The 101,111-nt window shown below is 40.8% G+C and overlaps 1 protein-coding gene across 4 annotated transcripts; it reads right to left on the bottom strand.

The window, feature by feature from the left end:
* Positions 1-8,269: 8,269 nt before the first annotated feature.
* GLDC (glycine decarboxylase) lies at positions 8,270-98,880 on the bottom strand. 4 transcript variants are annotated; one of them, XM_090274108.1, is made up of 25 exons: positions 98,426-98,880; positions 97,802-97,880; positions 74,271-74,406; positions 66,202-66,366; positions 64,916-64,993; positions 63,559-63,706; positions 63,033-63,229; positions 61,359-61,455; positions 56,682-56,787; positions 55,205-55,344; positions 54,014-54,094; positions 51,952-52,049; positions 51,391-51,475; positions 51,183-51,224; positions 50,101-50,243; positions 37,124-37,199; positions 32,040-32,165; positions 30,463-30,612; positions 29,144-29,256; positions 27,016-27,157; positions 22,323-22,434; positions 15,020-15,115; positions 11,097-11,269; positions 9,731-9,811; positions 8,270-8,974 (listed from the first exon to the last, which is right to left on the bottom strand). In XM_090274108.1, the coding sequence occupies exons 1-25, from the start codon at positions 98,678-98,680 to the stop codon at positions 8,831-8,833; spliced, it is 3,063 nt and encodes a 1,020-aa protein (XP_090130234.1). In that variant the 5' UTR covers positions 98,681-98,880; the 3' UTR covers positions 8,270-8,830. The 4 variants fall into 4 exon arrangements, with proteins under 4 accessions (XP_090130234.1, XP_090130231.1, XP_090130232.1 ...); XM_090274105.1 differs by having other exon boundaries at positions 32,085-32,165; positions 98,426-98,763; XM_090274106.1 differs by lacking the exon at positions 9,731-9,811 and having other exon boundaries at positions 98,426-98,763.
* Between the last annotated feature and the right edge of the window lie 2,231 nt (positions 98,881-101,111).

Below are 101,111 nucleotides of genomic sequence, written 5' to 3'. Positions count from 1 at the left end.
TGAAAGTTAATTGGTTATTCAATCAGTTTCTTATTTTGTGGTTATTCTTAAGTTTTTAACATACCTATGCATTAGAGCACATTGATATTTATAAAATGGTCAATACCTGTTTTTTTCCTGATTAAGACAAATATCTTACCATATTTTTATTTCCTTTCATATTATCTTTTCTATTTTCCATATTAATATTTACTATTTTAGTCATAACTTTTTAACCCTTTGAGTGCCATGTGTAAATGCTAAAATTTGTGTGAGAAATGCCAGGCTATTTTGCTGAGAAATGCAGAGTTTATGAAAAGTGTCTATAAAAACATTATTACTCATAATAATTTGCTGAAAATTTCACGACATATAGTAAATACACTCTTCTTTTGTAAGCACTGTTCTTTGATGCAATTTAGCAAAAAATTGCATTAAAATTATTTTATTATAACAATTATTTTAGAAAAAAAATTCTTTCCTATGGCTTTTGAAGTATAATATATGTCATAATATAAAACCTACAGCAACATGGATAACAAGCAAGAAGTATGCTAAATATTGCATAAATTTTTGGCAAAACTTCATAATGTACAAAAAAAAAAAAAAGAATAGAACCGGCATTCATACTAGAGGCATATATCAATAGATATCAACAGTGAAAAACAGTTTATAAACAGAAATGAAATGCAAAAACAATACAATAGCAAAAGTTTCCTTATCATGCACACTGCATAGAGTTTTGACAATTGCAAAGATAAAAGGACCATTTAAAATATAAGTAAAAATTAATATGTCAGTATTTGAACAAACGTCAAAATTCAAAATTTGGATTAACATGAGAAAAAGTTATATCAATATATAACATGAGGTACAAAAAGAAAAAAAATAGGAATTATTCCATTGTTATTTACATTTTTACCCATCAAAAAAAGTCACTGGGAGCGATGCTGGCACTTTGGGGAATATTTGTCAGCATCACTCACATCGATGTCAGCACTCAAAAGGGTTAAAAAATCCCAAGTTGTTTTTGTCCTGTCTGGAGTGTTTCAGTGGATTGGGTGTTGTCCTGCACATGGTTCTGTTCTTCGGTTCCGGTTCCTGGTTAGGGCGTGTGCCTGGCTTGCATGTTCAGTCCCCAGTTGGGGGAGTGCACAAGGCAACCGAAGCAATGGATCGCTGTTTCTCTCACACATCAGCGTTTTACTTTCTCCCTCCCTTCCCCTCTCTCTAAAAGTAAATAAAATTTTTTTAAAAATCCAAGTTGTTTTTTAAATTTGTGAATTACTGATTTCCTTACAAGATTTATCTCCCTTTTCTTGGCTATTTCTTGTTGAATACTTTGAGATGTTTTTTAACATCGACCTTTCAGTGAAGATCGAGGAACAGTAAATTTCCTCAATCTTTGCAAGTCTGAAAATGACTTCCTTTTACACACTTATTTTTAGATAGATATTTGGGTTTAGAATTCTAGATTCCTAGTTACCTTTATTCAGCATTTTATAGGTATTCCATTGTGTCCTGGCATCTGTTGATGGAAAAAAGTTGGATGTCAACTTGATATTTCTTTGAAGAATATGTGTTTTCTCTCTGGCTTATGAGTTTCACTGAAATTTTTCTAGGTGTGGATTAATTATTTGCTTTGTTTGAGACTCCTTGTACTCCTTTAAATTAAAAACGTGTAACTTCAGTTCTAAAATATTTTTATTTTCTCTTAAAAATATTGCTCCTCTCCCAAATTCTGTCTCCAGCTCCAGCTCCTAGCAGTTTCAGTTTACCTTCCATAGCTTAGTATCTCATGTCGTTCATCTCTTTACCCCCTTGGTGCTATGTTCTAGGTGATTTCCTCACATCATTCTTCCTGATTCAATGAATTTTCTTTTTGAGTCTAGTCTCAGAGTCCAACCCACCTAAATAAGTTATTTCAAGAACTATTTTTCCTAATTTTGTTTATAAGTTTATCTGTTCTAGTTTCATAATCTTTGGTATTCATTTATGAATCTTGGTGTTTCCAATATTTCTTTGAACATTTAAAACACTTATTTCAGAATCCTTTAATCTTTCTCATTTCTGGTTCTTTAAAAAAAAATTTTTTTAAAGGTTTATTTTTCGAGAGAGGAGAAGGGAGGGAGCAAGAGAAACATCAATGTGTGGTTGCCTCTTGCACACTCCCAACTGGGGACTTGGCCTGCAACTTTAGGGTTTGCAGGCCAGCACTCAGTCCACTGAGCAACACCAGCCAGGGCTCATTTCTCCTTAAACTAAGAATTCTACCAGTTACCATTGCTTAACCTTGAATTTCATTGTGTTTTATCAATTTGTGAGTTCATTTTCTGGGGCATTTTCTTCTCAATGTTTTGTTTAGCGCTTTGTTTTGTGTAAACACAGTTGCTTCCTTTGGAAGAATTTTTAAATTGTTTATTCTGGGTCCCTATAGGTTCTCCTGAAATGCAACCTTTTGTTATGTTAATTTCATTGAATAGGATTCCAAGATTTGGTTTCTGCTTTCACATGTAGAGAAGCCTCTTGAGAGTGACTATGGTCTGGCAGGGAAAGCTTCTTTCCTACCATGACCCTGGGTTTAGTAGATATTGATTTTTCTGTCCTCACATTGGAACAGGGCTTTCCCTGTTCTGAAAATGCCCCATTTCTGCTCCTTACTGTCCATTCTTTCTTTCCTTGAGAACCTATGTTTTGTTTTGTTTTTAATGGGGGAAGAGGGCTGTTTTACCGTCATATCCATGTCTTTGGAGCAGGGATGGCAATATTTTCCACACCTGTTCAGTTTCTCCAAAAAGAAGACTGCTGTCGGTGTTCTTCATATATTATTTCACTTACTGCTCTCAGCCTATGAAGTAAACGCCATTATCTCCATTTTACAGGCAAGGTGGTGGTTTCCGAGAGTTACCCTAAGCTAAGTCACAGGTAGCCACAGTAGCAGACCTAGAATTTAAACTCAAGACTATGTTCCTTTCCACTGCTTTTTCTGCCTCACTGTTATTTGTTTTTAATTCGCATTATGTCCTTTTGCCTTTAGAAGACTAGGTTTGAACACTGTCTTAAAGAGAACTAATGTACAACATCGCTGAATTTCATTTAAAAAATATCTGAAAGGCACAGATTTCTTACAAAGCTCTTCTCATTTTCATACTTAAAAAACCATGGGCTGTTCTTAAATGCAACTGTGACACCTTTCAGCCTCTCCTCCCAGAACTGCCTCATGCTCACTGGCATTAGACTTCAGATTGACAACACTTCTCTGAATGGCAGACACTGTCCCAGACAAAAAGCTCTTTTTTACTAAATACAGAAATAGCACTAACCCTCCACACTCCTCCCCTGCCCCTCCCAATGTGGCTGGCACCACACACTACACTCACTCCTTTGCTATTTGCAAGTTTATTTAACAGCCTACCCAACTGTCTCCTTCCATGGAAAGTATTTTCCTCATTGTCTTTTGGAATGCATCTGAAGCAGCTTCTTTTAACCAATAAAAACATTTAGTTCTTCCACTTGGGGAAACTAATATTCCTGTGAAATTCATGTTGGATAAAATGTGTTGAATGCAAGCAAGCTGTTTTTTGTTTTTGTTTTTCCCATTCTTTATGCTAGTCTTTTAAGAATCAGTTTGCATCTAATTCTACTTTGGCTTCTCCTGCTGCAGTGAGGAAACGTTTGGATCAAGTTCCCAGTGGCAGCACCATTGGGGGAAATTATGCATTTTTTTAGGATGACTGACATCACTCTTGGTGCCATTGGATTCCACCCTGATTCTGGGAGTGTGGCTGTTATTTAAAGCACTGAAATCTTCAGAGTTTCACCAGGTCTTTTTTGTTTTCTTCAAATGATCTTCAGAAGTGCTTTTGTAGAAAATTCAAAATGTCACCGTTGAACTCTACCATTTTACTAGTGATGTTAAAGCACAATGCAACAATCAAAATAAAAGCACACTAAAATTTTTCTCGCTTCAGTTCTGAAAACCCTAACGTCTACAAGGGAAAAGTCTAGACACCCACAAAGTCCTAGAGGCCCATTTAAAAAAATAACTGTTTTTTTCAAATCTCCATCTATTCTATTGTGAAGGTACTTGATGCCACTGAACTGAAGAATTTTAAAAGGTTTACGTGCTACATGCAAAGTATATTTTACCACAGAAAAAGGAGGGGAGCCCTGGCTGGTGTGGCTCAGGGGATTGAGCGCGCCAGCCTGTGAACTGAAAGGTCACTGGTTTGATTCCTGGTCAGGGCACATGCCTCTGTTGCAAGCCAGGTCCCCATATGGGGACATGTGAGAGGCAACTGATTAATCACTAGCACATTGATGTTTCTCCCTTCCCCTCTCTCGAAAAGTAAATAAATCTTTTTTTAAAAATAAAGGTGCATTCTACACAAAGTCCAGAGGCAGTTTCAAGGCCCAGCATTTTGTACTTTGCTTGAAGAGAATTCACAGAAGGCACTGGAAATAGTGGTTTTTGCGACAGTGTCCCTCTTTGAGGTCAAGGATCATCCCTTTATTGACTTGATTCATATTTCTTTCTTTGTTGAACACAGACTACAGGTAGGACCCTGGTTCAGCACTGGGAATGCACTGATATACAAGATATGATCCCTGCTCTCAGAGAACTTGGTCTAATGAGGCAGACAAAAAAAAAAAAAATCAACAGAATAATTACTAATTGTGTTAAGAATATAGGGAAAAAATTAAATGCTAAGACAGAAAATGATAGAGCCCATTTAGTAGAAATGTGGGGAAGACCTTTTGGAGGAGAAGTTGAAAAATGAACAAACAGGAGCCAGCAAAGCAAAGGTGGCAGGGAGTGCTCCAGGTGGAAGATACCACACAGGTAAGGACCCACAGGTGGGAAAGTCAGGCGCACAAGTGTCAGGTGAAAACATGAGTGACAATACTGTAGTGAAGGGCAGATAGTTCACTTTGACACTTCATCACTTGCGTTTGCCTCTGATATATTTGGGGGGCAAGCAATGGATGAGGCTCTGGAGAAACAACTTTGGCTTTTAAACCGCTACCATGTTGCAGTCTGATAAATCAGAAAAGTGCTGTTCACCTCCAAGGATGTGGACTTACTGTTTTCACATCCTTGACCTTCCTCAGAAGGGGCTGCTCCGAGCCCTGATGGCTAGCTTGTGTTGAGAGCCTGGTTTTGGGTACAGGAAGGACAGGCTCCAGGTGAGCAGTGACCATAGAAGTGGGGTAGCCCGCTTTCACTGGTGGACATGGGAGCTATTCAGCTTGGGTTCAAGCAGTGGCTCTCTCACCAGCCGTGTGACCTTGGGCATCCCTCCATACCACTCCCCTTGTGTAAAAGTGGGATATTAGGAGGTTCGAATGAGAAATATATTTTAAACACTTAGTAGTACAGGACACCCGAGAAGTACTCAGTAGATAGCAATCATTTAATTATGTTAAAAGGGAGCCATGGATCCCAACACTTTACTGCTTAGTTAGGCTGAAATAAATGGTTTTACAGAGTTTTTTAAAGTGGGAGAATAAGTGGACGACTTGTAGAGCATTCAGTAGAGCACTCACACCTTTGGTCCAGATCACTATCGCAACTTGAGTGAGAGTTGACTGAGCTGCTGCATAGGAACCAAGTAGCCAGGACTAGGGCACGTGCTTAACAACGATCAGGGAAGAACATGTGAAGCCTTTGCTATTTCCGGGAGGAACATCTGTGGCTGTTACTTGTCTACCTGAAACCCATTCTCCCCCTTTTCTCTAATTAACAAACTCCTGATTTCTTTGTGGGCAGTATCATGCCCGGGTAAAAGACCACTCCATGACCATTCCAGCGAGGAGTGGCCATTTGAACCAAAGCTGGCCAGTTAAAAGCAAGCAGACTTCCGGCTAAGATGGAGGCCTAGAAAGACACATTGGGTCTCCCTCCACAACTAAGAAGGAATATAACTACCTCAAAACTAGAGACAACCAGAAGTTCCAGAAAAACCGCATGGAAGTCCAACAAAGTTATAAAGAAGAAATATCCAGACAGGTAGGAGGGGTGGAGCCAGGGCGGAGAGGACACGGCGGTGGTAGCAGTGACAGCAGCAGCAAGCCAGTGAAAAGCGCAGTCACACATTTTAAAAAGTGGGGAGGGACACCTGAGGAACGTTCCCAGCTCCTGACCAGATCGAGCAACCCACGGTTCCAGCGCCAGAGAAAATTAAGCCTCATTGCTTCTGACTGTGCAAACAAGTGGGAGTTGGGGTGGAGAAAGAAACTGCCGGTCTCTCAACAGAGTCCACTTGTTTAAAGGACCCCCACGGTCCTGGAACATCTGCAGACCCACCCACTGTGGTAACTACAGCCAGGGCAGCAGTAAGAGAGAAACCAGTCCCATACAAAAGTGGGAGAAGTGACTGGAAAAGGGGCAAGTGCTGAGCAAGCGGCATTGTTTCCTCTCTGACCCCTCCCCCACATACAGCACCACAATATGGTGAAATGGGTCACCCTATACTGATGAATACCTAAGGCTCCGCCCCTTTTAACATAACAGGAGCGAGAGCCCTAAGACAAAGAGGTAAACACAGGAGCCTGTCAAAATGAGGAGACAGAGAAATATGGCCCAAAGGGGGAATGGGGAACGGATCAAGGTTCCAGTGGGAGAACTAAGCAATGAGGAGATAGCCAACCTAACAGATGTAGAATTCAAAACACTGGTGATAAAGATGGTCACAGGCTTGACAGATATGCTTGAGTATGGCAAATGCAGAAGGGAAGAAGTGAAGGTTATGCTAAGTGGAATGAAGAAAAATCCACACAAAACCAATGAGGAAGGGAAGGAAAATGGGGTTCAAATCAATGATTTGGAACATAAGGTAGAAAAAACAGTCAACCAGTACAGTATGAAGAAACAAGAATTGAAAAAAATGAGGAGAGGCTTAGGAACCCCTGGGACAACTTTAAACGTGCCAACATCTGAATCATAAGGGTGCCAGAAGGAGAAGAGGAAGAGAAGAAATTGAAAACTTAGTTGAAAAAATAAGAAAGGAAAACTTTACTGATTTGGTAAGGGAAATAGACATACAAGTCCAGGAAGCATAGAGAGTCCCAAACAAGCTAGACCCAAAGCGGACCACACCAAGACACATCATCATTAAAAGGCCAAAGGTTAAAGATAAAGAGAGAATCTTAAAAGCAGCAAGAGAAAAGCAGAGAGTTGCCTACAAAGAGGTGTCTATAAGACTCTCAGCTGATTTCTCAAAAGAAACTGCAGGCAAGAAGGGACTGGCGAGAAGTATTCAATGTGATGAAAAGCAAGGACTTACAACCAAGACTACTCCATCCAGCAAAGCTATCATTTAGAATGGAAGGGCAGATGAAGTGCTTCCCAGTCAAGGTAAAGCTAAAAGAGTTCATTATCACCAAGCCATTATTATATGAAATGTTAAAGGGACTTACTCAAGAAAAAGAAGATCAAAACTATGACCACTAAAATGACAACAAACTCACAACTATCAACAACTGAATCTAAAAAATAAAAACAACTAAGTAAACCAGAATAGGAACAGAATCATAGGATGGGGATCATTTGAAGGGTTATCAACTGGGAAGGGGGAAGGGGAGAAATGGGGAAATGGTGTAGGGACTAAGAAGCATAACTGTTTGGTACAAAATAGATGGGGGGAAGTTAATAATACAGGAAAGGGTGAAGCCAAAGAACTTATATGCATGACCCATGGACATGAACTAAGTGAGATGGGATTGTTGGGGGAGAGGGGGTACTAGGACAAGGGGAGCAAGTGGGGGGGGATTGGGACTACTGTAACAACATAATAAATTTTTTTTTTTTAAAAAAGCAAGCAGAAGTTACCAGGTGGAACCTCCGGGAAAGTATTTCAAAGGAAGCTGACGTGGATGGATTTTGCCTTGTCTCTTGTTTTCCCTCTTTTTTTTCCTATCTGGAATATGTATGTAATACCTAGATATGCAGCAGCCATCTTAAGACAAGGATGAAGACTATATGCAAAGAAAGGCAGAGCAGAAAGACTAAAGGAAGCTTACCACTTGGCTTCCTACCTCTGGACTTATTGCTAGATGAGAAAAAATAAACTACTATTTGATTAAACTTCCGTAATAGGGTTTCAGTTACCCGCAACCTAATACATTCTAACAAAAAGGGCCAAGTGGTATTCACTGCTAACCAAGACATATACACTGTTTCTTTAGCCAGCCAAAGAGAAAACTGAAAATGTAACAGTCTCATTACCCTTCAAATCCCTCTGAACCTCTACATGGAAGATTGAAAAAATGGACCGAGAAGGCATTCTTTGAATTGAAATGCTTTTATTAGAATACTAATAATTAAAGATAAAAAAACCCACACACATGAGAAAAACACTCAAATGCTATTACAGTACAGATTAAGCAAATTAGAGAAAAAGACTTCTGTGGCACATACAAAATGTAAACATTTGCCCTGGGAATTCCCACAGATGGCATAGTCCATAAGGACTTATTTGGAACAAAAATGTCTATTGAGTTCCCAATTTAGCTTTTACAATGTCTATAAACTTGCTGCATTGAAAGTTAAAAGTTCCTAGCACACCCCAAATTTTCTATGCAAAAAACTAAAAATGGATCCCAATCAAGGTGATTTGAACATCAACTGCTACCAGTGGAAGCAGAAGTACCAAAGCAAATCAATCTTCCAACTATGAGCTCCCACTCACTACAGTAGTTGTATTTACACTGGCCTTGACAGAGATTACAAAAGTATACACAGTATATAAAACCTCTACTTGAGCCTGGGGTGGTAGATGAAATATTTCTTGCTTATCAAATGCTCCAGAGAGAGGTATTGAATCAGTCACTTGAACTCAGGGAGAGAGGACTAAGAAGAGGCCCTCTTCTGTTCAGAAAATGGCGACTCATAAACTTCCATGGGTGGGCAGGTACAAACCAGGTGCTGATCTCCATAGATGTCATCAATCCGGGCAATGGTTGGCCAGAATTTGTTCTCTGGTTTCACAAAGGGCTGCAAGAACAAAGGATGGAAATACTCTGCGACATTCTGAGAGGTTTCTCTTGAAGAGGAGATTGCAATGATATCCCCACAAAGACACCACTAGCCCAACAAGTACTCAAAAAGTGTAAAAAGCTAAAAGCCACTCCCTCATTACCATTCCCTCAAATCCAACTTTTGATGCTTGTCCCCACCCCATCATATAAACGGCACAGCATTTTCTCCTTCATATAGGAACCAGGAAAGAGGGGACTCCTACGGACCCACAAGGAGGACCGGGAGTCCTCATTCCCCATTCCCTGTTCCCCATTCCCTGTTACCTTTCTTTCCATTCCCCTTGCTCCAACGGGCCCTTGAGTTGGTCCAGGAGCTGCCTCTCCCCTCCTTCCTACCTCTCCCTTTTTCCCTCAGTAAATCCAAAAAGAAAAAAAGAACCAGGAAAGGAAGAAAAATTGCCTTTGGGGCCATCTCACTGCTGGGTGATGGTACAAAACATCTACTTGACAGGGACTCCCATTTGGTCTTCCTCCACTGTGCCCTGCAGGTTCCCAGGCCTGTGGCTGACACTTGGACTCTGACTTCAGAGATCAGAAAGCCAATGCCTGTGTTCTGCCAACCACCCTTGTCATGACCCACATTTCACAAGGTGTCCCACATATGATTAATAGGAAGCTATAAAAGTGGGAGCTCTTCCAAGTAGGCGATGGCCCCTCGTATGCATGTGAACACTATCCCAGCTGGCACAGTCAGCTTTAGAGGAGAACTTACGAGTGGGAATGCTGCCACCTCTCTAGAATATGGCCGATCCCAGTGCGAGGATGTGACACAGGTCAGGGAGTGTGGAGACATCTGAGACAGACATGGGTGGGAGAGGGATCAGAGCAGAATACTGCCTTCTCAATCAGGGGCTTCTGACAGAAGCCTGAGGACAGAGAAGGCTATTGTTTTGTTTCAATCTGGGGGGAAGGAAATCTTGGTAGGAAATTTTTTATTGTGAATTATTTCAAATATCAGAAAGTTATGGTAATATAATAAGCATATCTACTGCCCAGTATAAATCAACACTTTGTCATATTTGCTTAGCTTTTTAAAATAAGCATTATAAACAGTTCAAACTGCCTGTATTTGCCCTCCTCCCCAGTGATAACCACTATTTTGAACTTGGTGTTCACAATTCTTACCATGTTTTTATACAATTACTGTACATATTAATAACACATAGCATGGTTTGGTACATTTTTAAACCTTGTATCATCCTATGAGTATTATTCTCCACTTGCTTTTTGTAACACAGTATTATGTTCTTTAGATGTCTATTAGAATTTTTAAACAGCCTAAAATCTAAAAGAATCAGCAGTATCCAGAGAAAAATAACAGTACAAATGATCATACTGTATTCCTTCATTACCCTGTCAAGTTCACACTAAGGTGCCTGCCTTCTCCTGCCAGCTTCCCTGAACTTGTTCAGCTTCTCTGAGCATCTCACATGTGTTGTCGGCTTAGAGCCACAACAACGCAACCATGGCCTTCACAGTATTCTCAATTCATGACACCCCAGCTTAATAATATCTACACTTAACAAGAAACTTAGGGTTTTGACCAGATATAAAATGAACATATTTTGGAAGAGGTAGGGTAATGCCTAACAAATTTTTCTCCAACAAAAGCCATAAAAACTGTAAAACATTCAGGCTAAGTACTGATCTAGTTGTTCTAAGTGGTAACTTTGTAATATAAGAAATTATCTTTATCCCAAGTTTGTGAGGTAAATAATCTCACTAGAATGTATCAAACAGAGGCACAGAAAACACTTCCTCAACTAAATAGAGCCTTTCAGCCTCTGCTCCCTCCTTTCAACCAGCTGGGTGCATGTGCTGTGGAGCTCCCACAGCTCCAAAACAATTACATAAACAAAGTTAAGATACAGAAAATATCTACATTGTACCTAAGTAACCATTATATTCAAGATTTAAACTTCTAAGTAATGAATGCATCATCTTCTCAGAAGAATGATGTTAACTCTAGGCAAGAATATCATCTTCTGATGAGAGAGTTCAGGGGTTGCTGACAGACACACTAACCCAACAACTCTCCTCTCTGGGACATTTGGGATCAAGTGCCAGCACCCACACACCTTCAGTGGATTGACCCTAGGGTCGATCCGGCCCTCCTCAATGTCGGCGATTTCCTGCCGAATGCTGATCATGGCGTCACAGAATCTATCCAGCTCTGCCTTGTCTTCTGACTCAGTGGGCTCAATCATGAGAGTCCCTGCCACTGGCCAGGACATGGTAGGAGCATGAAATCCTGCAAGGGAGACAGGACAACCTGTGTCACTAATTTTGACCTCCCTAATTTGGAAGAGGCACTCCCTATCTTATAAATTATCCCAGGGAAATCATCGAATAAATTTGCTAATACAGGATCTGGGAATTCATTTCAGCACTGTTTATGAAAGAAAATGTAGGAAATAATATCCAACAGTAGAGGATCAGTTAAGCAAATTTTATAGATTATCCACACAACCATCAAAATTCTGTAAATATATGTTTGTTAAATTGGGTAAACATTCAAAAATATTAAGTGAAAAAAACAAGCTACATAATGATATTACCTCATTTTATTTAAGAAAATGACAAGTATTTATATGTATATATTTGTATATATATGTGTATTATGAGGGAGGACACCTTGAAGAATAAATAGTAAAGAATACCAAAGAATAAATATTAAAAGAATACTAAAAAATAAATACTAAATGAATACTAAAGAATAGTAAAATTTTATAGGTTATTGCCAGAAAATGAAACAGGGATTTTTATTTCTTTGTATTTCAGAATTTTTCTATAGTCTTCATCTATTATTTGCAATTAAGAGAAATTAAAATATTAAAGCCTATCAAAAGTTGAATAATGTAACAGGCAGTAAGGAGCCTGGAGTGAGTGTCACTGTCCCCAATATTTGGGCACTGTGTGGCACGTCTTTGCCTTTACACTGAACACAGGCTGAAGGTGTTTCTACATTTTCTTAAGTTTTCACATGCAAGATGAATTGACAAGAAACACGATCAAGTGAGAGATTTCCTGGACAAGAGCCAAAAACAACTTCTGCCTTATTTTACACTTTTTCTGTGAAACTTTAAAATATGAAGAACAACTCCCAGGTTGATACACCTGTCAGTTAGGTTTGCTCTAGAGCACAATAGTTCCCAATTCTGGTACATTATTATGTGGGTGCTTGAGCATCATGCCATAAAAATTGTCAACATTTTATCACCAAAATTTTCTAACATATCAGTAAGTCAGAAGGAGTGAACACCCAAACACCTTCCACCTAGATTCTACAATGATACTTTGTTTGCTTTATAATATATCTATTCATCCATCCATCTTACTTTTAATGCATTTCAAAGTATGTTGCTGTCATAAGTACACTTCTCCTTTAAACACATATCATTAACTAGAACTCAGTATCTGGTTCACATATTTTTGTAAAAAATTTTACGTACAGTGAAATGCACAAATCTTAAGTACACCATTTAATGAGTTTTGACAAATGCATAAAACTGTCACCCAAACCAGAAAGGAATTTGATTTTTTTTTAAACAAAAAGTTGGTATTACGAAGTCTGACCCCAATTCCATGTAAGTAAATTCAGCCCAACATATTCTGCTGTACTGGTTTCCATATGCAGAACCATCTGAGTTGGCTTGGAAACACAAATTCCTGGATCTTGACCCTGATTCAGGCAGTCCAAGGTAGGGCTCAGAAATCTGGGTCTAAAAACTCTCCAAGAAGCCTTGGCTGGTGTAACTCAGTGGATTGAGTGCTGGCCTGTGAACTGAAAGGTCACTGGTTCAATTCCCAGTGAGGGCACATGTCTGGGTTACAGGCCAGGTTCCCAGTTAGGGGCGTGCAGGAGGTAACTGATCAATGTCTCTCTCACACATGGATGTTTCTCTCCCTCTTTTTCCCTCCCTTCCCTCTCTGTAAACAAATACATAAATTAAAAAAACTTTTTAACTTTCCAGATGATTCCAATCATTAATTATGTTTGAAAAAATCTGCCCTAAGGCAGTGAGCCCCACATTTGTCTGACACTTCTCTGTTAAGACTGATCCTTCCCTACTCCTTCCTATAGCTCAGTTGGTTAGAGCATTGTCCAGATATGCCAAGGTTGCCGGTTTGATTCTTGGTCAGGGAACATACAAGAATCAACGAGTGAATGCATAAATAAGTGGAACAATAAATCGATCTCTCTCTCACTTCCTTTGTCTCTCTAAAATCAATAAATAAAAATAAATTTAAAAAAAAAAAAAAAAAAAAACTCACCCATGGGGGTGCTTGTTAAATATACAAGGAACACTAGGCCTTTCCCCTGGAAATTCTTTTTATTTAATTCTTATTTTTATTTATTTATTTTTTAAGAGAAAGGGAAGGAAAGAGAGAAATATCAATTTTTTGTTCCATTTATTTATGCATTCATTGGTTATTCTTATATGTGCGCTGACTGAGGATCGAATCTGCCACCCTGGCACATCAGGACGTCATGTCAACTGAGCTACCCTGCCAGAGTACCCCTGGAAATTCTGATTCCGTAGGTATGACTAAGATCCAGAATCTGTATCATCATTTTCATTGTTGTTTTTTTACTTATTCACTCATACATTCATTCATTCTCTCTCTCATTAAACACATGTATCCTATGAGCCTACTATGTACTAGGCTCCTGGACAATTGTGGGCTTAGGGCAAGTGTGGCAATCACTCCACCAAACATTAAAATAACATCAAGGTTGAATAGAAAAGAACTTGTAAATACTGGGTGGTAACTTCAATTGCCACCTCCCTGCTGGTCCCTTCTCCCTCTCCCTCCACATGCTGCTGCAGTCAGGTGTGATGCCAGGACACTGAGTCAGGTTACAGGAGCAGCCAAGGGGAGACTCTAATGAGCTAACTGCCAATTTCATTAATGAAACCATTCTCTGGCTTCCCACTTATTATCAGTGTAACTTTGCATAATAAGATCATCCATTCAAGAGAGAATGAGTCAAACATGTGGGATTTCCACTGTGATGCAGTAGTAAACCTACTACATTATTAATGTTTTCACTTTCCTTATTAAAAGAAGTCATTCAAATCATCATTAAAATTCAGATAGGGCTCCACATCCATTGAAAAGCAAGGTTCTCTCCAACTTAGACTTTCTGAGAACTGAATGGTCTTTGATATTAATACTGTCACTAAGAAAATATTTTAATAAGGGCTGTGTTGAATGAACATCCACTAATATACAAAATCCTTCAAAGAAAACTGCATCATCTCTGTGCAAATTCCTTCATCTCTAGAGGCAACTGAAACAGCTATGTCATGACTGAAATGGTTATAATTATGAATCTAGTCCTGGCTGGGTGGCTCAGTTGGTTGGAGCATTGTCACCACACACCAAAAGGGTGTCGGTTTGATCCCCGGTCTGGACATGTACAGGAGGCAACCAATTGCTGTTTGTCTCTCACATTGGTCTCCATCCCCCTTCTCTCTCACTCTCACTCTTGCTCTCTCTTGCTTTCTCCCTTCTCTCTAAAATCAATAAACATATCCTCAGTGAGGATTTAAAAATACATATATGAGTATAAAATGCCATATATCTCTAATACTGATACAGGTTTCTTGCTCCATTGTTTTTCCCATTACACCTTACTTTAATTTCATGGACCTCTGTTTACCAGTCTGAGAGCAACAATCATTTTCTTTGGGATTTTTAATTTTATTAACTATACAGACTTCTTTTCTTGGTTGCATGGAATAAAGATGCATGATTTAATATCATTCAAAGGGCAGTACAAATGCAGTCAAAAGGGAGAGTTTTTCTCTATCACTCTGAAAGTTGCCCAGAACCCTGGATTCCCCATTTAGACTATGGATCAGTTTCCTGTGATAACCGCACATTCAGTTTGTGCCTCCAGGAGGTGGTCCATAGCCAGCACGGGCAGCTGCTTGAAGGCTGAAGCCCCCAAGTTCCTTTCCCTACAAGGGGTCACTCTCATGAGACCACTTACCATAATCCTGAAGCCTCTTGGCCACATCCACAGCCTCAATATTTGCAGACTTTTTGAAGGGTCTTGTATCCAAAATAAATTCATGAGCCACATAACCTATTTGGGAAAATTGTTTCATTTCAAGATTAGTACCAGCTTGTTGTTTTACCCAAGCAAAGAAGCAAATAGATCAGCTTTATAATGCTTATTAAAATGCATTGTAAGTTTATAGTTGAAAACAAAGGCTTCTCTTATCACAAATAAAAACTTTTAACACGTAACACCAGTGTATCCGATCCTCAGTGCATAACACACTCATAAGCCAAGAGGCTATTGGGAGGTGGATCTTTGGAGCCAAGGCACTGCTGGAACATTCAACAGATTTCAGGGGATGAGATTAATTCTAACTCTGGGGCCTGAAAATCTACTTGCAATAGTTATCTCAGGCCTGATCCTTCTATACGAAGTATCTATAAAGCTAAAGATCCATTGACACCCTTTTCAGCAACTTTGCCCCCAACATCAAAAAACTGTTTCTTCTGTGTATTTGTAAATACACTAAACATATATCTATGACATATAGATTTTATGGGATTCTTCAAAGGAGCCTTTGAAGTTTCGGTTTCAGACTGAGAATTAGAAATAGGGACTGTCAGAGAGCACACCACAACTGCAAGGAGTTGATGAAGCCAAAGTCTCTGTGGGCGTCAGTTCACTTTGTGCTGGTTCGTAAGCTGATTGCCTCTCTATGCCCAGGCTGCTGTCTCCCAAGTGTGAGCTGTTGACCACCCATCCATTGACAAAAGTAAATCACCCAGAAGTTAGCATTTTCATAAATAGAAAAACATTCCTGGAAGCTTCCCAAATTCCATGGCCCACACAACTGATGAATTTCCTTTGAGGGAAGTATCTATGCATGAGATAATAATACACTCTTTCTTACCCTCCTTTCCTGACTCCCAGCAAACAATGAATCTACTTACAGGTGTTGGGGTAGAGGGACTCCTTGAGCCTGAGAATAGCTCCTCTAGTCATTAACAGTCCCTGAAGATAGTCTGTGAACTGCTCTGATTTTCATGTAGTGAGTACATATGAAAGGACTGGTTTTGTTTGAATATAAAAGTATGAGATCTTGAGACTTTGAATATACTGTCACTGCATATTTTTAAAACACACTTTCTAACAATGATAATTAAATCTGTGAGGAGTGTCACATAGCCGATATATCTCCTAGGATATGGGAAACAAAGGGAAAAAAGATAAACTAATGGGACTATATCAAACTAAAAGCTTCTGCACAGCAAAAGAAACCATCAACAAAATGAAAACGGAACTCACTGTATGGAAGATCATATTTGCCAATGATACATCTGAACGTATACAAGTCAACACCAGGAAAACAAACAACCCAGTTAAAAAATGGGCTAAGGACCTGAATAGACACTTCCCCAAAGAGGACATAGAAATGGCCAATAGACGTGAAAAAATGCTCAATGTCACTAATCATCAGAAAAATGCAAATTAAAACCATAATGGCATATCACCCAGAATGGCTACCATCAATAAATCAACAAATAACAAGTGTTGGCAAGGACGTGGAGAAAAGGAAACTCTTGTGCACTGTCTGTAGGAATGCAGACTGGTGCAGCCACTGTGGAAAATAGTATGGAAGTTCCTCAAAAAACTAAAAATGGATCTACCTTTTGACCCGATGATCCCACCCCTGGGAATATATCCTAAGAAGCCCAAAATACCGTCAGAAAAAATATATAACCCCTATGTTCATAACAGCATTACTTATAATAACCACAACCTGGAAATAGCCCAAGTATCCATTTACACAGTGGTACATTTACCCTTAGCAATAGCATGGATGGAGCTGGAAAGTATTATGCTAAGCAAAATAAGCCGGTCAGAGAAAGACAGATACCGTATGATCTCACTCATATATGGAATCTAATGAACAAAATAAACTGACAAACAATAAAACCAGAGACATGGACACTTGGAGCAGACTGACAGATCTCAGAGGGGAGAGAGGTGGGGGAGGACTGGAAGAGATCAGACAAAGAACATATATATACATAGCATGGCCCATGGGTGAAGGCCATGGGGAGGACAGGGGCTGGGAGGAGTGGGGCTGAGGGAAGGAAATGGGGGACATCTGTAATAGTGTCAACAACAACAACAACAAAATTGTGAGGAGTGTGATTCAAAAGTAGAAAGTTGTCTTTGTAGGTAGGTAAACTCAGGGGGAAAAAGTGCCAGTTGGAAGGTTCTGGAGGAAAATCAGGTGGTTAGAGTCCTCATCAACTGTTAAGTCCAGGGATCCTAAATGCCCTACTATGCTACTCCATTTTGGGAGCCCAACCTTTGACCTTTCTCCTCTGGACCTTTAGCAGCCAACCCAGCGTTGTAACAATGACAAGGAAGAAGGCTAATGAAGCTCTATTCTGCAGGACACTCAGTGGCAGAAGGAGAGGAGAAGAGGGACACTGGACAGCGGAGAGGACTTGCTCTTGCTTGTGGGCCGAGAGCAGAATCTTCCAGAAGTTCAGTAATAGTTGAAAGGCCCCATCAAGCCAAGCATAGCCCAGCACTGCTAATACCAAGACTTCATCTGCAGAGGCCCCCTCCACAGCGAAGTGGTTTGGGAAGAGCTCCATTTTCAAAATGAGGTTCAGATGTTATTTTATAAATCCATAGTCTAATGCATTCAAATAGAAACTGTAGTGGAATTCCAGCATCTCTCTCTCTCTCTCTCTCTCTCTCTCTCTCTCTCTCTCTCTCTCTCTCTCTCTCTCTCTCTCTCTCTCTCCTTGAGGCCTAAAAGGGGTGAAATTTAAACTTGGTGGCTTTTGGAGGCCAGATCCCAAGATGTTCATTTTTGTTTGCAGTTTTTAAGGAGAAAAGATATACAAACCTTCTATGGCATATGGTGAGTCAGAGCAATCTAAAGTAGAAATTGTATAAACTGATCAGCACAAGTTTTAATTTTCATTGAGTAGGTGTTTCCGCTGGGTCTAACCATAACTATAACTGATAGTCTGAATAGAGACCAAGTCAAAGGAGCAAGGAGGAGGGGGGGGGGATGATGGAAAAGCAAAATAAAAGTGGCTTGGCTCTAGGATTGCAACATCCTCTCTCCCAACCCCCCGAGAAGTTAATCATCTTCCGAGGCTATATAATGTGCTACAGAAAAAGGAGACTTCTCAAAATCCACCATGAGAGACGGCTTATCTTAAGCCTCAGAGTGACTGCCTAGAAATATATGGACTCACTAGCTGATTACTCCATATAATCAGCTTGGGTGGGGAATCAATGCTCAGTCAAGCTTTTCAGTTGTTATCCAGGGACCACAACTAACAGAATCAAAACTCCTGACAGTTTCCCTCAGAATGAGGTGGGTTAGGCAGGGCCTGTGGCCTCAGGAAGGGTCTCTTCCAAGCCAGGAACATGAGGGCCCAGCTCCAGAGGCCCATGCCTGCCCATTCAAGGTCACTGGGAAACCTCTTCAAGGACAAGAATTCCCAAGCAGAGTTAAGTTTGTCCAAGGTTAAAACAGAACAGGCATTTAAGAATTTAAAACATAAATAAAACATTGGGATATAAGCAAAGTTGTCTAATCCATGACAGGAGCTCCAATTAAATCAAAAAGTGAGCTTAGTCTCCACAAGAGTAGACAGATACATGTGAATTAAAAATTTTTTTTTAATTTAATGATTTTAGAGAAGGAGAGAGGAAAGGTGACAGAGGAAGAGAGGGAGAGACAGAGAGAGAGGGAGAGAAAGAAACCTTGATTTGTTGTTGCACTTATTTATGCATCCATTGGTTGATTCTTTTACGTGCCCTGATGGTGATCGAACCTATAACCTTTGTATATCAGATGATGCTCTAACTGACTGGGCTACTGGGCTAGGGCAAAATTTTTTAATTCATCCTTTAAAAGGTATCATTTTATATGAGGTAATTCCTTTCTTTCCACATCCTAGCAGAATAAATATTACTGCTGCTCCTCATCCCAAGTCTTCTTTTTTTAATTGGTCACTTGTGGTTTTTTTTTTTTTTTTCAATTTTTCTTATTGTTGTTCTATTACAGTTGTCCCAATTTTCCCCCATTGCTCTCTCCTGCCCTGCCCACCTCCCCCCTCTTCCAGTAAATCCCCACCCTGTTGTCCATGTCCATGGGTCATTTACATTATTTCCTTGACTAGACCCTTCTTTCCCCCTTTCTACCCCTCCCCCTTCCCCTCTGGTCACTGTCAGTCTGTTCCTTGTTTCCATGCTTTTGGTTCTGTTTTGCTCATTTGTTTGTTTTGTTTATTAGGTTCTCATCCCAATTCTTGCCTATCACTTCTTTGCTTTGCAAAACCATAAGCCTCAACTGTTTAGCTGGTATTTTCAAATCTCTCAAAGAAACGGTTCATAAAGAGAGGCCTGGAGTTCATTAGAATTATTGCCTCATAGTCATTGGTAAGTCCGAAGTCTTATTTAGAACTAGTAAATAGAATTAAGATGAATAATGGTCTTTGAATAGTGCCTTTCGACATTTTGGAATACAATGTGTTTCAAAACATTTCTAATTTGGGCCCCTGGGAGGTACAGTGATAATTCTTTCCTAGGCTCTAAAATACGAAGCCTCAAATTGTGTGAGTGTGTGTAGCAGATCAAACATGAGACAATTTTTGGTTTTGTGAACTCTGGGGTTGGGTAATAAAGTCTGTGATCACTAAACTTTTTCTGCTTGGGATGAGAAACAGAATTCATTATTTAATTCTGGGGTAAACTGTCAAAACAAATGGAAATTTCATCTTTTTTTGTGTGTGTATGTGCTGCAAATCCCTTTGGACTGGGACCATCTCTGCCCAAAGCAGTCACTTAAATTCTAAGCATGCAGCAAGCACCCCAGAAACACTAGCTCACTTTCCTCTCTACTGGGAGCTGCCCAGCCCCACACACTCCAGATAACATTTACTCCTGCTTTAAAAAACAAGACTTTGCATCACACAACTCTGGCTCATACTAAAAATCACTGAATTGTATATTTTAAGCGGGTAATTTGTGTGGTATGTGAATTCTATCTCAGTGAAGTTGTCAAATATAGTTAACCATAAAGAAATTTTCAAGATAAGAAATATTCAATATAAATTTTTTTAAAATAGGAAAATATGCACAAATCTTGATTAAATTAAAGCAAAAAGATAGCTTTTGACTCATCAAATTGGCAAAAAGACATTTTGGTCTCGGTTTGTGTTGCATTTTCATGCTCACTAGGCCCTGGTGCAATGGTCATTCTCATCCGCTAACAGTGGGAGACAAATTGGTACGAAGTCTCTGAGGGGACAACTCAGTCATATGTATCAAGAGATTAAATGAGTTCATATCCTCTGACACATAATTTCCCTTCTACAACTCTAACCTAAGGAAATAATCAGATTTTTTTTAAATCTAAGTAAAGGATAGTCATTGCAGCATTATTAGAAATGCACACTCAGCGGAAAGCCTATAGAATTGCTTTGATCATGGTGCACTCACACAGAACTGACGTAGCCACTTTCGAAGAGCATTTCATGGCATGGGGAAATGATCACAATATAACATAAAGTTAAAAAACAGGATACAAACTGTCTTTATAATATGATCTCAACTGTCGAAAATTAAGATGAGAAGGAATACAGCAACACATTAATAGTAGTTAGGTCTGCTGGGTAGAACCATGGATCATTTACATTCTCTTCCTCATACTTTTTTATTTGCCAACTTTTCCCTGTTGAGTGTCTATATATTATTATATAACCAGACAAAACAAATACTGAAGCTATCCCTGAAAGTCAATACATAAGCAGTATGCATTTCTCAGCACAAGAGATGTATTTGAGTTAATGAGTAGCTCTAGTAGCTTCTTTAATATCCACTTCAGAAACATTTCATTGTGCTGCTTAGAGACATTCTGCCCACAACTTTCTTTCCTAATCTCTGGGGAGCTTTCCTACCCAGAGCTTGTGGTTATTTAGTTCTTTTCTATTTTCAAGCTCTAGAACCACCCTTTTGGGTGTATATTTATAAGGCAAGACCAGCCTTTAAATTAAAAATCACAGATGTAAATGTACATTCCTCCTGGGCCAGAGAAACTCAAAGCTAAAGAGGGACATCTTTCCTGTGGCCCAAGGTCTGGGCTCACTGCTTACTGACCGAGTCCCCTCTGTTTCTGCTCTTGGATTCTGAGTCCACAGCCTACACACTGTGCCCACCTGGTACCACCCCTTCCCACTGCCTCCAGGGTGACTTTGTTCCTGCATCCATTACAAGCCTAAGAGGTTTAGAGGTTTACCTGAAATTTCTCTTTACATTCAACTTATGAGTAACTCTCACTGATTCTACTTCTTTATTATTATTTTTAATCCTCACCAGAGGACATTTTCATTTGCTTTTTAAGAGAGAGATGGGGGAAGAGAGAGAGAGAAACATCAATGCGAGAGAAATATCTATTGGTTGCCTTTCTGTGCACCCAGACTTGGGATCTGCGCCAGGACTCAGGATTGCACGTGCCTGCCCCTGGACCAGGGATAAACCCGAAACCTGGGTATGTGCCTTGACCAGGAATCGAACCTGCAACCTTTCAGTTACAGGATGAACTCCAACCATTGAGCCACACTGGCCAGGACTGATTCTACTTCTAATAGCATGTTCATCCAATGTCATTGCCTTAACAATTTCAACATTCTCAATCCTGCCATTCCTCTCCTCAAAAACCTTTCTGGCTCAGAGGTAAAATCCAGAGCCTTCCAAGACCTTCAAGGCTCCAGGACACCTCTCCAACCTCATCCTCATCTGCTCCCTCTCCTATCCCACCCTTCAACCCATGCAACACTCCCGCCACCCAGACCACTCCTTTGTCCTTTGCTTCCTCCTGGATCTCTGTTTACCTGGACTCAACTACACTTCCTTCCAGACTCATCTCAAATGGCTCCTCTCAGAAGGCTATTCCAGCTATTCCGCTCTGCCTCTGACCAATCTAAATTCCTCTACTTTTGGAGCCATTCCCATATCCCTTTGTGAGGTATGGAGCTTGTGGCATTTATGTATATATCTCTCAGTGGTGTTGACCTAGGCTGTGTAGACTAATTTCATCACAGAGCTTTGCAAATGCTGATATCCCTGAACTGTTCACTAAATTGAAGTTATTTCCAGTAACTACACTTTTCTCTAGTATGTGCTAAGAAACACACCTTTTCCACACACTTCAGAAAACCACATCTACTGGGCCAAACTTGGTTTGGCCAAGGAAAAAACAAAGTGATGGTAGACTAAAGTTAATACTTGCCTTTTGCACCCCGGAAAAGGACTCTGTAGTGCTTTTCTAATCGCTTGGCCATATAGTTGGCATTTAAAATAGCAATTTCTGTAGCTTGTTTAAGGCCTTTGCCTCCCATCATCTGCAATAGAGGGAAAAGAGCCATCAACCACAGAACAGGTAAATCCAACGGGCATTAAACAAAGACACTCAGAGAAATCCCCCCACAAAGGAAGTCAGCCCACCATCACTCTGCAAACTACAAATGAGTGGAAAATCCTAACAAGAACATCTGTCAGTTCTCTTAAGCCTGAAATAATTTTTGGTTTCCTTCTTTGAACAGTAATCTTACATTTCTTATTATAATAACAAAGCCTAGAGCAGGGCAAAATTGACTGCTGACTATCATGTTAATCTGAAAAGGAAAAAGAGTTAGTTTTAGATTAAAGTCATTTAGGGGAGTTTTTATTTGCTAACTGTGAATTTGAGATGTCTTGATAATTGCCAAGAATCCCATGGAATCTTGGCCAAAATCCCCACTGAATAAATTCTATATGGTTTCTCTTCCAACTGTCCACAGCAGTCGAGGCCATTTAACAACTGCTGGGTTCAGTCTATCCTTTCATGGTGGTTCAGAAGTCCCTGTGATTATGTGGGGCGAGCATCATCATCAGCAAAAAGCTTCAAGTGAAGATGGAACGATTATTGCCTACTTTTGCCCCAGAATACATCATGTACAACAGAGGCTTGATATGTATTAAACACAAAACTAATGTAAAGCACATGAGAAATCATCAAATAAAATAACAGGGGCACTGAAGTCCAAAGTAAGGAGAGGACACATTTTGCCAGGCTGGTCAAAGAAAGGTTCCTAGAATAAGAGTTAGAACTTGAGTGGAAACTTAAAAAAGGGTAGAATTTGGACAGATGAGAAAGAGGAAGTCTCTCCAGGTGAGAAGAATGGAAAAACCCAGGTGTAGAAGGGAAGGCGCTTGGCTGCAGTCTTGGAGTTAAAGTAGAGCCTGGTGAGTTGAGACCACCTCTTGCAAGCCTCAGACCTTTGCTAGGGAGGACTTGGGCTTAGTTCAGCTAGCCACCCGCTCTCGAGTTGTGCATTAGACTTACAGAGCAGCCTAAGGTCCCAAGCCCTACCCCACATATGCTGAATCTGATTCTTTCTGAAACCAAGGCATGTAAGTGCATTTTGGAAGAATCCCCTAAGAATTCTATATAGGCTAGTGAGACCCAGTGGTGATGCCACAGGGAAGCAAGGAGTAAACTTGGGTCCTTAGGGGGATTTGCAGTCCTATAGGGAGTGTCCAAGATGGACTGAAGCATGGGGAGAAAAGGTAGTTCTAGAGTCCAGGTGATAAGTAACAACAGCCTGAAATAAAGAAAGGGCCCAAAGACAAAGGGGTAGCTTAAACACTATTTTATTTACAATATTTCACTTTTTTTTTAATGGAAGAATTGATTTTATTTTTTAAAGTATACTTTATTTATTATTCTGTTATAGTTGTCCCAATTTTCCCCTTTGCTCCCCTCTGCCCAGTACCCTCCTTCCCTCCAGCAATCCCACCCCCCTTAGTTCACATCCATGGGTCCTGCATATAAGTTCTTTGGCTTCACCCTTTCCTATATTATTCTTAAATTCCCACTGTCTATTTTATACCTATCAATTATGCTTCTTAATATATGCACCATTTCCTATTTTTTCCCCTTTCCCCCACCCAACCAATAACCCTCCAAATGATCCTCATACCTATGATTCTGTTCCTATTCTGGTTGTTTGCTTAGTTTTTTAAAAAAATTTTTTATTCTTTTTTTAGGTTCTGTTGTTGACAGTTCTAAGTTTGTTGTCATTTTAGTATTCATAGTTTTGATCCTTTTTTTCTTAAATAAATCCCTTTAACATTTCATATAATAATGGTGTGGTGATAATGGACTCCTTTAGCTTTACCTTGTCTGGGAAGCACTGCTATCTGCCCTTCCATTCCAAAGGATAGCTTTGCTGGATAGAGTAATTTTGGTTGTAGGTCCTTGCTTTTCATCACTTTGAATACTTCTTGCCAATCCCTTCTTGCCTATGAAGTTTCTTTTGAGAAATCAGTTGAGAGTCTTATAGACACCCCTTTGTAGGCAACTCTCTGCTTTTCTCTTGCTGCTTTTAAGATTCTCTCTTTATCTTTAACCTTTGGCCTTTTAATGATGATGTGTCTTGGTGTGGTCCACTTTGGGTCTAGCTTGTTTGGGACTCTCTATGCTTCCTGGACTTGTATGTCTATTTCCTTTACCAAATCAGTAAAGTTTTCCTTTCTTATTTTTTCAACTAAGTTTTCAATTTCTTCTCTTCCTCTTCTCCTTCTGGCACCCTTATGATTCAGATGTTGGCACATTTAAAGTTGTCCCAGGGGTTCCTAAGCCTTTCTTCATGTTTTTCAATTCTTGTTTCTTCATACTGTACTGGTTGACTGTTTTTTTCTACCTTATGTTCCAAATCTTTGACTTGAACCCCATTTTCCTTCCCTTCCTCATTGGTTTTGTGTGGATTTTTCTTCATTCCACTTAGCATAACCTTCACTTCTTCCCTTCTGCATTTCCCATACTCAAGCATATCTGCCAAGTCTGCAAGCATCTTTATCACCAGTGTTTTGAACTCCATGTCTGTTAGGTTGGCTACCTCCTCGTCACTTAGTTCTTCCACTAGAAACTTCTCCCTCTTTTGGCCATACTTTCCTGTCTCCTCAACTCGAAAGGCTCCTGTGCTTGCCTCTGGACCTTAGGTAGAGCTGTCGCACCTGTTACATTGTAAGGGGTGGAGTCTTAGGCATTCATCATACAGGGTGAGTGTAGTGTGTGGTGCCAGCCATATTGGGAGGGGCAGGGGAGGAGTGTGGAGGGTTAGCGCTATTTCTGTATTTAGTAAAAAAGAGCTTTTTGTCTGGGACAGTGTCTGCCATTCAGAGAAGTGCTGTATGTGGGGGAGGGGACTGAGAGGGAACAATGCCGCTTGCTCAGCACTCACCCATTTTTCAGGCACTTCTCCCACTTCAAATATGGAACCAGTGCCTCTCCAGCTGTTGCCCTCGTTGCAGTTCCCTGAGTGGGTGGGTTTGCAGATATTCTAGGACTGTGGGGACTCTCTAAACAAACAGACTCTGCTAAGAGACTGGCAATTTCTTCTTCCGCCCCAACCTCCAACCCCCACTGGTTTTCACAGTCAGAAACAATGAGGCTTTATTTTCCCTGGTGCTAGAACTGTGGGCGCACCATCTGGTCTGGTGCAGGTGTCCCTCCCTACTTTTTTAAAATGTGTGACTGTGCTTCCTGCTGGCCAACCAGAGTCTCTATCACCACCACCACTGCCACTGCCACACCGCATCCTCTCCACCCCTCCTACCTGTGTGGGTGAGTATTTCTTCTCTATATCTTTGTTTGTTGGACTTCCATGCAGCTTGATTTTCTGGAACTTCTGGTTATCTCCAGTTTTGAGGTAGTGTATTCCTTTTTATTTGTGGAGGGAGATGCAGTGTGTCTACCTATGCCTCCATCTTGGCTGTAGTTTCTACAATATTTCACTTTGAACCTGAAACTCTGTCTGGTGGTCCTGGCTTATGGACAAATCAGCCTGGGACATTTACTTTTTATATGTTGTAAATCATCTCCAACCCAGATAGGTCCACAACGAATAACTCAAGTTTATGGGATCTTGGGACCAGAAGGAAACTGCGGATTAGATTCTGTTTGCAAAGAAGCAGGCCTTTACTATGACTGCTTTGGTTGTTACTATTTGCAAAACAGCTCAAGGATCATTTTAAAAAGCAGGTTTTAGTCTCTGAGGTACAGAATTGTTGTTCCAGCTTCCTGGAAACTTTTCCATAAGTATCATAAATGCCACACTGTTCAAGAATAACAGGCAGCCCAGAGAGTCATCCAGCATGATTTGCATAGCTGAGTTGGGGGTTTTGTTTCACAAGAAGCCACCCTTCTTTAAGGAGGGAAGCCAGTGTGGGAAGGCTGCTCTAATTAGCAGCTGAACAAGTGTCCCTATCCAATGCACAGTCTTGTCGGCCCAGGAAGTGGGCCGGCCAGTTTGAACAAGAGCTGTATAAATTCTGGCCCTTGTGTTTTTTAGAGAAACACATAGGAAGGAAGCCTGTTGCCTGACAAAATCTAATTATCCCTGAGAGTTCAGCTCCACAGACTGTAAAGGGCAAAGAGCTTTGGGAAACCACCACATAAACAAATTTCTGATATTTCTCATCTTATTCTCCAGGCTTCCAAGAAATATAAAGCGGAGTGAGATGGATTCCTAAAATTTATCTTAGGATCTCAAGCAAGTGTAATAATTAGTATACACACTATTTTTTTCACTTGCAAGAGGCAGTACAAATCCCACAGGAAACCAAATGATGTGGCCAGAACATCCACATGAGTCATAGAACTTAACTCTGGAAAAATGTGTCTGGTGTGTTAACTTCTCTGATGTTAAACCCACTATGAGAACCCAAAGGAAATAGCGTAATGAAGACAAGATAAAAGGAATTTTAGCTGATCTCTGTAGAAAGGTTTCTTTCATCTGAAGTCATCAGCAATCTTCACTAACCACATCTTAGATCATAGACTTTTAAAATTTTTAAGTTAAGGAAGTCTGTGATCTCAGTTCCCCACTTACACATCCACCTCACCCCATTCCCACCTAACACACATTCACAGGCCTCACCTTGATATAAGCCCATGAGATGGGCAAAATGGAACTGGATCCCCACGGGGCTGCACTGACCGTTCCCACAGGCCGGGCACCCTCCTCTGGCTTTACCGAGATAATAGGATGATTGGGCAGAAAAGGGGCAAGATGCTTCTTCCTATAGTTTTTAAATAAAAATTGAGAAGATGTAAAAAGATCCAGTCCAATTGAACAGGTTAGTCTTGGGCCCCCTCAGGAAGGTCTATTCGTAACAGAGGAACTCTGCCAGTGGAGGGGACTTGACATCAGCGGAGAGGCAGACATCAGGAAGTGCTCCTTCCTTCCTCCTTCACTGGCAGCATGGCTCACCAGCCATCAGTGCCCTGTGGCTCACCCGAGAACTGTGGCGGAGGATTTGACAGAGGCAGGCAGCTATGGGGTAGCATGCAGAGCCACGCACTCCCTAGGGTGTGGGGACATCCCGCCCCACACCCTCTCCCTCCCAGCCCCATACCCCGCATTCTTTCCTGAGGCACCTAAGGGGTAGAGAAGGGTGCTGCTGAGAAGCCCACGGGGCTACACATCAGAGGCCTGCATGTGAACATCATTCACCCCACCTTCCCCACAACTGAGGCACTGGGCCTCTTCCACTTACAATAAGTAAAAATCATCAGAAAGGAAAGCAGAGAAGAGGGGACCAGGATCCCAGTAACCCTGAAGACTGGTCCCTTCGGCACATATATTTGGAAGACTGAAGCTCAGAATATGGCTGATCTGCCTCACTTTCATCAGATGATTCAATTCACATTGGAAAGATTTAACAGTTACACTATATTCCTTTGGACTTATTCTCACTTCATCCAATTATTTCTAGTAATAAGGTTTGTTTCCTTCTTACTTTATGTCAGATGTAATAAGAATTCAGGCTACAAAGTGTTCAACACCTTACATCCTATTCATTTGTGGGAGAGGGGATAAGGGCATTTAAGTTTACTCTCTTAGCAAATTCAAATCATTTAATAGTGGGTTGGCCAAAAAGTTCATTTAGTTTTTTTGGTACTATGGCTCTAGTAGTGCTTGGTTGTCTTTAACTTCATTCAAAACAATTTTGTTAGATTGTATGGTGACAGCTGTCATATAAGCATAAATTTTAAAAAACTTATCAAAATCAGCAAATTTTTGTGCAGCCATTTTAATATTGAAGATGAAAGAAGATGTATATCATTTTGGGCATATTATACTTTATTGTTTCAAGAAAGGTAAAGACGCAACTAAAATGCAAAAAATATTTTTTGTGCAGTGTATGGAGAAGGTGTTGTGGCTGATCGAACATGTCAAAAGTGGTTTGCGAAGTCTCTTGGTACTACTGACATTTTGGCCAAACGACTCCTTGCTGTGGGGCTGTCTTATGCACTGGAAGATGTTTAGCAGCATCTCTGGCATCTACCCACTAGAAGCCAGTAGCAGGAGATAGCCGACATATTCAAAATATCCAAATTAATAAAATTATTGGCGAAAATAAAAAATGTCTCTTTTATTTTACAAAAAAATTAAATGGACTTTTTGGCCAACACAATACCGTGTTATCAAACTGCAGTCACCATGTTATACATTAGGTTTTCAAACCTTATTCATCTTAAGAGCTGAAAGTTTGTACCTTTTAACCAACCTCTCTCTATCCCCCACCCCACCCTGCCCCACGGCTCCTGGCAGCCACTTTTCTACTATGAGTTCTTTTGTTGTTGTTGATGTTAGATAATTCACTTTCAATGTAACCATCAGCTGGTTTTAAAGAGAAAGAAAGAAAAAAATAAGCTGCTTGGAAGCCTAAGTCTGAAAAGTACTTCCAGGTGCTAAAATGCCAGTTCTAATCTATAATACTCTAGTAAAGCTCCCTCTTGATTACTCTGTTAATAAACGTGCTCTATCTTCGCATGAATGGGAGCTTGGTGTGGCCAATCAAATACTGTGGTTAATAAGATTTAATTATGGTCCTCTTGGGACATACCCTAAAATCATCCCTCCTCCCCCGGCTCCCGTAGGCACACTGCTTAGCAAGGCAACCTCAACACTTGAAGACCTCAAAGGGAATAATAGCGAGTTTGGGTCACTCTTTCATTCTCAATCCCCAAAGCCATGCTGACACCAGCAGCCCAGAACTCACACTCCGATGGGCCCCATGCCAGGGCCACCTCCTCCATGGGGAATACAGAAGGTCTTGTGAAGATTTAGGTGTGAGACATCAGACCCGAAGTCTCCAGGACGACAGATTCCCACCTACCAAAAAGGGAAAGGGCCAAAAGCAAAAGTCAAGAACTGGAAAGGGTGCTCTGGAGAAGCGGCCATGCTGTTTGCTGTGCCCCTCCCCCAGAGGAAAGCAGGCAGAGCTGTTCACAGACACATCCTCAATGCTGGCTGCATTCCGCAGGCACAGCCTGGCATTCCATAGGCAGTGTGGCTTGTGGTTTCTGTGGAAACAGCAACTGACCATTTAACCTAATTTAGATTCTAAAATACAGATTTGAATATAGAGTCAATTCCTAATTACCCACTCCAAATGCGAGGAAAGCAAGTGCCCCAGCACCAGAAAGGCGAGTACTGAAACAGGCAGCTTTCACTCCAGCAGCTCTTCCCCTGCACACTGGCTTCAGGCACCCCGATGGAAGGGGCTTGGGGGGCTTCTCCAGAGGGTGTTGAGCCCAGGGAGTGAAGGGAGGCTGACAGTTTCTCTGAGACCATCCTGATGCCAAGGACAACATTCAACAGACACCCCAGCCACTTTGGCATTAGGGCTGATTTTGAATATAGCCAAAGATAAAGAATATATTTATGCTATCGAAGCAATAAACAATCCCCATACTACACTTACAAAGGGAGTCAGAAGCCAAAAAAAAAAGGAAGAATCAGTCCGAAATAGTAAAAGAAACAAACAATGATCAATAAGTTAAGAAGACTGAAGAGATAATGACACTACTCTGCTTCAATGGCTCCCTATAGCATTTCCTCAGAGGCACACAGTGCACAGACACACCCCCACCCCCACCCCGCCAGAATCTGCCCTGTAGGGACAGAACTATTGAGCAGTTTCACAATGAAGCTGAAGCCAGGTTAATGGCTTGTCCAAGGCGATGGCAGATTAACAGTAGCCTGTGGCCAGAACTTGGATCTGAATTCCCTCAGGAAGGCAGTGAGGTGAACTTCTTGCCAATGGCACCCCCAGAGGGGTCGTACACCTGACCAGCTAAAGGCATTTAGTTCATTCCCTACCTCCTTTCAACCTCTTGGCCTCCTCCCCAGCACCCCCCAACTCCTCTCCTAGGATCTGTAAATCAGGGAAATTGGGGTACTTTTGTTTGAAATAAGCAATAAAGTCAGCCTCAGTTCTGAAGTCAGTGTCATGCTTTAAGGCAACTGTCAAGAAGTGAGAGAAAAGAACTCTTTCACTTAACAGTTTTCTCAGAGAGCTGATCTCATGTTGCCCACCTGAGCGTTCATATTTGCCCCATCCAGGTAGACCTGGCCCCCATGTTGGTGAATCAGGTCACACACGTCGCCGATGTTCTCCTCAAACACCCCATTGGTGGATGGGTACGTAATCATGATCGCTGCCAGGTGCTCCTTGTGTTTATCCACCTGTGGGATAGAAAAGGGCACAAGGACACAAAGGAGGAGACGTTTCTTTCTGGGTCCAACCGTTGCTTTTTATTTTAAAGGATTAAGAAAAATGAAACCTTGGTCTTTTCATTTGGGAAATTGTCTCAAAGTATAACAATAAAAGATCCACAGCCATTAATCCCTTCATTAGTCATTCCAAAGAAATGACAAGATCCCTTCAGGCTAGATCTCCATGGTCAAGACCATAAAGCCTGTTCAGGTGTTTTAGATATTTTGGGATCAACTCTCCAAAGTGGTTTTCCTTTGATTCAAGTCATCTCAGTAATTATTTCAGATCTTTTTGATTCCAGATATGTCTATTCTCACAGTTAATCTCCCCCTGCTCATCCTGCCATGTCCACCCTCCCCTCCCCTCTCCTGCTCTGACATATATACATATGTGTGTATACATATATATGTCTCCCTCATTTTTCCTTTTGACAGGAGGCAAGCATATATAAAAGGCAAGCATATAAAAAAGTTCATTTTTCTGGCCAGCAAGTCAGAGCAGGCTTGTGTGAACATTTTTTTTAAAAATGTTTTAAGGTCATAACCTATATTGGTGAAACTTAATAATTACAACTACTGGCTCAGAATATTCATCAGTAAAAACTTTGTGGAGTGATGGAAGAGGGGAGGTGGGTGAGAGATGGGATGAGCGGTGTTGTGCATTTACAGCTTCCCTTTGAAATCAGTTACTTGAAGTTCCCAGATTACATGCCTAATAACCCTGACAAAAATCACATTGCTATTCAACTGATTTCCTTCTCTCTTAAGACGCAGCCTCCAGTCCACCAGTGGAAAGCAGATACGGTTGCTAGGCAACCTCTTCCTGGAGGTTGGGAGGTTGGGAGTGGGGGTTGGTGTTTCAGGAAGGAGGTGGTGGAATGCCTCCGGAAATTCATCAGGTTATGTCTGGGATGGCCACAGACATTTGCAAAATACACTCTTAGGTTTTATTTCCCCAACACAAACATTGAGAAAAACTGTGACTGCCAGCCCGATTATTAATGGAGGGAAGAGGGGTAGGCTGGGCAGGAGTAGGCAAGTCCTATAAGGAATACCCTTACTACCACCATGAATAATTCATTCAGTTTCTTACACATGCATAAATTAGAGAATGGAATTTCAATTTAAAGAAACTTCTCCCTGTGGGTGAAGGAAGTGGTAAAGTAGACTATGGTCAGCTTTATTCTGGACCAAAAATGTGACTGTTGCTTTTTATTGTAGAAATGGTTAGGTTTTCTGATTTTATGCCATTTTTCCCAGACCTGTCAGAGAAGGAACTGCAATCTTTTAATTACAATGCAACAGAAGATAACGTTGCTTTAAACCATCCAGTCCCTGATCCCTACCACCTCTTCCCAACCCAGATCTCTCCCATCTGTTAAATGGAAGATGGGTACCATGGCCTTAAGGTGAACTGTGTCAATATTTCCATATTTATCCACCTCCACAGGCTGAATCTTCATGCCTGCCATGTAGGCACTTGCGGGATTGGTCCCATGAGCTGATTTCGGAATGAGACAAACCTTAGAAATCGAATGAAAGGAAGGAAGGAGAAAATAATAATCATCAGGCTATTCATAATGACAGAAAAGTCCTAAAACATGCTTGGAGCACAAACTAAATAGGTGCCACATTCTCTATTTAACCTGACCACTAATGCCTTAAAATCTGCTACCATTTAATTGTTACTGTATTGCAAAACAAGTCCATAGAGGAGTTTCCTTTTGGATCCCCAAATAATGTTCCCTAAGTACTCTCCTCCCTTATCACAGCACACCAAAATAGATCTGGGCTTATTCTAACCTGTCTCAGTTATAATATACAGAAACCATCTTACAAGAACAAAAGGTTGGAAGTTTCAACTCTAGGACTCAAGTGCCCACATTGCAGCATCAGTGCTCTGCTTGGCGCTGCTGAGAACAGGAGACATGATAATGGTAGACAGAATTCCAAGCCCACCCCCTACCCCCACCGTGTCAATACACCAATGAGGCCGTCATTTATGGGCTGCTTATTCCGTGAAACGATTTGTTAGTTTCCGTGAGAATCATAAACTAAGCACAAAATCTGGTCGACCCATGTCCTGCGCTCACACAACTTGCTCACTGACCACACTGCCCTATGTATAAATCAATGTCTAGAGCCCACAAATGCTGGAGGAACTCGGAATGAGGGAAGGAAGGGTCACTTCAAGTTGAAAAGATCAAGAGAAAGTGTCTCAAGAGCTAGAGTTTGAAGATGCATGAAATTCTTATGAAAAGGGGGTAATAGGGGCAATGTTAGAATTCCCAGATTTAATTCATTTTCATTTGCTCCCCCAAATCACATGAACATAGGCGAAAACACATGCTCCGGTGAAGTCTGTAGTGCCCCACTACAGGAAAAGGCATTACAGACTTTTTCTGAAAGAAAACAACTAAAAAGAAGCAACAAACACCCTGAAAGCAATCCTCCTGTTTTTGTTTTGTTTTATCCCAGAACCAATATTGCAACGATTTGAAAAGAAATGGGTGCACATTATAAAATGGGCTTACAAAAGGAAGACTTAGCTTACAGCCATTCCCCAATTGTTGACTTATTAAAAATATATGCGCACAAAAAGGGAATTGTAACCAGAGGCACACAGGAAATTACTGTCACTCATCTGCTGACAGAAAGTTTGTGCCTCTTTTAAACGGCTACTAGTTTCACGCTGGTTATGCTGTATGTCCTCAAATCCTTTTTCTTGTTTTAATGCCTCCCATTCGTATTGAATTCTCTTTCATTTCTCAGGACCAAAGCTAGAGTCACTTCTTTCTCACAAGGTATTTTTATTCTACCAAAGGATCTTTGGATAAAAGGATCCCTGGGGGCAGAACATTGATCAAGGAAGGGAAAGGCGAATGTTAAAAATGAATATAAAATATTTGTTAAAGGCCTAAGGTAAGAATTTATAGGAGGGATGTTCTGCTGAAACAAAAACATTCAAGCTAAAAATGTCTACCATCCTGTGGTACATGAATAACGGGCCTCCAAAGATGCCCACATCCTAATCCCCAGAATCCATGAATGTTACCTCATATGACAAAAGGGACTTTGTTGATGTGATTAAGTTAGGGATTTTGAGATGAGAGATTAAAGATCTTAAAATGGGATCTTGAAATCTGGATTATAGCTTTGGCTCCACATGTATTTGCAAGCATGCCCCCCCATCCCCATCCCAGGAGGAGGCAGGAGAGAGATGATGACAAAGAAGTAGATGTGAAGACTGAACAGAAGTTGGAGTGATTGCAAGAAGTGGGCAGGAGCCAAGGAGTGCAGGAGACCTCCAGAAACTAGGAAGGAAAGGCAAAGGCACAGATCTCTCCTGGATCCTTCAGAAGGAACAGTGCCAATACCTCATGTAGCCAAGTGAAACCAATTTCAGACTTCTGGCCTCCATTAACTGTAACAAAGTTAATCTGTATTATTTTAAGATACTAATTTTGTAGTGATTTGTTACAGCAGCCACTGAAAACTAATACACATCCTGATACAAGGAGTAGTGGAACGAAAAAAGTCTCAGTGGTTTTGTCAGTGATTCTTTCTTATGTTGCTGTTAGACATTTCTGCTTTTCTACATAGATTTAGGAAACTTTTTTTTTTTTTTATGTTAACTTTTTCACATTTACAATTGCGGTGTTAAGAGGGACATGGAAACAACAGGACTCAGGTTTGATGTTTTAGTTTATCCACAACTAATCCACTTTGGTACATTTATGCCCATTTAGACATGCTGTGTTTTTCTAAGTCCCCAATGTGTCTGGTGTAAACCCAACATAGCTCAGCCTTGAAGGATTCAGGGGGAAGGCTCCGTTGCAAGAGAAATCAATTTCTCACTGATGGTAGACACTGAACAACCAAAAGCTATTACTTTGCCTCAGGCAATTAGGAAGAGAAAAATACATATAGGTTTTTAGGAGGGATTTTTTTTTGTTGTTGTTGTTGTTGTTTTTCCTTTGTATAGGAAACTCAGTCTTTGATTAGCAAACCTGGCTAGCAGACTGACCTATTACAAAGTATTTAGGACAGTGCCAGGCATATGGTAATTGTGATATAAGGATTTGTTAAATAAATTTGCATTCTCCCAAATTAAACCTATAAATCAAGAACTTGGCTGTTGCATTTTAGAAACCCCTGGAATTTAACCTAAGAGCGACGTGAAAATAACTTCCAAAAACAACTTAAAACAAGAGAATTGTCAGGAGCCTGGGCAATTCCATAGCACATGATTTCCCCACACTTCTTATCATACTGAATTCATTTAGAGCAGTGGTTCTCAACCTTCCTAATGCCGCAACCCTTTCATACAGTTCCTCATGTTGTGGTGACCCCAAACATAAAATTATTTCTGCTGCTACTTCATAACTGTAATTGTGCTATTGTTATGAATCATAATGTACATATCTGATATGCAGGATGTATTTTCATTGTTACAAATTGAACATAATTAAAGCATAGTGATTAAACACAAAAACAATATGTAATTATATATATATTTTCCGATGGTCTTAGGCAACCCCTGTGAAAGGGTTGTTTGACCCCCAAAGGGGTCACAACCCACAGGTTGAGAACCACTGCTTTAGAGTCTGTCCTGCAGGAGCAACTGTCTCAGACTTCTCTGATGTAAATAAATCATTTTCTTCTTCTCTAACTAAAAAGTTTGGCTTTAATTAAAATCTTTAATCTAAAAAGGATGCCAACATTTCCAAAGGTATGGGTTCTGTATTTCTCCCGACTCTTCCTCCCCTTCCTAAAATGAGGCACCAGCCCCTCCAGCCTTCAGAATGGAAGAGCTCCTCAAGACACTTCAGTGATAGCGCTGTGGACAGCGGGGCCAGAAGAAACATCACACGCAAGGAAACAGAGAGAGAAGAGAGAACTGGAAAACATGAAGAAAGGGAAAAGGAGCTGAAAGAATCTGTGGGTCACAGAAGAACTTTGTTCAGGTCCAATCAACAGGTCTCATCCTTTCTCTTTGACCTTTTCAGTTTAGTCCCCAACTCATGAATATTCTCAGATACTTCTGGGTGTCAGACTGGAGAACTGGGAGACAATGAGAGTGACAGAACCTGGATTTTAGCTGGCCCTTTGTCATTAGCTCTACACCGGCCTTCTACGAGTACCAGAAAGCAGTGGCAGAGTAGAGTCAGGGAGGGGAGCATTGTGGAGGTGGCCACACAGGATGAATAGATCCTTCCCCAGGATTCCTGGACATCCCATGGTTAAGGAGCATAGTTATTGGTGAGGAGCTCCAGGGGCTACCTCAGTACATGGAGGCCGAGGAGGAAAAACAGAAGAAGGAACTTTTAATGTCAGTCATCTGTTATTATCCTTTCACTGAACAACTGGAACCTCAACATTTCCTTTCTGATTCTATTACAGTACTGAGACTCTGTGGTCCAACAACAATTATATCGTTCTCAACTAACCCTTCCTTATAAAGCTGAATAATTCAAAACCATGAGAAAACTCAGGTGAAAAAACTAAAAACGAGGGACTGTGTCTTTGGACTGGCACACACAGTGCCTTGCATATAGCCAGTATTCAATAATTTATTCAATTAGCGAATGTCTTGGGTTTTCAAAGATCTTTGAAAATCAATGCTATTCCGCAACCAGGTGAAAAGTCTGGGAAAACACACCCATGGAAGCAGAAAGAATAAGCAAGGAAATGAGAGAAAAAATGTTCTTTTATTCCCCCTCTTTTTTTGAAAGGGAAGTGAAACAGTTTTTAGATTCTTTCATTGCAAAATCCAGGCAACTAGCCATCAACAGTCCCAGTTTTAATAAAACCAGGAATGGACTAAGATCGGGCTACCGTCTATCACATCCCACTTACTTAGGCAGCCAGAACCACCTGAGCGCCATTTTCTCTAACTCTCCCGGGATGGGCAGATGCTTTTGTCCTGCTATTGACTCCTACCTGCTGCTCCTTCTAAGAACCCCACCCCTGAACTCGGCCTAAAGCAAATGACAAAGCAGAACCATGAACGCTATTCCATGTCTTCTTTTGGTGTTTAGAGCTGACAGTCATTTAATAGAGTGTTTATTGACTCAATAAATATTTTTGAGCACACATACGAACAGAACTGTGCTTGGGCACAGTAGGAGTTACAGAAGAATTGAAGCTCAGTCTTTGCCCTTTGCCTAGGTCTGGGGCCAGGGTGAGCCAAGGAACGGAGGCTTGGAATGGCAACATTCCGGCCCCTTACTCCCTTGGTTCCCTCAAGAGAGCAGTTTCACAGCCTTTTATCTGCATGTTTCCCCTCCAAATGGTTCAGTGAAGTGTCTTGGAAGCAAGAATTGTAATGGCCAATCCACAGAAATCTGTTTCTTGATTATATGTTTCCACAGCAGCTTGCAAGAAAGCTTGGAGGGAGTGTCCCACAGAACAAAAGGGACCCCAGGGGCTAGACCCGCTGCCACCCTGTGATGAGCAACCACCACCTGTCCATACTCACCGTTCTGTGTCCTTCTCCTTTCCCTTCTAAGTAGGCTCGGATGGTGGCCAGCCCAGCATACTCCCCCTGGGCTCCACTGCAAAGACAAGGAGAGAGGAATCAGGGCTTTGGGCCTTTTTGCTTTCATCTGTTCATTCCACATTCATCAGGCACGGGCCATATGCTCACCAACGTGTGACACAAAGTCACTCCCGAACACCATGGAAAGCTCAAGGTGGGTCTCTGCATAAGCCCACAGGGCTGCAACAGCACCCAGTCTGCACACTACAGCTCACCCACTCTCACTCAGAGGTGAGCTTTTCGACCCTTGCTCAGAACAACGAACCTAAAAAATCTTTTTTATTATGGAAAATTTCAAAATTATACCAATAAAGAAAAGAATATAAGGAATCGCCATGTACCACCCAGCTTTAACAGTCGCTAGATTCTGTTCAGTCTTGTTTCCAGCTCTATAACCCTGCTCACTCCAAACTAGATTATTTTGAAGCAAAACTCAATCATATCACATCAATTCAAATTTAAATATGCATCTCCCAAAGATACAATTTTTTAAAATGTTAATACACATTATCACACCTCGAACCACAAGCAATGATTTCTTAATATCACCAAATACTTAGTCAATGATCAGACTGCCCCGAAAGAGCTCTGCACTCTGAATGTGGCACCACTCCCGCCAGTCTCGGGGTCAGCTTCCCAGGCCCCACATGCACAGCTGCTAGCGGTTGGCCATACCCGTCAAAACAGTCCTTAAAGCAGCACTTTCAGAGCACACTTAATGACTAACGTCCCAAGGAGCAATGTTGAGTCACTGCAAACTGTTCCTTAGTGTTCTCAGTACATTCAGCAGAAAGTAAAGGGAAGTGAGTAATAGGGTTTTTAATCCCATTCAAAATATACATTTTTCCTCCCTTTGCAAGATTGCACCATCCTTTGACTTAGTGGAAGACCCAGTGGCTCAGCAGTCATCCTTTCTGGCCACCCAGTAATACTGAGATCATATTCTAAAAGCATAAGGCTTAATAATAAATCAGGGAAAGGGAGGTATAAGAGAACTAAATGGTAATGGGAAAAAATACAGTAAAGATTAAATTTTTAAAAAAATGAATTAGATAAACTTTTATTTCTTAACTAAAAGCTGAAGTTTTGAGCACTGGAAAGTTTTTTAAAACCTTATTTGTCAATTACAGTTTACATGCGATATTATTCTTATGTTTCAGATGTACAGCATAGTGGTGAGACAAGAATATTTTTTTGAGAAGATGCTGGCATGAATCCAGTTGGATCTGAAATGTTTGCGAACTAGTAAAGGGACGTTGATGGTCTGGTGTAAGAACAGGGCAGAATTGGTGATTCAGAGCTCAGAATCAGGAGAGGACAGAGAACAGGGTAGCACCTGGAGCTGAAGGGCTCTGAGCCTGGAGAAGGGAAAGGGAAGTGCTGATTCCCACTGCATGGGCACCACGCAGCAATAGAAGAGTCTAGATGAGCTAAGTAATAATAATAAAGGTAAATAGAAATTGCTCCATCACTTAAGCACTTCCTAAGTACCAGGCGTTCTGCAAGGAGTAAGCACAGGTAAACGGTAGCTGTGTTGTAGATGCCACCAGCCTTTATGTCACCCTATCTAGTCCTCCCCATACCTCCATGAGGCAGGTACCATTACCCCCATTTTGCGCATGAAGAAACTGAGGTCAGAGTGTCGGCAGCCGTCCGTCTCAAGAGACGATGGTGTAGCTTCTTTTTTTTTTTTTTTTTTTTTTTATATTTTTAAAACCTGATTTTCTTTTTATTTCTACATCAATTCTTAAGTTTAATTAATTAACATTGATTAATAAAATACTGGTTAATTTTTATAGCACCAAAAAATATCTATGCTCTAGGAAAGCTAGTTTTCCAGAGGCAATATTTTAGATATATTCCTATATGTCACAAATTTTATAAAAGTATTTCTATTTGGAAATAATTTCAAACTTACAAGAAGTAACAAATATAAAAATAAAATAATACAAAGGACATCTGTATACCTTTTACCCATACACACTACTGTTAAAATTTTACCCCATTTGCTTTTTGTGTATTTATGGTGTAGCTTCTTAAGAGTCTATCTGCACCGCCGAGAATGGCTGTGCAGTCCGACTCGGGAGTGACACGGTATCTGTCTCCTCCCGTGTTGAATCGACATCTTGCGATGAAGCTACAGAGCCTGGGCAGGGTGATATGGAGGGTCTGCTGTTGCCCATGGAGCAGACCCCCCCTCTCTTCGCAGCTGAAGGATCCAAGGGAAAGACGGAGTCAATACAGCTTGGCTTCAGGTGCGCCGCAGGAGTTGCCGGTGTTGACTACAACGTCAAACTGCCTTAGGGACTCCGGCTCCGGATTTTCTGTCGGGGTTTACTCCCTTAGCCTTTCCCCTGAAGAGGTATGCCGCAAGGCAGCGGAGGTTTTTTGGAATCAGAGTTTTCCTTCTCTGAGGTCAGAGTACTATACACCCAAATAAGCAACAGTGACAACCGGAGTTCTTGGTACAAGGCAGCCTGTCTCAAGGAGTCTCACGCTTCCCTTGTGAGCAGTGCAGTTCCTCTGAGAGTTGTGGGAGCACACGCGGGCTTCCCTTCACAAAACGCGTCTCACTGATGGAGCGAGGAGGTTCGGGCACATGGTAAAGGCCGCTTGACTCCAAATGACCAGCGGCACCCAGTCCCTTGTCACCCACACAGCGTGAGCTTTGCTTTGCCTCTCTGCTCTCTTCCAGGGAGAGAAAGAAACACTGATGTTCTGTTTTCTAGGCTTCTGACAAACTCATTTTAGCTCGGTTGATGTTTTTTACTTTGAAAACAGGAAAATAAATATACCACACTTCAGCAAACCCCTCACCCCACCAATTACTCAGGTTCTCTGTGCCCCTGCATTTTCATCTGACTCGGGTTAACTGCACCCATATTGAAGGGTGGATGTGATGAGCAATGAGAGGATCCATGGCAAAGTGCTTTTCACAGTGCCTGGCCCAAGGGAAACACTCACTAAGTACTAGCAACTATCATCACTGTCATCGTCATCATCCTCCTCTTCTCCTTCACTACATACTTTATCTGTCATCAGCGGAGCAGCAACCCTGACCTCGGTGCATGTGCAGCGCACGCACCGTGGTTGAGTTATCACAGCATTTAAATGAGCACTTCTACAACCCTCAACCCGGGTTGCCCCCCCATCAACCCAACTCCACCCATTCTTCAACTAGTCTCAACTCAACTTCTATCTCTTCCATAAAGCCTTCCCCCAAAGTTGTCCTTTCCCCTATGGGAAGGGTCCTCCACAAATGGATTTTATATTTCCCTTTGTGTTTTTCTCATGACTTCTATTCATCTTTTGCTGGAAGACTAATCAAGGTGTTTAAAGAAGGAATAAAAGAAGAGACTACACTAGATCTAAGAGCCAGTAATCCAAGAAAGTCAATATGCTAAAGACTTGATCAGAAATGCTGGATTTTTTTTCCTTCGACACTCTTAAAATCAACTATGTTTTGACTCAGAAAGTGTGAAAGATAACATCTAAATACCACACATGGCTTACTACTGGGGTACTAGTCAATTAAGGAAAATTAGTGCCACCTGTTGGTGAGAAAGTATTATGAAATATTAGTGCTTATTTTCATAACCCAGATTAAGAGACCATCAGAAACCGACCCCATTTGGATTTCTGACATCTCTGTAAAATGAAGCAGTTAGGGGCCTGACCTGCAGAGTCAGCCACAGGGAGGAGGACTCCAGTGGATGGAGAGCCTCAGACCCACAGAAGTGCCAAGTGAGCATAAGATTAAACTGTTTTAGAAAAGCAAGGCCCTCTAGTCATGGCATTTACTCAGGCTGGTGAAAGAAGTGCTACATGTGATGCTGTTTAACACAGAATGAGTGACTAATGGACAACTTTTCCCGTAACCCAGATACATTCTACAAAGAATCCAGAGAAATCCCGTAGACTAGAAGTGTCTAGAACAAGTACCATGACTCACAGGAGAAAATAAATTGGAGTTGATGGGATTCAACAGTTTTGTGATGATTAAAACCTAAACCCTATTAGTAACGGTGTATCATCGTAAGTGTAGAAATTCATCCCTAGCTGGTGTGGCTCAGTGGACTGAGGGCCAGCCTGCAGACCAAAAGGTTGCCAGTTTGATTCCTGGTCAGGGCACAGGCCTGGGTTACAGGCTGGGTCCTCAGTTGGGGGAGGCAACCAATCGATGTTTCTCTTGCACATCAATGTTTCTTCTCTCCCTTCTCTTTTCCCCTCCTTTCCCCTCTCTAAAAATTAATAAAATATATATTTTTTTAAAGTGTGGAAATGTAGGGCAGCCAGTCAATGTGAATTTAGGAAAAAAGAAAGGGTGGGGGTGGGGAGTACATGGTGGAATCTGAAGATCCCATGATAGGTCTAAGGTCATAATTCAGCTCTTTTGCCAAGATTAGAACAAGAGTTTAAGGACACAATAAACTTGAAAGATTTTTATCATTTCACCTTACCTTTACTAAGAACATAGGCTAAATGTCTGAGATTTAGAAATACTGCAATTTACTGTAGCTTAGTGGATTGAGCATCGGCCTGTGAGCCAAGTGTCGCTGGTTCGATTCCCAATCAGGGCACATGACTAGGTTGCATGTCAGGTCCCCAGTTGGGGGCGCGAGTGAGAGGCAACCGCACAGTGATGTTTCCCTCCCTCTCTTTCTCCTTTCCTCTCTCTCTAAAAAATAAAATAAATAAACAAATAAATAAATTATTAAAAAAAGAAAAAGAAATACTGCAATTTAGTTCTAAGGGTTAAATTTTTAGATTTTTGGAACAAATTTTGATACAAGCTTAAACCCAAGGGACACTTGGAAACTCCAAAAGCAATTCAATGGAGGAAAGAACTTTTTCAACAAGCAGTGCTGGAGCCATCAGACAACAATGTCAGCCCTGGGTCTCACACCTCATACAAAAATCATCTCAAAAATAGATCATGGATTTAAATGTAAAATATAAAATCTTTGGAATCTAGAGCTAGGCAAAGAGTTCTTAGACTTGAGATCAAAACCACATTCATAAAAGGATAAATTGCACTTCATTAAAATTAAAGATTTTTGCTCTCCAAAAGACCCTGTTAAAATGATGAAAAGACAAGCTACAGACTTGGGGAAAATATTTGCAAATTACCAGTATATATCCAACAAATAGTAAAAAACAGACAACCCAATTAGAAAATGGTGCTGTGATAATCAGATATGTAAATGTTCTTAGCAATACAAACAATGGGTTAACATTAGGATGTTGGAGATTTGCTGGGTTTTCATTGTTGCTGTTTTTGTGAGTATGTATTTGGGAAAGTATTGTCAGGGCAACCTTGCTATGAGAAATTCCCAGGAGACCACTGTGGGATTAGGCAATGGGTTTATTGAGGGAAAAGGGGGGGGGGAGGGGGGAAAAGGGGGGAAGGGGAGAGGCAGCTCCCGGACAAACTCAAGGGCCCATAGGAGCAAGGGGAATGGGGAATGGGGAATGGGACTCCCAGTGCTCCTTGTGCGCCCAAAGGAGCCCCAGCTGCACTTCTGCAGGCACGTTTTTTTATACTTGTCAACCACACATTTTGGTGAGGGAGAGTTTGCTTATCAACATATTCAGTAGATTATTTACATCTCATTGCTCCCCCCCACACACACATCAGGTTAGTTAACATATCAGGGCTAGGTCCATTACCATTTCCCCTGGGAAAGGTTTCAGTCCATCAACATATCTTTTGGGAACTGCTAAGTCCATCAGCATATCTTTGGGAACGGCTAAGTCCAGGCCCAGGTTGATTAGCATATACCAAAGTCCAGGTGTGCGTTTTAGCTGCCTCCATGTTCTGAGAAGTACAACCTTTCATTCCCTTACTATCTTAGGGAATTTCCCCTTTGGTGTCAGTCTAGGCGAAAGACAAGGTCTTAAATCCCCCTATAGGAGCAGAAAGGGACTAGCCACTCCCAATCACTACCCGTTAATAAGGTGCTGGACATATGACCCAGTCTCAGCGCATAGGATATGTCAGTCTGGACCTAATGAATCTGGGGAGAGAGATCCAAGGATTGGACAGTCAGATTTTCTACAGAGGTGGTGAGTTCTCTTCCCCTGGAGTGGCCCTGATTTAGCCTCTGCTGCCAGCCTCCTTTGGGCCTTGTCCACTTACTTCTGAAGCCTTATTCTCCAGCTTTTCCATCTGTTCCATGAAGCCCCCAATATCTTCCCTGTAAATTGCCTTTCTGCTTAAGTCAGGTCAAGCTATCTTCTGTTGTTCGCAGTGTGTGGGGGTATCAAATCCCTCCTGCAACACAGGATTTTAAAGTCACTCATTCCTAGGCAGGCCTAACAGAGATATTGCTGTAGCCATCTTGGAGTTTCTCCTGCCTCTAACATCAAAGCCTCCCTTGATTTGCTGTCCCCTTTCAAGCAGTTGGGCCTCAAGCAAATCACTCCTCTGGATCTTAGTTGCCTCATCTGTCATATGAGGAATATGCTGCCTAATTTGCAGGTGAAATTCTTTTATTATAAAAGTAATACTTTCAAGTGATTTTAAAATTTGCATCAGTGCTGAAGAATATGAAGCTTAAGGCAAAAAGAAACAAAAAAAAAGCAAAACAGCTCCTACTGTTCCTGGTCTCCTTCTCCAGAAAAAAAACACTATTAAATGTTTTACGATAAATAATGTTTCGATGTTGGACATTTTGATGCCAAACTCCCCTCATCCGAATCCTTCTTTACTTTAAAAATACCACCATCAAGTCGTCAGGAACATAAACGATCCAAGTGAAACAGTAGCTAAAAAACTGACATTATGGTAAAAACTGACAGAAAGAAAATGATCAAAATAGCCATTGTGTTAAAATGACCCACATCAGTTTATGACAACTTCGTAAAACCTCTCCCAAGAAAATTAAGTAAAGATTGGTGCCGAATTCCTTTTTTTAAAAAATTTCTTTGGAAAGAGAGAGAAAGGGGGTAGGTGGGGAGGGAGAGAGGGAGAGACACACACACACACACATCCATGTACCCACTGGTTGGCCCTCGCATGTGCCCAGACTGAAAATTGAACCTGAAACCTTGTCACATTGGGACAATGCTCCAACCAACTGAGCTACCCGGGGAGGGGGGGGGGCCTGATTCCTATCTTACAGGTCAGATAAACAGGGCGACTGACAACTTACTAGTGCACATACCTTGGAAGGAATAGGATTTTAATCAAATTTGTTGCATATCTTAAGAACCTCAAACACTACCTGGTCACTACTCCCATAAGCCTAAAATAAAACCCCCTCAAGCATGTCATTCTGAAATGTTATCAACCTATCTAATTTGATACAAGCTAAATTCTCCACTTAACCCTTTGAATTCTGGTCAAGAAACATCTGGATAAATCCAGTGGCTCTAACCTTTCTGATACCTGAAGATTACTTTAAAGCTTCTCAAACTGGAGATCCCTAAACAAAAGCATCAGCATCCCCTGGGAACTTGTTAGAAATGCAAATTCTTGGCTCCTAACTACTCATGCTAAATCAGAATCCTGGAGATGCAGGCAAGTGTGAGAACCTCTGCTTTAGAGGCTTACAAACTACAGACACCAAATTACACTTTTGAGAGTTAACGAAACTGGGGGAAGGAAAGACCCTTCTATCCATTGCTTTATATTTCCCCCCAAATGGCTCTTCATCCTTCACCCTTCTTTCTCTTCTTCCCAGCATTCTGAGTATTTCTTTGGAAAATCAGTTCCCCATCAGAGGTCTCCTGGTATATGACCACCCCTCCCCCACCCCTGGAGCTCTGTAGGAGAGGATTCTGAAGCTGCACTAGGCTCAGTAGGAAAGCTTATCAGAGGTGGTCAATGACATCACCCCTGAGCTCAGGAAAGGAGCCGGAGATGGCAATTACCAGGCGTTTGATTCTCTGCTGTAAATTCTGCATATGACCTGTGGTGCACTCAAAGGCCAGTTTCAAAATTCAGTCCTCTTTGGGGTTCCTCCAGGCCCATACATTCTCCAACCCGATGGTGCACTTGAGAATCACCTGGGGAGCTGCGATGCCTGGACTCCACTGCTCAGGAGCTCAGGAGATTCTGATGTAACTCGTTGGGGCAGGGCAGTGGGTGGGGGGGAGCGTCAGTATTCTGCAAGGCTCCCCACGTAATTCTAATATGCGGCCTGGATTGAGAACCCTGCAATCCCAGTGGTTTCACAGTGTGGTGGCCAAACCAGCACCTCAGCATTGTCCGGGAATTTGTTAGAAATGCAAATTCGCAGGCCCCTTGCTGGATTACTGAATCAGAAACTCTAAAGGGGTTTAGCAATTTAACAAGCCCCCACAGGTGGTTCTCAGGCACAATACAGTCTGAGGGCCATTGAGTACACCTGTTTACACCTTCAGTTAAGAATCTTCCTGGGGGGCAGATGCTGGGAAGCAACTGCCAGGTCTGTCTACACTCACGATTACAGCTGGCAGTTTTTAAACATAAAAACAACTTCCTCACTCTTATAAGGCAAGTGAGCTAATAATAATTTTAGATTGTCTTTCATTTTAGATATCCTTGGAAGGTGTTAATTACTGTTTCTGTCTGCCTTAAACACTCCACTATATATAATTCTAACCTAGCAATTCCTAGTGTGTGTTTGTGAGCTACTGAATGAATCTGAGAGTTTCACAGTGTTGTGGGAAACAAGCCGAAACAACCATGCTGGGCACAACAGGAAACGGAAAGGTAATTAAATATTGTTTGGTTATGTGATCCACTGAGCTGGAAAAGCTCTCCGGGTTTGTAGATTAAGTAAATAAAAGGGAAAAAGAAGAGACAAGCTTCCTGGCGTTTTTGTTTCAAATTATTTAAACACCTTTGGGTTTAACTATCCCAGAAAATAGAAAGACCAGGACTTGGCTACAAGAACAAAGGATTTCATGCCACCATTTGTGGATATAAAATCTCATCATCATACATATTTATTGACCAATCCTCAATTAAATCACAATCAAATCAATAACACAGCATCCCCTTTCTTGCTGTATAGGAGAGAAACCTACATCTCCCCTTAAGGAGGAAGCTGCAAAACAGCTTTCTTTACAGGCCTCATATGTCCCAGTTCCTTCCGCAGACTGCACGCTCTCTCAGAAAAAAAATCCATCCTCTCAGAGAAAGGCCCTGTGGCCATCTATATCTAGGCAGGAACTACTAGAGAAAGAAAGAAAGAATAAAAGCCTTCTGTGAGCATAACATGGGACCACACTGGATAAGAAGACAGTGTATGGAGGGGCCCAACAGCGAGAAGCAGAAGCATTAAGGCCACATGCAGAAACACACAGATTCATGCCTGAAAACTGCTCTTCTCCTACTGAGGCATTTTGGAACCAGAGAGCTGTATGTTGAATCCACTTGATGTTAAGTATCACTTTATTCTATAGAACTTGAACTGAGCGTGACTTCTGTGTCCTCACTTTACTTTTGAGTACTGTTGCTCCTAAGGAAGGCTGAGGGGTATGTTTCCAAACCCAGGGCAAGCCTCAAAGCCATTACCATCGTGCCATCAGCTGATGGAGAAACCCTGCAATCAGCAGACCCAGCGTGGAAATCAGTCTGTAAAGCATCTTATCGTACATTTAATTGTCTCATGATATGATGTGCTCCACAATAAAAATAACCTTTTATTGTATAAATAACATGTATCACAGTTTTAAAAATTTTTTGGCAACCTATAAAAAGAATAAGGACAAAAAGTAAAATCACCTGAAATTCTGCCACCTAGAGATAAATATTTGAGTGTCCATCCTTTTACATACCTCCTCCCATTTACGCCTCTGCATGGATGTGTAAAACACTATGGCAGTGTCTCAAAAAATTAAGCAGAGAATTACCATATATCCAACAATTTCACATCTGGGCATATACCCAAAATAATTGACAGCAGAGACTCAAACAGGTATTTGTACACCAGTGTTCATGGCAGCATTTTCCTCAATAGCCAAAAGATTAAAATGTCCATCGGTGAATGGATAAATAAACAAAATGTGGCATATACATACAATGAGATATTACTCAGCCTTAAAAATGAAGGGAAAAAAACAAAGAAAAAAATGAAGGTGATACTGACACATGCTACAACATGGATGAACCCTGAAGACATTATACTGAGTGAAATAAGACAGACACAAAAGGACAAATATTCTGAGATTTCATTTATATGACACACCTAGAACAATCAAATTAATAGATACAAAAAATAGAATTGTAGATGCTGGGGGAAGGGGGAAATGAGGAGCTTTTGTTTAAAAATGGATGCAGAGCTTTGATTAAAGAAGATAAAGTTCTGGTGAAGGATGGTGGTGACAGTTGCACAACAATGTGAATGTAATCAGTGCCATTGAATTGTACACTTAAAAATGGGTGAATGGGTACATTTTATGGTATGTACACTTTACCACAATAAAAAATTTAGAGTTGAAAACTATTACTTTCTAAAAATTACCCCATATTTATCTTTTAATTTTTATAAAATAATAAATAAAGAAAAGGAAATATATTTTGATTCAAAATCTTTTTGGTGACCCCACTTGTGGAGAGAACATTAGCAAAAATAAACCAAGACAGAGTTGTAACAAGCTCACATATAGAATATGTAGTGCATTCCTTCCAATTTTCCCCAAATTATGACATTAAATCACTCCACTTCCTGGAAGTAGGGCCCCTATATTTATCCAACAAAGAATAAGGCATTTCCCCCTCTGTCACAGCATCCACTACTCAGGACCAGAAATAGCCCTCCGCTAAGCCCCTATAGCCCCTGTCACTCTCTTGGAAATGGGTGCTCTATCTGGGAATCTCTGGAGCTGGAGAAGGCATCATATCATACCCAGGAATCACACACTGATACAGATTTCTTTCCCTCCCACGAGACTGACATGGGTTACTGCATCTTGCTGCCAATCATATGTGTGAGGAGAACAGGACAGAGAAAGAACATTGGGTGTACCGAGGAAAGCAACAGAGAAACTTCTGAGACAGTGGTTCTCAACCTTCTCTGCAAGTTGGAATCAGCTGGGGAGCTTTAAAGAAAATCCTCATGCCTGCGTCCCTTTCCTCACTGTCTTTCCCCAAGGAGATTATGATTGAATCTGGGATTATGATCCGGACAACATCAGAATTTTTATAAACTCACCATGTGAGTCTGATTTCCAGACAGGGTTGGGAACCATTGCTTTAAAGGAAGGCAAGCTTCCTCATCCTTAGGTCAACCTTCTGGGGACTCAGGCTGGGACCGCAGACTTCAATTTACTGCAACAGGAATGACTTAAACATTAAGTCTTAAAAAATTACTCTCCAATATGACACTGAGATTGTGATCATATTCCATCACTAGAGGGCAAAATTCTTCATTGTCAACATTTAATAAAGTATTATTGGGTAAGGTTAAGAATTCAATCACACACACCCACTATTATTAGGGTTTTCTGGACCCAAGGGTAGGTAGGACGACGACCATGTCCAGCTTGAAGCAGCTAGAGGAGCTTGAGACCTTCGCCCATTGTCCTTTACAAGATTACAAAGGGTCTTAATATCTGAGAGGGAGGGATAGTTATGTTTCACGAACCAGGGGTATGGACTTGGGGGGGATTGCTGGGGGAGGGAGATGCTGGGTGGAGGGGAGTAAAGGGGAGAAAGTTGGAACTATAGTAACAATATAATCAATAAAATACATTAAAAAAAAAGAATTCAATCAGATTCCTCTTATACTTAAAAAAAAAAAAAAAAACAAAAAAACCCTGAATGATGACATTTTAATGAAAGTATACTAAAGCCTGACTTTCATGAATGTCAGTTCCTTCCTATCTATGTAATGAGGGTTGGAGAGGCGATTATTAAAAGAGCTCCATGTCCTTTCATTTGCTATATGCCCTCTTTCTAAATGGTTTGTGTTTTATAGAGTATATTATTTTTACAAAGTACATGGCTGTGTTACAAAACAAGAGGTAGAGCTTGATTATATCTGGTTAACACCTGATTACTTTGTTTCATAAAGTAAGACGATAACTGTTTCAGTTTTTAAATCATTTGATTTTTGTATCATAAAATCGGAATTCTGCATTTCTAACAAGCTCCTAGGTGATGTCAATGCTGAGGCTACTGGTGGAGAATTACACTCTGAGTAGTGGGAGGTGGAGAACCTAGGGGCAGATACCAACTCCTCTTATGAAAATATCCTAAGATGTTATCTCACTCACTGACAACATGTCTGTCTGTCTATCTGTCTATCTATATGTTCTCATGAGAATAGAATGATCACAAACACAGTGGATTCCAAATTGGCTGTATATCAGAATCACTTGGTTGCTTCTTAAAAATAAAGATTTTTAGTCTCAACCTCTGAAGATTATGACTAGTAGGTCTAGAGTGGGGCCCAGGAATATGTATTAATAGGTGTAGTAACTAACTAGTTTCCAAAGATGTCCCACAAGGAGCCATGACTCTCAACATTCACATCCAGGTGTTGTCCCCTCCCATATTCAACCTGGGCTGGCCCTGTAACTTGCTTTAACAGAAAGAATACTCTGGAAACAAGGCTGAGTAACTTCAGAAGCTAAGCCTTGAGGTTTGTTTCTTCCACATCCTTCCATCATGGAGCACTCAACTTTGAATCTTGACCTCATTTTGCAAGGAAGGTCAAGCAACCACACGGAGAGGTCCACATAGAGAAGAACCAAGACCCAGGTCAATGTCCTCAACTAACTTCTCCCAGCCAACAGCCCATCACCAACTTCTCAGCAATGTGAATGAGGTCACTTTAGACCTTCCAGTCATCTACCCCAGTGGAATGGAACTGTCCACTCAACTCTCAGAATGATATGAAATATCTGTTATTTCAAAACACTAAGTTTTAAGATGGTGTTATACCACAAACAATAACTCACACCACCGAAGAAATCCCCTTTACCTGTTAGGCTGTAAACAGATTTGGTCATAGCCTGTGAGCTCACACAAATCCCTCTCAAGCTCTTGGAAAAGCTGCTGGTACCCTTGAGCTTGGTCCAAAGGCACAAAGGGGTGGACGTTTGCAAATTCACTCCATGTGATTGGCTGAAGAGCAAGAAAGGAGAAAACATATGCATATATACATATTGTAACAGCAGTAATATTAACTTTGAGGATGAGCATGAGGATGATAATGATTAAAGCAATATCTAACACAGTGCTTACTATGTGCCAGCCACTAGTCTCAGCACTTAAAATATATTCCATCATTTAACTCATTGCAGTCTTACAAGTTAAGTTCTACTACTGTCTTCATTTTACAAGTGGGTCACAGAGTCCCAGAAATGGAACTTACGCAAAATTAAAACCTTTTTCTATCTTTTTAGGGACAATAAGGCCCGAAAATAGATTTATATCCATGAAATCCAATGAGTTGTTTCAAGTATAGTTTATTCAAACTCTTAATAGCACATATATTATTGCCTCTTCATTAAGCAGAACAAAACAACAGAAAAGCAAATGCGAGAAACCTTCCTGTCATAGTATGAAATAATTTCCTTTGCCTGATGTGATTTGTCACATCAGAACAATCCTGTGAAATAAAAGAAACGACATAACTTAGCTAAGTGGACCCTAACCTAGGAGAGATGCTTACCAACCACAGCAGCAGGTTATGCAAATTTTCTGTTGACACAATAAATAAAAACCTCAAATTTTTTGAGAAAGAAGGCTTAAGATTCTTCTGAGCTTAACAACGACAAATGGATAAAAATAAAAGCTTCTAATGTGGCAGGTTTAACAAAAGAGAGTGGGAGGGTAGGAAGGTATAAATACTATATAGTTCATTATTTTAATGTTTAAAAATAATTTTACTCATAAATTTAAATGATTAGGTTGTGGTAAAATTAGAGTTTCTGCCAAGCTTGTTGAATAGCAAGATAAAGGATTATTAAAGTAGTTATTAAATCACAGTCCCAGTAGCAGTTTTCTCTAGTCATGTGCAAGTCAGAACAAGTTCCTTCTTAATAGATGTGACCTACTTACTGCGAGTTCAGATGAACTGTTGAGCTTCATGGTACAGGACCCCTTTAAGAAGCACAGCCAAAATATCACATTAGTGATTTCCCATGGTCCGTATGATCAGCCCTTCAATCTCCCCACATGGCCAACCATCCCACTTGTAGCATGTTAGATGTGACCCAAAGAGGTGGGATCAGGGTGGGGTTGAAACGGGGGAAAAAGTAGTAATTACCAGTGGAATCATACTGTGAACAAGGGAAATGTCTTTGTTTTCCAATTTCTTCATATATCGAACAATATTTGTTTCTGAGTGATAGCTGTGAACACAAAACACATGACCTGGGCTAATATAGTTAGTTCAGAGTCCATGCATATCTTGCTGAGAAATCAGACACACTGAAATTTACCTTTAACACACAGAGCAAATTGGGGCATGCCAACCTGCCAACAAAGCCTCAGAAGAAAGGGTATGGAAACCCCATGAACCTCAGCTGATGGCTCAGGACAAGAGCTGCCTGAGGGCATGAGGGGAAGGTGGGGAAGAAGAAAATGCTGAATTCCTGCATATGCTCTTCAGCCTGGCAACTGTGCATCTAAACTCCCTTCTTCCTGATGAATAGAATTAGGGGTTACATTGCCAAGGAAGCAGGGCCAAAAGGAAATAACATCTGCTTTGCCCAAGTCAGCAATGGGATCCTTATGGCGATGATTTATTAATGAGCCACAATAACCTGGCCATATCACATCAAAATCAGAAGCCACACAATGTAGAAATCACACTAGTCACACAAACCTGTTGAACACTTGATTTGTGAGGAATGGGCTGGTTCTCTTGAAGGTAGTGGCTAGAATACCTCTCCGTTCCTCGCCCATGCTTTCAGCAACAAGCTCCTGCATGGAGACACCACAGAAACTAAAGGGCAGGAATCGTGCACAGAACCACTTGTGGTAACCCCAGGCCACTGGTCAGCATGTACTCTGACAGAGCACCAGAAATACCCTAGCACAGCCCCTCCACCCAGTCACCCCCTCCCCCTTGACAGGTGTCAGGAGTTATGAATTGTGGCAATTCTCCAGAGCACTCTTTTTAAGTTCTGTTGACCTCAGCCACAGAAAATAAGAAAAACTGCACAATTTTTACTGCAAAAAAGTTGACATTTCCTGCATGTTCCTTGAATAATGAAGCAAGTTCCAATAAATTTATTTTAAAAGGCTATCCAAAAAGTTACCATGATAACACATAAGTATTCTCACTTGACACTGCTCTCTTATCTTTGAGAAGTCTAATAAAATACAAATACCAAGATCATTTAATGGGGGAAAGGACAATGTCTTCAACAAACAGTGCTAAGAAAACTGGATATAGACATGCAAAAGAATAAAGTTGCATCCTTATCTTATGCAACATACAAAAAGTAAATGGAAATGGATTAAGGGCCTAAGTTTAAAAGCTAAAACTCTTAGAAGAAAACCTAGGGGCAATGACCTTGGATTTGGCAATGGTTTCTTAAAACTACACCAAAAGCATGAGCAACAAAAAAACAAAGTAGACTCATTAAAATTTAAACTTTTGCACATCAAAGGACACTATCAAGAGAGTTAAGAGAAAACCCACAGGATGGGAAAAACTATTTGCAAATCATACATCTAATAAAGGATTAATATATAGAATATATAATTAAATTGATGGCTTGCTCTTCATTCTGCCCCAGGTTGGTAATATGGCTATCTAGAGGCTCTGGTGGGCCTTCCATAAACATCCCTCAAACATGTGAAATGAATAGATGTGACTGAATTTAGTGCAGTTTAGAGGGAAGACGCTTATTCAGACCTGTTTATTAATTAAAGTTTAAGAGAGAGTAATATGATTTATATTTCTTATTTGATACTGAAGTCCTCTCTCAAAGGGGACACAGACAACCAGGACAGCAACATTCAACACTCCAGAACCTATTTCAACTTCTTTAGTAAATGCTTCCTTTCATGTATTCATTCAACAAATACTGAGTGCTTTCTATGCACCAGGCTGTGTAGTGTTGTGATTAGCACCTGGCCATGGGTCTTGGTAGCTACTGACAACTCTCTTTTTCATTCTCATTCCATGGAATTGTAAATTTTCTCCTCACATCTCCCTGCTATTTCATTGTTTTAGAAACCAACTCAGTCACATTGAACTGCTTCAGTCTCAGTAATCTCTCTCCTTCTAGACTTTGTGGCTGTTTTTCCTGATCTAGAATATCTCTGGCCTCCTCCTCTTCCTCAATTATTCCATCTAAGTCTAGGTAACTCCTATTTATCTTTCAGACCTCAGAACAATTTCTTCCAAATCTTGGTGAGAAGTCCCTCCTCTGTGCTCAAAGAGCGTCTTCAGACATCACCCATCATAGCATCACATGTATTGGAATCTTACTCGTTTGAATCCTCATTAGAATACAAGCCCCATGAGTGCAGGAATCATGTTTAATTCACCACTATTCTCAGGGCCTAGCATAGTACCTGGCACATATTAGGTCTTCAACAAATATCTGTTGCATTAGTGAGTATCATAATTTTCCCAGCATCAACATAACCAACACACCAATGTCATGAATCTCTATATTAGGGACAGTTTTGATTAAATACCATTAACCATCCTTCCAACTAGCCTAGGTGCATGGTCCTGGCTGGAGATATAGCAGTGACCTGTATCAGCAGTCACAGTAGCAAGTGACAATCAGTGGCAGAGTTTTAACAGCAGGCTACCCAATGTCACACTTGCCCCACACCGCCACTCACACTCAGGTCCACAAGAGGCAAACCCATCTTTGATACCACCTCAAATAGTCATGAAAAATGCTTGTTTTTATTTCACTTACTGCAGACGACTCACAGCCAAAGATCCACAACAAGTCATCCAGATCTTTTTCATTGACTGTTTCATCAAGAGAAATACCAAGCTACAGAAATCAAAACAAAAGAGAAAACATCAGCTATCAACACCAAGATCAGTGGAGAAACCCAAGCAAGGTCAAATGGGAGAAGGTGCTAGACAAAACTCCCAGTTGTTCTAAAATATCAGGGTACTGAGTTTATTACCAAATGGACCCTTAGGCAAAGGGGACGTAGACCAACCCCAGACTTCACAGAGTTTATAGTTTTATAAGCCATTTCTGGACTCTTAACACTCTGATGGTTACAGGGTACTCCTACTGGTACTGGGTATGCTCACCTGTTTTGTTTCTTCCTAAATTACTTTATTATATCATTTATCATAGCCTTTACCTTGAAAAGTCATATTGTGAAGAGAGGAGTAAGAAAATATGTGCCTAACAGTCCCATATACCAAAACATAAAATCTGAGGAAAGATGAGAATGAAATATCCTTTCAAGAGTCACAATGTTCCAAACTGGAAATAGAAACAGTTCATAAAAAAATAAGTTGTACCCAAAGCTCCACTATTGGTTTTTGTCAGAACATGGAGGGAGCTAGAATGCACACCTGGACCTAGGTATATGCTAATCAACCTGGGCCTGGACTTAGCCGTTCCCAAAGATATGCTGATGGCGTTAGCAGTTCCCAAAAGACGTGTTGATGGACTGAAACCATTCCCAGGGGAAATGGTAATGGACCTAGCCCTGATATGTTAACTAACCTGGTGGGGGGGTGGGGGGAGCAATGAGATATAAATGATCTACTGAATGTGTTGATAAGCAAACTCACCCTCACCAAAGTGTGTGGTTGACAAGTATAAAAAAGGTGCCTGCAGAAGTACAGGTGGGACTCCTACGGACCCACGAGGAGGACCGGGAGTCCCCATTCCCTGTTCCGCATTCCCCTTGTTCCTATGGGCCCTTGAGTTGGTCTGGGAGCTGCCTCTCTCCTTCCCTCCCTTCCCCCCCTTTTCCCTCAATAAACCCATTTCCTAATTCCACAGTGGTCTCTGGGTGATTTCTCAGAGCAAGGCTGCCCTAACAGTTTTCTTTTAAACAAAGAGGAAAACTTCTAATGACATAAGTCATGAAAATGTAGAAAATTTGTTAAAAAAATAAAACTAAGTTTGACTTACTGTGCCATCCTCAAAAAGCCGAAAATTGATTTTCTTTTGAGCAGCCCTGCCCAGAACCTCCTTCAGTGAGCAGCCACACTGAATCTTCAAAGTGTCAAAGAACAAGTCATGCTGGAGTTGATGCCCAGCTCTCTTGAGACCTAGACAAGATCGGAAATCAACCAGTTTCCAACACAGAAACCTGCTCCTCCACCACTGACATTTCACAGAGGAATAAAGGTAACTCCTACTCTAACATAGTCTGTTCCTGCCCTAGTTATAAAAAATAATAAAATATATCTAAAAAAGGAAGAAAAATCACCAAAATCCACCATTCAGAAATAATTAGTGGTTACATTCTGTTATATATTCCTCTAGAAGTTGTGTATGTATATGTGCGTTCATGTTTAAAATTTTCATACAGTATTCCCTCATTTATCGTGGGTATTATGTTCTAGATCCCTGCGCGATAGGTGAAAATCCATGAAGTAGGAACCTTACATTTATTTTAGTATTTATATATATTTTAAGGCTTTTTATAAACCCTTCCCACACACTTATAAACTGTTCCCAGTCCCTTATTAACCTTTCGCACTCCCTTATTAACCTTTTGCACACTACTTATGTTCTTAAACGTATTCTACACTCTTAAACCTATGTAACTTTAACAACATACGTATACAGTACCGCAAAATCCTGCAACATAGCAAAAAATCTGCGATAAAGAATTAAATATAATATTTTTTAAAATCCCGCAATACAGTGAGGCCACGATAAGCGAACCACGATATAGAAGCGGGACTACAGTTCATGAACATTTTGGTTTTCTACAAATCAAACCCGACATCATTATTTTTAATGGCTGTATATAGTCAAACTTACAGATGTACCATAATTTAACTAATTACTTATTTTTGTACATTTAAGCTATTTCCAAGATTGCACTCTTGCAAACAGTGTTTCAATGGAAACCCTTTACTTCCCTATTTGATTATTTCCTTTGGATATATTCCTAGAAGTAGAATTTCTGGATCAAATTATACATACATTTTAAAAGTTTTCAATAGTACTGTATAACTGCCTCTATATAAGTCATATCAATATCAGCATTCTTTTTCATCTTTGCCAGTGTAATGGGAGAATAACTATTTTATTGTTTCAATTTACATTTCTTTGAGTAATAGTGAGGTTGAAATTATATATGTTTATTGACCATTTATTCGTGTACTTACTCCTTTTAAAATTACATTTAATGCCCTTTCCCCATTTTTCTCTCAGGGTATTCATTCTTCTTGTGTATGGAATGGGGCAGTAAGAGCTCTATATATTAAAAATATTAACTTGGTCTATCACAGAAGTTGAAAATATTCTTCCCAGTTTTTTATTTGACTTTCAATTCCGCATACAATATTGAACATCTAATAAGTTTTCAATTTCACTTACTCATGTTTATCAGTCTTGTTATGCCAAAAAGTTTTTAAAAAGATAACCAACCCACCTTCAGACAAAATCAAAGTGGCATTATGCACCCTCCTAGCAATATGCTCCAGCCCACGGGAACCATGGTAGATTGCAAACATGGCAGCCATATTTGCCAAGAGAGCCTAAAATGACAAGAGCATTTAAAGAAGCAACTTCAAAAATGTGATGGAGGACAATGTAGAAGGGACTATAATTTTGACTTGAGCTGCCAAAATTGAAAACAGCGACAAAGCAAAAATGATCACATTTCCTGCATTCTCTGTGATAGTTGGGGACCATTTATAACATGTCTGAACACCTGAGGGGGAAACACGGTAGCCCAGGTACCATGGACTCACTATATTAAACCTTGAAATGTGACCATTATAAAGGGGTTCTTGAAGGATAAAAGCAATAAAATTTTCAAAAACAAAAGAGCTTGGGAATACAATTCTTCTGAGGCCTTAAATAAAGCAGGAGAAGCTGAAGTTCAACAACCAAGAGGTAAATGTGGCAAAGAGCTACCAAAGATAAAATGCAGGAGGCTGGGGAATAAAACCAAAACGAGTTAGCAGGAGATATAATAGAGAAGGAAAACTGGACCTATTGGCTTATTCCCTGCTGACAGACAGCAAGGCACTTACTTTTGACCACTGGACTGAGATTTCATGAAACTATTTACACATAAATGTCATTGTAGTGTGACAGAAAACTGAAAGGAATGGCATTGGAATCTCCTGGAGATAAGGGACACAGAGAACTCCAGGGATGTGTCAGTGAGGGAGTTCTACATGGGCAGCAAGAAGGGACCACCAAGATGGCACCTTGGGCTGGGGAGAAAGATAAAATGAGACGGCTGGGGTCAGAAACCAAAATGAATATCAACTTGGGGGAAGGGATGGAGGCTCGCCTCTTCTCTTCCTCTTGGCCCCATACCTCATCTGTTTATTCACCTTGGATCCTGCCAATACACGGTCTTCTAACCATACAGTATCACCCTAGTAACTTGTCCAAACTCAAGTCTCAGGCTCTTCATCTGTCTAGTTCACTTGATTCTTCCACAGCAGCCCCCAGGGTTTCTCTGAGATTTCTAGTCCCAGTAGAGCAGCTTTGTCCTAATGTGCTAAGTTAGCGGTTCAAGGTCCACCATAATGGCCATTCACCCCAGGGTAGGAAGGAGCACCACATGGAACACATTCTACTCAACTGAGGAACACAGTGCTTTAAGTTGGATGATGTGCATTATCAGATCAATTTTGTTAGGTACACATGTTCTCTGCTTGGCTGCTAGGAGAAATCTCTATGGGGCAACTACAAAACAAGAAACAGTTCTCAAAAATTCTCAGAGTACACACTCACCAGTCAATAAAGAAAATGAGGTGGAAAAGATTATCAGAACACAGGAATTGACTTTCTTACACCAAAAATCCCAAAGAGAATGAAGACACTTTTGTGGACTCTGTATAACAATTAGAAATAAATACAGAAGCACCACAACACCTTACAGCGATGGAGAAGGCAAGTCTGAAGTAAACGATCCATGACAAGTGTACCCAGACGCTCATGGCTGTGCTGCTAAGGAACAGAAGCGTGGGCTCTGTGAAAGCATCCCATCACAGTAGCCTTGTGGAAGTTGGTTCAGGTCCCTTTTTAACCTAGAGATCATTCTTTCCTCACACTGGAAACTATTAAGTGACTGGGCAACAAACTGATGAGAACTATAAAGTTGCTTTCAAAAATCTTGGAAAGATGGCTGCTGTGCTTCAGTGGATTGAGTGTCAGCCTGCAAATCAAGTGTCACTGGTTCGATTCCCAGTCAGGGCACATGACTAGGTTGCACGTCAGGTCCCCACTTGGGGGTGTGTGAGAGGCAACCACACAGTGATGTTTCTCTCCCTCTCTTTCTCCTTTCCCCTCCCTCTAAAATAAATAAATAAATAAATAAATAAATAAATAAATAAACAAACAAACAAACAAATAAATAAAATTGTTAATAAAAAAAAATCTTGGAAAGGCATTAGAACATCCAAGGATATTCAGAAAAAACAAAGATAGAGACCAAGAAAACTCAGATTTCTTTGATAATTTGGATAAACAATATAATCAAGATACTTAAAGTAATCAAAAGGCAATGAAAAGATGCTCAAAAACATTTGTTATTAGGAAAATGTAAATCAATATCACAATGAAATATAACTTCACACCTACTAGGATGGCTATAACCAAAAAGATGGGCAATAACAAGTATTAATGAAAATGTGGAGACATTAGAACCCTTATATATTGGAATGAGAATGTAAAATGTTGCAGCCACTTTGGAAAACAATCTGGAAGTTCCTCAGACATTCAACATAAAGTTACCATATGACCCTGCAACTCTATTCCTGGTTGTATACCCAAGAGAACTGAAAAAATATGTCGCCACAAAATCTTATACATGAATGTGCATAGCAGCCTTATTCAAAATACCCTGAAGTGGAAACAACCCAAATGCCCATCAATTGATGAATGGATAAACAATATGTGGTAAGTCCATACAATGGAACATTATTCAGCCATAAAAATAAAAATAAAAAATATATAGTACTTATTCAGGCTAAAGTATGGATGAACCTGAAAACATTATGCTGCATGAAAGATGCCAGGCACAAAAAGGTAATGCATTGTATGATCTCATTTATATGAAAATATCCAGAATAGGGCAGAGCAGGGGAGACCAATAGCAGAAGAAATATGACAACTGTAATTGAACAACAATTAAATTAAATTTAAAATTTTTTTAAAATATCCAGAATAGGCAAATCCATAGAGGCAGAAAGACAAGTGGTGGCCAGGGGCTGTGGGAAGGGGGAAAGATGGGGACTGATTTCTTATTAGGAATGAGTTTCTTTTAGGGGTGATGAAAATGCTCAGAAATGAAATTCTGGTAATATTTGCAAACATCGTGAAAATGCTATCAACCATTGAACTGCATACTTTAAATAGGTGAATTTTATGGGGAGTTATATCTCAGTAAAAGTGCTAATAAAATGTAAATTGTGCCCCAATACACCAGGCTTTAGAAAAAGCTAACAACAAAAACAAACAAAAAATACTGCTTGTTGTGGTAGAAGCTGAGGAATAGAGACTAAAAAAACAGGATATCTTGCAAATTCAGATATCTGTAGAAATGTCACAAATTTATAGAAATTTTTTAAAAATAGACTGAGTAACACACTTGCAGATTTAAAAAACAGCTCTGTACCATCAATGATGCAAAACTAATAGAATTCAAGTGTAGACCCTCATGCTCCAGAGGAAAGGGGCAGCCTTGAGAAGAGCAGAGCGGTTGCTACAAGAAGTAGAAGTGTGGAGTCAAAAACACAGTGTTCAAGGAACAACACAAAAGACAGCAGTCAGCTTTTAACAAAAGAAAATAATTTTAAGCTTACAAAGAGAGTCACACTGGAGTTACAAGCAATTGTTTAATGAAACCAAACTTGAAAAGAAAACACATGGAATGAAATAGATAATAGAGAGTTAAAAATCTCCAGAATGAGAAGCTTAAAGTCAGAAGACAAGAGTATGGCTACCTCCAGGGTGAACATTACTTTAATAATTGCTTTAAAAGATAGACATCTTTTATAATCAAGTTAAATAATTAAATATCAGCTATACATGACCTGGAAAAGTAGAAAAGTATGAGCATAATTTGTTCATTATAGACAGACCAAGTTCATTGGGAAAAACTAGAAAACCCTAATGCACTCATGATCAGACACACCTTCTGGAAGAACATGAGCAGAAAGGGTAAGACAGGAGCAGTCTGCTGCAGAGGAAGGGAAAATATGTAAGCAGAGATTTCAACAAATGTAAACAACAGAAAGTAAAGGCATCATGTAAAGATCCATTAGACATCAACAGAGGAAACGCCTGTGAAAATGCCTCCTTCCTGTGACGCTAGAAGAGCTCCTACCTGAAAAGAAGCAGCCACATTCTGAGGCAAAAAATAATACAAGAAAACTAACTGAAGAGACAGCTCTAAAGACCAATGGCTTTAGAACTAACTATAAGAAGACCTTATCATCTGCCTCCCTGGAGAGGCTTTCTAAAACCTGCTGGTGCTTTGAGAGGGGAGAGCACTATACTGCCCATGGAGGTATTGGTGGGATCTTTCCTCTGACCCTGATGGAAAGAGACAGACCCAGAAAAGATCATATGCTCAGAAGTAGCCCCACTTCTGATCCCAGGAGTTGGCTGGTATTGGAAAATACTGCTCCTCCTGACCTGTGCCCTTGGGCAACTTCCCATTAACTCCTCTTCTTTTATCTCATCCACTTCAGGAATGTCTCCCATGAGCTCCAAGTAAGAGTAGCCCGTAATCACCACAAGCTTGTCAGTCAGGACCATCTCTTCAAGTACAGTCACCTCAAGCACCCTCACTTTGCCTGCCTCACCCCAGCCTGAAGGGCCTCCATCTCAGCCCAAAGAAAAGGTGTCCGGTCACCACCCATGATAAACCTGCCCTATGGACAAGAATGCTAGAGACCCTGAAGTATGATGTGTGTGCATACAGAGCACCAGTAAAATACACTGTATTTTGTGTCTGACAAGAACACAAGGCTTCTCTACCAATAAGCTCTTAACATTTCTGGTGTGCAAACTGTTCAAAAGGAGTGCATAAATTAATGAACAACTTAGTGAATGAATGAGTAGCTCATTTCTGTAGACCTGCCTGAGCTGTGCAGATGTTGCTTGTAGCCTTGTCTCTCCGGATGTGTTGCTCCCTGGTTTGAAGAGCAAGACGATATACTTCTTTCCCAGTGGCATCTCTGGGCCAAGAATAAAACATCCAATTAGCACAGGTAACCATAGCACCAGAAATTGTCATAAATGGACTGGTTTTTTTCCTTCCCAGCTTGAAGTAGATTCAGCAAATTTACTTGGGTACAAGGCCATAAAGAAAGAACTCCCAAATCATCCTCTTCTAACTAGGACTACTAATTTTTAGTCTTTGAGGATTTAAGCGAGATATATACAATAAGACTGGGAACCTTGAAATGAAATTTTCCAGGAATTATCCAGCCTACCATAATAATGGTGACTGAGGATTAACTTTCATGCTGAGCTGCTTGGCAGACTCAGAAAAAAGGGAAATATCTGGCAAAGGAAACAGTGTCGTTGTACTAGAAAACTGAAGTGACTATATGGCTGTAAATTAAAATGATGTTATTAACTTACCTCTTATTTGTAATAAACATTTCCCCTTTCTAATACAATTAAACATTTAGATAAACACAAATATTTAGCAGTCTTATCCTTTATTTCATCAAGCGTTGGGGTCTATTTTCCAGAAAGGTATGAAGTTCAATATAAAGAGCAGCAGACAATAATGAATACATTAAATGTTTTTAAACTAAAAAGCTGTGTGCCACCCTGGCTGGTGTGGCTCAGTGGACTGAGTGTCAGCCAATGGACCAAAAGTTTGCCAGTTCGATTCCCAGTCAGGGCACATGCCTGGGTTGTGGGCCGGGTTCCAACTTAGAGGCATTAGAGAGGCAACTGACTGATGTTTCTCTCATACATCATGTTTCTCTCCCTCTTTTTATCCCTCCTTTCCCCTCTCTAAAAGTAAATAAATAAAATCTTTTTTTAAAAAAAGCCCTTGTGCCTCATCTTGTCCGGTGAAGAGACATCAATGAAAAAAGCTAATGGAAGAATACTTGGAGAAACTTATTTTTACGCTAAAAAACAAAGTGCCTTTTGCTATCCTGTGGCAAATCAAGAGAACTTTCAAACTTCAGATCACAATCACATCATTCATTACTTCATACTATTCACTTATATTGATAGATCAGTTTTCATGAAGGGTCAAAAAGATGGTGCTAAATTTCCCAATAATAATCATGGCATTCATTTAAATTCTTAACCTGAGGAGAAGCCCTCAAGAAAGTATATTTGGAAATTCTCCAATGGCCACATGGTGGGCCACTAGGAAATCATGTGCATGATACTCTCTCATTGCACTTGTCTTTACATAGCCGTGTGGCATGATAATACTTTCAAGAAAGAAAGTAGTTAGATATAAAACACACCTAAAATATTCAGTCTCTTAAGGCATTTCTTCAACCTAAATAAATTCATTTATATGACTTCAGAACAAATATGTTATGAATTACACTTACACCTTTTCAAATATGTACAAACTCAAACTCACAGCATTAGAGAAGAGGTACTAACCAGTTCACATGCCAATCAGATTGTCTCTTCTGAATCTATGTTGTATTTCTTTAATCAACTCCAATCAACCCAGTTAAGTTTAAAGGGCAATCTACAACTTTTGTGATCACCAAACGGAGCAGGGAAAACCACAGCCACAATACAAGGGGAGAAGCATGAGCTGCTTTACCTTGTTACTCCCACCATTCTTCCAGGCATCATCCTCACCAAGCTTTCTCTAACTGCAAAAAAGGCTGCATGTGGTCCTCCATAGCCGAGGGGCACCCCAAATCTCTGTGAGCTGCCCAAGGCAATGTCTACCCCAAATTCTCCAGGAGGCCTCAAGATACACAGAGCTAAAAGGTCAGTAGCACAGCAAGCCAAGGTCTAGAGAGGGAACAAGAGAAAATGGACAAGGTTGTTACTGTCCCTGAGAACAGTGAGAAAGCAGCAAATTACCCCCACTGTAGGCAGACTGGCAGAGTTGGTTTATATTATGTGAACTTCATTTACTTCAATCATTTAAAATATTTACTGAGTGCCTATTATGTACCAGGAATCAATGAACAAAACAAACTTGAAGAAAGAGGTAGGAAGGAAACAGTTTTACTCTTCTAGGTGATACAGGTATATACATTAAGACACACCAAAAATAATAATAATAATTCAAAGTTGAGACACACTTCCATAGGCCCCCCAAGGAGAGGTTTGCCTACCCCAGTCTGATGGGCTCTCTCCACAAGGTCAGTAAAGTCTTCCACCTTCCCCTCAGTGTCCGGGTACTGGAAGAGCACTCCGCTGACATCTTTTCCACTGAAGTCCATTTCATGGAGCAACTTCAACTCAATGAGGACTCCAGCATATCTGGAAAGAGAGAAGACAAAAAACAATGATGGTTTTTGGTTTACAGGGGAAAATTAAGTTACTTACAGTTTCTTTCTCTTGACAGCATTCATACTGTGTCCTTTCTCAGTGCCCACTTACCACCCCATCCCAACTCTCTCTCTCTCTCTCTCTCTCTCTCTCTCTCTCTCTCTCTCTCTCTCTCTCTCTCTCTCTCTCTCTCTCTCTTTCTCTCACATGCCATACCCAGACCTTCAGTGGTAACAGGGTTGCACACAAACTCAATTGCATCCAACAGCTCAGCTTCTGTTTCTCTCATCCAGCCTTACCACTCCCCTTTCCTATCAGAACCAGCTCCTGAGAGGAGACCAGAAACATCGCCTCCTAGGGCTAAAGAACCAGTATCAGTAACAGCAGCACCATCATCACCTTCCCTTGCATCATTCTTAGGTGAATGGAAAGAAAGCCATCGGTAAGACAAGGAGGAGACCCTCCTCAGGTTCCTAAAACCACCTAATTCCTGTATCTGTGAGAAACCCCTTCTGAAGAGATGGTGGTATGGGTAAGAGGAAGATTATCCAGCTTTTACAAGAAGAAAGCAAACAAACACACGCACAAGTGGTAGCTGTGCTGTATTTGTTTTATCTGATTGCAGTACTAAAATACAATATGCTTTCTTCTACATCCTTCTACACCAACAACAGACTACAACTATGTTTGCAGGAATACACATAAAATCTTAACAGCTGTGTGAGAGTTCCATTTTTTTCCTGTTTTTCAAAGTTGCCACAACATTTTAGAAATTATTTTAATACATTTCCTTTTACAAAAAGAAAGCAGACCTGGTTAGGTAGTCCAGTTGGTTATAGTGTCATCCCAATACACCAACGTTGCGGGTTCAATGCCCCATCAAGAATCAACCAATGAATGCATAAATAAGAGGCCCAACAAATCAATGCTTTTCTCTCTCCCTCTCAAATCAATCAATAAATATTTTTTAAAAACATAATAAAAAGCAAAGAGAACTAAAGGCACTGTGTATTTTCTCCTCAATTCTGATACATTTTGCTTACCAGCGAGATCCTGGGAAGAAAGTGGGAGGGAAAGTAAAGCTCAACAACCCCTATTTAAACCAGGTTCACCTCCAATCAGTTTGGAAGTGAAGGAGAAAATCAATCAGAATGAGCATAACATTATCCCTGAGTTCAAAATATGAATAAAAGTAATTACTTGGCTCGAGTCTGGATGACAGCTATTGTCTGTGGGTGGCAACGAGGGTCAACAAAAAATTTCCTCCTCTTGTTGTGCCTGTTAAAAAAGAAAATCACATTGAAGCATGAACATTAAAGAAATCAGAGTATTGTCTAAGAATGCAAAGTAAAGATGGTCCTTAGGGAAAGTCTGAGCATAGCAGTGTGGACGAAAAAAGGGGTTCTATGGAAAGTAACTTCACATGGTGATCCAATCACAAATCCCTAACTGGGAAGGTTATGGTGGGTAGTCACACCCCAGGCATATAGCTTTTTTAGTAAAAAGCTTATCTTTTCCTTAAGCAGGCCCTGACCATTGTTTCTGTGCGTCTAGTTTACACCTTTGAAAGAAGCACGGACCAATATCAAGAAAGCACGTTATTTTGTTAACTATCTTATAATCCAATCCCACTTGTTTTTCTCCCACCTCCACGTAATCTTCCTTACATTCCCTCCTTAATTTCAAATGCATAAAAGAAGCTGCAAACCTGTTAGTCTCCTGAACATTTGAGATCTCGCTCCCTGGCATATATGCCATCAGTTTGGCTCAAATAAACTTTTATAAAAATTATTCACAGGTTTGGACATTTGTGGTGTCAACAGTTCAAAACACACTGGGTCATTAATGACTAATAATGACCTTTACTGAATAGATTTTCACTGAAATTCAATTTCAATCCTATTTAGCAAAATCTGTGGTTGCAGATGGCAGAGCAGATGCATGAGGAAGAGAAATGATGAAAATGAGTGAAAAGCTAAGAATAATAACCAGAGGGGTGGGAGGGCAGGCAGGGTTCCTTTGTAGCTGTCTATCCAAGGCAGGAGGAAGAGCCTGAACCCCCACCCCCACCCCCCAGGGCTACTTGGAAAGCAGGTGGGCCTGTGGCTGCAACTTAGAAACCTCCACACTTGCTGAGCAGGTTTGGGGCTTACCACCTCTCAAGTCTGCAAAGGCCAAGAAAGAGACTTACATGGACATTCAAGACCAGAGGCATGAAACCTCAGACAGATACACCATAAATGTGGGCAGGTTTCCCAACCAGATGGCCATCTATCTACATGAGAATTCTACCAGGAGGGTACTCACAAGGCAAAGAAAGAAAAAAAGGTGAGGAACTGGAAAGCAATTATTAACTAACTACACACCATGACCCAGCAATTCTACCTCTAGAAATGCATCCCCAGGAAATAATCAGAGCTTTTGACACAGAGGAAAAAGACTGGAAGATGTCCTTTACCCTGACAGTCTCATGCTGGGCCTCTCACCTGTGGCATAGCTGCATGGCTTCTGCAGCCGCAGTAGCCTCATCCAGCAGGGATGCGTTGGCCATGTCCATGCCTGTGATGTCACACACCATGGTCTGGTAATTCAGTAAACTCTCCAGTCTCCCCTGAGATACCTCTGGCTGGTATGGAGTATACTGAGTGATCCTGTGAGGGACACAAAAGGCCATGTCCACACTATGACTCCACTATTCAGAAAAGATTACCAAATGTCTTCATTTTAGAATTCACTAGCTGAAAATTAAATTTGTCTCACCTGAGAATTAAATAACAGATCAATAAGCTTCCCTTTTGGCCTCTTTAGGAAGCTCAGAATTAAATACTAGTAACAATATTATTTTTTGTTGGAGGATAATCAGTATTTACTTTTCTGTTCCGCCAAGTGGTATTTTAATTTTAATTTCTATTTTAATGATATTATTGTATGTGTGTGTTTTATTGTAAGTTGGCTCTTACAACCCACTTGAGCCTACCTATGATATATAAATAGAAATCTGACTTCCTTATCTGTCCTCTATCTAAAAATAAAAAGCTCACCCTATTCACAGTTCACAATAGCAAAGTATTCAAGAATCTCATATCTAATACTCAAAAGACTTGTTTTTTGGTGGGAGAATCTTTGTTTAATACCAACCAGAAGTTCTATGTGCTCCTAAGAAATTAACAGAGGTGTATTTTTAAATTCTCACTATCCATAAGTTATTGAGTCTATATAGGTACATTAACTCCATAGCTATCAAAATTCAAGGATAGAAATAGTTAGAAGGCATCAAAAACATGGATTCTAATCTTATCTCCTCCGGTTATTTACCAAAAATGTATCTTTAGGTATATGAGGTAACCCTCTCAGTACCTTCATCCTTTTTTTTATTCCTTCATTCATTCACACATCCTACAAACATTCACAACACGATGACATTGAATGTAACAGTGCCAATTATCACAGCAAGAATTCCACCACAAACATCTGGTGGCACATAATGAGCACAACAGATAAGAGTCCCTAATCGCTAGTAATGAGGGAAAGGAGATAATAAATAAATGAATTATTTCAGAATTATGGACATTTTAAAGAAAATAAAGTAAGGTGATAGGCTAGAGTAACTGAGGACTTAGGGCCGCTATCTCTTTGACCAAAGTGGGTCAGACTGGGGTCCAGGCTCCCACATGTGACTGACATTGGTCCATATCTCTATTGCTTTGCCTTTCCACGCCAGAAGAGTATTAGAAAAAAAACTTTAGGTTTTTTTGTTTTGTTTTTTCAAGCCCTTTTCCTTTCTCTCCTGTTCTGGTAATCACGTGCAGAATATTTCCATCCATCTTTTATTTTTCTTTTGTGAAGGCTTTGAAATCAATGTATAATCTTACCTCTAAGGAGGAGTGGGGTGGGGGAGCTTGCCAATCCAAGTAAGTACAATGTCAAGACTGAAATAACTTTCCTGAAACTTTTATTAATGTAGGTGTGTTTGTGTGTGTGTGTGTGTGTGTCTGCATGCAAGCGCCTACCCAGCAGAGTAAATTTTTGCTTCAGTTAACTCCTTGAATAGCCTGGCTTAGGAACTGTAAGTCAGTTTGCCAGATTCTAAGTGGGTGGTGAACTGGAATGAATGAGGTACACAGTACATGATGCAGACAAAGTAGAAAGGGAATCTAAGCATAAATGAAGTCACACAAAAGGCACAGACAAGGGGCAATTGTAACCTCAGATCAGATAAGACTCTTGCACACAGCAGGGCCTGCCTCCAAGATGTACGTTTAGATTGCCTGGCTAAGCACAAAACTTTCATTTTACTCAGGATCACTATTTGACAAACAGATGCACAAACTTGAACACAAATGTATACCCTCGTACCAGCTAGTCCATCTAACAAATGGGAAAAATTTAGTATATCCATAAATATAGGTATGGAATATACAACTGGGAGAAAGCAATGCTCCGAAGAACCCATCACAGCACTGAAAAATGAGCAACAAACTAAGTTTCCACTGGAAGGTGAGTAATTAAAGAGACAATTGCTCATAACATTATGCATTGATTGAAAATGATATGGAAAAGAATGTATCTGCTGACATGGAAGATGCTCATGATATATTCATATTAAAACTTAAATTTTAAAAAAAAGTTAAATTGTAAATACTGTGATACTATTTTTGCAAATTTGTAAAAACAAGTCAGTGAAAATGTAAACAGTAGTTTTCTCTGGGGTGGTGAGATTAACAATTTTTACTTTCTTTTTATTGTATGTTCTAAATGTTGAAAGTATCAGCTACCATTTAGTAACCATTTCTATGGGTCTGGAACACGTTCGCAAACTTTCTTCTGACTGTCTTATACACATTCACTGTAAAAAGTTGAAAAACTTGGATAACTATCAAGAAAATAAAATCACCCATAATCTTAAAACTCCAAGATAACAAAAGTAAACATTTAAGTGAATTTCTTTTCAGTCTTTGTCTTTTTCTCTTTTGTGATGGGCACACTCAAGTATGCTGCCCATTTTTCGGTTATGTTTCTGTCCCTTGCTTGATTTGTGACTTTTTTAATACATTCCTTTTTCTTCAGCTTCATTGAGGTATAATTAACAAGTAAAATAGTATATTTGTAAAGTGTACAATGTAATGATTTGATATATGCATATTTTGCAAAGTAATGAACACAATCAGGTTAATTGATTTCAGTCTCTTTTGCATATCAAAATAATATTTACATTTAAAATAAGATTGATTACACTCTGTAAAATTTTGTATCCTGAATTTTTTTCCATGGGCAGTTTCTGATAATTCTAAATATCATTCCAAAACTTAAACTTTATTGTTATGTGGTATTAAATTATTTAATTTATTATTATTTATTTAACGAGGCCCCTCAAGCTGAATATTACTTTTGGTTTTAAATATTAGAAACAGCACAATGGTGAACAGCCTTATCTTTGTCTTATTTCCTTCGGGTAAATTTCTAGAAGTGAAATTTTGAATTATGTAATAATTAATTTTAAGGCTTTCAGTACATATTGGCATGTTCCTCTAGGGAAGGATACCAGTCTGTACTCCCTTAACTAGTATGGTGCTTCACAGGTTTCCCTGGATGTCCACAATACTAAGAAGCCCTGGATTTCAACCTTAATTCTTTAACTTGCCTGTGAACTGAGGCAAGTAACTAAAATGCTCTCTATCGATTTCTTTTGGTGATCAATGGCGTTAGCACCGCCTATATTATATTTCCTTAGTACTCATACTATCTAGCGCACTTGAAAATGGTAAAATCCAGCCCAGATCTTGGTTGTTTTAAAAAGTTGGCTTTTCTCTCTATTTTGGCCCTTAAAAAATTTAATAAGTAAACAGAGTTCTCCCTGAAGAATTTACTCGTAGTTCTATTCAGATATTTTTACTAGGTATTTCTACTGGGAAACTATTTTTTCCTGGATATTCATCATCTCCCATGTCAACTTCATATTCCCTATTCTTCGTCCAACTACATCCCCAAACAAATTACTTCCTCTTCCTGAATATTCTTATTCCTTGAAAGGCACCACTGTTCTGATAATTCTCAAAGAAGAAACTCTAGATCTTTCTGAGACCCAAATAAGGACCAACTGCCATTAGTCTTCCTTCTGGTGTCCTCTGCCACCCCTTTCTTCTTCATTGCCATGCTAGCCAGCACAGTGCTTCAAATACAAAATTATCAACTATTTGTGCTGCAAGTGTGTGTATTTGACTCTCTTTCCCAAATGGGATGGCTCCTCATTCCCTGCAGGAGGAAGCCCCAGGCCTCTCAAGCATCGTCCTTCATACCTGAGACTGTTATTCCTTCCATCACAGCCTTTGGGATTTACTCTTCCCCTCTCTTTATTCATTCTTTCTGTCCTTGTCAACCTCTATGTAAGTCCCAGCTTAGGCTGATGCTAATTAGAGAGCTTTAAAATTGTTTTCTTGCAAAGATGACAAACATATGAACCCACTTATTTTACTGGTAAACTTTAAAAAATAATCTACAGGCTTTTACACTACTAAACCAAAACAGACATTAAAGCCCTTCACAATGATCTATCAAAAAACCCTTATATCAGTGAATCTCAAACAGGGAGATAACAATAAACCCTCATTTGAGAATAAAAGTTCCTACCACAGGGCCTAACATCTTGCATACAGGGGTTTAACCTCAACAATTAGGCAAAACATAGTGATTAAGAAAATGTGTCTATGATCTACAATATCTATGTTCCAACTGGCTATTTAACTGAGTTTGTATGTCTAGGTGCATTTTAAGGTTAAAAAACAAAGTATCTACATATCCAAGAAGGCATTTTGTCCTATTTAAATAGGATGCTTGTTTCAACATGGCATTAATAGTTATTCTAAAATAACCCGTATTCTCTATGATTTTGACTGTGACTTTCTTTTGGAATTGAAAAAGAGGGAAGTAGCAGGGGGTTTTGCAGTAGGACAAATATTCATGAGATTCTCATTTTATCTCTGTGCCAAAGTTACACAAAATAGAAATAGCCCTAAAGAAAATGTAGATATTTTGATATTAGTTAATGATGTTATCAGCAGTCAAAAATTTGGAATAGTGGACCCCATAAAATAAATTCTAGACCTGATATACATTTTCTTATAAGAGTCCAAATGTTTGTATTCTTTCGAGGCTATGTTATACATTTATTTTCACCTCACGTCACCGGAATTTGTTCGTTTCATCTCTATGGAAACCATTCAGAGGGGTGGTGAAGTCTACCACCCGCATGTGCACAGCTCTTCCTATCAGTGCTGGTGAGGCGCAGTAGAACCTTCTGGTTTAGATCCACTTTCAGAGAATGGAGAGGAACAATATTTTTAAATGCACTCAAAACCAGGACTGAAAAGCAAAGAACGTTGTCTCCCTCTCATATTGCTGGCAGCTCCTAAAATAAACTAACACATCAGCTCACAGCCAGGAAGCAATATGGTGAGTATCTCTATAGCCACGGAGAGCGAAGGCCACTGGCCAGTATTCAGTAGGCTGGAGTGCTGCTGCCCATTCATGTACTTTTGCAGCTTATTTTCTAATGGGGAAGAAAGGCAAGACATTTGCTTCTGAAATGGAGTTTACCATTCAAACTTTTGCCAATACCACAGTGGAAAGATGCCCTCAAAAATGCTAATACTTTCACACACACACCAAAAGAAGAAACACTAGTTTGTTGCTGTTTCTTTCCTGTTCTGTTATTAATAAAGAAATGAAGCATATTGTAACTAAGAGTCTGGACAGGGATGGCAAGGTAGAAGTGATTATGCCAACAGATCTGGCACCTATAATGATGGGACACGAAAAACTGCATCTAGGACAAAGCACTCTCACCAACCAGGACTACACTTGCACTTATGCAAAAGTAGACAAAAGATGCCAAGGTGCTCTGCTCCCCTCCCAGCCTACACTGTGCCCTGAGCCAAACAAATGCCTTGGTCCTCAGAACTTGACACCTGGACTTGAGGTAGCAGGTGAGTGCTGGCTGTGCTGATGGCCAAACACACTCACTCATTCACCGACCCAAACACACAGAAACCAGTTAAGCTTGTGGGTAGTAAAGGGCGAGTGAAAGTCCACATTTCGTAAGTAGTCGCTGCTGCACATCCATTCCTAGTACACTAAGAACACTGCGTAAAGTTTGAAATTAAGTAGGCTATTAGGTTTACTCTTCAAAATTTCAAAATTGTCAGTTTGTATTCTCAGATGAATCTGCATGTCTGTCTTTCTCCTCATGTGTATTTTAGAGGTAACTGAATATTTCAAAGACAGAATGAGGGAACGAGGAGGTGCATGAGCAAAGGCTCAGTAGAGTCAGGGAAATCAAAGGGTACAAGAAGCAGGAAGAAGGGGACTGCTCCCTGGGAAACCCATCTGGGTTTGCTAACCGACACTCATAAAAGTTAGGCTCCTGCCCTTTAAGAGGCTGGGAGACAGGGGCCCTATCTTCGGGTGTTGACTGGAAGAAACAGTAAGATTGTTGGAAGCACAGAATTTTCTAGGACAGGCAATTATTTATGCTTTTTTTAAAAAATATTTTATTTATTTATTTTTAGAGGGGAGGTGAGGGAGAAAGAGGGAGAGAAACATCAATGTGTGAGAGAAACAGATCTGTTGCCTTTCACACATCCCCAACTGGGGACCTGCCTGCAACCCAGTCATGTGCTCTGACTGGAAATCAAACCAGCAACCTTTAGGTTTGGGGGCCAGCACTCAGTCCACTGGGCCACACCAGCCAGGGTTATTTCTGCTTTAAGGTTAAAAAAAAAAATGGACTAATGAGTGTTTCAGTACTCTTGTCTCATGACGGTGGGTGGAGAGTACCTTAAATGAAGGAGTTACACAAAAATGAGAATATTGGTCACTCAGATTTCAAATTAATTCTGACAAAATTTTATTAAATAATTTTTTTAAGATGCAAGGTGTTCAGCAAATGTTTAAGGTTTATTGCTGGGGAGCATGCGCTTGATATTTTAAAAAATCATGTGGAGATAAATGTCATGATTTCCCATAGGGAAGCCCTACCTTCCCTTTATTAAAGTTGATTTGTTTTTAATATATGCTAATGTAAAAGATAATCTCTGCATCTTGCTATAAATGTCTTTCAATTGCAGAGGTAATCGCTTACTCTGTCCTCACATAATAATGGACCTAACAGAAATTAAAATTACTTCACATACACTAACTAAAAAAAGAAAATCACCTACGAACTATCATTGCCTACCCACATGTGGTTTGTGTGTCTATGCTAGAAATAAGTGTACACATTCCTTTGAAGACTAAGGCATCATTTAATTAAGTTTCAGTTAAAAAATACTGGTGTATACAATGACATTGATCCAGAACAAAGGGATAGAAAGGCTCGGGGTCCCCATCTTTCCTCCACCGTCAGGCAGTATTTTCCAATGGGCAGAAGAAGCAGATGCTCCTAACCTGCTCCCAGGAGCCATGGGCTCTGCCTCTCAAGAAATATCCAAGGTGTTTTATTGTTTAGTATTTGGGATGCAAACCTCCATTTCATTCTTTTTATCATACAGCAAATGGCAATGGAAAATAGCAAAATAGTATGGAAGTGCCTTGGGAAGTTTTCCTCCAAGTGTGGGAGAAACACTTTCAGAGTCCTGCAATCAGTGGGAGGCAGAGTAGGCAGGGACAAAGGCAGACACACCACACACTCACACATACTCCTAGAAGACTAGGCATAAGTTACTGATAGGTGGGATGAAAACAGAACGAGCAGAACAAGCAACTAAGCACGCACAGCTTCGCTCCTTACTATCATTTCTATAAGAGCCTGTACAGTCCTGGCTTGATGACTCAGTTGGTTGGAGTATCTTCCCATGTGTCAAAATGTTGCAGGTTCAATCCCTGGTCAGGGAACATACCTAGGTTGCAGATTCGATTCCCAGTTGGGGCACATATGGGAGGCAGCCTATTGACGTTACTCTCATTTGATATGCTACTCTCTCTCTTTTTCTCTCTCTCCACCCCCACCCCTCTAAAATCAATAAACATATCCTCCCTCAGGTGAGGATTATTTAAAAAGCCTATTCACATATTCTCCTAGGTCATAAATCCAGAATATTAGAGTCAGGGAGAAACAATGGGCACTCCTGACATAAGAAAATGGACCAAGATTCTGACTCACTGGGTAAGTTCTAAGGCTATTTAGAATTTCCAGTGTTTCCAAAGAATAAAGCCCTGAATCTGCTCTGCTGCAGGCTGGACATCTTGCTCAAATGTGCTTACAAAGGCAGAATAGACATTAAGTCACAGACAGAAAGAGATTACCAGCATCCCAAGTTTAGAGCTCTAGAATGTTTTATGGGAATAAAAGCAGGAAGAAACTTCTATTTCCTCTACATTTGAGTAGGGAAATTTCCCAAGCCACAGAAATCCTGGTAGGTTCCTGGAGGTTAGAGACAGTGTAAGTGTAGGTGTCAGAGGTCAAATTCAGAGGCACCAAGGGGTAGGGGACGAGGGAAAGAGGGGAGAATCATGCAAATCAAATTGCAATACTTCTGTTGTTAATCAAGTAATACATTACCATCCCAAGTTCTCCAGTAAGTTCCGCAATATAGTCTGTGGCACTGAGCAGTTATAATAGCCCATGCCAATATATGATCTCCAGATCTGGTTTTTGCTGGAAATTGCACGTAGAGTTGCAAGGATTTCATTTTCACCTGATTGTAGGAAAGAGAGAAATGTTACAGAGAGAAAATGTCTCAAAGAGAGCGTTAATTATAGTTTTAAATTCCCTTTTGTTTGGATATTTATAGAAAAAGAACAGCTATATGGAAAATAGAAGAATCATCACCCCCACAACACTAAGCACTGTATGCAGAAATCCGAAAAATCCCCAAACAGCACTCATACTCCTCAAGGCTGGTTCCTCAGTTTTATTTTATTTTAGTTTTGGCTCTTCTTCTTTTAGCTTTGTCAGAATTGCCCAATTTTAACGCTTGTCTCATTCCAGGTTTCTTCTGTAGCCTTTAAATAAAATTCTACTTTCTCTTAGTAAAATATTGTTTTCCCTTTTAAATTGCCTTATAACAATAGCAGACATGTCTTAAATAACACATGGTCTGCATTTTCTCTAAAATTGTTCTATACCTCTAACACTTTTCCTTCCTGTCACTGCAAGAGTTACTTATAAAAAGCCCTTCAATGTAAAATATCATTTGTAATAAAACATTCATCTGTAGTTTTAACCAGCATTCCTATTAGGGTGCTTAGGTAATTAAATAGGAATTAATAAAGTTCTTGGATGCAAGTGAGACTCTATTTAGGGTCATTCATATAATAATAGCCTCTGACATTTTAGTATTTACTCATTGCCAGAAATTGTAGCAAATGCTTGAAGAGGATCACTCACCTAAGGCTACAGTGCTTTTAATGAAAGGGTTAAAATCCCAGTCTGTTTAACTCCAGCTTCCACACTCTCCCCATGGGCCAGGTTCAGACCTGCTAAATATATATGTATATAGCACTTATACTGAAAGATACTTTCTAGATACACGTGACCTTACATGGCTTTTTCTCTGCCCTTCAGCATCTAGATAGATCACGCTACTAAAATTTAACTGAGATTTAACTACTTGGGCAAATTTGTGGCCCCTTTAAGATCTTCTTAGGGACTCTGCCACTTAAATCATGAAATTGATTGATTTTATTGTTACTATATCAGAGAAAAATCTCAGTAAAGCCATCTCTAAGATGGCAAACTGGCTAAGAAGATGTTTCACATTGTTTTTCCCCTACTTAACTCCATGTGACTATTATCCTCTCTAATCCTTCTTTATCCTCATTGAAAACACTTACACCCTCCATTCCACCCTCCCACTCCACATGCTTGCAAAGGAAATAAATTCATAGGAGATGGGCCATTTTGCCAGACTGGGTTAAGGAAAGAGAACAGTTTTATAAGTCTCAGTTCATGAGTAAATATAATCCAACTGCCTTATGATGGACAATCTTACCTTCTTCCATTGAAAATTTAGGAAATAAAAGTGAAAGTACAATATAATAAACCAGTATCTGAGGTGATATTGTAAGAAACAAGGAAAACAGTGACTCCCAAACCAGTAGAAAATCATTAGTAACAAAGGGCAAATGTAATTAGAGGGTCTCAATGGCAAATGTAATTAGAGAATCTCTGAGAAGGGAGTTGACAGCGTTAGCATATTTACAAATCACAAAAGAGGCATTTAGATAATCGCATTAGATTGTAACTCCAGAAGTATCCAGCATGGAGAAATGGGGAAGTAAAGGGAGAGGGAGGGGGGCTTTAGATGCGTTAGGGATAAAAGCAGCCAGCTCCCTCTTTTGGCACCCACATTCTCCTGGCTGACGGTGTGCCCAACTCTGCAGACTCATAAATAAACACCTCGCTTTGCTGCTCAAGTCCTGTGTCCCGGTTTTTATTGTGAGCATTTCTCACAATATGCAACTACAGCATCCTTGGGAACAATCATGCAAGAAATTCAACCACTTCCCCAAGTCTTCGGGCAGAGTGATTGAGAAGCCCAGTAGGAGGGGAGATTAATTAGTTCCTGGCAGGCACATGATTCAGCAAGGCCAGCTTCAATTAAGAAGATCCTGTGCAAAAGGGACAGGTTCCTGTTTCATATTATGCCATGACGACAAAAGGTCCAGCTCTCAAGTGAGAATAGTCTGTGAAGTGCTTTGTCAAATCACAAGTTTAACCTTTGGGAGTTATAGAGCATAAAATAATATGACTTTTTCCCTACATTATAGAAAGATAAATCTATTGGTACTGTAGACAGGTCAGAGGGGAGGCCCTGGAAACGGAGAGGTACAGTGGGAGGCCAGCACAATAGTCCAGAAGGGAGATGGGCAAGGGAGTGTTGTGGGCTGAACTGTGTCCTCTAAAATGATATGTTGCCCTGGCTGGTGTGGCTCAGTGGATTGAGCGCCGGCCTGCAAACCAAAAGGGTTGACGGTTTGATTCCCGGTCAGGGCACATGCCTGGGTTGTGAGCCACGTCCCCAGTTGGGGGCATGCGGGAGACAATCACACATTGATGTTTCTCTACCTCTGTTTCTCCCTCCCTTCCCCTCTCTAAAAATAAATAAATAAAATATTTAAAAATAATAATAAAAAAATGATAGACCAAAGCCCTAAACCCAGGTAACTGTGAATGTGAGTTGATTTAGAAATGGGGTTTTACTAATGTAATCAAGTTAAGATGAAGTGCTGTGCTCAGCTCAGCCCTAACTCAAGGACCGATGTCCCTACGAGAAAGCGGAAATTTGGACACAGCACACATCCAAGGAGAGCACCACGTAATGCAGAACCACCGCAGGATCAACAGCCTTGCTTCTCAAGCTTGACTCTTCCTGTCATAATTCTTTTGAGTAATTAAAATGTTTTCATTTCTGTTATTAATATAAAATAAATAAGTCACAGGCATGCAAGGTACAACAAAGAAAATAGTCAATATCATAATAACTCTGTAAGGTGACAGATGGGTGTACTAGACTTACTGTGATCACTTTGTAAGGTAAAGTGATGTCGAATCAATATGTTGTACACTTGAAACTCATACAATATTGTATTTAACTATATTTTAATAAAGTTAAATTTTACACCCTGGCTGGTGTCACTCAGTGGATTGAAGTGTCAGCCTGAGAACCAACGGTCACCCGTTTAATTCCCAGTCAGGGCATAGGCCTGAGTTGTGGGCCAGTCCCCAGCTGGGGGCATGCAAGAGGCAACCACACATTGATGTTTCTCTTCCCCTCTCCCTCCCTTCCCATCTCTCTAAAAATAAATACAATCTTGAAATTACATTAAATTAAATTTTTAAAAAGTTTTCCACTTTCACCCCATAAAAGACTGGACTGTGGCAAGTGAGTTCATGGAAACTGAGAAAAATGAACCCCCGGAGGCACTAGAAGATGGCTACCATGGACCAGTACTATGCCTCTGCTCCTGAGATCTTCCCCCTGGAGCTCTCTGCTAGAGACATCTGTGTTTGTGTTGATCATTTTTATGCTTCCAGGTATTATCTATGATTAATTATTTTGTTCTTCATTTATGCCAATTGGTCTTTAATTTTTTTTCAGGTGTTTCATTCACGTGCATAAAACATCAGTGGCTGCTACAAGGGGAATAGTGATATGTAACTGGAGATGCTAAACTCTCAACTAAAATGAAGGAGGGATCTGATTTTTCCTTTTGCAGGAAAACCCATTCTCTCAGATCCCCCAGCAGGGCTGTCCAGGAAGAACCCCAGGGAAAGAGCCTCTATTACAGTGTAGTTCCTTCCTCCTTCTTTCAGCAGCATCCTGCCAACCCAAGCCCTGGTCCTGTCCTGTCCGCATGCTTTCAACAGAAAGGAAAAGAAGACACCAAACCAGACCAGCCAGGGACCCACTGGTGCCTTCCCCATCAGTTCAGGTTCTCTAGATATGTTACAGAAACAGGGGTGTTCCAAAAAACCCCAGAGTTTGCGGCTGGGGGATGGGGAAAAGGAAGCAGCTTTTAGAATGCCTCCACATGCCTGAGGCTGGTGGCTAGTGTCTTTTTTTATGCAAAATGGCTTTAATGCATCCAAAGCCTCAGGTAGATGGGAGGGGACTTGGACCAGGGGATGGTATGGAGAAAACACACAGAGCCTACGTAAGGTTCTGTGAATGGTCAGAACTGGTTACCGCACCCGCTGCATCAGAAGACATAGTCAGGGATTTAAAAATAAGCGGCAGACATTTTAGCCAGGCTGACTATGTGCATTTAACTGGGGCTGAGGCTGACTGTGCGGATTACAAAAGGACTAACTATGCAGTTTACAAGGAGGCTGAGAATCCATGAGGTTCTGGATTAAAAGCTGGTGGACCCCATAACACAGACGAGGTCTCCCCAGTCAGGATTGAATGATTGGCAGCTGCTGGTAAAGCTGAACTGTGTTTGGAAAGTAGGGAAAGGGTTTCTCTGACTTTTCTAAAACTAGCCTGGTTTGGTAGGGGGGGAGGCAAGGATATGTGTTTATAAGTGCTTTAAAGAACATAAGACTTAACAACAGAAATCCGCAAATAACTAAATCTATGTAACTGTTAAATAAACAATTCTTTTTCTTTTCACTAAACTCTGGTATTGAGAGGTATAATTTTGGCGGCGGGCAATCGGGCCCCTAACTAAAGAGCCCGTAGGTTTGTTTTCAATTGGAGCAGCCCAGGGGTTCTGTAACAGATACACACCAGCATCCTTTACAGCTGCCAATGTATCTTACATACTTGAATGAAACACTGAAAAAATTTAAAGGCCATTTAGCATAAATGAAGAGCAAAATAGTTAATTATAGATAAGACCCAGAAGTATAAAAATGGTACAATTCGAGACACAGAAGTTTCTAATTCCACTATACATACACTTTAGTTCCTACAGGAACAAACTTCCCAAGCACCTGAGGGCTCTGCCATTACCTAGCTTGGGGCTCTTATGACTATTTCCTGACCCGGCCCCATCTTAGCCTGGGCTTTACAACCAATTTTACCTTCTACTGGGAACAAAGTGAGTTAATCAAATGAGCTGTTCTGTACACCAAGCTAATGGATGCTCCTGAGCCATCAAGAGTAGGGTAGGTACTTGGTCATGCTTTTGAAAGTGAGAATGCTGTGAAAAGCCTTTTCCATCCACTCACCGATGACCAAACTGCCCATAAGAGTTAAGCTGCTTCTTACTTTGATAAAATCAAAACCTCAGGCTTACCTTATCACATGTAACAAAACCATTCCACAGCTTAGTGAGTGTCTGAATTGTTTCAAATGTTTGTTCACTGGATGCTCTTTCTCATGCCCACTAGTGAAAACTCACTTTTGGCCCAATCAGCATAATAGCCAGCCCATGGTATTTAGGAGCCCAGAGTTTGAGTTATTATGTTAAATGATGCCAATAGATATGGAGAAAAGAACAGGGAAAAGTCAGCATCAGAGATCTACCTGCTGAACCTAGCTGAAATAAAACACAGCAGAATTGATGGGTGACTGAAATGTAAAAAAAAGAAAAGTTAGTTTCAGGTAACAGCTAATAAGCTTAGTAATCAAGGTATGTAAAAAGCTATTGTTTCAGGAACTGGAGGTATGACCCACCTTGTCTCCAGGAGACCATAAGCAGTTCCACCTCTGTGCCTCTGGAGGACTGCAAGCAATCAAGATGGTATCTGAGCCATTATACTCCAGGGTGAGAAGACCACCACCCAGGGCACAGAGGAAAGAATGCTGCAGCTTTTATCTGATTAACTTTTCCCCTGAATTTCAAACCCCTAACCTACACTTTTCTTCTTATAAAAAGGGTCCATCTGTTAGGGTACAAACCCACTGTCTTCTCAGATGTACCATCTGAATAAAGCGCCCATAAAGATTCAATCTCTGTCTCTGCTTACTGTATCTGGTAGGTGACAGGGAGCACCAATGCCAGCTTTTCCGGTTTCAGAATCAGTCTCTAAGATTCCAGTTTGGGGGCATAATTTGTCTAAATAGAAGGCCCAGTCTTAGCCATACAATGTCCACCACTGCACTTCACAGTACACTGAGATTTCTTTCCCCCTTGGAAAATAATTCTTTTCTGAGAAAATAGTTTGGGATCCTCAATTCCAACATGGTAACCTTTTCCCCCTACCTAGTAAGAGAAGCATCATAAAAAGGCAGCAGTGTCATGCAAACCCGGGCAGCTCAAGCAAACCTGTGTGGACAAAGCCGAGAAAGAAAGAGTTCAGATTTCCCCCAGAGCAAATCTCACAGCGCATTCCTCACACTTTTCCTTCCAGCTTGACAGAAGCTTCCTCCTGTAAACCTGCCCAATTCCAGTAACTCTTCCTGTGAACAACAAGGAAACTAAGCAGGGGAAAATGAGGCAGAATGAGAAAGGGAGTGTCCCTTAAAAACCTCATAGATAGATCAGACTGATGAATGCCGGAGCGGTGGAGGTTGGGGAACTGGGTGAAAAAGGTGAAGGAATTAAACACAAATTGGTAGTTAAAAAATAGTCATGGGGATGTAAAGTACGGCACAGGGAATATAGTCAGTCGTCGTCGGCAGCCGTCCGTCTCGAGAGACGATGGTGTAGCTTCTTAAGAGTCTATCTGCACCGCCGAGAATGGCTGTGCAGTCCGACTCGGGAGTGACACGGTATCTGTCTCCTCCCGTGTTGAATCGACATCTTGCGATGACGCTGGAGTGTCCTCTCCAGTGAAGCTGAAGCTACAGAGCCTGGGCAGGGTGATATGGAGGGTCTGCTGTTGCCCATGCAGCAGACCACCCCTCTCTTCGCAGCTGAAGGGTCCAAGGGAAAGACGGAGTCGATACAGCTTGGCTTCAGGTGCGCCGCAGGAGTTGCCGGTGTTGACTACAACGTCAAACCGCCTTAGGGACTCCGGCTCCGGATTTTCTGTCGGGGTTTACTCCCTTAGCCTTTCCCCTGAAGAGGTATGCCGCAAGGCAGCGGAGGTTTTTTGGAATCAGAGTTTTCCTTCTCTAATATAGTCAGTAATATTGTAATAACTGTGTATGGTGCCAGGTGTGTACTTGAAATATCAGGGGAACACTTTGTAAGGTAGATGATTGTCTAACCACTATGTTGTACACCTGAAATGAGAACAAAATGATACTGAATGTAAACTGTAATTGAAAAATAAAAATTTTAAATATATATAAAACACTTGGAGACAACGTGCTGTTCTCCAGATGCCTGTCTGGCAAGCTTGGCAGGACAGCCAGACGTTATACATTACTGTGCACTCCAGGCCATGGAAACCTTTAAGCTACCCTTTAGGAATCTCACCAGTAAGCGCTTCCTAAGGGAAAAATAAAATGCCTGCTTCTGACCTTATTTATTTCTCTGCCTCAGAGTGTTGCATAATACTCTGGTCCTAATGTACCAAGAACGGAGTTCAGTGGCCTTGTCACCACTCCGTAAGAATCCACAGGTGGGTTTCACACTGTTCCTTCTCAGAATTCAGAAGAAATGCTTCCTCCTTATATAATTTCACCTAACAGCCTTTCCAACAGCCACTCCCTTGTCACTTGCCCCTAAAATATCAAGGAAAACTGTACCAACTGCTCTACCAAATAAGTACTTTCGAACAGGAATAAGCCAGTTTAGCTGTTAGATACTCAATGCACTAATTGGCCTAGGTTTTAATTTCCCATATGTGAATTTTGACAACATCTGGAAAACTACCATTAGAATGAACAAGCAGGCTGTATGGGTCAAGATAACTGCTATAACTAAACACACATATGTACACATTGTTCCCCACCCTTAACCCCTTACACTAAACACATTACAATTTTTTTTTTTTACCTCAGTTACATAGAAAAATGTATTCATGCTTTGTTTTTGCTTTTTTAAAAAGTACATTTTATTGATCATGCTGTTGCAGTTGTCCCAATTATTTTCCCTTTGCACTCCTCCACCTGGTCCCCTCCTTCCCTCCATCATCCCACCACTTGGTTCATGTCCATGGATCATGCATCCAAGTTCTTTGGCTTCTCCATTTCCTATACTATTCTCAACATCCCTCTGTCTATTTTACTCCTGCCAATTATGCTTCTTGATCCCTGCACCATTTCCCCATTTCTTCCCCTTCCACCTCCCAGCTGATAATCCTCCAAATGATCCCCATACCTATGATTCTGTTCCTATTCTGGTTTGCTTGGTTTGCTTTAGCTTATTTTTTAGATTCTGCTATTACTTGTGAGTTTGTTGTCATTTTACTGTTCATAGTTTTGATCTTCTTTTTCTTAAATGTCCCTTTCGCATTTCATGTAATAATTGCTGGTGATGATGAACTCCTTAGTTTTACCTTATCTGGGAAGCACTTATCTGCCCTTCCATTCTAAATGATAGCTTTGCTGGATAGAGTAATCTTTGGTCCTTGCTTTTCATCACTTTGAATACTTCTTGCCTGCAAGGTTTCTTTGAGAAATCAGCTGATAGTATTATGGAAACTCGGTTGTAGGCAACTCTGCTTTTCTCTTGCTGCTATTAAGATTCTCTATCTTTAACATCTGGCATTTTAATTACGACGTGCCTTGGTGTGGTCTTCTTTGGGTCTAACTTGTTTGGGACTCTCTGTGCTTCCTGGACTTATGTGTCTATTTCCATTACCAAATTTGGAAAGTTTTCCTTTCTTATTTTTTCAAATAAGTTTTCAGTTTCTTGCTCTTCCTCTTCTTCTGGCATCCCTATGATTGGAATATTAGTACATTTAAAGTTGTGAGAGACATTCCTAATCCTCTCCTTGTTTTTTTTTTTCAATTCTTGTTTCTTCTTTCTGTTCCAGGTGAATGCTTATTTCTTCATTTTGTTCCTAATCATTGATTTGAATCCTGGCTTCCTTCTCATCACTGTTGGTTCCCTGTATATTTTTCTTTATTTCACTTTGGATAACCTTCACTTCTTCCTTAATTTTGTGGTCATACTCAATCATTTCTCTGAGCATTCTGATCACTAGTGTTTTGAACTCTGCATCTTATAGGTTAACTATCTCCTGTTTGCTTTGTTCTTTTTCTGGGGTTTTGTTCTGTTCGTTCATTTGGGCCCTATTTCTTTGCTGCCTCAATTTGGCAGTCTTCCCGTGTTTGTTTCTGTGTATTGGATAGAGCTGTTTTGACTCCATGTCTCGGTAGTATGGCCTAATGTTATACATGTCCAGTAGGGTCCAGTGGCACTGCCTCCCCTATCTCTCAAGAGGGGTACTTGAGGTGCATACTTTGTGTGCACTGAATATACCCTCCTCTTGTAGTTGAGTCTTGGTTGCTATTGGCAAGTCAATGGGAGGTATTTACCCAGGCCAGTCAGCTGTAAGGACTGACTATAACCACTGACCATTAACCTCTGCCCTCCATGGAGGATCAGCTGTGCAGAGGCAGAGTGATGGTGCTCCAATGTGGTCTGTAGCTGTCCACTGGGTGTGCAGGCCCTGTGGTTTCCCAGGTGGTGCAGGCCAAGGTCAGTCCCCACCTGTGTTTTGCCCAGGGCCACCCTCCCTGAGCTTAAACAACCTGAAAAGGCTGCTACTTGCGCTGTGCTTGGAGATTCCCAGGTGAAGCCAAACTGTGAATCTAGGCTGTCTGCTGCTAGTGAGGAACCTGAGGCTCACTGAGTCCAGCTGTTGCTTGTTTAATAGGATTTAGGAAGTTGTGAAGCAGGAACCAAGACCAGCCACTCATTCATATGGACAGGCAGCTTGGGTGGAGTGGAATCTCTGGGGACCTCCAAGGGGGGGGGGGGCGGGTCAAACAGTGTTAGCCAGATTGATGGAATCTCAGATATGGCACCAGCTTGCTGCCTCTGTGGGGAGAGGGTTTAGAAAAGGGACAATGGTCTCTGCTCATCTGGTGCCAGACACCAGTTTCTCCCAGTATGCCACTGGTGACTTTCAAGCTGCTGCACCAGTGCTGGAGCTCAGAAGAATGAGTTTGAGTAGGTGAGTCCATTTGTGGTTTCTTTAAGGGGAACTGCTTAGGCATCTAGAAGTTTCTTCCACTTCCTCAATCCCTGCTGGATTTTGCAGCCAGAAGTTGTGGGGACTTATCTTCCTGGCACTGGAATCCTGGGCTGGGGGGCCTGGTGTGGGCCTGGGATTCCTCACTCCTGAGATATCCCTCCTGAATTTTTATCCACCACACGTGGGTGGGAGACCAGACTGTTCTGTGTTTGCACCCCTCCTACCAGTCCAGATGAATGTGGCTTCTCTAATTCCGTAGTTGTCAGACTTCCACTCAATTAGATTTCTGATCGTTCTGGCTGATCGTTGTTCTATATTTTAGTTGTAATTTTGATGTGGTGTGTGAAGAGGAGAGCCATGTCTGCCTATGCCACTATCTTGACTAGATTGTCTCACTTTTGCTTTTTCTCAACAATCTAAAAAAATTATGCCTAAGTTTCCACAGAGTATATAAAGGAGTGGTCAAAAGTACATTTATAGTTATAATAGAAATAAATAATACAATAATTAACAATTAATATAAGAGTAAACTGTTTGGGTACTCACAACTGTAATCCTACTTTTGTCATTGCCTGTATTATTCTGCCATTTATATTTAAAAAAAGAATAAATATATATGCATATGCCGTGTATTAGGAGAATATCTCTGACTAATTGTTAAGAAACTGATAAATGGGAAGGAATCTTGCTTTTCCCTGTGTATTTTTTTATGTTTTTGAATTGGACAATGTACCTATGTTATTTATTTTAAAATGTAAATTAAATTAAAGAGTTATGCCCAAAACAAAGTCTTCCTTGTGAAACACATGGGTGCCAACACCTGTCAGTCTGCACAGTGGCAGGCCATCCAAAGAGTATTTTCTGGACAGCCCAGAGCACCCAGCACTTAGCAGACACCCAGCTTGCCTTAATGTGCTTGGCAAGGTACTCAGAAAAGTTCTCCAAGGAAATCATCAGGACTGAAAACTAATACCACTCATATTTGAATTTTCCCCAAAAGGCCATTTTCTGCCAGAGACTGAAGGAGAAAGCTGGGTGCAGAATATGAGGACAGAGCCTGCCTGGGCATATTTTTCTTGCTAACATGTACACCTTTGGATTGAAAGCTGCTCAGGAAACCATGCAGCGGGGCTGGAGGTCTCAATCAAGATAGGCAGAGCATGAATGATAGCATTTATCAGGAGTCCCTGATTTTCCAGTGGAAGCCAGAATTTGTGTACAAATTTTACCCTAATGTGTAGCCTTTTCATAACATCACCTTCTCTCTTCCCCTCAACATCCTGGCTTGACCCCACTTACCTAGAGCCCAAACCTTACTCTCTCAAGAGTCCTTCCCCTATAAAGGAGGGTTTTACAACCAAAGTCTGTGAATCACAGATTTTGTTCATTCCAGGAAGGCAAGCCAATCCATAAGCTCTGTGTAGTGTAGAATAATGGAATGGAAACTCTTTGTATTGAAAACCCTTTATGACTGGCAGAAGGACACCCATCCCACGTGACAGGATGTGGTCACTACTGCATCACACAGGCCTGACCTGGGGCTCTTACTCCCTTTGCCCTAATCCTGACAGGTTCTTTCCCATCTTATTGCTCAGCCAATTAACACCCCACTGCTCCCAGCCCAAAATGACCCTCAGGGATTAAACTTCTTCTCTGGGCATCTCCTAATAAAAGAAGCTGAGGCATGGTCAATCTGTGTTTCTGGTGGATCCTTTTCCCTTGGCTCCAAAAAAGTGTACAGTCCTTACAGCTCTTCCTGCTCTCCCAAAAGATACACAGATCTAATATCTTTACAGCAGCTGTAGGAAAACCAGAACTGTACCCCACAGCAGGGAAGTGGGAATGAGAGGCAGCATGTCTGTTATTTACTCCTTGAACTCAGGTTTCACTAGTTTCTGGGGGAGGCCTCCTCCACCACCTCTCTTCATTCAATTTATGAAAATTTTCTAAAGAAACTTACAGAGAAACATTACAATTCATAATATTTATCTGAACAGCAGTAGACCTACAAAATCAGGTCATATTAGATCAGTTTGAAATGAGAATCTGGGTGGAAGTCCTAGAGTATTTGTTTTTCTTTTTTGCTGCCCCATGGGTACATTTTTATAGCCAGCAGACATGAACAGAAAGGGAAGGACATGTTCTAAGAGTCCAACTCAAATAACCCCACACACTTGCAGGAAAGAGATAATTTTTTTATAGCTCAAAGGAATAAGCATATGGAGAAATTTGTAGTCCATCCCAGAATCTCAACAACTAAATTAAAATCTCTATGTGGGCAGGGGCAGGGCAAGTTGCTAGGCACATAGTAGGTGCTCAGAAAATACAAGTGAATTAAGATGTTGCAATGAAAATTTGTTTAAACTCCCACATACAGCAAGCTCAATATGCACAATAACTCACCCATCACAGAATCCATAACAAATCACTGAAAAATTGTTCCTACATCTCTAAAAGCATGAGCTTCAGAGACACATTTATAAACGGAAACTTGCATCTATTAAGCAAGTTCTGTGAAATAATGCAGTGCCTACAATAATTCCAGCTTTTCCAAAATTTTGTTTCCTTGTTTAATCAGTTAGTATGTTGATAATATACAGACAGTGAGAATCCTTACTAAAATTCCCAGTTAAGACTTTTATAAAAATGCTTCAGGTTTAATAAGTAAAACAAGCCTAAGAAGTCAAAATGAGATTTGTTATTCACATATCATGTGAGGAAGACATTAAATCAAGGTCCAGTGCCATTTGGTGGGGTGGAATGAGTACATAAGGAATAGAAGACAAAACACAGACCCTCCCGCAAGCAACTCACAACCTTCCTAGTCTAGCATCCTCCCCAAAGGTCCTGAGTCCACTCAAGAGATAAGCAACCTGGAGAAGGGTGTGGGGTGGGGGTCACTCCCAGTCAATGAGGTGGCCACTGACCTTCCATTCCAGTGGACTGACTAGACTGCCTCATCTCTCTCCCACCCCAGCCAGCCTGTGCTAGCAGACCTTGAAACCCTTGGCCTCTTGACTTTGCCCGTCCTCCTTCTCAGCTAAATTCAGTCACCACATTTCTCCATTCTTGCTCCCAGGTCACTAAATGATGCTGGGGTGAGGGGATCCTAACAGAGCTTACAATTAAGCCAGTCAATCTCAGCAGGTTCTCTAGGCAGGTCGATCTAGGTTCCTCACTACCCAGATATTCACAATAGCTCTTCTGAAATTTTTCCATTGTTCTCTAATGCTAAGTATCACTCTTCCTGCCTCTCGGATTATCAGGCAGGTAGCCCCTCAACTCCTCCGATCTTAAGTGTGTCCTTATGTCTTCAAATGGACTTTCCTCCCTCTCTTGCCTAAGAAAGGTCTAGGTTATGATACTGGGGGTCAACCAGCCTCTTGGATTACTCCATCTCAGACTGCTCTGTCTCCCTCCGTTTACATGCCCCATTTCCCAGCATCCTGGCTTCCACCACCTTCCTCACAGTCCACCCCTAGGAAGTCTCACTCATTCCCATGAATTCATTCAGAAGACTCACTGCATCTGCAACTCTGCCTCTTATCTCTCTCTTGAGCTCTAGACTCATATTTCCGACTATTGCTTCAACTTTTCCAAGTGATGTTCCATGAGCACTTCAAACTGAATTCTTCTCAAACAAGACTCATGATCTTACTTTCCTCCAGGACCCTCTACTGTTCCCTACCCCTTCTCTGTTAATGATATCACCATCAATCACCCCAAGACACTCAGCCTAGAAACTGACTGGAAGCCCCACCTGCTACCCTTATGATCAACCACCATTATTTGTATAGAAACCACACTTCCCAGAGGGTGCTCCCAGACAATTACTAAGCCCAGTAGAACTAATGCAAACCCATTCCTGCAAGATGTGGGACTCCTGCCATGGGCAACTTTAGCTCAAGGACTCCCACCCAGACGGACCAAACTTTCTTGTATTTGTGCTGAAGGCTAAGATTTTTCCTACCCAATCCTCCTTCCTTCTGTCTCCCCTCCTTCCACCAGGGTCAGAACTAGAACACAGTCTAAAGGCTCCCTGCCTTCTTCTGCTCCCACCCCCAACAAACTTCTTGCCTATCTAATATTGTCTTGGTGACTGCTTCCTGGCAGACCCGAACTAATGCATATTTTAACATCTCACCTCTAAACTCTCCAGCAATATCTCAATTTGCCTCCTTGCTTCTGACTTCAGAGGCACTTCGCAAAACACATTGAGTCATGTCCCTTCCCTCTGTAATAATTGTTAATGTCTCCCCATTACATAGAGGAAAACAAATCTATCAGGTTCTGAGCCCTTCATACCTTGCTTTTCATGCCTTTCTGCAGCCTAGTGTTCCATACACCATTCCTCAAATAAATATGTACATCCATACTTCCATGCCTCTGTTCATGCCATAACCTCGGCCAAACCATTCATCTTATTTGCAGACCAGTTAGAGCTATTAAATATCTTTCTATCTCCCTATCAGTTGTAACCTACATTCACTCAGGGATCTTATCTTTATCATCCTTTACCTCCTTACTCTTGTACTCTCAGTGCCTGAAACAGTATCTTATTTTCCATAGAAACCTCTCAATAAATGAGTAATGAAAGCAGATAGAGGAAGCTGTAAAAATAGATTTGGTGATAGCTTATAACAAAATGAAAACAGTATATAGGTAAATGGTCCTTTGTGCCCTAATAGTACTCAAGAGCAACACTATAACACTATATTTACAATACAGTGTAATTGATTTCATTTTGATAGCATTGAATATTTTTTTAAATGTTAAAACTCATAATTTAACATAGATGAATGTGATAATTAAAAAAAAAAAATGTCTGGGGAGAATCTAGGAGGAGTTTCAGGCTGTGACTAGATATCCAGTGGACTCACCAAAGAAGCTTAACCCAACCTGGACCCCCAAGATTTTTCAGATGGCCAATGAAGAATATTCAGCTGACACTCAGGCCGTCTCAGAACTACTAGCAAAGAACTTTGGTAACTTGACTCTCAACCCTAGTACCAAATTCCCTTCCCTTCTACCAGAATGTTCACCCCAACAGCACTATGGAGAAAAATGCTTACAGGGGCTTGGACTGGGGCTGAGTCAAGACATGCTCTACAGGAGGAGACATGGAGTGAGGACATTGGTGACTGCTTGGGAAGAAAGGATGCAAAGGACGCTGCAAGTTATTAGATACTGCACCCTGTCTCTGCTTCAGAAAGACCCACAGGGGAGGAAACTTGGAATTGAATCAAGATCCAGATTTAGATGTGGCTGTCATTACTGCCTATATCATGGAGATCCTTCTGATACTATTAGCATGAAGAATAATTATGACATGGAGTCGATTTAGCCATAAACCTTATTCTTGTACTTTTTGTTTCTTGCTGGTAATTTTAAGGTCATTATGCAGCAGCTTGGTAAAACTATTCTATTCTAGGATAGACTGTAGACCAATATTTTGATAACCTATGATTGAAGTTCTGTGATGTCTTTTTTCTTGCATCTTCTTATCTACATTGATGCTAGTGACTTATAGGGAATCGATGTAGCTTGCACTTGAATGACTTCAATATATTTCAGTTCCTTTTTTATTTGACCCAAAGAAGCCCTAATAGGCCTGGAGTGTTATTGTTGTGTTGTAGAAGCCTGAAATTGGTAAGATGAAACCCAATATCAAGAATTAGAAGCAAATAACTTGTGCAGAAGGAATGTAAAACAAACAAACAAACAAAACATTGGGTGGTTTGGTTTGAGCATGATTAGTTCCAAGTATATTAACTAGATTCTCTGGTTTTCAAAAATTTGAATTGTAACAAATTTTTTTCATGTGCTATTTCAATTTTTAGTAGCAAATAAATGTGTACATAGGGCATCTTATTAAAATTTGAGACCTTTAAAAAAACATCTGCAGCCCTGGTCAAGTGGCTCAGTTGGTTGGAGCATCATCCAGTACACCATAAGGTTGTATGTTCAATACCCAGTCAGGGCACATACCTAGGTTGTGGGTTTGATCCCTGGTCCGGGTGTGTACAAGAAGCAACCAATCATTTTTCTCACATGGATGTTTCAGGCAGTGAAACTATCTGTATGATATTATAATGGTAGATACGTGTCATTACACAGTTTTCTAAACCCACAGAATGTACACCAAGAGTGAATCTTAATGTAAATATGTAAACTATGGACTTTAGGTGATAATGATGTGTCATTGTAGGTTCATCAGTTGTAAGAAATGTACTCCTTTTGTTGATAATGAGGGAGGCTATACATATGTGAGGGTTAAGAGTATATGGGAGTTCTGTACCTTCCCCTCAATTTTGCTATGAACCTAAAACTGCTCTAAAAAGTAAAGTCTATTAAAAAAATATGTCTCTGCCCTGGCTGGTGTGGCTCAGTGGATTGAGTGCCAGCCTGTGAACCATAAGGTCACTGGTTTGATTCCCAGTCAGGGCACATGCCTGGGTTGCAGGCCAGCGAGAGGCAACCGAATAATGTATCTCTCACACATCAATGTTTCTCTCTCTTTCTCCCTCCTTTCCTCTCTCTCTCTCCTTCCCTTCCTCTCTCTCTAAAAATAAATTTTAAAAATATGTTTTTAAAAAATGTCTGCAATTTTTACACTCCTCCTTTCAAAAGGTGTAAACAAATAGCCCTTCTCTTGGGTGATAAGTGTGATTCACTCTAATGAATAGAATATGGTCTAAGTGATGCTATATGACTTCTAAGTCTAGGTCATAAAAAGGATAGTTTCTGCCTGGCTTTCCTTTTCTCTAGAATCACTGGCTCTGAGGGAATCCAGCTGCCCTGTATTGAGGACACTCAAGCAGCCTGTGGAGAAACCCATGTGAGAAGGCACTGAGGCTGCCCATTAGCAGCTGGCACCAACTTGCCAGCAATGAGAGTGAGCCACCTTGAAAGAGGCTCCTCCAGCCCTGGTTGAATATTCACTAATGTGTGACTGTACTCTCATGAGAGACTCCAAGCCAGGACCACCTTGCTTAGTTGCTCCTGGATTCCTAACCCACAAAAAATGTTATTTTAAGCCACTGAGTTTCTCAGTAATTTCTTATACATCAAATGATGACTGATACAATGGCTTTTTCAAGAGTCCATTTAAAAAATATGTTAAATTAGTGGTTTCATTTATATAAAATATCTTCGATAATGCTGGATGAATTCTATAATCCTTTAACAAGATGAAGATGAAACAAAAAAGTTGTTTTACACATATATTCTTTGGCCCAATCACATGGTCTCTTTGGTCTCTCATCATGTTAGCATGTTTGTATCCTTTGTATATCAAAAAATAAGAAAGCCCTGTGAAAAGATTTCAATCTAAAATGGAACCAGAGGATAAGAAATGGAGAATCTCATACATGCTCCCCTTCAGAAGAATGGAACTTAAGAACTGAGAGACAGATTTCCCTTAAATGCACCCCCTACAGAAGATCGAGACTTACCTCCTGACAAATGAACTTACTGCTTGGACTCTGGCTTTGACTTCTCTCTTTGTGCTCCTTGCCCATAAAAACAGCATGCCCAAAACCCTCAATGGACTGAACTTGCCTGTAGTTGGGACACCACATTTGTTCCCTGAATTGCAATTCTGCTATTCATTCCCAAATAAACTCAAAGTTCTCGTAATCTGACCTTCCTCAGTTTATTTCGGTTGATGGTCCAAAACATTTTAATGCTAAAAATGATACTTTATAAAGGTTGAGATTTCTAGTTTGGTTTTCTAAATTTAAAAGGAGGGAAAGAATTATAATTTATTTTCAGATTCATCTCTTTTAAAATAAATACTTTTAAATATTTTAAATATTTTATGTATTAATTTTTAGAGAGGGAGTGTTAGGGATAAAGAAGCAAGCCAGTGACACTCAAACCAGTAGGAGATAATTAACAAATGAATCATGGAAAAGGGGCAAGGAAATGACATTCCGCAGCTCCTCACACATATCTCTGGGATCAGAAGGAGGAAGACTGTTGTCACCAAACACAGAGAAATGGGAAGATGTAGCTAGAAAACTTTGCAAATAAATTGGAGATAGACCTATAACTAGATTACCCTTAGTTAATCACACCCTGAGTTAAGTAGTTAATCGCGTTAGATTGTGAACCCAGATTAACCAGTAATGGAGAAATGGGGGAGAAGGAGAGGGAAGGGGCAGCTAATCTCATTACTACAAAACCAGTTTTCTTTGTCTACTTCGCATGCATGTTCTCCTGGCTGGTGGTGAGCCGACTCTGCAGACTCATGAATAAATGCCTTGCTTTGCTGCTCAAGTCCTGTGTCCTGGTGTTTTATTGTGAGCATTTCTCACAGGAGGAGGGAGAAAGAGAGAGAAACATCAATGCAAGAGATACATTGATCAGTGTCTCACACCCCCTCCCCCCAACTGGGGACCTGGTCCACGATCCAGGAATGTGTCCTCACTGTGACTCGAACCAGCAACCTTTCAGTCCACAGGCCAGCACTCAGTCCAATGAGCCACACCAGCCAAAATAAATATTTTTACTTCTCCACTTCTATCAGGATATACCACCACATATTTATGTGAAATATCCCTATAGTATAATAGGAATATATTTGGTCTTTGTCTTTGGAATTTCCAGAGTAATAGGAGTCTTTTGTTATTAATATAAGTCTTTTGATCATACCTTAGTTTCTGATGATGAAGTGATTTAGGATGGAGTCCTTACCTGACCTCAGGATAGGGTTGATCACCAGAAAGACTGAGTGATTATAGGGCTGGAACTTTCAGCCCCACCCACAGACCTCTGGGAAGGGGGGAAAGGGGGAAAGTTCAGATTAAGCTCTATAAAAACAACAAATTTGATGAGTTTCTGGGATGGCTGCTGGGAGGGTAGTTCACCTCTGTTCCACAGGGAGACATGGTCCTGTACTCAGAGCCCTTCTGGACCTTGCCCTATGTAGCTTTCCATTTGGGTGTCCATCTGTATCTTTTATAATATTCTTTATATTAAACCTGTAAACTTCAGATGTTTCTGAGTTCTGTAAGCAACTCCCACAAATTAATCAAACCCAAGGAGTAGGTCATGGAAACGTTTGATTTATAGCTTGTTGGTTGGAAGTACAGATGAACAGGCCCTGGCTGGGTAGCTCTGTTGGTTAGTGTCATTCTGATATACCAAGGTGGTGGGAATCAACCAATGAATTCATAAATGAGTGAAACAACAAACCGATGTTTCTGTCACTATAAGGATTGCCCACTCTGCCAAAACAAAAGGTTAACTCCTAGAGCAAGTACAGAAGATTTCATCATTTGGTTGGTCTTTGTTTATTTCCACAATTGTATAATGAAAATTCTAGTTAAAGATGAAATAATAATTCATTTAAGCCAGGACTTGAAGGAGCAAGAAATGGCCAAGGGAGGGCCTTGTCATAGACTGAGGAGTCTACAGGCAGGGCATGTTGACAGACTACATCTGGCTGGATGACAACTGACGTCCACAGCCTGGGCAATAGCTGCTCCATCTATCTAGGTGTCCTTGGGGTCAGTTCAGGAGAGTGCTGAACCCCACTAGGGTGAAAGAGTCATCACCTGCAGCTGCATTACACAACACCCCCTCCCTCTGCTCACTACCCTCCACTAAAAATCACTCCAAGTGACGTAGCTTAGAACATTTAAGTTCTCATTTAAGTTCAGATATGGCGAAGGTGCGGCACACACCCTAGGCTTGGTTGGAAGTTGCTCTGTCCAGCAGAGGCTTCGTGACCATGGGGGAACTAACTTTTACCCAGGACACTTTGTTATGTCTGGGGGAAGGAAGGTGACTGTCTCTCTAGTGGAGACCAGCATCCCCTATAGGGAAGGGTTGCTTGAGTCTGGTGCCTTAGACCTCCTGGCCATCCTGACACTGTCTCCTTCTGACAGCTCACCTGCTTGGTTCCGGTTGACCAATTTGAACATTAGGCAGTTTAAGGTTTTCCTCTCTTCCTAAGCATGCTCACAAGAAGCAACGTGCAATTTTGTGTAAACTTTAAGCCCTGCAGCTTCTGTGAAACTATGACCTAGTTCAGTCTGGTTAACTTGAGATGACTTCCCTGAAAATACTCCATGGTGAGGCATTCCATAGCTAAAACTGATTGGCTTCATCTTGAAAGTATTTTTAAATTTTGTATTAATTACAAGATGAAAACAGTTATTGTAGAAAATCTCAGAAAAGCCAAGTAACAAAAAGAAAGCTAAAATCATCCAGAATGACCATCCAGAGGAACAAATGTTCCTTCTTATCTTTTTCCCTTGTGTTTTATGTATGAGGATGAGGGAGTAGGGACTCAATAGGATGAAACTTACATGGTTTTGAACTGAGAAGCTTTGCTTATTTCTCTGAAGTATGAGTTAGTGAGAAGCCAACTGATAATAGAGGTATTCTTTCAAGGCACTTCCTGAAGTGTCCAAGCAGAGGAGGTGGATCCTGCATGACAGATGAACCATCTGTGCTTCCCTGACTCTGTCAGGCCATTCTGTCCTGTGCATGCTGGTCCCTCTGCCTGCCCTGTCCAGAAGAATATCACTACTGATCCTTCAATACCCAGCTTCAGTTCTGCACCTTGACAGCAGGCAGAGTCTTCCCATACCTGTGCTCTCAGCATGCTACTGCCTTTCCACTAGGGCAGGTAGCAAATGGCAGTGATACCAGTGGGACTGGATTTGTGCACATCTGTAAACTGGATACTTCAGAGAATTAGGGCAGAAATTTTCTACTTTGTACACGCACCCCCTTGCAGAGGACACAATGAAGACAGTGTAGACTGGTGGTTAGAGTGTGGATAGTCGAGCTGGGCTGCCTGGGTTGGGTTGTTTTTTGTCTTCACCACTCAACAGCTATGACCTTGGGCAAGTTAGTGTCCACTATATACCATGGATTCTTCATCTCTAAAACAGAGGTGATATGGTATTTACCTCATAGGGTTATAAGGAAATTAGTACATGAAAGTACTTTACAAGGTGCCCAGTACATGGTAAGCACTATATAAACTCTTGGGATTATGAAGTTATTCATAAGAACTAACCCAAATATCTTCATGCTACTTACAGTTCTCAAAATCTTTTCACTCAGCTATGAGGGCACTGGGGATTCATGACTAACTAGCTCTTATTAGTTTTCTCTATACATACATGGCAAACAAATATGTGGTCTAGAATTCCTGACTACAATAGAACATACGCGTGTATGTGAAACAAAGTTTGGATAATGCTGCCCTGCTGCTAAATGGAAATACTATTGGAAGTTACCTGTACCGATTTACTTGCCCTATGTGGAGAATATTCATTACCCATGACATGCACACATCTCTGGGTGAAACATGGAAGCTTCTCTGATATATCCTGCATGCTGCCCCCCATTCCCCAGCCCCAACTCATTCTTCCAAGAAACAAGCTTTGCAATATTTTCTGAGTCACCTCAGACCAACTGGATGGAACCAGCCCCAAAGCTCACAGAAGCTGGTGAGTTTAAAGTTTACACTTAAGTTGCTAATTACTTATCAGGAGTTCTCTTCCAAAGAGAGAGACAGAAAGAGAGACAGAGAGAAGAAATGGAATCCCTTGATAAAGTATTCAACTGTTAAGCAGCTTAACTAAAAAAGAATAGACAACTTTGACTCATTTCCTAGAATTTACTGCTCATAAAGATCATCTTATTTTAGATTATATTGTAAAAAGACCTGACCTAAACTTTCTCTGACTTTGAAAGTCTCAGGCACTTTTTGGGTTAACCAAAAAGCTCATTTAGTTTTTTTCTGTACATGGCTCTAATAGTGCTTCATTGTCTTTAACTTCATTAAAAGCATGTTTTTTAGGTTGTATTGTGGCAGCTGTCATATCAACATGCATTTTTAAAAACTTATCTAAATCAGTGAATTTTTGTACAGCCATTTGACTATTGAAGACAAAAGAAAATACACAGCATTTTCAGCATATTATGTCTTATTATTTCAAGAAAGGTAAAAACAACACTAAAACATGACAAAAGATTTGTGCAGTGTATGGAGAAGATTCTGTAATGATGGAACATGTCAAAAGTGTTTTGTGAAGTTTCTTGGGACTATTGACATTTTGACCAAATAATTCTTTTCTGTGATGCTGTCTTATACATTGGAAGATGCTTAGCAGCACCCCTGGCCTCTACCCACTAGAAGCCAATAATGGGAGATAGCCAACATACTCAAAATATCCAAATCAATAAAAATATTGGTGAAAATGAAAAAGGTGTATTTTATTTTACAGAAAAAACTAAATGGACTTTTGGCCAACCCAATACTTGGTCATACATTCACCTAAAGTTTGCTTTAAAAATATATAGCTCTTCATTCCTTAAACATCCAATGAATCAGGATTCGGATTTCCTCAAATTGAAATAGATCAGGCTTCCAACTATCCCTAGGTCTGAATCAATTCAAGAGAACACAATGTCCAGATTTTCTTCTATGAGCAAGGTTTCTGCTATCAGGGGAACTGGTTCAGATTTGAAACCAACAAGGGGAGGAGTCATCCTCAGCATAGCTTGACTTACATCAGCCAACCAGAGCTGGTCTGGCTTCATACTTCAAATTCTCTACTTCAAGACAAAATAAAGCAACAAAGCGTGCCTTCCATATATCCTCTATGCCCTAAAATCTAAAACAAAACAAAACAATTGACTTCTCTCCATTTGACTCCTTAAGAGAGATAATTGCATCTCCTTGATTCAAAACCAGATAACCCTATGAAAATTCTTTCCTGTTCTGTTTTTGTTTGTTTGTTTTTTAAGATCTCTTCTTCAGTTCTGCCTGACCCTTTGACTTGTGAATTCTTGCCTCAGTCCTGGAAGACCTCTGAAAGACAGTCTTCAGACCATTAAAAACATTTAAAATATAAAGTAAAATTCTAAGAAAGTCTATGAGTCAACTAAGCTCTCTGAACCAAATATTAATCTTATTTGTGTATTTCTCTATAAAAATTATTTAGACTTAAAAAGTACTACTGTCTTTCAGTAGGTGTAAATAATAAAACTTGGGTGTGAGACAAGAAAACAATATCTATTGTGGTATAAAGAACCTTGAGCTTAAGAGGCCAATGTCTGGGTCTTCCCCTCCCCCTTTTTTATGACTTCTCTAATTGCATGACTGTAGGCAATTCCTTTGTCCCTTCTGAGTCTCTATCCTGATATGCAGAGGTGAGGACACCTCTCAACCCAAAGGATGAGAGAACCATGGTCCATGTTGGGTGCCTGAGAAGACATCCTCCCATGTGTTTGTGCACTGCCTTCCCTGGGAAGTTTGCAGGCACCTGGCAGAGCCCTGATAAAGACCTACAGAAACGCAGCATCGACTCCATACTAGGGTACAAAACCTTTGATGTACCTGCCACTGATTTACTTTAATAAACATATTCATTCCCCATCTTGAGCAATCCTAACCTAGAGCTGGACTTTCCGACCATAGAAGACAAATACAAAACCCTTGATGTACCTGCCGCTGGTTTACTTTAATAAACATATTCATTCCCCATCTTGAGCAATCCTAACCTAGAGCTGGATTTCCCACCATAGAAGATAAACAGGCCAGAGCAAGCGGCGTCTAAGGAGCCCTCAGGGCCACTTACAAACAGGGTCTTCCATTTTCAAGGGTTTTTTCAAACGGATGCTGGCGGGGACAGTCTTCTCCATCAATTCATCAATACTCTAAAATTGAAAAGAAAGGTGGTGAACAAGAAAGCGAGAGGAAAATGCTTCTGAGTTAAAAGAGTCACCTCTGTGTTTTGCATCTACAAAGACTTTGGGAACCTCATTTAAATCGCCTAATTACGATTTCTTTTTCAACTTTGGGGAAACTAGAAATCGCTTGAAGGAAAGAAAATAATGAAGCGGGGTAGCGATTTAGCCACTCCCTGGCTGCATTTCAGTTGGCAACCGGAGATAATCCAATAAACTAGGAGGTCCTCTTCACCCAAAGGTAGGGCTCATCAGCAGGGCAACTTGGGTTGAAAACAAATGGTTTTGAGCCGCGAATAAATGATGGAGGAGAAAATACGCGACAGGGAGAAGCCTGGGGCACGGGGGCCAAGAGCGTGGACTCGCTTCCATGCCAGGGACTGGGACCGGACCGGGACCGGGGCGTGGGTGCCAAGCAGAGTGAAGCAGAGCTCCGGCGGGGGCGGGAGGCCGACACAGCAGAACTAGGGAGGGGCGGGGTGAGGTCCGGAGGGCTGGGGGTGGGGGGTCCTTACCGCCAGCCCCAGGGCCTGTAGCATCTCCTTCTGGTCTTTGTCCCCAGGTCCGATGTGCCTCCGGGCGAAGTCGTCGTGTCTGGGCAGGAGGCGCTCGAGAAGGCGCGAGGCCCCAGCCCCGCCGCTGTCCCCACGGCCGCTACTGTTGTCACGGCTCTGCCGTGCCCAAAGCGGCCCCGCACCTCCCGCCAGGCGGCGGCCGCCCCCGACTCCGCAGCCCAGACGCAGCCCCCAGGCCTTGGCGCATGTCTGCATGGTCGCGACCACAGTCCCCTGCCCCGGACCGCGGGAGTCACTTGCGCTCTCTGCCCCTCTGCTGGTCCCGGTCCTCGGGTCCTCCGGGTGGCGGCTGCCTCCGGCCTGGAGTCCTTTCCCACGGGATGACTGGCGCGACAGATGGTTGTACGCTCGAGGGTGATGAATGGGCGCAGAACTCAGCCTGGACAACCGCGCAAAGTTCTTGCTCCACACTAGGCACCTGCTCCGCACACTTTAAGCGTAGTCCTGAGGGCGGGCAGTGGGATGGGGCCAGCAAACGCTCAGCCAATGGGAGTAAACGGAGGGGCGGGGGCGGGGCAGCCCCGCCCCCGCCCCCTCTCCCTACACCCTGCTTCTGGCCCCTGCTCCCGGCATCCTCAGTTACTCCTACTTGATCTCTGGCTCCTGCAGATCCTGAAGAGCACTTTGTGCGGCACGCCAGCCCGGGACCTCACTCATGCGGGTTCAGGGGTGGCCTCGGGCAGAGAGCCTCCGAGACTCACCTGTGATGGAAGGTGATTCTGACCCGGAGGCCAGACACTTTAAGTTGGTCAGTCTCCACCCATTAATATTGGAGTATCTTTCTGTTACATTGCATGGAAACCAATATGAGCAAATGAGTGTTCTTCTGTAGTTGTAGGATAGTGGGTAAGTTACTCAACCTCTGAGCTTCAGTTTTTTCATTTCACAGAGTTGAATGGGATTTAAAAATAGATTAATACATTGAAAACACTACCATAACAGCGGGATTGATATGACTACCTACATATATGTGTATTCATGTATATATGTTATGGAAAAATACAAAAGATGAAGATATACATTTTACACTACCATTTTACTTGCAAAATTATTTATACCTAGGTCTTTTGTAAATTTAAGCTTTCTAACTATCTCTTAAGATTTTTATTAAAATAGTAAACATTCAAAATTCTAGTTGTCCTAACATGAAAAAGAGAGAGGGACCGAAGTCATCAGAACATTACCTGTACTAAGACTAGGGAAAAAGAAAACATGTCCTCCTCTTCCTCTAAGTTTCCTCCTTTAATCATGCTCTGCATACTCTGGGTTCTGTAGCTGACAGGCACAGAGACTAGCAGAGAGGCAGAAAAGTACGAAACCTAGAAGAGTAGGCAAAATGTGTTTGTATGGCAGGCAGGGTGGGTGGTGAGCAAGAAGGTCTGGGTTGAATGTCTGAACACTTTTTCATTCATTTGGAATTGGAATTACAACCTTCATAAAAGTTGAGAGATACCCCCAAGTGCTAGATGCTATGTGCTGGGGGGTTGGAGGGGGCAATCTGCCCTTATTCCCATTATTGTCTATGTTCTTTCTGTGTATCACAGGGACTGGAAGCTAGAGAACTGTAATTCCCAGCTTCCTTTGGCTCCAGAGCCCTGGGTGTTATTAGTCTTCTGATAAGAAGATACACTTGTGTGAGTACTGGAAAATGTGATAAAAGCAGAAACCATTTTCTTGTTTCTCTGACAACAGCAGGCAAATACACGGGTGGTAGCAGACAGGAAATACTTCCTTACCAGTCACAATGGAACAGCAGGACAACTGTGTCCCACAGTGGAAATGTCCTGTGGTTTTCCAGCCTAGGAGGCAGCAAGAATTTCTCGCCCTCCTGAATTACTGACTGCTTCAGTGGTTGACCTGAAGATAGTGGTAGTTTATCTACCCTGTCCTGCTCTTCCAATTCTTTATGCACCTATTACTGGCATTTTAATCTTCCTGTGCTTGAAATACAATGAGTGTTTTTATTTGTTTGTTTCCTAAATAATCTTTACCAGAGACAGTAACTGAGGCCAAAAGTGGCTTTAGGAAACTGACCCCTAAAGATAGGAAACTAGGATTAGCTATCTGACTGAAGTCAATAATAACATTACCACTAGTGGAAATGAGATCATGACATCCTTAGGCATAAAATGGAAAATAATTACTTAAATTATCACTGGGGCATAAAGTACCTATTGAACATAAGTCTTTGCTAGTTTAGAACCTTCTGGGAAGAACAATACCTACAAGACCACTGAGAGAGCTAGTAGTAGCTTTTGAATGCCCTGGGGAGTTCACAGAATAACATGACAACTCAAAGAACTAAAGAGCTTCAATGTTCATCAAGAATTTCTTAACTTATATAGCTGCAGAAAGTATTTACAAATCAGACCCAATGTTTGATCCTGCAGATTGCTAAATTATCACACAAGTTGAATTCACAGCCTTATTAGGTCTTACATATTAACGTTTGGGATTAATTCTAAAACCCTAAGACTTGGAATGGGGACATTTTGGTAATTTGGGTTGAATTTGATTACCTTGAACCCCCAAATCCCACTGTCCTCTTTGCTGGCTGAAGCAGTCCCTCTTCCCTTCTCTGAGGTGCTGGTCATCCCTTGCTTAAAGATCCTATAATGGCCACTAA

The sequence above is a fragment of the Furipterus horrens genome, unplaced genomic scaffold, assembly GCF_987537825.1.
Source record: "Furipterus horrens unplaced genomic scaffold, mFurHor1.1.pri manual_scaffold_4, whole genome shotgun sequence".
Lineage (NCBI taxonomy): Eukaryota > Metazoa > Chordata > Mammalia > Chiroptera > Furipteridae > Furipterus > Furipterus horrens.
This window is presented reverse-complemented; position numbering and strand designations above follow the sequence as displayed.

Coding starts and splice junctions, on each gene's coding strand:
- GLDC (XM_090274108.1), bottom strand. CDS start 98,680: ATGCAGACATGCGCCAAGGCCTGGGGGCTGCGTCTGGGCTGCGGAGTC. Junction 63,707..64,915: donor GTCATCCAGACTCGAGCCAA/GTAATTACTTTT, acceptor CTCTCTTTCCAG/ATATGCTGGAGTCCTCATTG. Junction 54,095..55,204: donor GGCTTTTTGAGGATGGCACA/GTAAGTCAAACT, acceptor TGATTTCTGTAG/CTTGGTATTTCTCTTGATGA.